Raw genomic sequence first — 144,179 nt, 5'->3', positions numbered from 1 at the left:
TTTTGCCTGTGTGACTTTTTTTTTTTTTGCCAGTACCATGTTATTTCGGTTTCTGTCGCTTTGTAGTGTGTTTTAAAATTTTTTATTAGTGTATATTAGTTACATGTAATGACGGGTTTCACTATCACATTTTCATAGACATGGATAATACATTTTGGTCACTTTTGCTCCCTTTTACTCTTTCTTTCATCCCCCTTTACCCCTTCCTGTTCCTGCGAGTCACCTTTTTCTCTCTCCAATTAGTCACCCTTCTACTATCTATACGTCTCTCTCTCTGTCTCTCTCTCTCTCTCTCTCTCTGTGTGTGTGTGTGTGTGTGTGTTTGTGTGTGTTCTCCCCTATGGGTTTCATTAGGGTGTTTACAGAAACACATACACTTTACCAGTGGCTACACCACTGAAGAGAAGGTCTCTCTCTATGCCAGCAACCATTAGTTGCACACAAATCCTCAGGGAGAGACAGAGCCCCAACAGCCCCTATTCCTTCCGTGATGGGGTGTGACCGGTGCAATCTTGTAGAGGTGACCACAGTTGTGGGTTCAAGGTGCAGGAGGTGTTCAGAACTCAGTGTCCCACCATTCCTTCTCTTCTGCTTGTTCCCAACGCTCTTTTCATCCCTTCTTCAGTGTTTCCTGAGCCCCAGAGGAGGTGGGCACAACAATTTCATCTATGGGTGGGTGGTCAACAGTCAATTATTCTCAGTACTCTGACCAGAACGCATCTCTGCAGACCGCTGTAAAAACTGTTCTTCTCTGATCAAAGAGTACAGCAGCACTAACCTATGGTCATAGATGTAGTTACTTAGAAGGTAGTTTGATGTCAGTGTGGCAGAGCAACAGCAGAAGCCTTCTCACTAGGGCCTATGAAATCCCAGCCATGGAGCTGGCGTCAAACCCCATCAGAAAACAGCTGGTTAACTCTACAACAGTCTCTTCACTATGGCATGAGTAGGGTCATCTTGCTTGGCCAGTGGGCATTGTCGGACTCAGGGCTCACGGCCCATTGAGACTGTTGAGAACAATGCTCTCCAGCAGCCTGCACAGCACCTTTAGGCACTGTGGGTGAGAGTCAGCAGGGAGGAAGTGTCCAGCTTGGTTTGATTTCTCTCTCTTCTGTAATGAAGATATGTGATGTCTTCAGCAGAGTCTTACTATGTAGTTCTGCTGGGCAACCAGTGGTGGTAACGGCCTGTATTGCTCTGGGGGCCTCTAAGACCTCACTGACCAACAATTCATAGGAAGGTAGGCCAGGCCGGCACCAAGATTCACATTTAATAGCCTGTGAGCTCTGGAGGCGGCTTTAGCCACCCACGTAGGTCACCTCCATTCATTTTGTTTTTAATTTCATTTTTAATTAGACTATCAAGTGTGACATTTCTCCTCTTTTTGTAGCTTGTTAGTTTTGATTGACCCTTTCACTCCCTCTCTTCTGTCTACGGTATGAAATCGTGGATTATGATGACTCGTGTTTTGTTTGATTTGCCCCTGGATGGCTTTGGCTTTTTAGGATCTTTCTGACTTTTTCTAAAATTTAGGAGTATTTTATTCGATTTCTTTAAAAAATATTGTGAAGAAAGTTATTCATATTTTTATAGGGATTGGACTGAATTTTTAGATCCTATGGGTAGTATGGTAACTTTAAAAAAATTATTAGGTTTTGCAGTTCATGAACATGGATGTTTTTTCATGTTTTTATATTCTCTTCAATTTTTTGCCTCTGTGTTTTACAAGTTTCGTTGTAAATGATGCACTTCTTTAGTTAAATCTATTCCCCCAGATAACTTTTTTTGTGTGTGTTGTGATCATTGTGAGTGGATTGCTTATTTATTTCTTTATCAACAATTTCATTATTTAAATATGAAATTGACTGGTTTTCGCATATAAATTTTGTACTGTGCAGCCTCACTAAATTACTTTATTAATTCTAATGGCTTTTTGGTGGATTTTATTTTGGTCTTTGATTTTTTTTTTTAAGACAGGGTCTCTAGGCTGTCCTGGAACTCACTATGTGGATCTGGCCTTGAACTCACAGAGATCCGCCTGCCTCTGTTTCTAGAGTGCTGGATTAACCACATACAACTTTGGTGGAGTTTTAATGCTTTGCTGTATATAGGCATACCATCTGCATTCAGGGCTAAATTAATCTACTTATTTTGCATTTGAATGTCCTGATTTTCCTTCTCTCTCTCTCTCTCTCTCTCTCTCTCTCTCTCTCTCTCTTTTTTTTTTTTTTTTTGTACTGGCCAGGAGTTAAATGTTGAATAACAGTGATGTGAATGGAAATCCTTGTCTTATTCTTGACCTCAGAAGAAATGAGCTCAGTATGATGTAGGCTGTTGCTCTATTTATCTATTCCTGTTTGCTGCTCTAGAGGCAGTTGGACCTGCGAGAATGAAGCCTAAAAGTGAGGCAGACTAAAGTCTCATTCAATCGCAAACTTTATACAGAGCATCAGACAATTTATACCTTCAGGGCTAAGAAAGGTCACCTGAGTAAAATTCTCATGAGTTCCAGCCCTATATAATCACAAGGACAAACTGTACATGGCAAAAATATGTTTTTTCCCATAGAGGTATATAAGGAAATAATAATAGCCAGTCCTAATGAATAATCTGACGTAAGCTCTCTCTTATTCACTGCACCTGGGAGGGACACAAAAGCACATTCCAAGAACAATTCCATGTTTTTGAAGAAACTGAGGTTACGAGACTCTTGTCTTGTTTTCCTAGGATATTCTGTCGTAGCTCAGGATATCCTGAACTATTGTGGCCAGGCAGCTTTTGTTTTTATTATTATTATTTTATTAATTACAATTTATTCACTTTGTATCCCAGCTGTGGCCCCCTCCCTCATCCCCTCCCAATCCTACTCCCTTTCTCTTCTCTTCCCCTGCCCCTCCCCCACTTCACTGAGAGGGGCTGTCCTCCTCCCCTTCCATCTGACCCTAGCCTATCAGGTCTCATCAGGACTGGCTGCATTGTCTTTCTCTGTGGCATGATAAGGCTGTTCCTGTTCCTATTACTAGGCAACCCACTTGGAGACTGAGCTGCCATGGGCTACATCTGTGCAGGGGTCTAGGTTATCTCCATGCATGGTCCTTGGTTGGAGTATCAGTCTCAGAAAAGACCCCTGTGTCCAGATATATTGGTTCTGTTGCTCTCCTTGTGGAGCTCCTATCCCCTCCAGGTCTTCCATTTCTCCCTTCTTTCATAAGATTCCCTGCATTCTGCCCAAAGTTTGGCTCTGAGTCTCAGCATCTGCTTTGATACCCTGTTGTGTAAAGTCTTTCAGAGGCCCTCTGTGATAGGCTCCTGTCCTGTTCCCTATTTTCTCCCTCTTCCAATGACTATCCCGTTTGCCTTTCTGAATGAGGATATTACCCAGGGTCCTCCTCCTTGCTTAGCTTCTTCAGGTGTACAGATTTTAGTATATTTATTCTATATTATATGTCTAATATCCACTCATAAGTAAGTATATACCCTGTGTGTATTTCTGCTTCTGGGATACCTCACCAGGATGATCTTTTCCAGTTCCCACCATTTGCCTACAGATTTCATGATTTCCTTGTTTTTAATGGCTTAGTAGTATTCCATTGTGTAAATGTACCACAATTTCTGTATCCTTTCCTCAACTGAGGGATGTCTGGGTTGTTTCCAGCTTTTGGCTATTGTGAATAAAGCTGCTATGAACATGGTTGAGCAAGTGCCCTTGTTGTGTACTTGAGTGTAGTTTGGATATATGCCCAGACTGGTTTTGAATTAGTGATCTTTTTGTCTCAGCTTCCCACGTGCTAGGATCACAGGCATGCATGGATCATCATTATCATCATTGCCATTATCATCACACACATAATTCTTATGGATTCATTAAGAAGGGGTGTTGAGTTTTTTCTTAATTAAAATGTATTGTTTCGTTTTATGTGTCTGAGTGTCTTGCCTGCATGTGTGTTTGTGTACCACATGCCTGTCTGATGCTTGTGATGATAGGAAGAGGACATCAGGTTGCCTAGACCTGGAGTTACAGGTGGTTGGGCGCCACCATCTGTGTGCTAGGAGCAAAACCCAGGATATCTGCAAGAACAAGAGCAGCAAGCCCTCTTCTCCACTGAGCCATCTCTGGACTATTATTGACTCATTTTCATTCATCTGTTGAGATGATCATATATTCTTTCATTCATGCATGCATGCATTCATTCATAATATTGGGGACTGAATAGAGGGTCTCATGCATGTTAGGCACGCACTATACCCCTGAGCTGCAGCTCCAACTCTGATGGTTTTCCTTTTGTATGTGTATGTGGGGGGAGGTTGTGGCGGATGGTAGATAAGTGCACACATCTTTTAAGCTAAAATTTCACGTCCAAAGTAATAACTGAGGATACAGTTAACCACTATCGAATGCTATTTCTCACATAATTTTCTCAGAAAGTTCCTGGGACTGAACTCCATTTGAATGGAAGATTGTACTAAAAAAAAAAAAAAAAGAAAAAGAAATGAGATTAAAGATGTGGAAGGTTCATTCTAAGAAACTGACATAGTTTACCAGGCTTGGAATCTGGCTAAGATATTGTGGACTGGTCTTTTGACAGTAAATGTTGAAGTTATGAAGCATGATTGAGAATTCATGGAGCTTTAGTTTCGAAGAGTGATTTAGGTGAATTCCAGATACTAGTTTTTTTGTTTGTTTGTCTTTGTTGTTGTTCTTTTTGTTTTTGAGACAGGGTTTCTCTGCGTAGCCCTGGCTGTTCTGGAATTCATTCTGTAGACCATTCTGGCCTTCAACTCAGAGATCTGCCTGCCTTTGCCTCCCAAGTGCCAGGATTAAAGGCGTGCACTACCACCACTGATACTAGTTTTAATTATAGTGTTTTTATACCACTTGAACTATACAGTGGTCTTTCAGTGTCCTCTGGGAACTGGTTATAGGATCTCTTACAGATAGTCAAGTCCTTCATGTAAAATGCGATATTTTAACATAGTCTGTGTACAACCCTGTATGCGTTCAATACTTTCTGGATTACTTATAATACCTAATAACAACGCAAATGCTATTGTGTACTGAATAATGAGCCCAAAATTCCTTACACTAGTGTACTGTTTTTCGTATAATTTATGAAGACCTTTCCTGTACATGTTAAATAACTTCTAGATTACTTTAAAAAAAAAAAAGAATGCCAATTCTACTTCTTACCAAATAATGACCTCAAAGCCATCATGAATGCTCAGTAAAAATCGAGCCATTGTCTTTCTAACTACATTTTTGGTGTTTGGTTGGCTGAATTTGCGGACACGCAGCCTGCAGATATGGAAGTCTGTCTGTAGTCTCATTTTCACCGTGATTTCTTTTGTAGGTATTTAGATGGCGTGCTTCTTGATTTCAAAACATATGGGGCTCCTAGTAATCTTTTTATTGATATCTGGCTTAATTGCACGCTAGTTAAAGATAGTCAGTTGATTTCTATCCTTTGAAATTTGTTGAGACTTGCTTTACAGCGCAGCATATGGTTAGTTTTTGAAAAGTGTTCTGAGCGTGCTTGAAATGAATGTGTGATTTGCAGTTGCGGGTACAGTATTCTAAATATGTCAATTAGGTTAGGCTTGTTACACACGTTGCTCAGATTTTCTATCTTCTTATTATCTTTTCTTGCTCGTTATGTCAATTTCTGACAGAGGTGTATTTAAATCTCTCACCGCTTTTATAGATTTGTTTATTCCTCCAGCAGTTGAGTCAGATTTTGCTTCATTTATTTTGAGACTAAGTTATTAAGTACATAAAAATTTTAAAGTGTTGTGTCTTCCTGGCAAATTAAGCCTTTTATCACAATGAAGTATCCTCTTAATGTTTTCTCTCTTCAGCTCTGTGATGGGGCTCATGAACCTGTTCTGTGTAAGCATTTGTGTGACATGAGGTTTCCTGTTATTTTACTGTCAACCTCTTCATTTCCTCACGCTCCCCCTGTAGATCCTGGAAAGAGGACATGGCTGTGCTTGTTTTCACATCCAGGAGGGCGATTCTGTCAATGGGCGGATCCATCACCTTACATTTAACATAATCACCATCCGTTTAGGTGTGTCTTCACCATCTCACTCTGCTTTTCCTCATCTTACCTGCTTCAAATTCTTTTTCTCCTTCTCCTCCTTTCTGTTAGATTGACTTTAAAAATTTGTCTCCCCCCACTTTCAGCTTTGAACCATTTTTATTATTATGTTATTGATTGCTTAAGCCACAGTGACTTTGACTTCTCACAGCCCGTTAGTAATTGGTACTCTCAAACTTGTCCCAGATAATAGGAGGTGCTTAGACTCCATTTATCCTTGCTGACTTACATGCTGTTGTTGTCATGTTTTTGGCTTATGAATTTTTAAAACTCCACAAGACACATTTATTACTGGTTTCTGCAGCCAATATTGCACACATACTTTACTTTTCCTTCCACATTTTTTTTCTTTTCTTCCTGCTGCATTATGTCAATTCATCTGGGATAATTTCTTTTCAGTTTGAAACACTCTGAAGTTTCCTTTAATGCACGTCTGCATGTGACAAATTCTCTTGGTGTTTATTTATCTGAATGCCTTCATTCCAACTCCACTTTTTGCCTGCCACCTTTAGTGGGCTCCTGTTTCTTCTCTTTGAGGTACTTGAGCAATCGGAGGACTCCTCAGACCTTTCAGTTTGTGAGGATTGGAGGTTGAGCTGCTTTTGGCAGGAACCGGAGCGCCTCTAGTTTGGTCTCACTGCTCTTTACGTTCCTAACAGAAGCACTGGTGGCCGCTTCAATCAGAGACTCCAGTGGCTCATCAAAATCATGGTGTTCCTTTCACAAAAGGGCATTCCTATCCAACAACTGTGCGGCGAAGCAGCCAGCTGAATACACTGCTCGGAGAAGAGCCAAGAATGGGTGCTTCTCCAGCTCAGACCCTTTCTGGTTCTTGCTGTGCAGCATACACGTGGGACAGGTATCTTAGTTTGGATTTTACTGCTGTGAAGAGATACCGTGGCCAAGGCAACTGTTAAGGAGAACATTTAATGGGGGCTGGCTTACAGTTTTCAGAGGATTGGTCCACTGTCATCACACGGGGAAGCATGGCAGCGTGCAGGCAGGCGTGGTGCTGGAGAACGAGCTGAGAGTGCTACATCTTGACCTGCAGGGAGCAGAAGGGGACTGTGTTCCCCCCTGGGCATGGGAGACCTCAAAGCCTGCTCCCACGGTGACACGCTTCCTCCAACAAGTCCACACCTACGCCAACAATGCCAAGCCTTCTAACAGTGCTACTCCCCACAGGCCAGGCACTCCCGCACAGGAGTCACTGCGGGCTGTCCTTATTCAAACCACTGCAACAGCTGAAGTGTGCTTGGTCCGATGGACCTCCGGGAGGACCCACAGGGAGTCATTGACTCCATTCTGACTCTGATGATATTACAGATGACTTATGCGCCCAGCATGGCCCAGTGAGAGCAAGGGAAGAAATGGTCCTGCCGTTGTTGTTGCTGTCTGTCAAGTCCCGACACAATGTTTCAGGCCTCGTCAGGGACTGCTGACAAGCTGACTGAGTTCAAACCACTCATTTCATTAGAGGAGGAGGCCGACATGATATCTTAAGGCCCACAAGTTAAGAACCATAATAGATAAATAAGCACAGAGGGCTGCAGAGCATTCAGTAATACAATCAGGCTGGGCTGAGGCAGAAGACGTCATCATCTTTATGGTGGCCCTTACTTCTCCCAAGTCTTCCCTAACATTGCCAGCGGGATGAGTTGCTTCCTGTTCCTCCCATTTGGCTCTAAAGAGCATGTCGTTTATTTTGATTCAGCACTATAGAACATGTCATATCATCTTCGAAGTTAAACCCCCCAATTAAAAAAAAAACTATAAATAATCAAACCTCACTTTAACCACCACCCATGCCCACTTTAGAATCCACTAGCAGCAGATAATAGTTTGGCAGGGAGGAGGGAGTGGCCTTACCCAGCTACAGTACCAGCTGGCCAGCCAAGAAGAGCCCAGCGGTGCAAGAGTGCCAAGACTCTTAGGAGGGTCACCAGAGGCCTTCTAATTCGATCTGAGGCCTTCTCCTCAAGGCGGAATTCATGCCTGCCGCTGTAAACACCCACAGTTCAGTATTTATTGAACATGTACTAACTGTTGTTCAGTGTGTTAGACTTGGGAGGCAGGGTCACATGATGACTCGGGCCACGTCACAGATCCAGAAAACGTCAGTGCCCGGGCCTTGAAACTTGCCCTTCACCTGCCCCTTCCAGCGGGGCTTCAACGTGGGTTCCTAAGGGAGGAGAGTGGAAGGAATGGGGGGAAGGGACGAGAAGCACAAGGAAGGAAGCCAAGTCTGTTTGTCTGATCAAAGCTTCATTTATTAGAAATTTTTACCCAACTTATATAGGGAGAAGGCAGGAAAAGGGGGAAGGTAATTAGCTGCTGCAGGAGACAGGAAGAGAGCTTTTATGTGTTAAATAGGGTGCCTGCAAGATACCATAGGGATGTTTTCTCACCGATGCTCTAACAAACGGATGTCCTCACAGTCTCTCACCCAGAAGTTAGGGTCCTAGATAACTTTCACTAAATAGCTTTAGGTCTCCACTAATGACCTTTGCTCACTATTTGGCTTTGGCCTAGCAAACACCTTTTGTCTCCACTAGATAGCTTTGACTCACTAATTGACTTAGGCTTCAGTAGATAGCTTTGTCTCCCGGCATTCACCTCCCCAGATCTGTGTCAGACTGTGGCCAGTCCCTGTGGTGGAGACAAAGGCACAGAGGTCGGTTCCACGGCTAGTTATGCATTTGTAACACTCACCTTAAAACATCTAAGTAAAATCAATTTCAAGATAAGAAATTTATCCCCTTCTTATTATTTTTTTTTTCTCATAAGAAGAATGAGGAGATTTAGAAAGATGGATGGGAATGTTCTGAAAGAAGGTGAAAAAAAATCTCTCCTCATGTTGAGTATCAGAACATTCCTGTGCCCCACACAATAAAGCTCTCTGTTGTCTTTGGTAAAGGATTCTCAGTGTCTGGAGTTTCCTGTTGAGGGACTGATATTTTTCTATAAGGAATAAATTCAATATAACAAAATGTGTGTCTGTCAATTACTCTGTTATATACACACAGAATTATTATTATTATTATTATTATTATTTTGTGAGTTTGCCTCAAACCTAGATGGCTGTGAGTTTGGGTACGCTATTGTGCCTCCCACAGTGCCTGGCAAACACCTGGAGTTGAGGCTCTGCCAAGCACCTGTGTGCTGGGTTGTGCTTCAGTTATAGACTACTTCAAGGACATTAGGTTTTCCACACTTGAGCAGATTTCTCCGTTAACGTGGAAATAGCTCTTTATTTACTCAAGTTGTTCACACAAATCTTTTCCTGATGTCTTTGATAAAAGCATCCTCCCTTCCTTTCTGCTCCTATTCATTTTGTCTTCACGCTCATAATGACACCAGGTTAGAATCACTGGCTTATCCTAGAGATTTTAAACACTTAACCTGTGTGTGTGTGTGTGTGTGTGTGTGTGTGTGTGTAGTTATTATTGTGCCAATTTCACTAAATTGTGTGTCCTTGTATCTTTTGCTTCATTTTGTGTCTTGGCACAGAGTATGTGAGAGCCAAGAGCGTAGGAGGAAGAAATGAGTAGAGGGAGAGCAGGATGAAATGAACAAAGGCGATGAGGGAGGAGGGAAGAAGGAGGAGGGAAGGAAGAATTTCTGTGAAAACAGTAAAGTGTCAACAGGAAGTAACAAGGCCCCCAGTTCTAGAATACTAGAAATGTGCAAAAGTGATAACACCAGCTTTCCATAGAGGGGATTTTCTAATTCCAGAGTTTTGAAAAACTTCCCAATAGCAGTTGTTAGTAAATTGTGACAGTGATGATGCCAAGGCTGGAGTCTTTGAACCTATCAGTCAGGCTCCTAAATCCGACAGGTGTTCTAGTCTCAGGACAAGGAAGGGCGAGGGGGGAGGGTGGTGAACATAACACCTCTCTTCTTTGCGACCTAGTTGCACTTCTATCTGACTTTCTCAGCTGGTGTAAGAGCTCCTGCCCAGACAGTGTTCACAACATCGTTTCAAAAAGCTCCTGACAAAGGGAATTTTCTACGTTCCCTCCATAAGTTAAATTCATCAGCTCTTTCAGGGATTGATTTATCTATTTTGATTTCTTTGAGACAGGGTCTTCTCTCTATGTAGCCCTGGCTGTCCCGGAATTCACTATGTAGACCAGGGAGCCGGCCCTTGAACTCACACAAAGTTCAACTCGCCTGCCACTGCCTCCTGGGTGATGGCATTAATTGTGTGTGCTGGCCACTACACCGGGCTTCTAGGTTTCTTAAGGCCCACTTGCCACAGTCGGAGTCAGGGTTTCCTGACAGCTTATAGGCTAGAGCCAGAGCCAGCCCTCTGGTGTTCTCGACAGTGAGACCACAGAGCCATGGTGTTGAAGAGTTGAAGAGTATCAGAGATATCTGAGCCCTTCGAAGCCGGCGACTTTGCAGCAGAGAAAATGAGCCTGGGTGATGGGCCATTTCCTCAGCCACAGAGCTTTTAGTGTCAGAGCCGGAGAGGGTCTCGTGTTGTCTCCAGGGAGGCTCGGCACAGTAGAAGGAAAAGATGAGGCTTTGAAGGTAGAGAGGTCAGAGGAGGGAAACCACGGTTGGGCATGCCCTTCCTCGCTGTGGGAGGAAAAGGTCTGAAGCCTCAGGAAGCTGAGCAAATGACAGGATGTGTAAACCCCTGCTGGGAGAGAGGCCACACTGGCAGAGCTGTTTGGGAGTAGAGCAGGAAACTACAGGGATACAGCTTTCCCGGCTCATCACCCTTGCCGGAGGGGGCTTTTGCTGTTGCACCTGCTTTTGAATCACTAGTGCTCCTTCCTGTAAATAACTCCTCACCCGTGCTCCTCTAAGTAACTCCAGTGAACTCATCACGCGGAGCCTTTTCCTTTGGTCTGCTGTCACGGCACTGTTTGGGGTGAAGGGATCCTTGCTGTGGGTTTCCCAGGAAAAGCCCCACAGCACTGGCAGGCTGGGGCTGGTACTAGCTGGGATTTCAGCTCGTGACCACATGGGGACTCTTCAAAGGAATCCTTGAGTGTCCACTGTATGGTAGCTACCGGGTAACCGTGGTTAGTCACTCGGAAGACCAGTATGGAAACTGCAGAGCCATCAGTGACCTATCTTTCAAACTCTCACACTTAGATTGTATTTTATTACCAAACAGGTCCAACCAACCCCTTATGGGAGATGAGACTATGAGTGCAGGGACTGTCTAAGTTCCTGGTTTTGTTTGTTTGTTTTTTAAAGATACAGTCCGTATTTAAACTCCTCCTACCTCAGGCTTCCAGTTGCTGATTTCCAGGTGTCTTGAGCATTGGTACTGGTGTCTTTGAACACCTCAATCTTCAGGGCAGTCAGGGTGGCCATGCCCCTCTTTGTACCTGCTAGAGTCTGACAGCGCTGCTCATAATTAGCCAAACAATAATCCCCACTGCTGAGCTAACTCCAGGGCTCATCTGCTTGCTTCTCCGGAGAGTTTTAAATAGTCAGGGATGTGTTAATGAGACAGTGCATTATCTGTCTGTTACCGTTTTGGCAGGCGCTACGGAGACGTGAGTTTCTTCAGGAGGAGTTAATCGCCATGAAAGCAGCGTAACGTCTGCTTCTGTGTCATAGACATGAAGCATCAGTACCCAGATGGCTTGGGAAGGCTGGGGTCCCAGAACACCAGGAGCCTGGTGCCGTGCTTTCGGAGGGGCTATTGAATGTGAGCTGGCATCAGAGATGGGTGAGACCCATTTGAGACCTCACTGGAGCTCCCAGTCCCTTGGTCCAGGTAGTCTGACAATCTCTCAGTTCCATTTCACTCCAAAGCACTGAAGCTGCATCCAAACTCAGCCTTGGAAGCCAAGGCAGGAGAGGGTGAACTGTGGTTATTTCCTGTCTTCAGCTGATTTTCAAATCTCTGTCTTGTGCCCGGTGCTCCCCAAACTATCAGTCTTCTGAATTCTGCACTCTCTGCTCCTCATTTGCATTTGAATGTCCCTCCCACATGCATTTTCTCCACTCAGATCCATGCATCTTCCTAGGTGCTGTCCCTCAGTAAATGGCGCCATCATTCTCCCTGCTGCCCAAGCCAGAAACCTCGATAGTATGACATGATGATTAAGAGGGAATAGAGGAGGGTTGGTGCTTGAATGCTGGTCCTACATCGAAGCTCTGCCACTTACAGGCCGGGTGGTTCTGCTTGATGGTCCAGCTTTTGCTTTGTGAGAACGCAGATAAGAATATGCATGCTCTTGCTGGCTGGCTGGAGACAGCGCACACTTTTAATCCTAGGGAGGCAGAGGCAGGCGCATCTCTATAAATTTGAATCCAGCCTTCGGAGCGAGTTCTAGGACAGCCAAGGCTACACAGAGAAACCCTGTCTCGGGAGAAAAATAAATAAATAGAAAGTAAGAAAGAAAGAAAAAGAGAAAAAGAACAGACACACTTTCAGCGTGGGTGAAGACTCGAGAAGACAGCCCATGGCTGGCTCATGGCAACAGGTCAAGAAATGCCCCAAGATTCATTAGGCTCTTGAGATCCTACCTGCTAATATTTCCTCAGTTCATCTTCTTTGTGACATTTGCTAGCCCCTCTTCCCCAGCCTGAGTTAGCATAACGGCTTAGCTGAACAAGTGCTTCCTGGAGAGGACCCTGCAGGCAGAGATGGCTTGGCGCCCTCCGCATCCTCTTGTTCTTAGGAACTGGGTTGAATTTCTGCCATGGACCGAAGAGTTCTGCAGCCTTTGACCCATCTCCTCAACAACGTTGTCCTTCCTCAGTTTCCTCCTTTGAGTTCCTTTCAGTTCCCCTAATGGACTGCATCACTTCCTCATTTTAGGTCTTGTGTATACTTTTCCTTTTTAATGAAAAAAAAAAAAAAAAAAAAAAAAGAAGTCCCTCCTATCAATCTCTTTGAACTCGATGCAGCCTAAAGTCACCTGAGGAGGGGGTTGTAATCGAGGGACTGACCAAATCAAATTGGCCTGTGACCATGTCCGGGGGTGTGGGGTTGTCTTGATTTTTAATTGATGCAGGAGAGCCCATTCCTCTGTGGGCGGCACCAACCCTGGAAAGATGGTCCTGAGCTGTATAAGAAACCTAGCGAAGCAAGAGCTTGTAACTGAACCAGCGAGCACCATTTCTTCAGACAGTTTCTGCTTCAAGTTCATGCTCCAATTCCTGCCCCTACTCATTTCAAAGACAGATGGTGACCTGGAAGTGTACGCCAAACAAATCCTTCCTGGTCAGGGTGTTTTGTTAAAGCAACGCAAGGAAGCTAGAACACACATCTCATGGTCTCCTATGGATCATATTGAGAAAGAGAGGGAGAGACAGGTAGACATCAGATTGGCTCTAGATGTTTCATTTCTTCCCTTCAACTTTCTCCTAGGCCTTCAACCTAAGGATGAAGTCATATGACCCTCAGGTTTCATGGTGATATGATCAATTCTGGATGGGGCATTTCTAGGTTTGATCCTAGGTTCTAGGAAGCTCAGCCCCCTTTGCTTGGCTCTCAATCCTTTAGTTTCTGTTAAAATGACTCTCATATTTACTATTATTACATATCATTTTGCAATAACATACTCCATAATATATATTAATAATAACATGTTATAAAATAATATATAATAAATATAATTTTTATAATACATAATATTTAAGTAACTTTAAGTAACTTATTTTTATAGTACTATTATAAATATTCTGGGGAGATGGCTTCAGAACTGAGGGGCCTGGTCAGCTCCTCACCTCCCTCATACCTATGCTCTGAGGGTTCTCCCTTTTCCTTCTTCAGTCAATAGGCTTTGAGGCCAGGCTCAGCTCTGTGTCCTTGGTGCCGGATTAATATAAAAATGGGTTCTTACGACTTTTCAAGTCTCTGTGCCACACATACCCAAAGGGCCACCAAGACGGTGTCTGTGCTAGCATTTTGCTTTCTCTTAGAAATGATGCATAAATCACGTTCTTAGCTTGAGTGTATTTGACATGTCCCTTGAAAGAGGAAATGGCAGGTGGAATTCCTATTTCCACCAAACAAATATTTATTGAGCACTTCACACATACCAGGAAATATCGAAGACGCAAAGTTGAGTGCAATGTGGTTCTTGGATTCCATTTTGTCAAGGGAATTAAGTGAGGTATTGAGCAAACATTTGTAAAGATGGATGAATAAATAATGAAAACAAGAATTTAATCTCAAAAGAAATCAAAACGTTTTAACTTCATAATTGTTTAGAGTCAGTTGAATGTGTGTTGCGTTTGTGAAGTGGGAAACCTATCTTCCAATTCATTCATTCGTTTATTCATTCATTCAAATTAGGGTTGGTGAGCATCTGTTGTATTTTTGAGTACATGAATAAATACTGGTTTCTGGATGGGAGCCATTAACCCCACCCCAACTGTGGAAAAAATATTGTGGGCCCTTCAAGTCCAAATGAAATGTCAACAGAAAGGAGCTATTTGCAATGCAAATGGGAAGTCACCAGGCTTCATAATAAACAGGCTGAAGAAACAAACCATGCAAGCTTCCTGTGACAAGATGGGACTTAGCAGTTTTGATGAATTACAGAGGCACGGAAAGCAGAGGACTCCTAATCTGCTTATCTTCTGGATCTAAGGGGAGTAGCCTCACCCTATACCTGAGCAGGGCTGCCAGATAACTGGTCAGCTTGGAAACCAACCAACCCGTTTAGGCCTGTAGATCACTATTTGTTTATTATTTCTTTAACTTATTTTGTAATATTGAATGAACCCAGGTCCTCACACATGTGAGGCAAGTGAGGTGAGTTAGAGCATAGCTTTCTTTTCACTTAATTTTTTTTGTGTGTATATGTATGTATGTATGTATGATGTGTTTATGTGCATAAAAAAGGTCAGAAGACAGCTCATAGGAGCCAGTTATAGCCTTCCATCTCGTTCGAGGCAAGTTCTCTCTTGTTTCTGAAAGTGTGGTGCATAATCGAAGCTAGCTGCCCTACCAGCCTCTGGCGATCTTCCTGTCCCCACTCCATCTCACTGCTGGAGTGCCTCGATTACAGATGCACATCACCAATTCCTTTTTCTTTTTTTTTTTTTTCAGACCATCAGGCTTGCACTGCAAGCACTTTCACCTGCTGAGCCACCTCCCTGTCTCCAGGTCACAGTTTTGAATCTTTATGGGAAACATTCATTTTGGAGAATGTGCTCAAGGCAAGGGTACCTCTTTTAAGGGTGGTTCTTGGGAATCCCGAGTCAAGGCTGAAGTCCTTGAAGTGGAATCTCAGGCCTAGTTCCAAAAGTGGTCTTATCTGACGTGTTTTATTACTTTGGAGACAGGATATGTGTGCACGTGTGTGTCCCATGATTGTATTGTGTGGCAGGTCCTTCAGGGCACCTGTCCGTTTGGTCTCTGGTGTACTTTAGAGGTATCTCCCGAGAAGAGGGGTATCCTTGGGTCTACCATCTACCACAAAAATTATAGCGTGTTTATTAAACTGCAATCCGGTCTCATTTGTTGGGGCATCCTAGAGAGCCCTCTCAATGTGGGCTGAGTTCTTTCTCAGTTATCTGCTCCAGAGCCTCAGCATACAGTTTAATCGAGTTTGGCAACGAGAAAACCTAGGTTGTGGTTGGGGGAAAGCCAGTAGCCATGGTGCCTGCCCATGCTCAGTCATTAGCGTTTCCTCCCGCTGTTCTGAGCTCGCTGCAAGGGGAGGTGGGGGTGGGAGGATGTCTTTGTGTCAGCCGTCCCCAGAGCTCCCCAGCCCCTCAGATGCTGCAAGTCTTTATCTGTACCCTTTTAATCACAGTCCCCTTCTCCCCAGGAGCCTGGCGCAGTGTCCTCGGAGGGCTGACTTAGAGGCTAATTTGAGGGATTCTCCATTTCTACTGGCACTGCCTCCATGTAACTTCCCTCCTTGGTGGCTTTGAGGAGTGTGGGGGTGCCTTTCCTCAGCCCCTGGATGGGGTAGGAAGGTCTTAGAAGGACATGGCTAGGGGTCAGACCACCCTGTTTGGTCATTGTTTCAGTCAAAGCAGCCAAACCATGGCTGGCCTACGCTCTCTACTTGAAGACTTGTGGATATGTCAGGAACTGGTTAGAAGCACATGGATGTGTGCTTACGGAAAACCCAGTTGCTGTGTGTGCGCCTGATCTGTCTGAGTCCCCCCTATTTGTTTGTTTGTGTTGTTATTGTTCCTAAAGTCCCTCGGAAGTCTCCAGCAAACTCAAAATGCACGGTGGCTCTGACACTTCACTCCGGGTGGGAAGGCTTCAGGCCGGCCTAGTGAATAGCTGCTCTCTGATGAAGCTGCCAGGGTCAAGGCCCGTGAACATGTCCACCTGGATTATGCCAACCCTAGGTGTTCACAATGTACCACTTTTGCTTCCTAGGGGTTGATAAAAACCCAGCTTTTACAGTACGAGTGTGTGAAACTGGCTGTTTGAAAAACGTTAGCAGCTGCTGTCATATCCAGCTGGCAGGGAGCCAGAGAAGGAAATTAAACTTTGCATTTATCCTCCCCCCACTTCCCTTTAACTGATCAATTTTGTTCAGCATGCCCGAGAGTGCTAAGCCTTGCCATTTGCCAGGACCTAGGCACGTGGCATTCTCAGGGAATTCAGAAAGCTTCTGCCAACTTATTGACAGGCTCTAGGAAGTCTGACATCACTGGATAGAGGACGATCCTAGCCGTTTCAGTGTCTGACTCCATAGTGAATGGAGACTCTGGAGGGATGGAAAACAAGTTTGGTTGCCAGCATGCCAATTTGACTTTTTAATGACAGAGGTAAAATGATTTGTAGAAGTTGTAAAGGTGACATATGTCATCAACAGTTTAAGAAATCAGCATACACTTCATAAATTCGAGTTCTAGTCCACTATGAAATTTTATCTATATTCCAGCTGAGAGTGTAACAAACATGCTCTCCTTTCTTATAGAGACACATAATATTGCCAGGCTGAAGGAATTATTCAGCCTTTCCAACCATTTCCTCTAGAGTATTGGCCTGGGTCTCCTGGAGGCCACAGAAGCTCAGAGGAGGGCGACTCACGCCTTACTAGGAGAGAGAAGGCATGTTCATTATGTTTATAACACTAGCTAACAGTAAATACTTCATTGAAAAGTGTCTCTATTAAACTGTGCTTCCAGAATGATTTTTGTATTCAGGATTCAAAACTTCTACTCCCAGCTATATTCAGCTCTGAGCCTCCCATTTCCTTATCAACAGCAACAAAAAATGGAGGATGGGGAATCCAAGATGGCGGTGACTAGTGCACACTGTATGTGAGGGGCACAAGATCCGAAACTCCGAAATTGCTGAGTGGAGGGGCAGCTGAAGCCAGAACATTGACACTGAGGCTTCTTGGGCGAGAGGGGACAACCCATGAGCTGGGATAGTTTGGATCCAGGTCACCCATGGATGTCTCCTGAGACTGAGAGTGATGAATATTCAACCCCCCTGTACTTCCCCTTGCTCCAGGCATGGGTTTCCCTGCTTGGTGGAGGCTGCAGTGGTTGCCCCACGCATGAACCTCTGTGTTTGGTGACTGAGATGCAGAGGAAGCTGCCCTAAGCAGGAGTCTCCATGCTCAGAGACTGAGACAGCAGGGTGGCTGCACCAAGTACAGTTCTCCCTGCCCGGTGGCAAAACAGTGGACACCACTGAGCTGACCGATCTCCTACACTCTTATTTGCCTCTGCAGGCCCAAATCTGACAGAAAAGAACATGGGGAACCCCTGTGCTTTCTGATTAGGCCTATGAGTGAGAAGGGTACCCTAAAGTGAGTGTGTGCAGAGCCCCAGGTCCAGGGTCACTCTATACTAGCAGCCAGACATCAGATCCCTCCCATCCACCCCCTCACTGTGGGCAACATGGGGATCCTTGAGACAGTGTTCTCACCATTGAGGCCCCTGTTTTGTGGGTTTCCTAGTGGAGTCCAGGAAAACAATTCCTGGAGCCCAGACAGATCTGAATACCAGGAGGAGAGCATGACAGGCTTGTAGGCCACAGAAGTATTCAGGGCGCATGCACATTGTGCCCTCAAACAGTGCCATCACCACTCCTGCACGTAAGCTCTACCCTTCAAGGCATCTACATGCTCTAGCACCCTGTCCTTCAAGGCACACTTCCACGCGCATGCCTGCACTTGTGCACATGTGCCTGTGACTTTCTTCCCTTAGCTACAGCTGAAACACCAACACTCACTCTCAAACTGGAGGACCTCTCTCATCTTCCTGAAGAATATTCCAGACTCTAGAAAGAGACAGACACAGTCTGAAGTACAGACTCCAGGAACAAACAGCAAAGGTTATGGATAAGCAGATGGCTAGAGGTCAGCATAAGAACACATCCAACAAAAATCAGGGCATCATGGCTTCACCAGCAACCCCCAAAATCAGTGGATATTTTAATTCATTGGAAACACAGAAAAATGATTTTAAAGCTATGCTTATGGAGTCATTAAAGGCACATAAGGAGAAAATGAACAAAAATCTCAAATAAAGAGCCACACAAATAGAGGCACATAAAGAGGAAATGAATTTAAAAATAGAGGCCATTATGGAAATACAGGAATCCACATTCAAACAGATGAAGGAAATGGTGCAAGATATGAAAACAGAATTAGAATCAATAAAGAAAACACAAACAGAGAAAACAATGGAGCTGGAGAACTTAGAGAAAAGATCAGGAACCACAAAGGGAAGCATCACCAACAGAATACAAGAGATGGAAGAGAGAATCTCAGGTGCTAAAGATACAAATGCAGAAATTGATACATCTCTCAAAGAAAAGGTACAATTGAACAAGTTCCAAACACAAAACATCCAAGAATCAAGGATTTCCATCAAAAGAGGAAATCTAAGAAGAATAGGAATAGAAGAAATAGAAGATTCCAGGCTCCAAGGTCCAGAAAATATTTTCAAGAAAATCATAGAAGAAAATTTTCCCAACTTAAAGAGATGTCCATTAACATACAAGAGGCCTACAGAGCACCAAATAGATTAGACCAGAAAGAAACACCTCACATCACATCATAGTCAAAACATTAAATCTACAGAACAAAGAAAATATATTAAAAGCAGTAAAGGAAAAAGGCCAAGTAACTTATAAAGGTAGACCTATCAGAATCACACCAGACTTCTTAACAGAAACTATGAAAGCCAGAAGGGCTGGGCAGATGTCACGCAGACTCTAAGAGACCATAGATGCCAACCCAGACTACTATACCCAGCAAAGCTTTCAATCAACATAGATGGAGAAAACAAAATATTTCATGACAAAACTAAACTTAATATCTACACAGCAACTCAACCCTACAGAAGATACTAGAAGGAAAACTCCAGTCCAATGAAATCAACTACACCCAAGAAAACACAGGATATAGATAACTTCACAACAAAAAATTAAAAGAATACAAACATAGAAATATAGGTACACCACCAACTCCACAATCAAAGGAACTAACATTCATTGGTCACTATTATCTATCAACATCAATGGACTCAAATCTCCAATAAAAAGACACAGACTAACAGAATGGTTGTGGAAACAGGATTCGACATTCTGCTCCATCAAAGAAACACACCTCTGCAACAAAGATAAACACTGCCTCAGAGTAAAGGGCTGGAAAAGTGTTTTTCAAGTAAACGGACCCAGAAAACAAGCTGAGGTAGCTATCTTAATATCTAATAAAATATACTTTCAACCAAAATTAATCAAAAACAATGAATAAGGACACTTCATTCTCATCAAAGGAAAAATCCACCAGGAGGACATCACAATTCTTAATATCTATGCCCCAAATACAAGAGTACCTGCATTTGTAAAGGAAACATTCTTAAAGCTTAAATCACACATCGATCCCAACACCTTAATAGTGAAAGACTTCAACATTCCACTCTCATCAAGGGACAGATCATCTAGACAGAAGCTAAATAGGGAAATAATGACACTTACAGAGGTCCTAAATCAAATGGACCTAATAGATGTCTACATAACTTTTCACCCAAACTCAAAAGAGTACACCTTCTTTTCAGCATCCTACAGAACACTCTCAAAAATTGACCATATAGTTGGGCACAAAACAAGCAGATAAAAGAAGATTGAAATAATTCCTTGTATCCTATCGGACCTAAAACTAGACCTCAACAACAGCAGAAATAACAAAAAGCCTACATACACATGGAAACTAAACTCTTTACTCAAGGATAGCTTGGTCAGGGAAGAAATGAAAAAAGAAATTGAGAATTCCTAAAATTCAATGAAAATGAATGCAAAACTTATCCAAACTTATGGGACACAATTAAAGCAGTGCTAAGAGGAAAGTTCATAGCACCAAGTGCCTCCAGAAAGAAGTTTGAGACATCTCATACAAGCAACTTAGCAGCACACCTAAAAGCCCTAGGGGGCAAAAAAAAAAAAAAAGTAGACACACCTAAGAGAAGTAGATTATTGGAAATAATCAAAGTCAGAGATGAAATCAATGAATTAGAAACAAAAAGAACAATTCAAAGAATCAATGAGCCAAGAGCTGGTTCTTGAGAAAATCAACAAGATAGACAAACCCTTAGCTAAACTAACTAGACGGCAGAGTCGCCATCCAAATCAACAAAATCAGAAACAAAAAGGGGGACATAATGATAGGCACTGAGGAAATCCAAACAATCATTAGGTCTTACTACAAAAGCCTATCTGCCACAAAATTTGAAAATCTAAATGAATTGGATAATTTTCTTGATAAATTTCATTTACTAAAATTAAATCAAGATCAGGTAAATAGATTAAATAGTCCTATATCCCCCAAGGAAGTAGAAGCAGTCATCAAAATTCTCCCTTCCAAAAGAAAAGCCCAGGGCCATACAGTTTCAGTGCAGAATTCTACCAGACCTTCAAAGAAGAGCTCACTCCAATTCTCTTCAAACTGTTCTACATAATAGAAACAGAAGGAACATTACCAAACTCATTCTAGGAAGCCACAGTCACCTTGATACCTAAACCATACAAAGACCCAACAAAAAAGAGAACTTCAGACTTATTTCTCTTATGAACATTGATGCTAAAATACTCAATAAAATATTTGCAACCCAAATCCAGGAACACATAAAAGATATCATCCACCATGACCAAGTGTAGACTTCATCCCAAGCATGCAGGGTTGGTTCAATATATGGAAATCCAGCAAGTAATCTGCCATATAAACAAACTGAAGGAGAAAATCCACATGATCACCTTAGATGCTGAAAAAGCATTTGACAAAATCCAACACTCATGTTTAAAGTCTTGGAGAGATCAGGGATACAAAGCACATACCTATACATAGTAAAGATAATATACATCAGGCCTATAGCCAACATCAAACTAAACAGAGAGAAACTTAAATCAATCCCACTGAAATCAGGGACAAGGCAAGGCTACCCACTTTCTCTATATCTCTTTAAGCTAATACTTGAAGTCCTAGCTAGAGCAATAAGACAACTAAAGGAGATCAAGGGGATACAAATCAGAAAGGAAGAAGTCAAAGTATCACTATTTGCAGATGATATGATAGTACACATGAGTGACCCCAAAAATTCAACCAGAGAACTCCTTCAGCTGATAAACACCTTCAGCAAAGTGGCTGGATAAAAAATTAACTAAAAAATATCAGTAGCCCTCCTATATATGAAAGATAAACTGAGAAAGAAATTAGGGAAAAAACATCCTTCACACTAGCCACTAATAACTTAAAGTACCTTGGTGTGACTCTAACCAAGCAAGTGAAAGAACTGTTTGAAAAAACTTCAAGTCTCTGAAGAAAGAAATTGAAGAAGATATCAGAAGATGGGAAGATCTCCCATGCTCATGGATCAGTAGGATTAACATAGTGAAAATGGCCATCCTGCCAAAAGCAATCTACAGATTCAATGCAATTCCCATCAAAATACCAACACAATTCTTTATAGACCTTGAAATAACAATTCTCAGTTTCATATGGAAAAACAAAATAATGAAGAATTGCAAAAAGAATCCTGTACAACAACAGATCACCTGGAGGGATCTTCGTCCCTGATCTCAAGCTGTGCTACAGAGCAATACTAATAAAAACTGCATGGTACTGGCATAGAAACAGAATGGTGGATCAATAGAATTGAATAGAAGACTCAGAAATAAACCCATACACCTACGGATTCTTGATTTTTGACAAAGAAGCCAAAACCATACAATGGAAAAAGACAGTATCTTCAATAAATGGTGCTGGTCTAACCAGATGTCTACATGTAGAAAAATGCAAATTATCACCCTGCACTAAACTAAAATCCAGGCGGATCAAAGACCTCAACATAAAACCAGACACACTAAATCTGTTAGAAGAAAAAGTGGGGAAGAGACTTCAACTCATTGGCACAGGAGACAACTTCCTGAACAGAACATCAAAAGCACAGGCTCTAATATCAACAATCAATAAATGGGACCTCATGAAACTGAAAAGCTTCTGTAAAGCAAAGGACACTTTCATCAGAACAAGATGATAGCCCACAGATTGGGGATGGATCTTCACCAACCTTATATCTGACAGATGGCTAATATCCAGAATGCATAAAGAACTCAAGAAGTTAAACAGCAACAAATTAAGTAATCCAATTAAAAACTGGGGCATAGCTAAACAGAGAATTCTCAAGAGAGGAAGATCGAATGGCAGAGAAACACTAAAAAAAAATGGTCAACATCCTTAGTGATCAGGGAAATGCAAATCAAAATGACCCAGAGATTTCACCTTACATCCACCAGAATGGTTAAGATCAAAAACTCAAGGGACAACACATGTTGGAGAGGATGTGGAGAAAGGGGAACCCTCCTCCATTGCTGGTGGGAATGTAAACTTGGACAACCACTTTGGAAATCAGTCTGTTGCTTTCTTAGACATAGGAAAAGTGCTATCTCAAGATCCAGGTATACCACTCTTAGGCATATATCCAAAATATGCTCAAGTATACAACAAGGACATTTGCTCAACCGTTTTTGTAGCAGCTTTATTTGTAATAGCCAGAATCTGGAAACAGATGTTCCTCAACTGAGGAATGGATACAGAAATTGTGGTACATTTGCACAACAGAATACTACTCAGCAATTAAAAACAAGAAAATCATGAAATTTGCAGGCAAATGGTGGAAACTAGAAAAGATCAGCCTGAGTGAGGTATCCCAGAAGCAGAAAGACACACATGTATAAACTTACTTATAAGTGGATATTAGATATTAGACATATAATATAGGATAAACATACTAAAATCTGTACACCTAAAGAAACTAATCAAGAAGGAGGACCCTGGGTAAGATGATCAATCCTCATGCAGAAAGGCAAATGTGATGGACATAGGAAGAGGAAGAAAACAGGAAATAGGACAGGAGCCTACCACAGAGGGCCTCTGAAAGACTCCACCCAGCAGAATATCAAAGCAGATGCTGAGGCTCATAGCCAAACTTTGGGCAGAATGCAGGGAATCTTATGAAGGAAGGGGGAGATAGAAAGACCTGGAAGGGACAGGAGCTCCACAAGGAGAGCAACAGAACAAAAAAATCTGGGCAAAAGAGTCTTTTTGATAGTCCAACCAAGGACCATGTACAGAAATGACTTAGAACTCCTGCACAGATGTAGCCCATGGTAGCTCAGTGTCCAAGTGGGTTCCCTAGTAATGGGAACAGGGACTGTCTCTAGCATGAACTCAGTGGATGACTCTTTGATAACTGCCCCCTCCAGAGGGGAGCAGCCTCACTACAGGGGAAGACAATGCAGCCAGTCCTGGTGAGAACTGATAGGCTAGGGTCAGAGGGAAGGGGAGGAGAATCTCCCCTATCAGTGGACTTGGGGAGGGGCATGGGAAGGGATGAAGGAGGGAGGTACAGCTGGGATACAAAGTGAATAAACTGTCATCAATACAAAAATAAATACATTTTAAAAAATGGAGGATGATAAAATAATGTGAAAGTGGCGGCCGGGAAGGAATAAAATAAGGCATGTGAAAGTGTTTCAAGGAAGCAGAAAACACTGGGTAAATGAAATGCCTGGTGGTGGGAGGGATGGACAGCTGAGGCTCTGGGTTGCCATCTCTCTGTGGGACCTGACTGCTGTTCCTGCTGGGACTAGGGAATCCTGGACCCTCAAACCGTAAGGTGAGATCCCGGGACACTGTTTCCTTGCCCTGTCCCTTTGTCTTCTGGGAAAATGAGTTCTTATATCTGTGGTTTCCAGCTAGCTCTGCTCCCTGCCAAAGCATCTAAAGTCTGGGAGAACCCTTCCAAGAGGTGATGTACATTCCGCTGGCCTCCTCCTCCTCAATTTAGCTGTACTTCTAAGTAGAGAATTTCAACTGTGTACAAAAATCAGAAAATACAGGTTGAATATCCTTTATATGAAATGACTGCAACTGGAAATGTTTTGAACTTTTTTTTTCAGGTGTGAGGGATATTAACAATATCCCTCAAATAATAATAATAAATATACAATATTTTATAATAATATTATAACAAAACATACTAATATATTATTTTGTTATGTTATAATAATGTTTCATAACAATAAAAAAGTGTTTTAGAGATAGGGACTCACATCTCACCTAGATTTTATGATACATCTTTGTAATAGCTGGTTCTGTCAACTTGACATAGTCTAGAGTCATCTAGGATGAGAAGCTCAGTGAGAGACTATCTAGATCAGGTTGGCTGGTGGGGGACTCTCTTGCTTATGTTAATTGTGGTGGGAAGACCCAGGCACTGTGAGCCGCATTATTCCTGGGGCTGAGGACTCACACGGTAGGATGGTCTGCACAGAAGAGTTATCCACACCTTTTCTCTGTTTTTGGCTGTGGATGCGATGGGGTTAACTGTGTTAAATTCCTGCGCCTTGACTTCCCTGCTGTGATGGACTGCAACCCAGAACTGGGAGCTAAAATAAACCCTTTCTCCCGTAAGTTATTTTTAATAAGGGTTTTTAAAAATCAACAGAAACAAAACTAGTACAACCTTATACACAAAGCTTGATGGTAGTTTTATATAGTATTTTAAAATAATTTTTTATTAACGAAACAGAATTTGATGGTGTTCAATTTTTCATCTGTGGTCATCATGTTGACCCTCAAAATGTTCTGGATTTTGAAGCATTCCAGAGTTTGTATTTTGAAGTTAAAGGTGTCCAACTTGTATCATAATAGAGCACAGTACACCTACCTGTCACACCTAAGAGCTACCTACTTACGCTCAGCATGGTTTCATGTGTATTCTCACCTGCTCTTTCTGTCTGTTGAGTCACTCTAGCACTTTTATTTTGTTTTGAGACAGGTCCGCTATGTACCCCAGACTGGTCTGCAGTGACTTGTAATCCTCCTGCTTGAGCCCACCCAGTATTGCGTGGTTCCAGCTCCTTCCCTCGGGGTGTCCAGGCCCCACTGCACACAGATTGAGAAGGGTGAGGTGGCGCTGGAAAGGGTGGGGTCTGCAGAATCCTGGTCCAGCTGGGAGTGCAGTGGAGAGAAGGCTTTCTCTGAGGAGTCTAGCGTTGCTGCTCTCTTAGCTCTCCTGGTAAAACAGCAGGCCTTTCACGGTAGTCCGTGAAGCAGCTTGTGTATGTTTATATGGGGTGATCAAAGGCTATACGAACCCTGGGGAGTGGGAAGGGATGTCCAGGTAGGTGCCTACCATTGGCTGGGCTGACATGCTGGGGATCCTCTCTTTGCATGGATAGGAATTCCAGGTGCTAGGCTACAGGACTAACTTGAGAATTGTAGAGGCAGTGGTCATGGGACTATGCGAGCTGGGGACATGCAGGCTCAGAACAGGGAGGGGGTAATCCTTACTCCTACTGGTCTCAAGACTGAGATTTTCAGGGTTTAGACACATCTTAACCCTGCTCTAGCGCCATGCCAGTTTCCCTGGTGCATGTGGCCCTCAATACTGAGACCGCTCCATTCCACTCCCTTGGATTATTTTAAAGAAATAAATATGTATTTTTTTTTTTTTTTAATCAGCCAGGTGTGGAGGCTCACATTTTATAATCCTAGTACCCGGAAGCCTGAGGTAGGAGAATCACTATGAATTCTAGGCCACAGAGTGAAACCTTGTCAAAACCAACCAGTCAACAAACTACACAATTAGCAATCACACTAGCATTGTCACGCCTAAATGAAAGAAATCTTTAATGATATTACTTAGAATTCACTTTTTTTTCCCAGTTCACAAATGCTTTTATGGTGTAGCTTTCCAAAAATTGGGGTTTGCATACGGTCCAGATGCGGACACTGTTCATGGTTCAGCTTGCCTTTCTCCATCAGGAATATACATGCACTCTGCTCACAGGTCTCAGGCCTCCGTACTGACTGGATGATGGAGACATCGTCAGGTGACCTCCGAGGTCAAAGTTCACTGGTAGAATTTGGTGGCCTCCAGTCCTCCAGTAAGTCGTCATCCAGCTATTTGTCTTTAATCCTGTGCAATGCCCGGGCACTCCCTATCCCTCAGACAGTATGCCATACTGTGTGGTCTCTCTAATGGCAACACAACACCAGGCTAAGGTTGTATTGGAATCTTCCTCCCTGTAATTTCTACCCATGGAGCCCAAGTCTGCCTCCGGAGTTATCCAGGGGGATTCAGTCTTCTCCTTTCTGACAGTTTGTGACATGGAGCAGACTCGCAAGTCCCCCTGCTGAGAACTGAGTTGCTTTTGAATTGGAGGAGTGTGGAGGGAGGGAGAGAGAGAGAGAGAGAAAGAGAGAGAGAGAGAGAGGTAGAGAACACAAACTTCCCAGAGGACACAGCCTCTCAGTTTTTGCTGCTGTCCCTGTGGATTCTGGCAAGCATACCCCGTTGCCCCTTCTGTTTCCTGTGTCTCAGAGCACTTTCTCATTTCACTTCAGAGCTTGAGGAGGAGACCTCCGTCAGGCACCCTACTGTATTTTCTTTCTCTCCCAAGAGCCTCTCCTGGATGCTTTCAGGTGCTCTGCGCACAGCTCAGGTCTGCTTGGGTGAGATGTGATTCTCTGTGTGGGAGTCCCATGGGAAGCTGGCCCATCCATCAAGGCCTCCTCCTAATCCCACTGATTTTTTTGGGAACCCAATAAGGACTCTACGCCTTGGGGGCATGCAGAATGGTATCTTGACTGGAGTCTCTATACTGTCCCTGATTTCAACTCCTCTTCCCAGGTGACTGTCCTGATCCGGAGAGTCTTCTCAAACAACTAAATTCAAGTCTACGTTAACTCCTCCGCCCATTTTCATTTCTAATTAATTAACAGCTGTGGCATATGGGGGGAGGGAGTGGTAAGGCCATCTGTTGCTGTGGAGAGGAATAATTTGTCAGGGACACTCTCTAGAGTTGTGACAGCGGTGATAATAGGCGTACCTTTAGTCAGCTAATTGTTCTTACACCTCCCAGGCATAGACCAACTCCCAGTACTCATGCTCAGGGCTGGGTAGTCACTCCCCTGCACCCGCCCCTCCGTTGTGCCACTGCCTCACAGCCACTCCCAGCCTGCCACGTGCACGAGCAATTCTTTCATAGGCCTTAGTTTTTTGTTTTTTTTTTTTCTTCAGATTTCCTTCAGAAAGCTAAATCATCAGCGGCTGTGGGAGGCTTACTTTTTTCACCCACTGCTTTCGAGCCTGGCACAAATCTGGGCACACAACTTGCTGTTGAAAGCAGAATCAGTCGCCCGGTCGCTCGGTCGCCTGACTGGATACTAGAGCATCCTCTCAGAAACCCCATAGCCTCACCCTGTGATGTTCATGTTGTTTATGTTCTGTTTTGAAATCCTCACTCCTAACCAGCTTCAAGGAAGAGAGAGATATGTGTGTGTGTGTGTGTGTGTGTGTGTGTGTGCGTGCATGGTGAGGAAATAAGCAGGGCATGTATGTACCCTCCATATGAGAAGACGAGGATGGGATGTTATGGGCAGGCTGGCTCTGTATCTTCCCAGAATCCCCTCAGTTCAGCTAGAGGCAGTGTGTTACTGCTTTTCTTATTGCCATGCTAACACTCCTTACAAAAGCAGCTCCTGGGTTGGGGGGGGAAGGGTTTCTGTTGGCTCACAGTTTGAAGGTGCCGTCCCTCATGGTGGGGTAGCACAGTGGCAGGAGCACGAGGTAGCTAGCCACAGTGCAATCCCAGTCAGGGAGCAGCGAGTGACAGTGCTGGTGGTCAGCCCGAGTACTCCTTCTTGTCAAGCGAAGTTCAAGGCGAGTTCTCCAACCTTGGTCTAGAAACTTTCTCAGAGACTTGCCCAGAGGCCTAATCTGCCAGATGGTTCCAGAGCCTGTCAGGTTGATGGTATTTGCCATCACAGGCAGGAATCTGGCTTTCACCCTTCCTCTCTCATTCTTCCCCTTTCTCACCCTCCACTGCCCTTTCCTAATTACTTTGATGGGATTTCAGAGACCAGGGCAGCTCTTTTCTGACCTCAGCAGTCAGTATGATTTCATTTGATTTTTGCCTGGGCTGAGCTCTTGACCTGTTATAATTATTTTCCCGAAGTGTCCATGGTCCCTAGCGCATGCAAACTAATTATCTGTTAAACACACACAGAGTGCTCTGTCAGCTCCTGATGGGATCTGGGACTCTGGTGGCCCTGTCTGTCGGTTGGGTCCCAGGGGCTCTGGCCAGGTAGCTTTGACTCTCCCAGCGGGGTTTCTGGATGTGAGAGGTCCAGCAAGGAAGACTGAATGTCCACTGGTAACACCTGGTGATCAAGAGTAAGCTCTTTGTGGGTCTATAGAGATGGCCCTGTGGAGGGAACGCTTGCCACCCAAATACGAAGACTGGGGTTCAGATTGCCAGCAGCCACGGAAAAAGTGGGGGAGGAGCCAGATGTGGGTGCCCATGCCTTTAATGCTACCTCTTGGTGTAAGGCTGGAGCTGAGATAATCTGCCACCCCCAAGCCTGCTGCAGCGGACACCCCAGGCTGAGCCAAGTCCAAGCCTCGGCCATCCCAATCCACCCCAAGCTGAGGTAGCAGGCCACCCCAGTCCTCTCTGATGCCCCACAACCTGTGGTGACTCACTGCTGACCCACCACTTTCCCTTGCAGGAATCGGAAGGGCCCACTGCACCCTCCAAGAGCTATGTTTAGAGCCTAATTACATACATAGTAGCAAGTGGTTCCCTGCCAGTTCCCCTTCCGGCCTCAGGGCAGTCAACCCTTCCTTCCTATCCTGGCGCTATGGAGGGAGGAGACAAGATGGCAGCAACTCCTCAGCAATGCCTCAGCAGGAGCTGTCCATGGTGGCTCTTCCTGCCTCAGTTTAAGAGAACTGGACACCTTTCCTGCCTCAGAATGACTAGTGCGGCTGCAATGGGAGCTGTTCATGATAACGACATCCTTTCCTGCCTTCACAGTGAACTCTGTACATTTTGGGCACTTTGCATACTGTATAACCCCTCAAGGCAGGAAAGTGGCCAGATATCTGTCTGAGGAAGCTCCAGCAGCCCACCTCCCTGCTTCCCTCCAGACCTCCGTAACTGCCATTTCCAGCCCCTTAGTAGGATTCATCCCAGATTATGCAAATTTGAGGTGAAAAGACTCAACAAAAACCCACCAATCCCTGAGAAGAATTGACCAATCCCCAAGCTTCCCTCAAAAACCCACCAATCCCTGAGCAAGAAAACCAACCAATCCCTGAAAACCTACCAATCCTTGAGCTTCCCAAAGCTCAGGACTTGAAATACCACCAATCCACATTCCGGAAATCTCTGCCCTAGAAAGCTTTACTCCCTAAGAATTCTTATATGAAGGATTTTTTTAAACCCCAGTTCCATGCTGCCTTCTCTCGGTAGCATAAATCTTAAGAGAGAGAGAGAGAGAGAGAGATTTACTATTTACTGCCTGTTATGACTTACTCTTCAGAGGAATAAGAAGGAGAGTAAGAAGAAGAAGAAGAAGAAGAAGAAGAAGAAGAAGAAGAAGGAAGAAGAAGAAGAAGAAGAAATTTAGGCGCTCAAGTTCCTAGGCTCCTCAGCTCATCAGAAGTTGGGGCAACCCTCTTCTGGGAGCTGCAACATCTCTGCTGAGGAAGCCTCTTAGCAGATCTGTGTGGTTCCTGGGCTCTTATGCCTCAGGATACTCTTGGGACACTGTTTCACCCAGAGCTGTGAGGTCCCTGGGCTCCTGTGTCTCAGGATACCCTTGGGATATTGTCCCATGTCAGAACTGGGATACCTTCCCAGTCTTTGTAGCTGTGACTCAGATTTGTGGCCCTGGGAGTTGTGAGTAGTCTGGACACCTTCCCACCTGGTCAGGAAGGCAGGCCAACACACAAAAATAACAACATTTGTTGCTGTGACTTGGATTCGTGGCCTTGGAGCTGAGGGTTTCCTGGACACCCTTCCATCTGAGTACCAGAAGGCTGGCCAACAAAAATAAAAACACTTGGAAGGCAAAGATTTTTATGAGTTCATGGCCAGTCTGCTCTACATAGGGAATTCTAGGCTAGCTAGGGCTACATAGGGAGACGCTGCCTTAAAAACAAACAAGCAAACACAAAACCACAACCAACCAAACAAAAACACTCAAAATGAATGCCAGGTAGGGGTTGAGGAGCTGGCTCAGTGGATAAAAGTGTTTGCTGAACAAACAAGGAAATGAGTGTGAAAGTCCAAGACCGCTGTAAAGCTGAGCATGATAAATTCTTCTGTAATCCCAGTGCTTCTAAAGTATGATGGGAGGCAGAGACAGGAGAATTTCCAGAATCTCACAGGACAGGTGGGCTGGCAAGGACAGTGGGGAACAGCAAAGATCCCATCTCAAGCAAGGTAGACTGTGGATATCAGGAATGAGAGTGTCCCCTGACCTCCTCATGTGCACTGTGGCATGAACACACACACACACACACACACACGTATGCACACACATGGTCATGCACATGCGTTAAAACACGCCCACCCTGCCATTCACATGGATGCACACATGCACGGATACTCTCAGCATGCACGCCCTCCCCATACACGCACATCATGCACATAGAAAAAAAAGTTGGCTCCTTGTGTGGTTCATTATAAGCACATGGTGGCAAATCTCTTTTCCGGGACTGAGACTTTTCCTCCCACTCTTTCCTGTCCTCTGGCTCCTCCCCTCTCCTTCCTACTCCTTCCTCTCTATTGCTCAGCATTGTGGCTGGTTGTTTTATTTTGACATGTTTACACAAAGTTGAGATAGGTGATGCTTAGAAAAAGTATCATAATGCCATGTCCGGATTGAAACCAGAGAGTGGGGGAGAAAAATCAGCATTTGAATGAACAAGGGTAAGATGTATACATTCCAAAAGAACATTATACCAACAGTACAGTCAGATCAGAGGCACCTGCTCTGCCTGAGAACTTGCTAGAAATACAGATTCTCCAATTCTACCTCAAACCTACAGAATCAGAAATGCTGGTGGTAGGCCCAGTGATGTGCTCCTCACAGGCTGTCTGGGTAACACTGAAACGGTGTGAAGTATCACTGGGCTACCTCAGAGCAACCTACGTGAGAATTTATGGGGTTATTTATAAGAAATGGAAATATCCGAGCCCCACTCCATAAACTCTCATTTAGACAGCCAGGGAGGGACCCAGGGATCCGTGCTTTGAACTGGGAGGTGGGGTGAAGAAGCAAGGCCACAGGTGGTCACTTCCTCAGCCTAGCATGCTGCAGGCCCTGTGACAGGGCCACTGCCTGATTGGGTCTGGCCAGGAGCTGTTGTCTCTACGAGTAGCAGGCAGGTCTGCCTCTCAATTGAATAGGCTTCTCAGGGAACAACAAACTGTACGGTGGGACGGGATTTCACCTGAGAGGGGACAGTCTTTTCCCAAAATAGAGTGGTACCAGGGGGGTGGCTGTTGGACTTCCACCCCTTTAAACAACCCTGTAATTTACATTTAAAAATAGAAGGCTCATGAATAATTTGTGAGTCATGAGCAAGCCCCTTCAAAATACAGTCATGAATAAAAGATCCCGCTTTGCCTCCTCTAATGGTGCCAGTCTTTGATATTTTATTGATGGGTTGCCTGCCCTGAGAGCTGGCAGGCTCCTGGATTAATTCATGTGCTCAGCCCTCGACCCCTCCAGGTCAGCGGGCCTGCCCTTACTAACACGTAAACAGACCACCCTCTTTTAGACGGTTCAAGAGGCAGGCTCCAGAACCCCCTGGAACAGAAGTCTAATTACAGCTTGTGGGAAACCCTGCCTGGACCCGTGGTGAGGGAGAGACCCAAGTCACCAGAAGCCTTTGTTTGCAGCCAGGTGAGCATTTAGAGCAGTTGGAGTGTGTCTCCTGCTTTATTGCTTCTTAGGAAGCCAGGAATGGAAAGTAGACATTAAGGAGGTGTAAATAATAATCTCCTAGAGCCTGAGGAAGAGCAGTACTTTGGGTCTGGGCCTTACCTGATGGAGCTCTTCCTGCTCTAGGGGCTCTGTGTGTGCTCTAGAGGCAGAGACTCCAAGAAGGCAGTTAAAGAGAGCCCCTAATGCAGAGTCCCCCCGCCCCCCGAAATTTGCCTAGGGAGTTTGTAGACTCAGACAGCTACTGCAAACCCTATTTACAGGCAGAGCCCAGAATGCTCTTTGGATAGGTGTGTGTGTGTGTGTGTGTGTGTGTGTGTGTGTGTGTGTGACTGAATGCATGCTTTGAGTCATTGAAAAAAAATAGATAAAACTTTAGTACATGAGCTTGGGAGGCAGGGGCATCTCTGAGAGCTTGAGTCCAGCCTGATGGACATAGTAAGACACTCCTCTCTCTCTCTCTCTCTCTCTCTCTCTCTCTCTCTCTCTCTCTCAGTCTGGAGAGTTGGTACAGTGGTTAAGGGCACTTGCTGTTCTCACAGAGGATCTGGGTTTGGTTTCTGGTACCCACATGGCAGTTCTCAAATGGCTGTAATTCCAGTTCCAGGGGATCTGATGTCCTTTTGTGGCCTCCACAGGCATCAATCAATCACATACATATAGGTGGAGACTTCATATATACACGTAAAATAAAAAGAAATGTATCTTTAAAATTAAGCTTTTAATTTTAGAAGAAGAAAGGTCCCCATGGATTGAGAGAGAGAGAGTGAGAGACAGATGTCAATGGATGTCTTGACTGTGAGAGGCCTCAGCTTCCCCAAGTAAGCCTTAGTGGGCTAGCTGGGACAGTAGAGACTTGAAGGCTTTCAAACTGTCTTGGCATTCCTAGTGATTCAGATCTTAGGTCATGTCTCATTTTTGTTGGGGAGGGACAAAGGGAAAGGGAGAGAGAGAACATGTAGGAATGCAGAATTTATATAGAACAGGAGAAGAAGCAGCCCTTGAGAACTTCAGTGCCATCAGAGTTTGTAATTTTGGATTTCACTATGGCTCTGAAGACTGTATCATACCTGGTATGAATGAAAAAGGCCCAGGACTATTCCATCCTGGGTGTGGTTGAAGCAGCTAAATGCGTTAAGGCTGAGGAGTAGGATTTTCTCCCTAATTTGAGGACTATGGCTATCCAAAACCCAGGAGAAGAGCTTCCTTGGGTGTGCTGTGATGGGAGAAGGATTCAGGTCTCAGTCGTGGAAGGGGCTCAGATGCCAGTGTTTTTCTACTATGATTTGTATGGGAGAGAAGGAGAGCCACAGCACCTCACTGTTTGGGAAGGTTTGTCTAGCTGGAAGTGAGGACCAGACAGCATATACAGTCTTTGTTGTCCCTGGACACATACAGGTATCACTCCTCCATCAAGAGAAACCCAGTTTGCTCAGGTCTTGCAGAAATAAGGGGACACTGTTCCTTTACTACTTCCCTAGGGATTACCATCAAGCCAAACACCCTTTTACCTGCAGTTTTGTAGGCAATATCCCTGGCCCAGGCTTCACTGAAGGGCTGGAGTTTGAGGTAAGAGAAGCGATTTTGAATCCTAGAGAAGACTGAATATTAGAACAGAGTTTCATGAGGGGTTCATCTAGGCCTGGCCTTTCAAAGGCTCTGAAGGAGATGGGGGCGGTGGGTCTGAGAGACAGGACTTCTGTACACATTTCCTCTATTAGCAGCCGAATTACATCAGCCCACCTGGAGTTTCTTTCCTGAGTTTCTTTAGAATTTACTGCAATTGAAAGGGCTGAAGAAAGGCCAAGGGCAAGTGCTAGGAAAAGCCTGACTTAAGGCGAGACTGTAAAGGAGCTGGAGATGTACCCCCTCCTTTCTTCCATGGAAATTACTTTGCCAATTTCCTGTCCTTGCTGTGGAGTTTCTGGGTGCCCAGTGTCTGCAGACTGTAGTCAGTTCTGTAAAATTCTTGCGTGGTACCCAGACCTCGTAACATTCCCCTTTCTGACCCTTGACTTCCTGGTTTTCATCTCTATAAGGGATGATCTGGAAGACAGTTCTACTACAGTAGCAGGAGACTGAGTCATACCTTCAGCTTACTGTCTGTGATACTGGTCACGGGGCCCCAGGTCCTTGGGTCTCATGGAGGAAATACAGCTTGACCAAGCATAGCCACGGTCAGCTTACCTAGCCTGATAAGCAGCAGTCAATCAGAAAGTTTTTTTTTTTCTTCCAGAAAACTAAGCAGCTGAGTTAAAGTGGGAGCAGATGTAAAAAGATCACAGGGAGACCAAAGGGGAGAAGCTGGATGGGACACGTAGCTCAGGAATGGAGTGAATCCATGCAGAGACCTGGGGCATAATAGGAGAATGGACTGGATTCTTTCAAGGGAAGAGTAGAAGCTATGAATGACATAACAAAGTGGCTTATTATGGGGACATGTAGGGAGTTCTCACTTGGCCCCTTAGAAGTTCTAGCTCGAAACTTGATTTTCAGAAATAATGCTCCTTATTGTGAATTACTCCTTATTTGAGCAGATCTCTGTCATAACTGGGGGAGGAAGGCTGTCCTAACAGAACAATGGAATGGCTTTCTTGCCATGTCTGTTGTGACCCTGTGTTGCCATCACCATTCTCACAGAATGAAGAAAACAGAGCTAGAAGACTGCCTGCAAGAAGTCACCTGCAATCAGTGCTTTGTGATTTGAAGGAAAGTTAAGCAAGATATTAGGGGTGAGAGTAGAGTTATAGCTTTGTTGGGAGTGATCTGGGTGAGTCTTGCTGAGAAGGTAACATTGACCAGAGATTCCTCAGAGATGGGGAAGTGAGCCATGATGAGGTTTGTCTATGAAACCAGGGAGATAGAAAAAATGACTTCATGGTCACCATCTCTTAATCTCAGGGAGAACATTGTAAGACCTGTAAAAGATGCTCCAAGGTTTGTACTTAAACCTATACACAACTTCCATTTTTCATCCATCCATCCATCCATACAAAGATACACACATACATATGTAGGTAAATACATACACATATACATGTGTACATGTATGCATACACATACATGCATACATACATATATACACATACATACATATGTACACACATACCTATGAAGTCTAGTTTATAAATTGGACACAGTAAAGAATCAATAACTAGTGATAAAACAGAACAATTAAAATAACAAATGATAATACAGGTTATTTAAACCTTATTATTTTTTTTATTCTGGAACTTTTAAATTCGGTATTAAAAAACATATCTGATTGCCAATTGAAAGAACCTTGGGAAGCAAAGCACTGGACAAGGAGGACTACTGTGCCCCTCCACTTCTGTAAGAATGTCATAAGGAAAGCAAGTGCCACGAGGATGGAATGAGGTGATCTGTCAGCATCCTGATAAAAAGCAAACAAAAGCTGTTTAGTAACGGTGTTTCTGGTTCCAGTCTTTGCGCTTGATGCCCTGAGCCACAGGTGTGAGCAATGTGACCGTTCTTGGCCGTTGGGAAGGTACAGGTGACATGCTTTTTCCTGCTTGGGGAAATGTTTTTTGACAGGCATTAGGGTGGCCAGTCAGAGGAGCTCTGCAAAGTTCACACGCTTGCTTGCTCTCTTCCTGAGGGTGAACGCGAGTGGGACATTCAGCTGAGGGGTGTTAGCTGAATTTTGAAATGCTCTCCTCACTGCCATGATACTGCTCCATTCCAGACCTCTGTTGAGTCCCTCTTCCTGCTTGATTAAGGAGACCTGGCTAGAGTCCCTATACACGGTCACTTGGAGAACATTCCATAACTGGTTCCAGACCAAGATGCAAAAGAAAGTTGTCAGGTGGAAGCAAACTGAAGTCGCCGGGGAAGAGAGACCCAGAAGGGAAAGGGCAGGTGAGGCTTCCGATGCTGATGGCCCCACAACACGGCAAGGCAGCCAGGTGAAGCGGGGCCTGCCTGGTGGAGGCAGGACTTGGTTTTTGACTGCCCTGTGGACAGAAGATTATCACAGAAAGACACCTGTCACTGGTGGGTCTGGTGTATGCCCTCAGCACCTCGGAGCATATAGGCTCAGAACTGCACACAGCACCCCAGGGGCAGTGGGAAAGGGGCCGTGTCACATCCCAGGAGGCTGCCCCTGTGAAACTCGTGTGTTTGGACAGGATCAAAGCCTGAAGGGAGAGGAAATCCCAGTGATTCCTGTTGGAGTAGAAAATGGGTTTCAGAGGGGTCCGTGTGAGATAGAGTCAAGGTGCTGGCTGTTAGGTCCATGTACACAAGTCTCACTATGGAAGCTCTTCAGTGTTGATCCAATGCATTCATTCTTCTACCTCCACCTGATTCCAGGGCTAATTCCAGTCGATAAGTCTTAGTGTAGAGCCATATTCTGGTATGAACATCTTAGTTTGACAGATTTGAAATCGTGGGTACAGGCTTGTTCTGACACACGTACATATGCTCACAGAAGTTAAAAAGGTTCATGGTGGGCTTGCCCACACCACCTAGAGATGACAAAGAATGAGAAATCCCTGCTCCTCCAAAGAGAGCAAACACCCCAAAAGGAATCTGAACATTTGTGGGCCAGCAGAGGGCTGGCCAGGAGAAGGCTTGCTTTTATCTTTAAACTGTTCAGTCAATATTATGCTGAGTGTCTTTTCTTCTGGGAACCTGTTTCTAATCTCACTTAGATGTTTTCTGTTCAAGATTTATATGGAAGTCAAGAGTGTGGTCTGATGTGGCGTTGTCACCAGATGGCCTGGACTTTAAGGATGATACTGCTACTTACTGACTGTGTACTCTGGGGTGATTCAGCACTGGACAGCCTTGGTATTCTCTGCAGGAAAGATGATTGGGTCCTCTGTTGTCCTGTAGGGTCATCCTGGGGACTGCTGAAGCAGTTAGAACTTAGTAAGTCCTGTGACTTTGTTCCCCACTTGTTGAAGAATAACCACACAGGACAATGTTATGGCTGTTGCTGTGGCTTAGATCTGGTCTCTCAAAGGCCAATAAGCTTAGACTATCAACTGCGGTGCTGTTGAGAGGCGGTGGATCCTTTAGCAGGTGAGGCCCAGCGTTAGAACGTTAGGTCATTGAGGGGTAGGTCATTGAAGGGATTAGAACCCAGGGCCCTTCCTCTCCTCCTAGGTACCATGAAGTGAACAGCCCACTGCGCCACAGAACACAATGACTCATACCAACACAGGCTCAAAGCAGCAGGTCCCGGTGACCATGGACTAAAACCTCTGAAATCGTGGACCCCCCAAAAGAAAACTTCCCTCCTCGTACGATGACTGTCTCAGGTATTTTATCTTAGCCATGGAAGCTGGGACATAAAACCTCTACTGAGAAGTGGGTCATTGCTGGGACTGTACCTGAGGTGACATGGAGAAGCCTTTAGAATGGGTTTGTGGGAGGGATTTACAAAGGCGCAGAGAAGCAAGCTGGAGAAGCTCCGGAACCCTGCGAGTATAGATGAATGGACAGTTCTAGCAAGGACTCAGAAACACACAGAGAAATTCAGACCGTAAAGACTGTGTTGTGAAGTTTCCAGTACAAATAAGGAATCGACTGGAGACTGAAGGACACCCATGGAGGCGAAACCTCAGCCACAGTTTCGTCCATGCTGTGATGCAGAGACTCTTAGCTTCACTGTTGTGCTTCAGTCATTTCAACTTACAAGGCTTTGTACTCAACTTCTCTTGCCAGAGAGCCGGAGCCATAGGAAACACGGTTTGAAATGTGCAGCAGAATAAAAGCATTCTGCACATTTATCCTGCAGAGGGTTTGCTGTCCCACACTCCGATGCCCTAGAAAAAAATCTATCTGCCTCACTGGTACCTGGAGTGGCTGCTGGGGTCCTTCTGGGTGATGGCCGTAAACCAAAGGTTGCTCTGTGAGTTCAGAAGTTCTGAAAGATGGATGTCAGGTCAGAATTGGCCTCCCTGGGCATGTGTGGGAAGGCTCTGGAAGCCCCTGCCCTACTGCTGCTTCTCACCACCTTCTCCAAAGAGGCTGGTGACTCCTGATGTGTCCTCACGAGATGAAGAGCTGTGCTGGGTCCATTTGGCCATAGTTCTGGGGAGGTTCTGCCCCACTGCAACCACCTCATGTTCCAGGCCTGTCAGAACAACCCTGGGATCCTTCCATAGGCCACTTCCTCTCCCTAGTAAGTGCTTTCTTTAGCTGTCGACACATCTCATTCCCTTCTTTTAAACGCGACTGTCCCATCATGCCAAGGAATCTCCAGGCGCCACATTGTTTTAGGCCAGCATCAATTTCCACGTTCTTCTTTCCTTTCCTTTCAAGCCCTTACCACCAGCATAGCCTATGCTGTTCTGATTTCCTTTAACACTTCACCTTTAAGAATCCCATCTAGAATGCAAGCTCCCGAGGAGAGCTTGCAGACTCTCCGCTCCTGTGCCCTGGCACCCAGAACCCTTTCTGTTGCACAGTAAATGTGTCCCATGTTTGTCGGGTAAAGAAAGCGACGGGTCCTTTGTTTCTAGGACTAAATGATGGGAATGAAGGCTCACCTGCAAGTTTGCTGACATGTGCTGGGTCTTGGTTATACATCAAGGGAGACTACCTGGGAAATCCGTGGCCTGGCTTCCAGGCAACACCCTCTGGACTCGAAGGCCCATGGTCCTTTACTCGGGTGTCAAATCCCGCTACCAGATGCTGGCCACAGTCTCACTTTGGTGCTGCAAGGCTGGGTGGGGCACTCTTCTTTTGTACTCCTGCATAATGGGTACCTGCTGATGTTTTTGAATTGAACATCCCTCTTCTCATTGCTCTCTGAGAGCCATCTTTGTAGAGGAATTTTAAATTGGAACATGGCTGTTCTGCCAAGAGAGCACATCCAAAGGCCTTCTAGTTCTGTGTGATCTTGCCGGCAAGATATTACATCCAAAGATCTTCTAGGTCTGTGTGATCTGGCTGGAATACAGACATGCCTTTAATCCAGGACACAGAGGCAAGCAGATCTGAGTTCAAGGCCAGCCTGGTATAGAGCAAGTTTCAGATAAAGAAAAGCTTAGTTCCAGGCATGGTGGTACAAGCCTTTAATCCCTCCTCCCCCCACCCCCCACCAAACAATGGTAAAGATAGTTTGTAGAAGGTAGCACTCATGTTTGAAAGTGATGTCTAATTGAGTGGTAGAAAAAATGTCAAATCAGAGAAGATTTGACAGAATAGGATATACCCAATTCTCACTAGAAAAGAGAGGAAAGGGAAATACAGAAAGCAAAAGAGGTAGCTTTATCAGGAAAGATATACAGAGAGGTTGAAGAGAGAACAAGCCAGACACAGGTGAAGGCAAAATGAGCCAGGGAATGAGAAGGAGCCAGAAGATTTGTACAGATTGCTAGTGTTAGTTTGAAGCCAAGCAGAGCAATTTAGAGGCCGAGAGAAAAGCCAGATTGAGTAAGTCAGCTGGGAGAGGAGTTTGAGCCAGAATAGCTCAATTGAACGAGTCAGCCCAGAGCTGAGTAAGAACAAGAAACGGTGAGCTTATTAAGCAGTAAGCCTCAGAGGCTGAAAAATTCTATGCCTGGGTTCGGTTGTGTGGAGGCTAGACGCTTCCAGGACTAGGCCTAGGTTAGAAGATGGAGGCGGTAAGCCTCCCAGGCAACGACCGGACCAGGAGAATAAAGGTTCCTTTTACACATCTTACTCTATGGGGTGGTATTTTCCTTATGTGATGGAGCAACAGGGTAGTGATCAGAGGCCCAGCGCCCAGGCCCAGTGTTCCCAAGCGCTAGTTTCCGCTTGCCTGACGTCAGCAGCTAAAAGGCACTTAGTTGGCCAGCCAGGAAGAGGCGGTACCAGCCTGTGTGCTCCATGCGCACTGGCTCTTTTCTGTTCCTCTCCATCCCTCTGATTCAGACTGTCTGGTTACTGAATGGCTCTTCCTCCCGGACTAGTCACCTGGGAATTATTCTAATTTTCATTCTGTCAACTCTGAGACTTCCTAGCAGTCTTTCCTGTCTTAGGGAAATGAGGACCGTGTTGTGGGAACATTCCCAGGAACAAAGTGTGAAGGGCTAGACTGAGGAGGAGAGATACCACGGAGGAGGAAAAATACCAGGTGGGATTAGGGCTAGGGTAGAAAAAAAAAAGAAATACATTTTCCTCGAGATGTATTTCTTCGGAGACAGCACAGGCCGGCCCGGGTTTCCTTAAAATCAACCATCCTACAACCGACTCAGGTGAGGGGATTTTTCTTAGGGTTGGGGGTCTTGTGGTATCTCAGCTACTTCAGGGCCTCAGAAGGACACCCAAAAACCCAGAAGGCTGATCCAGCTTCAGAGCCCACTGTCCATGGCAGAAAGAGCCCTAGTTTTCTGAGTCTGAAGATAGAAAGGAGCTTAGGTAGGGCTGGGGCCCACCAGTCTTTGACCAAGCAGGGATGTGGATGAGCTTGGCAATCTATTGATTCTGAGTTGGCTTATTACTCACTGTATCTTCAGTGGTGTTTATGGGTGGGAGGAGGGCAAAGACATTGGGAATTTCACATCCAAAATGAGACATCTTGAAATATCAGTTTAACGCCTTAGAATTTAGAAGACAGAGCCAGTGTTAACCTCGTTAACCTGAGACCAGAGACCAACTCCCTGTCTTCTGTGTTTGTCTGTGCCTTAAGGGCTTTCCATTCTGGGTGGGAGGAAGATGTTGGAAGGGTGAAAACTCAGCTTCTCCACCAGGAAACATTTTCTTTATTTTCTTGAAAACTTAACAAAAGCCACCAACAGTTTCACTTGGAGCCCATTTCTCTGTGTCTTTCCGTAGTAACAGAAAACAACATAGACAATCTCCCCAGAGAGAGAAATTGCTGCAGCTCAGACTTGTTGAGCTGAGATAAAGACAAATTCCAGAACTGGGAGGAAAGAGTAAGTTTGAACTACATTTTATCTTAGGCTGGGACATGATCTTCTGATTAGGAGACCATGACATCTCTCACTCCCCGTTTGCTTGTTCCTGGAGTATTTCCACCTTTTACCTCTGCTCTTTCTCTGTCCTGGGGCTCTTTTCTGCCTGAAACTCTTCTATTTTGTTTATTTTCACTGTTGGCATCTGTGTGCTTGCTTTCTCATTTCTCTTGGAATTTTGACAAGAAGAAACCCGAGTAGGGAAGCAAAGACTTTTTTGTACATCCCCAAGCTGGCAGGATGATGATGAAGTTGACTTTCCTTGGTCCAGAGTGCAATGCACTGATTTTGGGGAGAAAAGAGCAGGTGATGTTTGGCAGAATCTTCATGTGAAGATGAGATTTGCTTTCACGTTCGTGTGTTGCTTTCACGTTTGTGTGTGTGTGTCTGTTTGTTTTTGAGCTTATAATGTAATTTTTTGAAGGCTACACACACACTCTCTCTCAGAGAAGCTAGCCCAATTTCAAGATCCTGTCAGAAAGTAGAATTGGTTTTTCTTCCTCAAATTTGTTTCTTTTAAGCCTTCCCAGATGCAGGGCTGTCTTATTTAGCACCTGAGACGGATGGACTTGGAACCAGCTTCCTTTCAGCATAACAGGACTCCGATGACTGGAGTGAAAAAAGAGAAGGCAGGGTCGTGTAAAAATATACTGCATTCAATCTCAGCTACACTTACTTTTCAGGGAACTGTCACACGTGAATGTTCTTTTCTTCGCTCTTGGGTGCTGTGGAAAGAGCTGAGGCTCATAAAAAGGGACATGCTCTGGTGCTTCCACAATATATTTAGGGCAATTATGCACATACTTTTAGAAAACACCTTGGGAGTGGGCTTGCTTTGAGTCCATGTGAATCAGATAATTAGTTTATAGACAGAAAACATATACTGTTTTAATTTTTCCAGCTTGACTAAGGATTGCTTTGGGAACTGTATATCGTGTGTATAAAGGCAGCTTCCCTTTAATTATATTTACTTACTTAATAACTCAGTTAGACAGTAGGTTAAGTGGCGTTTTGAGACAGCCTGCGGAGCTGCCCCAAAGCCTCACATTTGTTCTGTGCCTTATAATTCATGTTGGAATTTCTTATCTTGTCTTATCTTATGTTTGCAGGGAGCCCATCCATGTTTTATACACCTCTTTAGAAACCATCCAGACTCTCGATTTTAGAACACTAGGCTAACACTCTACCGCTGAGCTCTATCTCTAGCCAGTGTCTCAGTTCTCGAATTGTGTCTTGCGCTTTTTACACTGTATTGAGAAAAAAAAAAATCAAGCAGTCCAGTCACAGCAGTCATTCTGGGATCCTTGCTAACACCCAGTGGATATGTGACTTTGACAAAGTCGCTTGCTCTCTTTCTCAGCTGCAGTAAACAGAGTCTTCATGGGTTCCTGCCACAATAAGTGGCAATAGACTTGGTTCTGCTTTGGAATCTGTAATGTGTAGAGCTGAGGCTTTCATGGACTAGGAGGCCCATGTCTGAAGAGATTAAGGGGGAGGGGGCTGAGGAGGCTAGAGTCATTCTTAGTAGTAAGTTTATTTGACAGTATATCACCTGGAAGTAACTCCCCAGTCCCCTTCCTTCCCCTTATTTGCCCTTTCTTTCCCTCCCATACTTTCTAGTATATGATTTTCTAATTGCATTGATTTTTTTTTTTTTACTTCCCACTAAAAAAGAGGTTCTTGGAGGGATAGATTCTGTCTGTTTAGATGGTCGTCATATAGAAGGAGGATCCTTTTGCTCTGTGGATCACAACAGAAGTCTTTAATTATGCAAATGTAGGATCCCTTGGAGAAGGGGAGCCTGTTGGGTGTGGGAGAAAGGATTAACTTGCCTGGGACTTTCTGAGAGGCAAGAAATGTCATCTCAATTCATCTTCCCAAGGTTTGGAGTTGGGCAGGACAGTAGGGTCTCTCATGGGCCTAGGAAGTATGGTGAGGTCATTGGGAGGGCTCAAACTTTTGACTTCATGAAATTCAAGTCCTGGCCCTCTTGTCATCTTGTACTTTGTGACTGGCCTAGTGGCATGCTCAGCTAGTGTCCTGGGTATCCTGACCGCCATGCTATCCTGACTGTCCTACTTCAGGCAGTGTGTAGGGAAGATACAGTTGGCTGGACCCTATGTGTTCTGCTTGTTGCTTTTCTTTCTCTGAAAAGGGTTAAGGACACAAGGTTTTGGGGAAAATGGTGGTGAGTGAATAGAGCAACTTCAGAAAGGGATTCATCAGTGTGTTTTTTTGCTATGAGAACATAGAAGGGTTTCGGTAATTAATATGTAACATGCTTTATATGATCATATTTGTAACTCAAGATATTTAGGCATGCTATGCCATTTCCTCATGTTGAGTATTCTGCCTCTGAGTCCCCGAGTGTCTTCTTTCAATAGATGGCAGTTTAGTTTCTTGAAAATCAGAAATATACTTGTTCCTTCTCACAAGTCATCACAGAACTCAACACAAAGCTTTCTAGCGCTTTAAAAATGGGCTACAAATACCATTTATATTTTCAGTTTGTCTCAACTGTTGCTACATTTCTCTAACCCTCATTCTCACAGTAGAACTTTGGATATAAACATATATAGGCTACATGGGCTTGGTAATGCTGGGTCACTGTTGATTGCTTAAAGATGAATGGACTAGAAAAAAGTACAAATATTCTTTAAAGTGTGTGTGTATATCTCTCTCTGTGTGTGTGTGTATTGCTAGGAATTGAACCTATGGTCTTATGCATCCCCAGCAAGTGTCCTTTCATGGATGGCATACTTCGGATCATGCTTTCTGATGGGGATGATGTAGGATTACCTTTTCTAAATTGCTTACAAACTCCGTGGAACTGCTTTTTTACAGAGTTGATCATGTATTACTCTGCTGACTTGGGAGGGTGGGGCTATCTTAGTTTAATACAGTTGCTTAAAAAGTATCCCCTCATTCATTTGAGTTCATGATTTGTGTCTGACAGAGGTGTGATGGAAGTTAGTGGAAACTATTTTCTTTTTCTCTGTTTCTGTGTCTCCTAGCTATTTTGTTGCATGTGGCAGGGAAGAGGGAGAGGGAGAGAGAGACGGAGAGGATGAATATGAATTAATGACTCTCAGTCTTCTTAAAACTGCTGGCCCCAAAGAAGGGTCATGCCTCTTGTGGAAAATAACCATAATAGATTTGACTAAGAGAGAGAGCAGTTATTAGCCAGATTAGAGCAGCTATTTAACCAGCCAGCAATGGAGGACTGAGGGGCAGGTGGTGGGGAGGTGTTGGAGCAAGCCTGGTAGAACTAGGGGCTTCAGTTTCTTCCCAACTATACTGACTTCCCAGAATTCACGTATGCACCAGGGCCTCATGACCTACTCTGCCCTTCTCACACTCTTGCTTAGAGGATATCTGACCTTTAAAAAGTCAGTTCTCTGAGAGAGAAGGCAACAGTGCAGAAAGTTAACTACCTTCAAGAACTCAATTGCTCCAAAATAACTGGTTTTGGGTTAGCTCCTTAGGTGGCAAAGATTCCACTGGACAATGTATGTGTCCTTCGTTGGTGGAGCTTTCCTAAATATGCAGGCCCTGACTCTTGTGTCTGTCCTCTGCACATCTTAGAGCTTGTATGTACCTTGGTTTTATAAAAATGGGCACTGAATAATAAACAAAATGATTTTAGTTATGTGTATGCACATCTTTCTCCCTCCCCCTTTCTCTCTTCCCTTCCTCCCTCCCCATTCCTCTGTGTGTGTGTGTGTGTGTGTGTGTGTGTGTGTGTGTGTGTAAGCATGTGTTCTTTGGTACCTGTAGAGGTCTGAAAAGGGTATTAGATCCCCTAAAGCTAGAGTGACAGGTAGCTGTGGACCACCTGCCATGGGTACTGGGCACCGAACCCTGGTCCCCTTGAAGAGTAGCAAGTACACTTACCCCCTGAGCACATCCCCTACCTCCTTGCTACTAAATCTTTAAGGACCAAATTAAAGAGAAAGAGTAGTTGTCATTGTTGAATACATACTGTATTTAACTTTTTTTTTTAATCCCAGAGAAGTGAAATGCAACATCCATTTGAGTTTATGTAACATCCAAAGACTGACAACTCAGAATTTCCTAATTAAAGTCATTTTTAAGGCACTCTGCAGAGCCAGCTTTCATCTCTTCCTTTGTGGCGTTATTCTTCAAACTGTAGCAGAATACCCGGCTTCTCTGTCTTCAGTGACACACATACATGCTCATGCTCTTAGCCTCCACTTCTGTCCTTGACAACACCAAAACAACACAATTTCAAGGTTGGAAAACACATTTAGGGGAAGCAATGAGGGTTCAGAGAGGACATATACACATAAATTAACTGATAGGCCAGTAGCTGAAAAGAGAAGGAGCAGGAAGGAAATGGAACAGGGTAGGGTAGACCAGATGGCTGGTGGCCGGTGAAAAAATAGGCTGCATGTCCCAATGAGGTTTAAATTAATTTAGCTAGTTCATTTTAAAAACTTTTTTTTTTTTTTTAATCTTTAAAGATAGGGCCAATGCAAGGGAGGTATTCCAAAATTATGGGATGCGGACATAGGTAAGTGTGCTTGCTTGTGCTCATGTACTTATGAGCTGACTTTAAAGATGGGTGTGGGGGAAGGGAGGCTCTAAAATGCCCTCCTGAGGAAAAAAAATAATCTCTCTTACTGGCCCACTTCTGCACCTGAAATTCCCAGCATTCAAGCTACTCCTTCAGATTAAGGCATTGTCTATAGCCCCAATTAAAAGGTAAATGTCACCTAAGAAGTGTGACGCTCAACTCTTTAGCACCCACTGACTGAACTGTTGCCTATCAGAGAGCAGGACCCTGAGAGATGGGACTTGGTGCAGGATAGTCTGATTAATGGGGCAAGAAGGCATGGTACTATGAATGCAGGAGAAACCTACTTGCTCTGGGAACCTGCTTAGATGCTGGAGGTTGTTTAGGAAAATGAACACTTTCTATGCTGGAGAACTCTCTTGTGCATACAACATATACACTCTCTAAAAGGCCCGCCCGACAGCTCTCAGGCATTACACCATTCTGTATGAAGCACTACTATGGAATTCACTTGGGCCTTTGAGGAAAGGTGCACAGTGAATCTACTGAGTTAAAGACAGCTTAAGTTCTTGATTGTTTTTGGGTAAAGGTCAATACTATAAAGTTGAAGTTCAGAATCTCCACAGATCCATCTAGCTTATATGAAGGTGACACACACACACACTCACACACACACACACCTTCACTTATATTCATCGTTTAAGAACTTGTCAACATGAGGCGTGAGAAGTCTCTTCTCAGTCACCTATGATCTGGATGCCAGGGGGTTGTGATCAGATTGTTGGGTATGGGACTGTTTGGGGGGCAAGATAACCTTTCCTGTTACCAGGGGGCCCTCAGGTAATTCATGTTGCTTTGCAGAAACATCCAACCCAAGGGTTATAAAGACTGGAATGAGCTTTGTCTTGAGATTGGGATGCAGAAGACAGGACTAACCTGTAACCTTTGAACTCTTGGAGGGAGGCATGTGTTATGGGGGAGGTGCAGGTGCAAGGCGAACTTGGGCAGGGACAAGGTTTTGCTTCTAGAGAGGCAAGCGCAGGCATCAGCTCCAGGGACAGTCACCTCTTTGAGGTCTGCTCATGTTGATGGTGCCAGCGGGGGAAGGTTTAATGAGAAAAAGGGACTGGAGGAATGGGGACCCAGAGGACAGGATCTTGGAGGTGGGTGGGAATGAAGAGTATGGTAGAAGTTTTTTCTTTGTTTTATCAACTGCACTTACAAGTTAGAGTAATCTGGGGCAGCTAAAAAGACTACTGCTGCTCAGCCCCACAGAGACTCTGCTATGGATACACTGAGGTGGAAAGCAGGCAGGCGGTTTTAAGCGGCCAGCATAGATTCTAATGTGCACCTGGGGTCAAGCATTCCAGAGCGGAATGAGAAGCCCAGTCCTAACAGTCAGGCTGGAGTCAGTGGTCAGTCTTGCATGAGTTTGTGAAAGAGTGGATGGGAAAACAGAGTAAAAGCAGGGGTTGGAAGACTCTAAGTGTTTCTGTCTGAACAGCATAGCCCGTGCTGGTTTGTGTGACTGCACAGCTTACTACTATCTGGTAGATTCTGATCCCATTTCTGGTTGAAAATCTGGCTAGGGTAGAAGTATTTTGGACTAGGGAGAAGAAGAGAAGAATTTCCCTCTTTTTTTTTTTTTTTTGTGGCTTCAAAGAGGAATCATTTACTGTGCTCTGTTGGGGCCAAGAAGAAAAATTTGGGGCTGATATTCGAAAGGTGGAAATAGATTTTCTGCGATATAATAAATACAGATTCCATAAATAAATAAATAAATTGGTGTATATACCAATAAATAAAACAATCAGTAAAACAACATACACCACTTTTGCCCTGTTGGAGAAGTTATGCTCTCATTCCACCAATCCTGGTGATATAAATGCTGCTCTTGGTCATCTTGAAGGCACCAAGCCTGTCCATGGTAGGGCAAACAGTTGCCTTAGACCAAAGACCTTAGAGAAACTGCAGGGGATGATTGACATTGGCTATCCACATCGAGAAGAGAGAGGAGAAGGGGAGATATATGTTCTCCCTGTTCCCACCCGAAAGTGCGGGTGGGAAGGCAAGCTTGGGAGCCAGGGCTGGGCCAGGTGGGGGGGTCTCTTCAGTCCAGGATGACCAGCCTTGTCCTTGGGAGGCTTCATGTGGAGGGAGGGGATGAGCAGGAGGTCTAGGCGAACTCAATCTTTCCACACACAAAAGGCGCAGCAGGCACAACTTCTACCTCAACAACGCTCCCCCATGAGCCAACCAGCTGGCCTGGCTGGACACATGCCATGGGCATAGGAGGTACTGGTCACAGGACGGGAGGGTGGTGAGGAGACAGGCAAGATGGCACTCTTTTTAAATAGGAAAACAGCTGTCCAGGGCATCAGCTTCTGGAGCCGCCAGCCATTGCTCATCTCCTCCTCCTCGGTGTCTTGCCATGTGGTTCTGCTTGCTGGGCTTGCCTCGTAGTACTAGGAGACCTGCATGTGAACACAGAAACATGTAAACAGCATGCATTAAGACAGCGGCCAAGGAGACACCACTCCTCACGGGCAGGGGTCCATAATCAAGTACATTTTTTCAAATGGATAACAGCTTAAATTTCGTGCCAGGCCTTGAGCATCTTTATGTGCATTTTTTTTTTCCTATAAAGGAGGTCCGTAACTTTCATCTGTTCTTAAAAGGTTAAAAACTAAACCAATATAAAAGGATTGCAAGTCACCTGTATGTTCAGTCCCTTAGGAAAGCACAAAAGGACCTATGAAATGGGTGGAATGTCAGACACCGTTCCTCAGTATCCCAGGCACAGAGGTTTGCAGGAACCCGACTGCCTGGAGCCCTTTGGTGTAGCCAGGATTTTCTGTCATTGGCCCATGCCAACACTGTCAAAGCCTCCTTCTTGACTGTGTGTCTATATATTCAACTTGAAGCTGTCAATCAGATTTTCTTTAGGAAGATATATAGCAGTTTTTTTTTGGGGGGGGGGGGGCTTATATATATTGCGTTATGTAACACCTGAAGTCCTAAAAAAAGTGGGTGAACCCAATTTTAAAAATAAAACAAAAGTACTTTTGAATGCAAGAAAGAAGCAGCTCTGAAGTAAAGCCATTATGTTGGGATTCCTTTTCTTTCCTGAATATTTTTATTTGAGGCATGTGTGTGTGTGTGTATTTGTACATATGTGTGTGTGTGTGTGTGTGTATGTGTGGAGGCTGGAGGTCTATATTGGTTTTTCTCAGTAATTCTACTCCTTAATTTTTTGAGACAAGATCTCTCTCTGAGCCTGGAGCTCACTAGTCTACCTGAACTGACTAGCCAGCAAGCTAGCCAGTGATCTTCCTCTCTGTCAGCCTCCTGGTCATGGGGGTTGTATGGGCATGCTGCCACACCTGGTTTTTAGGTGGGCGTTTGAGATCTGATCTCAAGCCCCCATGCTTGTACTGTGAGTTACCCAGCGAGCCATCTCCCTAGCCCTTGTCTAGATTTTGTGTGTGCTCGACGCTTGACTGACTTACAGTATTGCTATTGGCACATATATATATATATTTTGCAATTCCACATTAAGTAACATCATTGCCTTTTTATGATTATATATATGGCTTCAGTTTTAGGAAGAAAAGTCCAAAACATTTATGTAGATTTAAATAAACCTGTCTTGATGCTCTGAGATTAGAAGATAAACCCATTACGTACGCAGACAGGGACCTGTTCTGAAATATGTTTTAGAAAATAGTCCTCTGTGCACCCTGCTCACCAGAATAGCATCTGTACTCTTTGGCATCTGTAGATGCCAGTTCCTGTTTCCTCAGAAACGCGATTGGTCAGAATGGGTCAGAGGTACCGATCGTACCAGCCCTTGGTACCTGGCATGGCATAGAGGGACAAACATGGCAAATTAGGGGAGGAGGTTGAGCACAAGGTAAGCATGTGTTCAGAGGTCTGAGCTGAAATCTACCGGATGTTCACAGAGCACACCACACAGACACTCAGGTATAAAAGTCCCATCACCAAGAAGAAGACTGCCTTAACACTCACGTCCTTCATTATCGCTGATAGTTTAATCCTTATACCATTAGCACATTAATGCTATTACTTTTATAATAGTGAGGCTTTTGGTATATAATTTTTGTATAGAAAATATTTTAACTGCATGGTTGGCCTTTGCCCATTATTTTTCCTAAGGCGAGGCACAGGCAGCCCACGGCTCTCTGTTAAGTGCTCCCATAGGCTTAAATACTTTGTGGGGTGCATACGGCACCGAGAAGGGGCCTCCTTCTTGTATCACAGATAAATAAGCGAAGGTCAGTGTGACATCAATTCAAAATCCGGTCTCAGGAGCTCAAATCCCCTGTTCCCCAGGCTAACTTGTGCCAATAAACACTGTGTTTACTATATAGGACTGTGTGGAAAATAATCTACTTTCCTAAAGGCAGTAAGACACCACCATTTTTTTTTCCTGCAGAAAATTTGTAATTAAACTGATTTTAAAGCTGTTTTTTTTTTCTTTTAAATAGAAAGGGTTCCGTTTCCCTTCTCATGAATGTGCTCAAAGAAAGAATCCTTTGATTTTGTTGCGTGGCTCTTGGGACTAGGAATTTTTTTTTTTTGGCTGTTTAAGATCCATGGAATTCTTTAGGAGAGAAAGCCTTTAAGTTTTCCGGTGTGTGTCCCTCCGAGCATGTACATGTATGCGCAAGTGTGTGAGCATAAAGAGACAGGCGGGGAAGTGTCTCTGCCTCCATTCTTCCGATAAGCACGCACATGGTCTTTTTTTCCTCTAATTAATTAGAAGTAATAGCTTCCCATAGTTTCTGGTACGTGAGGGAATGAAGTGAGGAATAATTTAATTGGCTGTCTTGCTTTCAAAGCCCAGTTTAATGAAATAGTTCTCAGCCTGAGGTGCACATATTATCTTTCCCGTTATTGTTATTTATTTATTTATTTATTTTTTTACAATTAACATTTCATTGGATCACGTCTGTGTGGAATATTCTAATTGGTTTCTAGGGTGGGGCAAAGGGGCCACAGCAGATGGAGAGAGAACCAGCTGTCTCTTCCACCGAAGTGCTGAGGGTATGATCTGTTGGGGCTGCAGGAGTTCCCTGCTTTTCTTTAGAAGAGCCTGACTGAGAAATTTTTGCCCTGCCACTTATCCACTCTTAGGGACTAGAGAGGGGGACAAGTCTCTTCAAAAAGGTAGAGTGATTGGTGACTGAAACACTTTCCAAAGACCAGGGCTTCCTCACAGTGGTAGTGAGTGTCTCCTACAGAGTCCTGTGAGCACTGTCCCCCTGAGGGCAAGGATTCTGTTTGGCCAAGTATGTAGGAGGCACTCCACAGAAAGACTTGTTGGAAGAATGAGCATTTGGCAATATCCCGTGATTCCTTCCCTGCTCTGCACTTCTTGTGTGGAAAGCAGAGAATAAGAGATAGATGTGAAGTGGGATGGAGAGAAAGGAGGCGAGCCAGGCACTGAGGCAAACACCAAGAAGGCTTGCTCTTCAGAAACAAGCAAGAGTGAGCACTTTCTTAAATTCTTGATGTCCTGGTGCTTTGCTTGGCTCACCTTCGCCCCGGGCTTGGCAAGTAGCAACACATTCCGTCCTTTTTATCTCCTTGCCACAGCAATGCTGGCTCTCATCCAGCCCCAGATTCATTAATGCTGCCATTTAGATAACCTCATAGCCCTGTCTCTATCTCTCACAATCCTGTGTGGCACTTGTCTTGGTTCTTCTTTCCTCACTGTGCAGTTCTGACATGTATTTTAACTTTCCCTGGATATTTCTGAACCACCACTCAGCTGTTTTAAGGATCGAGCCACATTTTCTAGGTAAGCCGAAGACAAATGTGGACCTAGAGGCAAAAGAGGCTCCATGCTTAGCCACGTGGCCCGCCACCTAGAGGCCTGGCCCCATTACGTCTTAGAAAGAAGAGTTCAGTAGGTTCTTTCAGAGAGCACCCTTCAGCCCAGCTCAGAGAAAGGAACAGTCTGAAGCTTGGGAAAGGGACTGGGACATTCTCAAAGAAAACTATGTAGCTGGTCCAAGAGAGACCACAGAGAATGGGGTCAATAGAGGCAGATGCAGAGAGAGGGACCTTAACCAATTATACCTGAATCATTGTGAGGTAGCCTGGTGTGTGTGTGTGTGTGTGTGTGTGTGTGTGTGTGTGTGTGCATGTGCAGCATTAGGGGAATTGCTTCCTTTGCTCCCAGATGATATGTCTGTAAAGCCGCTTGTAAACTGTAAGGCCCCAGCCAAAACTGTAGGGCAGATAGGCCAGTAGAGACCCATGCAGACTGGAATATAATATTTTCTCCTCTGTGTCTGCTACATGAGCACAAAATGAGGAAAATGCAGCTATTATAAGATGGCTATTGTGGCCATTTTAACCCAGCAAGTTGTGCTGGGATTTTCCAGCTGGCCCTGTCCTGACACTCAGCCACTGTCCCCTGCTAAAGGCCCCTTAGAATTTTAGCTACCTACAGAACAATGTGTCATTCTCTCTCTCTCTCTCTCTCTTTCTCTCTCTCTCTCTCTCTCTCTCTCTCTCTCTCTCTCTCCTCTCGTTCTCTCTCTCTTCTGTCCCTGCCTGGGTATAGGCCTCTCTCAGCCTGCTGGCTAATGCTGGAGAGTGCTGAGGGATTCCCCAACCTTCCCAGATACCAGGCCCTCACTTCAGAGAGACTGAGGCTTTGGGATTCCAAGCTGATGGAGCCTGAGGGTCCACTAACCAGCTCCAGCCCAGTATGTTTTCCCGATCTGACAATGTCTTTTATCAGGCAACACTTAGTTGAGACACTCTGGAGTGTGTCAGAGATCACTCCAATGCCTACCGAGGCTGGTGATGGCCTGGGTGATCACACTATGTAAGGACTTGGGAATGGTCATGGAATCTTGGCTGTCACTGAACTGGCAACTCACTGTGAAGCCTTCTGTGGGCAGACGTCCTCCCAGGGAAATGAGGACCAGATGTACTCAAGATCTCAAAAGAAATTAATGGCAATAAGGCTCTGGGGTAAAAATATCTGTGTGCTTGCTCAGTGAGCTTGTTCACTCAGCTCCTGTTCTATCTAAGGATCATTTAGGCTTAATTATAGAGTTCAGGCATTCATTGGGCTTTTGATTAATTTTCTTTTCAGCCTGGAAAGTGTGAGTGTGGTTGGTCTTTGTGTGTGTGCGTGTGTGTGCGTGTGTGTGCGTGTGTGTGCGCGCGTGCACGTGCGTATGTGTGTATGTGTTTATATCTTTCTTTGCAACTCAGTTGGGAACTGAGTCTAGTGATGGTTAATTGTGCCCTCTGCTCTTAACAGGAACGTTCAATGTGCCACGAAGGCCTTGGGAAGCCATTGTTTCCACGGCCTTCGCCCCACGGGCTGCTCCTGTGTGTGCATGGAGGGCCTGCGGGTGGCAAGGCAGTGCTCAGCTGGGACCTCAGCTGTGGGATGCATGCTTCCTGCCCGTCTTTGTACTTGTGGTGTTTAAGGGATTCAGAGACCAGGGGAACAGCTTTCCTACTCCATTAATTACAAGTGACAGCCACCTCCCCCTCACCGCAGCCACCTCCCCCACTGTCCCTGACAGCCATTTTTCTGGACCAGCCTCCCTGGGGACTACAAGGTTCTTTGAGGAGGGGGAAACAGCTTTCATTTTCTCATTTTTAATGACTCCATTTGGTAGCACGGTCACATGACTGTGCAGGTGACACTGACTTGCTTTCCTCCTTTTCTTTCTTCTCCTTTGTGCTGGGGGGTAAACGATACAGAAGCGATATAGAAAGCACGATATAGAAAAAGAACATGGGGGCTTGAGCCAAAAGGCCCAGTTTGAATCCTGGCTTTTGGCGGTTTTCTGTATTGCCTGCAGACATGTCATTTAACCTCTTCAGTCTCAATTTGCTCTTTGTAAGATGGGGACAGCAACACCACAACCATCATCGTTTGACACCCCTCATAAGATTAACTCTGGACGAGAAAATGCATGTGGAGGCCTTTGGTAAAATCTTTTATAAACCATTGCTCTTTTATTTTACTATGCAAAATTGTTTCTTAGAACATGACTTTGGCCTTTGAGGTATTTGTTGCAGGGGTTGGGGTGGGGTGGGGAGGAATGGTGGATCTAAAATGATTCATTGAATGGAAAGCAGAAAGGGGACTAGCCTCTAGCCTCCCATGTGTTGTGGGCCATAGCAATGACCTGAGGATGTGTTATGCATGCAGCAGAGAACAAAGATTAAGGATTCAATATCAAAATAGCTGTCACAGAGAGAAAGCAACCTGGAAAATTCATTTTTCTGACATCATAACAAAGGGGTTCTGGACACAATTGTTTTGTTTGTTTTTTTTTTTTAATTTCTAGGCTAATTAATTTGTGGGTGAATGATTTCAGAACAATGGCAATGTTTCTGGCTGGAGACAAGGGAAGACCCTGGGTCCTAGGTAATGTGCCTGTATTGTAAGCTGAGATCTGGGAGACTTGGGCCTTATGTCGGCCTGTGCTGATTAGGTATGTGATCCTGAATAGATGACCTAATTTAAATGGGCTTCAATTTCTTTGGAGATCATAGAGACTAGAAGGTCTCAAAGGTGACCTCATTTAAGGACTTAAGATCTGATGAAATGCTCTTTCATCAGACAATATAAAACTCCTGTGCCAGTAAGAAACCATGTGCATGTATGGAATCCAAATATAGTGTGGAGACCACCCAGCCAATGCCAAAGGCTCATAATAAGCCCCTTTGAAACTGCTGTCATGTGGTGTCAGGCTGTGCACTCTCAAGGGAATGGAGGCTGATGGGGGTGATGAAGGGGACCCCAGCAGAGATCTCAACGTTAATTCTCTCATCTAAAAGAGCCCTTTGCTTGGCAATCTCCTGAGTAAGCTAAAAGGTGATGATCCACAGATAGTGGGGGGAGTGTCATCTCCTTGTAAAATAATGACAACCTTAACATAATTGGCTATTGGGCAATGGAGTGTTCTGCCTCAGGTTGATTTCAGAACCGAGAGACCCGGCTGCAGAGTTCACAGAAGTAAACAATGGTAGTGCGTATTTGCATAGTGCCTTTCGCTGTTATAAGCCCTTTCTCATAGATTTTCCCCCCCTCGATTTTTATTACATCATTCCCCAGGAAACTGCTCTGAGGTAATTTATTTTAAAAAATCTGAAGTGATTCTTTTTAAGGAGGAATAAGTCTAGGTAAGCATGCTGCACCTTGCTTTATAAGCATAGACAGGCCTTTGAAAAGCTTTATTATATGTAAATATAATTGTGTGAGTCATATCTTAATGTGCTCAGGAAATTTAAAGACTGAAACCTTCCATGGGATTTTTTTTAATATAAATTCTTTTCTTATTCATCGGTTGCTACAATTTTAGATGTAAAAAAAAAATTAGGTTTTCTTAAAGCAGGGCTACATGGCTTGGATTCCAAGATCAGCATCCATTGTCCCAAATCTTTTGAAAATGGCATCTAATTCATTATGAGGGAGAGAGTGTTCCTTCTGAGGTCGGCATTGAAAATAAGCAGCTTTCCTCTTTAGCTTGTAGCTCTCTGAGGTCAGTTCTGCCATAAAAAGTAGGGAAGCATGGGGACAGAGAAATCCAAAAGCAACAGCCGAATTATTTCTAAATAGAATTAGTTCTAAATAGAGTCTCTGCAACCCACCAATGGGCCATTAGCGGGTTGCTATAAATAACTTGCCATCAATAACTAATCCATGAGAGCGGGGCTGATGGTTGGGGTGTGAAGTCAGTGCTATGTAATTTGAGCAGCATCCTCTGGGCCACAGCACGAAAGAAATCAGGCTACAGTGCATGTCAAACAAAAGTAAAGAACCAGCCCCCCTCCCCCCGGTTTGCATCCTCTGTCCCCAAACTCTGGCAGATTTGGAGTCAATGACAGGATTTGTATAATGGCTCTGGACCTGGAGTCGCTCACTCCTGAACTTAGGCTTGAAGAATTTACTTATTCGGAGTAGGACACTGTTAGAATGCTGTATTTAGTTTGCACGAGGAGTTTCTGAGCAAAGAGGGTCTGTACCCCACAACCATCCCTGTTTGGAATAACAAGGGAAGGCTCTTCCCTTTTCCTGGGTGGGGTGTGTGATCCAGGCTGAAAGGGTTGAAAATCTTACCACTGCAAATACTGGCAACACTTTAAAAAGTTTTACACTGCCAGACTAAGAGACATTTGCTTCCCACCTTTATTGTCTGGATCTCGGCAACGCATGCTTGCTTGAGGGGAGTGCCCAGACCTTCCCTAAAACAAGCCTGAACCATTTCCCTCCTACAGACCGACAGGCAGTTAAAGTTGAATTTTTGTAAGTGTAGCTGAAGTTAACCTACACAGACATAGTGTACGTACTACGTGTGTTTAAAGGCTGTCGATGATTAGTCAGGCACTACTGGCAAGACTTGTTCTCTCTGAACACTGGCGTGTGAGCACACGTGCATGCACAGACGTGTGCCTTTCCTGTGCCCAAACAATTCAGAGACTGAAAAAAAAAATGCAGGTCTCGTTCTCCCTTGTTGAGATGTTCCCGGAACCCTACATGAACATGAGGCTCCTACATCTTTGTAATGTGAGTGCTGGTGATGGGAATCAGTGGCTGTAAACAAAGTCGCAGGCTGAGTGACTAAAAACTCAGGAGGGACCCACTGCCATAGTTACCACAAACAACAGGAACTATATATCCAACACTGTGACTAACACACTTAGCGTGAGCAAGCTCTTTGGAAACAGGTGAGTGGACAGTGGTGAGTCTCCACTGGGGGCTGCTGGTGCCAGCACCATGGACAGTTCCCAGGCCGGCTCTCCCTCAAATGATGCCAACGGGGCACACACTACCATTCCAGCTTTCCTACGCGTTCCTCTCATTCCGGCAAGCATGCTGATGTGCTGATTATCTGGCCATCGGCTAATATCTGATATCAATCTGCAGTGACACCTTCTCCTCTGCTCTCCCCATCGCCCGGTATCTCTCCCCCAGTTCCCCAGCACCCTCCAGTCACGCAAGGGGACTGTCTTACGAACACCTGGCGTGGATGTTTTCACTCTTGCTTCTGATTGGCTAGGAAGCAGCATCTGCCACAGGCACTGTTTAGTTTCATTTCCATCCCCTGCATCTTACAGGAAAGAAATGGTCAGTAGTTCAAATAAAAGAATTGTCCTGGTCAGCTCCAAAATATGGCTACTTGCATGGTAATCACAGCAAGTCTGTCAGATCAGTGATTTCTTTATTCCTAAGAGGAAGGGGCTTTTCCTAAGGGTTATGGTTCTACCACCCAAGGAGCAGCTTTACTCTTCACAAGCAGCTGCGGAGGCTGGCAAACCAGGAGGTCTACTTTGGCTCAGAAACTCAGTTTGGCTCCTGCCACCCTTGGCACCCCCACTGTGTGCCTCAGTGGCTTGTGTCCCACACACAGCTGGGACTACTTTTTACTTAGGAGGTATCACGACCAGAGGCGGCCCCCGCTTGGGCCTCCACATGAGGACCTGGGCATCGTTGGCATTGGGTTTCACTAGTGCGTTAGGGGGGATGGGCTCCATCCGGCTCAGGATCCGGGGCTGCTCCTGTTGAGTCCTGCCCACCAGCCGGGCCCGCTGCCCCAACAGCTGAAGAGGGTCCACTTCAATGTCCACTCTCATCCTCCACTTGATGGTCTGCAGAATGATCTTTTCCTTGGTGGTAGTGTTCATGGCCACCAGCCAGGTGGTAAAACTCTGGTCCCTCTTGATCCTTGTGAGCAGTGGCACGTTGCTGTCACTCACTGGCACTGCCCACGTCACGCTGGGGTAGAAGTTATCATTCATGCTGACGGAGAACCTGGAGATCTTGTTGGTGGGGCCAACGAGGGTCACGGTTTCTGTGGTGTTCCCGTACCATGGGTAGCTCACCCCATCTGAGTCACTGATGGCTTTCACTCTCCCTTCCCTCAGGTCGGGCAGTTCCCAGCTGGACCTGGAGAAGCATAAGGGGTGCACAAGGGGAGAAGAAGCTGAATTCTTCTTCAAAGCTCGGAGGCATGCCCACCACTTAATAACACCGTCAGACTGGGAAAGATGGCAAGTTTGGAGGGGGAGTTTAGGTCAGAAAGTCCTGTACTGGGCTGTACCAAGAGTAAATGAGCAAAAACAAATGAAATAAAAAAGCAATGCTAAAATAAGTTAAATAAAAGTCTAGATGACCCAATGGAAAACAACAGCCCCTCCTCCCCAAAAAATAGTGGTGAGATCACAAATAGCTGTCAACTTACTGGGGTGAAGGCAACAGATAGTATAGGGGTGGGTGACCCATGGCAGATGTACTTCCCTGGGGAGATCTTGGGAAGAGGTGATCAGAAATTTAATGTACTTGAAAGGAGGTATCAGGAGGAAAGGAGGGGCAGAAGAGGTGAAGCTCAACATCACATTAATTTCTTAGAGAAGCCAAAGTAATGAAGTTTCCACTCCACATGGAATCTTTAAATTCTGCCGCTAAACCAACCCAGCACTCAGAAAACACAGACGAAGAAAACCCGAGATGGACCCCCGGTCATTTCTGAAAGCTAAAATGCTTTGTGGAAATTGCAGGCCAGCGTGCACACTCCCTCGCGTGCTGCTTTCCGCTTGGCGTAGAGTCCGGGCTGGAGGCTGCGCTGCCTTGTTTGTGAGCTTGCTACTCTGAGCACCTGTCCACTCTTCCTTGCAAAGAACGACACAGGAGAACATTCCATGTATCTCCTCCCAGGGGATGTTGCAGATAAGAATGATGATCATAATGGGTATGACTGATAGTTACAGATCAATTACTCCCCCACCCCAACCACTATGTAAAGTACTCTGTCATCACTGTTTATGTTCAAAAGATTCCACGCTATAACTGGCTTTTGTTTCTTTTTTCTTTTTTCTTTTTTTTCACATGAGAAGACAGAGGTTTAAAAATGTTGGTATGTATCAAGTGCCCTACAGATTCCATGCCCTAAGAAGTTGGACTGTTTTCCTCTAAAGTCTGTGATTTTGACCGCGACATCTATACTGCTTCCAAGCACCCTTACATGGTAATGGAAGAAGCGAGAGTCAAAGAAACATGTGTTGTCCAGGGAATCTAGCGAACAGCCCTTAGGATATCCATGGGGGAATCTGACTGGGCCCTGATAGAGACATTCTACATGTTTCTACCCCTGGAACCAAGAGTGGTAATAATGCTTGGGAATAAGTCTAAGAATTAAGTAATTAAAGAACGGCAAATTCTCCATTTATTAGCCAAGAGGTGGTGGCCTTGCTTACTATGAAGTTATTCCCCCTCAGAGATGACAAAGATCCCACAGGGCTTATCCAAAGGGTAGAAACAGTGCCAGCACGTGAGCTCATACTACTAATGTCTCAGCATGCCCACCATCACTAGGGAACGCCAACTGTGGCTTCTGCCTATCCCTACGGTACTTTCTATGCCAGTCATCTCATCATAAGTGAAGGGAGGGCTGGACCGCCTGGGGAGGAGGTGAGCCCACAGCTGCAAGAGGCTTTTCTCTTGTCTTCATGCCCTTGATAACTGCTGAGAATAATTGTAGCGTATTACGGTTGGCAGAAGCTAAGTAACTGAGACTGACCTGATGCAAAGTCAAAGGGAGCTCATCTTACTGCACACGCTGGTGTGCTGTGCTGGGCGGAGAGCCCAGGTCACGCTGCGGCTGCCATCTTTCTTTTTTGATTTTGAAACAGGGTCTCGCTCTATAGCCCCAGCTGTCTCAGCACTTGCTATGCAGACCAGGTTGGCTTTGAACTCTGTGTGCTTCCGACTCCCGGGTGCTGGGACTGAAAGTGTTTACTACCATACTGGAGCTGCATCTCTCCCCCTCTCTCTCTCTCTCACACACACTTGGAGATTGTAATATAACTACATTCTCTCCTTTCCTCCCTCCCAACCCTACCATCTAGCTGTCCCTGCTTTCTTTCAAATTCATGGCCTCTTTTAAAAAAATCAAATGTTGTTTTACATGCACGCATACACCTAAATATAGACATACATAAGCACACACGCACATGCCACTTCTTACTGTGCAGAAAGGAGTGTGTGCTGTTTGAATGCAATGGGATTATGCACGAGTCAGCGTGGCAGAGAACCAATTGGCTACTCTGCTTGTTAGGTTCATGAAATGACCACACCGGAAACACTGTGCCCCAGATAAGGGGCCGAGACAATTTATCTGTCACCGGACATTATTTCCAAAACCCCAGTCTTCATTTTGGTTAGTGGACAAGCACTCTGACACCTTTTGAGGGACTGACTGCAGGACAGTCATTCTCAGCAGTGCCACGGCAGCCTTGCTTCTGTGCCTTTCCCACAGCCAGCTGTGGTGTCTCTAATCAGGAGAGTTTTGTCTCAAACACTCTTTACTCTACTACACTGCTGACCTTTCCAGGACTGGCTGTCTTGATGGTCAATTCAATTACGTTGTAATTGACAACTACAGCTACGTTACCATTGACAGTTTGCCTTCATCTTCCTTCCCAAAGCCAAGGGCAGGCACATGAGCCCACAGTCTAGAGGTCAGTCTGGCTGGAAAATGATAAAACTTAGTTTAGTTCCAGGTTTTCTCACTCATGGAGATATAATGAGGAGCACAAGTGTGCCCGACTCAGGAAGAAGGAAGAGACCTGTCTCACAGGAGTCTCTGGAATACTGAAATATCCAGAGCTTCCTAGCCACCACACCATAGTAAGGGTGTGTCTGGCTGAGTGTAGCCTCGGGTCTGTGAACTTGGAAGGCTACAACTAGACACTTCTGTCTAGTTGTAGCCTCTGATTTAGAATTGCTTGACTGCAAAGTGTGATCTCTCCCACAGCCCCCCCCCTGCCCCATGGACTCAGTATCTACCTCCCTCTATCTATATCATGGAGAGGTGGCTTAACTTAGGAAACCACCAAATTCAGTGTGACATATCCAGTAAAGGGGACGTTGCTTTCTATTAGAAAAGTATCATACCTTTATTTCTCCTATGAATATTAGGGATTTATTCCAAGGCAGTGGTTTGAAAGAGCTTCCCTACAAAATCCATAACTAATTTCTAATTTATGTAGAAGATAAGATGGCTTTCAGAGAGGTCTTTGCAAAGTTCCAGGAATAGATGCCTCCAGAGTCCCTCAGTGGCCATTAAGAGGATGCTGGAGGCCCTTCAGACTCCACATGGTCCAAACTGACCTCCTCTCTGCTGCATCCAGCCTTTCATGTCAGAAGTGAGGGCCACATCTGGCTCTTCCCCCACCCCCCACAGACCATCGCAGCTCACAGAGTCACCAGGCAGCATCTTGTGACTTTTGCCCCACGAGTCATGCGTGAATTTACTTCCTGTATCCATGCATCTCTCACTGCTTCCGTTTAATCCCAGCTGTTGGCATCTGCTGAACGGTCTACCGTCACTATCTACCAACTGGTCTCTGCATCCTATGCTGACTTCTCTCCAGGTCATCCCGCAGGCTGCACAAGTCCTCGAACACTTCTTAAGGCTCCTTTACACGGAAATCACTGGGTCGATCATAGCATGAAACTTAAGGTCCTTCCCAGCACAGACCTGGCTCACTGTGACCTGTCCTCTCTGACACCATATACCATGCTGTTTCTTACCATGGCCCTTTACTCTTGCCTCACCCTTTGCCCACACCACTCTTCCTCTTAATAAAAGTTCACCAGAGCTAGCCACTGATCCTCTGAGAATGAGAATGACCATGAGTCACTCCCCCATAGGGAGACCTGTATTTCCACGAACCTATGGATATGTTCAGACTGACGGGTGTCAGATTATATTTTAACATAGTTTTTATGTCTCTTTCCCCATTAGATGTCTATCTCCTTGGAACTGTTATCTATTTTCCAGTCAGCACCCAGTACATAGTTGGCATACAACTAAAGCGTAACTTTTCTTGAATGGAGCCACAGTAATGATCTTGTGAGCACCATGAACTGCATTCGGTAGGTTAAACACACACACACACACACACACACACACACACACACACACAGACAATATGAAGTTAGGAAAAAGGGTAGGAAGTGAGGGCTGGATATGGGAGGAATCAGACCCAGGAGGGAGTAGAAACGGGTGAGTATAATCAAAATATGTGGTATGCATCTCAAAGAATAAAATTAATAAAAATTAATAAAATATATTTTAAATATTTAAAAAATAAAATATATTTTAAAATCTTACTGCTTCTTGAATGATTAAATATTGAATTTGAATAATTTTCATGTCTTCATTTGTGGGGCTTGGTAGGATTTGTACACAGCAAAATCTTTTATCATAGCTTTACACTCTATATGTATGCTCGCTTTAAAAAAAAAGCCAATGTCTATTATTCATCTAGAATCTATTATTAGGATAGCTGCACACCTTGTACCGAACGTTGTTACAATGAGTGAATTAATAAGCATGGACGTATTTCAGCGACCATGTTTTGCCGCCATGTAGCAAAGTAGGAAGATGAGTAGCACAAACTCCCAACTGCCACCAGCTTCGGGAGTGCAGACAGCCATAAAGGTAACGGCCATAAAGGTAATGGCCGGGAGGAAGCTTTGCAGAGGGAAATGGGTTGTGGGAGATACAGACAGGCCTTCTCAGCAAGAAACGGTGTCCAGGAAACAAGAGACGCCTTGGGAAAGGGAGTGTGGGAAAGGGCCTCGGCTTGAGGGGTGGCTTGAATAATGGGCTTTGGGGGTGGGACTTGGACAGGAGGCCGTGGGGCCAGGAACAGTAAGGTTAAAGGGAGAATCTGAGTGCTGGAGGGGAAGCGAGGAAGGGTGAGTAGGAACACATGCAAGAACACTGTAGATAGTGCGTTTTTTGAGACAGGATCTCATGCGGTCCAGGCTGGCCAAGAATTCGCTGTGTATGAGCTGAGATGTCCCTAAACTGTTGATCTTTCCACTCCACCCTGTCCCAAGTGCTGGGATTACACCTGTGCACCACCAGGCCTGGTTTACACAGTCTCCAGTGGGGCCTTTACATAGGCTGGTGGCGGAAGGGAAGAAAGAAGGGTCCCATCAAAAAGCTACTACCCGGTACCCACTCTGAGCTGAGGGAGCCACCAGCATATTACCGACACGAAAAGAGATATGGCCGAAGTGTCGCTCAGAAGAGCCGAGCATGCGCACAGGCACAATGTTCGCAAAGGGAACGTATTCTCGCGATTTCTGACCTTCTGCCCTCATCCTCGAGCTCACTCATAGTGGGGCTCGGGCTTTCAAGTTCCCAGCTTTTCCGTGGATGAAGAAGACAGGACCATACTTGTTGCCGTGTCCTTTACCCAGACAGAATGCCGTGTCACAGACAAGGTGTGCGTGGGACACTCTGTTTCCTCCCTAGCTTAGATCTCTTTCCCAGGGTCCTCTGCTGGTTTTGCCTCATCTCTTAACCGTCTAACTCTGGGAGGCTCAGTCTTTTCTCTTTCCCTTTCCATCTGTTCACAGTTTCTTAAGATCTCTCTGACCTCTGGCAAATCATTCTATCAGCTTCAGTCTCCTCATGTGTAAAATGAGAAGAAAACCAGCTCTGGGTATCCCTTCATCTGAGAGTTATTACAAGGATAAAACAAAGTGTTGGCGTGTGAGCAAATGCTTTGTTAAATATGCCACTCGCTGCCAATATTAGTTATAATCTCACTCTCTGCTTTCTCCCACAACCCTTCTCTTCACTGTGATAAACAGTGTTTTTGTTTTAAACAATCAGCCATTGACCCAAAGCTCACAGCTAATGTACCCGCCAATGGGCCTAATAATGAAAACATCGATTATCGCAACCTTCATGCTTTCTGCCTCTCTTTTAGAAGAGGTAAATCTCAACCACCCGGCTCATGCTAAACATTTCATTCAAATGAGCTCTCTCCGAGTTAAGGTTCAGGTGCGCTCTGACACTGGCCTGTGTCCCCAGTGTGAGTGAGGGGCTGGACAGAGCAGTGTTTCTGAGAAGGGCTGACTCTACTTTTCCCAGTTCCGTGAGGCCATCGAGGAGGTGGGGGCTGGGTGGCATTGTTGGACAGGAAACTTGTTCAAAGTCATCCAGCTGGGGAGGGTGGGAGCTGAGTGGCAGAAAAGAGGTCTGATTCTAAATCACCTGCCTCCTTGGTGCTCAGTAGCCATGGACTCCTGAGACATGAGAATAGCAGTCATGGATGACATTGATATAAACTGCCATGGCCATCTTAGCATTTTTAAAATAGAGAGACATTCTGGAATAATGATTAGTCTCTCCTTCTCCCCCCAGGGCCTTCCCCCCAGCTACCCAGGCTTACCTAAGCCTTCTCTCTCCAAAATTCACCAACTTCCAGGGTTAACACAGGCAAAGCAAAGGATCTCCAGCATCCCGTTCTCCCGTGTGGGGCTGAAGATCAGTCCTTGCCCATGTCACGCCATCACAGCTGACTTTAACACCCTCAGTACTGACACTGGGCTGAAAGTCTGTGGTCCAGCTGCCGCGTCCAGCTTGCTCTTTAAAGGGATACAGCTGCCAAGTTAACTGTGCGGAACTTGGTGAGAAAGAGCCTCAGATCTTTGCTTTTAATCTTCATTGGTGGAGCCTAAGGAATTATCATTCTGGGAACGAGAATGGCACCTACATCCAGTGCTGAAGAGAGTGACCTGCTTCCTGTCCAGGAGTCTCGGGCTCTCTGTCATTTCAGGCTGTGTAGCACCTCACCCTCTCAACTCCACTGTGACAGGATCTGGCCTTAGTCCTTGTCAGGTGGCTGAAGAGAGAAGAGATGTGGAGCAGGTGGAGGGGGGGGGGCTCAGAGCTGGGGAGAGGGCCATGGCAGAGGTGGGTGAGCAGGGACCCAGGCCAGGGCTCTGTGTGTCACCGATTAGTCACAAATCCCACTGCTTCTGAGCAGCCACCCAGCTTCTCAGCCAGCATTTCCCAGCCCTGGCCCTGGCCCTGGCCCACATCCCAGTTCTCGGATGGTTTGCACCATGATTGCAGAGTGAGTTTTAAAATTAGGATTTTCCTCGTTCTGCATTGTTTATGTCAGACTCTGAGAAGCCTGTAAACACCATCCACCCACCTCCTGTTCTGCCTCCTTCCTTTCTGACCACATCCGCTTCTCTCTGGCACACAGGCAGACATTTTCCCCTCCCCCCTTCTGTTGCAGAAAACAAAATTTCCCATATTTTCCAAGATTCTTGAGTCCTGGCAGAGGCTTCTCTCATTTCCCTCCCTCTCACTGCAGATACACTGAGTTTCCCTAGCACCACGACACCCCGGGATGTCCTCATCCTTCACCCTATGGAAGTCGGTCACCCTACCTGGGACCCAGCAGTCTCTGCCGACTTCTCTACTTGACAGCCCTGAGATCTCAGACTGGAGGCCAGTTTTCTGGATCACGTCTGAGGACGCTTTGCCTCTGACTCCAGGTCTAAGCTTCCTGGAGCGGAGCGCCTTTCCTTCCACGGCAGCCTTGCACACAGTCACCCCGGCAGGGCTGTAGACCCAGTCCACGTCTTTTTTTTTTTTTTTACAAGGATCGTGCCCACCAGCCACGCAACAAGCCCCTTTAGTCCCTTAACACGCACAAAGTCTAGTGGCAGGCAAAGAGGGGTCCTTCTTCAATCCTCCAGGAGCTCACAGCCCATGCGGCGGTGGGCCAGATGCAGCTCCAGAGAAGGGGCGTGCTGCAAATGCATGGGTGTTCTGTGGACCAAGAGGGAGCAGGACCTGGGACACTACACGTGTTTTTCAAGTGGGTGCTGTTAGGCATGTTGCTCTTTTCAAACTCATGTTGGCTAACTGTGGCCGGAGAGGCCTGGAAGGGAGATGGAACTGGAGCATTTCCGCTTTCATCCTGAGGAGGTGACGGCAGGGCAAACAGCCACACTTTACTTAGTCTTCGCTGGGGACACTGAAATAGAGAAATGACCCAGGCGTGGCACGACACCAAGGAAACACATTTTTCCAAATTCTTTTCATAAGGTTTCGGTAAGCACCTCCTGTGTCCCTACCTTATGTTCATCTTCATGACCCGGAAGACCTGGAACATACACGTACACCCCTCCTCCGCCTACACACATGTACTCACGCATGCTCACTCGCCTCAAACACCTTTCAGGGTTAAGGTTACCAGCTTAAAACTATCTGCTCCAGGGACTCCTGGCTGCTCAGAGGCCCTTCATGTCCTTTGCAAGCTCTTTGATTGACTCCAGATTTTCTCACACATCTGACCAAGAGGGCAGAATACACATCAGAATAGGTAAGTCTCAGGCTAGCACCTCTGTGCTTTGACTCAAGACTTTGGTCTTTGTGCTGACAGAGTGGTGACCTGAGGACCACACAGGGAAGGTGTAGTGGCTTCAAATGAAGAGATGTAGTGTCTGTTCCCAAGAAAAAAGCTATCCATCTCAGAAAACAAGATTCTGTGCAACAGGTTCTCCTGGGGTCTAGGGCCACTAGGGGCTCAAGGCACATGTCTGGGCCAGGCATCTATTCACTGTCCTCGCTGGGCTTCTGGAGTCTGCAGAGTTTCCTGTACTGTCTGTAGCTGAGAAGATGCTGTGGGTCTCAACTCTAATGGCTTTCTGATGGTAGAAAGAGGTTCTGCTCCTGCTGGCCCAAACCCTGGATCTCTAGAGCCAAGATTCTCCTAGTGAGATTCCTAGTATGAAATCTTCCTGTGGGTCCTTAGAGGTGGGCATTGGGGGGGTCTCCCCATTTGCCCTGTGGTAGCTCGCTGACACAGTCTGGGCCTGCCATCTCACTGGCAGCCTCCGCAGAACATATCTGTAGCTGTAACTATTCATAAAGATACGGCTAGATAGCTGGGGTTGGGGGCAACAGTTCCAGTGGTCTGCTGGTGACAATGAACAGTGAGAATGACTAGCTGGGGGTGGTGACCCTGAGTGAAGGAGAACCACTCTGTCAAGCCTTGAAATCTGGACCTAAACTTCTGGTAGCTTTAGAAGTTGAGGTTAGAACTTTTTTTTTTTTTTCAAATTAGTTGGCCTAAAAGTAGTTGTGATCCTCCCCACCCCCCACCATCTGATTAAGGAGAACATATCTTCAAGGCCAAGAATATCTTGATGAAGACACAGTTGTCAAATCTCCAGGATGTAAAGAGAGCCATTAGACATTTATCAGCTGAATGAATGAAAGGGTTTCCTGGGCCCACGGGTGGCAGCAGGCTCACTAGGACCCACTAGGACCCACTAGGACTAGACAGTGTTTTCGCCCTTCTCCTGCATCATTGGCTCCTGGAGCATCTGTGATCCAGCGAGAAGTGACTATGACCAGGCCATGCTCATGGTCACCCATGTAAAACACAGCTCCTCATAGCCACAAGAGGCTCACGGGCCCCCTAGGAGCTCCATAACATGAGGGAATGAGGTGACGCCCCTTGTACCAACCCCCTTCAGCCAGCCCTACGGAGGGGATAAGAGGGGTTAGGCTGCACCAAGAGACATTTGTTTCTGGGGTAAATAGAACCGGGGAAAGAATAGGCAAAAAGTCTGAGGGAACAGAATAGAAAGCCTAGCAAACCCTGGGTCTGGGACCCCAAGCCAAGGGTAGTCCTGAGGAAGGGACAAGATCTGAGGACCTGGGGGTTGATCAGTATAGGCTGATAATCCTGGGCCTCAGTGGTCTAGCAGACTTCCAAAGTCTAGAAGCCAAGGAATAAAGTCAAACTCAGAGAAATCTGTTTATGGACACAAGAACAAGGGAACTCTAGCTGCAATGACTAAGCTGAGATGCTCAGGGCAGACGGAGGGCAGGTCCCTCAAAAGTCAGGTGTGATATTGCCAAACTGCTGGGTGTTTGCTGGAGGCTAAGGCGTGCCAAGCATTCTACTGAAGGATCCACACAGCAACCTCACAGCAGCCATGTCGTTTTGGCTATTTCACAAGGGTGTTGAAGATTGGGCAAATAACTCAATGATGTCTCAAAGCAAGGATGATGCGGGGGGTGGAGGGACCTGGCAGTGAGTCGGCGCCCCTCCTCCAACCCTCTCCGTCAGTATCAACTGCTGCCACAGCCAGTACAGGTTAGGCCCTCTCCCCGCCATCCTCAAAGCACAGGTTCTCTTCACAGTTGACATCAGAGCTGAGGTGCATTCCCAGGGGAGGCTGGGGTGCCAGGGAAACAGGGCCCTGCCGGTGCTGCTGGGGGCACTTCCTGTTCCACTATCAAAGGGGAGGCGATGGAAATTGTTCCAGTTCTGACCAAATAGCACCCAGGAGGGAGGGAGGGAGGGGAAGGGAGTGGGGAGGGGCCAGGCTCATGGATGCTGAACAGAAGGGGGAGGCAGGCACGAGAGAACAGAAGGACGGGAGCGGGGGTGGTCTAATGGCAGAGACTTCAAAACCAGGCTTTATAGTTTTCATTAACTTTCCGCTTGGTGTTCTCGGCATGTGGCATTTCAGTGCCTGCTGGGCAAGGGCCACAGATGTGACGGGTTACCAGCTGCAGCTCAGCCTGGGCAGGAGCTACCAGGGTGCTCATGGCTGTGTGTGCCCTGAGGACAGATGCGTGGGAACATCCTACCAGCACACAGAGCGGTACCTGTCTACAGTGGGCAGAGGTAGGACCACACACACACACACACACACACACACACGGACAGAGGAGGGCAAGGGAGGCTGCAAGCTTTCTCAGGGGGTTTAACTACAGCGTGTTTTAGATGGGAGGCCCTGGCAGCTCTTACGGGTGCAAACGGTTCACACGCTTGCCCTCGCTTAACCCACAGCGGCATGTCTACACGGCAGCACCATCCCCTTTTGGCAAAAGAGCTCATGCGATGCCCAGGATGATGGCTGGAGTTAGTTGCTGTGGCAGTACACTCATTCATGTAATTGCAAAGCGCCCAGGGAAGGAAACAGGCCGGGCCATTCCTTAAGCTCCACTCTCCTTCGCTCACTGCCCCGTGCTGGGTGTTTCCTTGGTGTTGCACAGTGCTGGTGGTGGAGGCACAGTTAGCCTTGTTTGGCAAATGCTGTAGCTTGGACGGGAGGGGCGAGGGGAGGCATTAAATAACCTTGGTCCACTAGCTTAGCTGTGTCAGAGCTGAGACTCAGATCCATGAGAGAGGCTCCCAAATGACCGCTCGGCTTTCCGTTCCTACAAGTTGCATTATTTATCTGCATCCTCCCTTCCGCTATGCTTGTGGATCGATCGGCCAACCCCTTTAACAAGCAATTATTTAAGCCCTCTGTGTCTAAGGCAGTGGGTGGAGAGGGACACGAAGATGCCTGCAACCTGGTTCCTGGCAGGCGCAGGTCCTACAAAGTGAGCACAGTGAATGGAGAAGTGAGAGGCCAGAGCTGGATCTGGGGTGCCAGGCCTGGCAGGCTACAGCAGTGTCTCTCCACTCCCTGGGCAGGAGCTCAGAGGCAGGTATCTCTGTGGGAGAGGCAGCTTGCAGGTGCCCTGAACTCATCCCTCCAGGGCTGTGGTCCTTCTAAGGCTCAGGGTCCTGGCTTTTGTCCTCCGGTGGATGCATCATCCCTGCTCTGCTGATTCCATCAGCCAGCAGGGGAGCCTCATGCTCTTTAGGTGTTAAACTGAAACCAGGAGGGGTCTTCAAGCTGCTGAGGGAATTTGAGGAACACCAACACACCTCTTCTCATTTGCAGGCCCTGCTGGGTGGGGCAGAAGCCACACTGGCTTCAGAAACAAGTCTGAAGGGGTCTGTGTTCTGGCCTGTCACCCAGCTGTGTAACTTTGTCACCGAGGCTCTACCAGGCCTCCGCGTCCTAAGCTGAAAGACAGGATAGTGACACCCTCTTACAGAGCACCCCGAGACACATCTGAGTGTTAGATTATACCGGGCTTCATCAAGTGATGTCCAGCTGTGGCTAACCCATTCTCACCTCTTGAACCTTTCTCATGGGCTTTCTGTGTGCTTTACTCCCACAGCACCTGGCTACCCTCAGGGTGAGAGGCGGACAGAGGGACAAGGGTTGGGCTGGGCAGGCTGGCCTTCCTGGTGTAGCACTCCTGAGAGAGTTCTAGTCACTAGCGCACAACACAAACCCTTAATTTGTTCCCCAGAGACCTGCATAATCTAGTTTCTGTCAACAGCCCTGGCTTCATTTCTGTACCAAACTGTCCCATGTTCTCAGCACTCTGCTGCCATTAGCTTCCCATGTGGTCCTTACATATACCAATTCCTGCCCCAGGGCCTCAGTGTGTGCTCTGGGAGATGTGTACCCTTTCCCCACCACTGAACTGGCTGAGGGGGTGCTAAGTGTGACTTGAAGTGTTAAGAATCACTTCCTCTGGGACTCTGTCCTTGATCCACCTACCTCTACCTGCCCACACTGAACTAAATCGGGTCTCTTTTAGAACTCATATTTTCCTGATTCATGCCCCTTAACGCCATTTTTACTTACACAGTATATACCCACTTACAGCTCAATGTCCATTTCCCTCCATGGGAAAGATAACAGAGTCTGGTGGGAAAGCAGGGGTGACAGTGAAGTGAAGGGCAGCAAGGAAGAACAGTCGTGGATAGCATAGGCTCGGAGGGATAGCAGATCAGGTACAGCGGAAAGCCCAAGTGGGCTGTGTGAATTTAAGGCTTCAGAGGGACGTCTAGGAAGGCCTCTGTGTTGTAAGATTCCGGGAAGGGGGCAGGTGCTCTAAGGGATGCTTAAGTGTGCGGCACCCAGCGTTTCCTGGGAACTCAGAAACAAGCCAGGAAGTAGGAGAGGGCTCCAGGGAGGGGTCTGACATCGCTCAAAAGAAGGAGCCTCTGGGGGAGACAGGACTCTGCCAACAGAGCTAAGGTACAGGGATGTAGGGCAAGGAGCCTCCTTTGATCGGTAGTCTGTAGCCCTTGGCTAGACTCTTGGGATTCCACTCCTGCTGTCTCCTAGCCCCACCAAGGCCCTGGTTCTCCTGGCAGCAATTGCAAAACTCAACAGCAGAGACAGGGGAGGATGGAAAGCCAAACAGGAAGCTGATAATTGCTGCCTGCAGAAGCAGCTGTTGAAAATGAAAGAGTTCAGACCCAGGTTAGTTACATAAAGCTCCTCCCATCCCTCTCAGAGTCCTGCAGATTCCCCTCAATGTCCACCCTAGGATCGCGCATCCTGGTGTGGGTGGAAAGATACCAACATAAAAGTTGGAAAATAGAGAGCCCTCCTACGCATGTGCTGCTTTTTAGGCCTCCTGTCCCCACGGCCAGAAGCGATCACTCTCTATTCTCCAGGTCAGGGCTCTCAAGACCGTATGCTCCCTCGCCGATACCGGAGCCAGCAACCCCGGACAGGCACAGCAGTGCTGCATCCCTGAAAGAAATCCCCTCTTCAGCATGAGCACAGGCCGAAAGGTGCAAGTCAGCAGGGCAATAGTTGTCATGACGCCAGTACTCCAGTGCTGTAAGAGTCATTTACCATCAAAAGGTTGCCAAGCCCTTCTTTGGCTACGACCAACTCTATTGGAGAGAATATAACCCTAGTCAAAATGAGTAATACCGAAAAGCACTTCTGAGAGCGGGTTCATCTGACATCAGTTCACTGATTTTTGATTACTTATAATGGGCATGGCATCTTGTGTGTGTGTGTGCAGGGAACACCAAGGCTCATAAGACAGTGGCCCTACTCTGAGGGAGAACCTCCCTTATCTGGAGAGGAAAGTCTTGTGGAAGTCACAAAAATACAATGTGGGATATCTGGGAACAGAGGACTCAGGGGTGGGGGTGGGGCATGGATCACCCGCAAAAGGGCAGCTGGGCAGCTGGCAGGGCAGGATGTTGGTGACAATTACAATAGCCGGTGATGACTAAGAGCTCACACTGCCCAGGCACTGTCCACCCGTCTTCATACAGACTCCATAAGGAACTTTCACAGTGGCCTTACAATGTCTGTACTACCCTACACCTGTTTAAGGGGAGTGAGGAATGAGGTCTGGGGAGATAGAGGAACCAGCCTTGGACAACAGAGAATTTGAACACAGGCTGACTGGCTCCCAAGCAGACCTCAAATGTAAAATGAGCAGAAGACGCAGGCACATGAACAGTGGTCTAGGGCTTGGTGCAGGCAGAGCGCGTAAAAGAACTTTCTGTATTAAGTAAACATAATGTTGGTGCAAGAAGAAAAGGAGAGCAGGCAGAGTGGGAAATGGTGGCCAGGACAATGCCACAATGTCTGGCTGGGTGGCCCAGAAGGTGTACCCCCAAGCATAAATCTTTTGGTGTCCCACCATCTTTCCTGGTATATAGATGCTTCCTTCACACACTGGTGACTGAACGAGAAAGGAATCAAGGCCAGACCTTCACTCGTACACTTCGCCATGTTCACATTAAACCCACAAAGTAGCTATTATGTTCTTAATAGAAAAAGAAACCAAAGGTTTCAGAGGTTGAGGATTTTTTTCAAAGTTCAACAGTTAGTAAATGATGGAGACAAAGCTTGAACATGTGTCTATGTCCTGTTATGTTTTCCACTGACCTCTTGATTTTCACCCAATAACATCACAAGAGAACCAGGAAACTGTGATCTGAATGATGGAACCATTACTATTTTCTGCGGAACAAAAAGAGTGAATTCTGTATGTGTCTGAAGTCTATCTTCTAAAGAATTTTCCAGAAATTGGCTCATAGCGAGATTGGTCCAAACTGCCTGTAACTCACTTGGTAAACAGGAGCCAGAAATAATTAGCTAGAGAACTGTCATCAATACTAATTGTGCCAATCCAGGCAGGCATTGACGTGAAGGATGAAAAGCTCTGGAAAAGTGTCCTTTGAAGCATGAGGCCATGCTTGGGGACAGGCTTCTCAACATCCTGTACCTAGAGCAGTATCTTTCCCCGCCTCTTCTGCCCCAGAGACCCTGCACGTTAGGTGCATTTTGGTTCTCTGCCTACTCCCTAGTTATAGCCTCCGATCCTTGAAGATTCTGAATGCCTTGGCTTTAAGACACCCTTGCCTGCCGCCAACTCCAACCCTGACCCTTGGGGCTGAAGGGTATGAGATCTCCACCTTCTCAGAGAGAAGAAGCCTTCTACTATGAGCCATAACCTTTGGTTCCAACCACCTCAAACACACTCTCTTAAATTCAGCGACAGCTGACTAGCTACTGTTATTTTGTATTAATACAGGAATAAGAGGTGTTCAGAAATGTCATTCTAATACACATCTTTAAGGTTCTAATACCTACTTATGTGCATGTGTGTGTGACTGTAAATGTGTCCAAGGAGGTAGGAGAGGGGTTAGACCCCTGAAACTGGAGCTCCAGGCAGTTGCGAGCTGCCTGATGTGGGTGCTGGGAATTGGAATCAGGTCTTCTGTAAGAACAATCTGTGCTCTTAGCCACTGAGCAATTTTGCCAGCCCATAATATACATTTTTGATGAATGAAGGATGAAGTAGCTTGTTTAATCCTTTCAACAACGTTGATCATCCTATTTTACAGACAAGCACCTGGGGTTTTGTGGTCATCATAACTTGCCACTAAGTGGCTAGGTTGGATTTAACTTGGCTCTGAGTCCCAAATCTACGTTCTTTCAAATGTGATTGTAGACTCAGTAACATCAAAGGAGGTGTGAAGAAACAATTCAGCACACGCAAACACCATCTCCTTAAAAGGAACATTGGGAAGAGGAACATTTTAATGCAATATGCAAATAAGCACCATTGGTTTCTTCGTTTATATATATATATATATTTGTGATTTTTATTAGCTCTTTGGGAATATCATACAATGTATTTTGATGATATTCATTCCTTCTCCCAATTCTTCCCAGATCAACCTCCTTCCCTATTCACCTATCCTCGTGTCATTTTTATTTTTATTTTTAAATCTATCAAGAATAATTCGTGCAAGTCTTCTTTCCCTTGAGCATGGCTGACCTACCAGGGGCCACACCTTTAGAGGCTGGGATAGAGCTGTGGCTCATTGGTAGAGTATTGGCCTGGCATGTCTGTGAGGTCCTGGGTTTGACTCTGAGCATATGCAGACACACACACACACACACACTAAGAAAAAGAATTAAATCCCCTTCCTTTCCCTTTCCATCCACTCCCCACAAGTGGGGGCATGTCAGTTTGTGAGAATTTCCCAGAATGGGTATTAGGAGGCATGGACAAGTCATGCCTTAACTATGGGCACAAATGGCGGTTGTGAGACTGCAGGGAGGAAATGTGATGGTCTTAAATTCTTATTTCCAAACATCTGTTTCAAGTGCTGGCTCTTCCCATTGCTTTTACCAAGACACAGGGACAGGCAGTATTTTGTTTCCTTATTCTCCTTTGCTTCTGACATGTTTGACCCTCTGTGACCTCTACGGCTCATGTGCTCCCATTTGAAGGCTTTCTGTAACATATAGTATCTTTCTATCCCTTCCACAGGTAAAGGCTCTAAGAGACTGAACCTGTGCTAAATTAATAGAGGACAAATCCACTACAGAAAAAGTGTGTCAAAGCAATTCTTGTCAGAATAAAAGAGTCCTAACCAGCAGAGGCTTCTCAGGGGCTGGTGAATGGCAGAGAAGCAGTCACATGGGAAGTGCTCTTTATTATACTTTTGAAGAAGGTGACAAAATTAGCAGTTGCAGAGTGGGCACTGGAGGAAAGGCAGGTATTGATTTTTTAAGGGGAGACTTGGATTGTTTCTCAATGCTCCCTGACTGGTGGATGTGATCCAGGACAGGGCTAAAACGGAGGGGTCTCGTTCACAGAAGAGTATGGGGACCAGGAGAGAGCACCCGTGTGTGGTGTTGGGCTCCTGTTTTATGGGGACAGAGGGATGCAGGAGATGGAGCAGAGGGGCTTATCTCAAATGGGAAGAGCCCGTACAATGCCAGAGAGAAGGCACACCCAAGCTCATGGGCCAGAAGGAAACAGTGTCAAGTGAGGGGCAATGACAGGGAGGTGGGGATGATGCCAATCACACGGGCCCCAACAGAGAGGGGAAAAAGAGATGTAAACAGGTGGCCAGCCCTCCACACAAGGACAGGCAGGCAGGCTGTGCTCTGTACTCCCTCTGGAAGTTGGCTCTGGGCTGTGGTGTGATTCTTGCCAGGCTCTATGCTGAACCCTGTCCCACGGTAGGCATTTCCCAATCGAGGTGGATGCAGAACTGCCCCTGGCTATCTGCACTGTGCCGGAACCAGTCTGGGAGTTCACGCTGTCACGTTTTGTCGGGGCAGATTTTCCTCAGCTTCAGAGAGCCTGTACTTTTCTTGGAAGGCTGACAGTGCAGGTGTACACCGTCGATGTGGAGGCTGCCGTGTGCCTCAGTTTTTCTGCAGTGAATATTCCGACCTCATGTTAACGGCCCTGAGAATCAGGATGGTCATACGTTCTGGAGGGAACTCTGAGAAGAGCAGGGGGGTGGGAGGAGGACAGACTGAGGCATGCCCTCTCCTGCATTACAGTGGCAGAAGCATTAGTTACTGAGGTCAACAGCTCCACTTACTATCAGAGGAGGGAGCATTATACATGCATACAGCCTCCCTCATTCAGCCCCGTGAACAAGCCTTCTGCACAGTGGGACTGACCGTATCTACTTCAGGGGGGCAGCCAGCTCCCCACTTACAAAGCTTCAGCCCAGGATGTTTTGACTCTATGATGGTACAAAAGTAATCAGCATCCAGCGGAGGGAGAACAAGCTTGGAATTCTGTTCTTCCTGGGCTAGTGCTCTCACAACGGGCTGGTCCGAGGAGTGAGTAATCACACCGGTAAAAACATCTGACAACAGACAGTGCACCGTGCTGCTGAGCCATGATGCTCAGTAGGTTAGATGCAGTACGCGCTTTTAAAGAAACACGATAAACCTAGAATGGTTTGATTAGAGGGCTGAGCAGCTGAGCAGAAGGCTCATTTGTTAGGTTGCCATTGGACCCAAGTTTGGATCCCTAGCATCCAAGTGAGAGCTGGCACGGGGCATGCAACTTTAACCTTAGTGACGTTCTAGCTGGGTCGGCAAACTTTGGACCTGGTGAGAGCCTCTGCCTCAAAAAATAGGGGGAAGGGCTGGCAAGATGGCGCAGCAGGTCAAAGAGCTTACTGTGCAAACTTGGGGACTGGAGTTTGACCCCCTGGAGCTGAAGGTAGAATTGTCCTCTGACTCACATGCACTTCACTGCACGTGTGTCTTCACATGAGCAGGAGCACACACACACACACAAACACACACGCACGCAGGTTTGCACATTCTATCAGATTTTTAAGCAGACCATAAGTTGAGGTGCAAACAAGTTCAGGATGTGGAAGAGACTTGTCCAGGTCACTAAACTGACAGGTGGCAGAGCAGGCAGGTCTGTGACACTCAGGACACTCCTGCTTCCCCTCCAGGCACTGTCAACTCTTCATGCCTGTGCTACCCCTGAGAGCCCTTCAGTTGCAGACCTCTTGATGCAAAGCATGCAGAGGCTTGGGAGGCCCATCCTGGGACTGCAAAGTCCCTCCACTCCCCAAAGGGACTGCCTGTGACCTCTGTCCTGGAGGTTTCCCTTCCTCCGAGTGGGGAAAACCTTATACATCAGCCTCTCCGGCCATCCCTGTCCCACCAGTGGCGACAGGCCAGAGCAGCCCTGAAAAGGCTGGGGAAGGGAAGCATGCAGCTCCAAGAGGACTTAGAGCACTGAAGAGTACTCAGGTACCCAGGTGAAACATGGGTCCGGGGAGCAGTCTAGACAGGGCAGGCAGGGACCAGGACAGACGGGAGGACACATGGACTGGTGGAACAGGCTTGGTGCTGGCCAGAGGCAAATACATTCTTTAGGCTCTTGACAGCCTCTCTACCACTGCATGGTCAGAGAAGGCTCACTCTTTTTTGCCTCTGTCCCCAATCCTGCAAACCCATTGGGTCCCTGGTCCTTTCCTTCTCAGCAATGTCTAGAAGGGGGCAGGAGAGAAGGGGCAGGGACCTGTCCAAGCGGCAGACCCAGTGAGCCAGGCACAGACTCCCCCAGGGAGGTCTCAGGGCATGGCGCAGATTGAGCACACCATTCATGGTGACGCTCCCCTGGGAGAGGGGAGCAAGGTGCCAGCTCCTGAGGACCTGTGGCAGAATAAGTACAGGGGTAATCAGATACCAAACACAGGAAGCTTCGGGAAAGGAAGTTATTCCCCAGCCGGAAATGGCAACACCTAAAAATACTGAGCTGTGGTTCTCCCAGGAATGCTCAGCAGCCCACATTCAATCTAGAATGGCTTGGGGATTATGGGTTAGAGTAAATAAAGAAGATCATCTAAGCAACATAACCATAGGTTTTTTAGCTTAAAATGACATCTGGTACCAACATATTGTCTGTCTCTGAGAAACTCAAATTGCCAGTCCTCCCAGGAGTCTCTGCTGCTCTCAGCAAATTACCCATCCCAGCTTGCTGTAGCTGGGAGGAAGAACACACATTTGAATTTCAACCTCCTTTTAGATCTCGGAGTGTCTGGTGTTACCCAGGAGATGCTGCTGGGAACAGGCTGGCCACTGGACAGCATACAGCGTGTCCACACTGCAGAGGCCCGGCACTGAACTTGGTTGTTTACAACTGTGGAGGTCAACTTGCACCTGGCCGGCCATGCCTCAGTCAACTGTTGAAGACAACAGCCTTCTAGGCACAATCTCCCCATGGCTGGCTGGTAGGCTTTTCTTCAAGAAGGAAAAAGTCTCCCCCACCCCCAACAGATCTGTTTCTATAATAACCCGCTGGTGTGACCCAGGGTGAGTTGCTTAACATCTCAGGCCTCCGTTTCCTCATCGGCAAAGCAGAGGATGTGCTTGACCTCTCCGGGAGAGTAAAACCGATTGCTCTAACATTCTTGTCTTCCACTCCTAGGCCTGTCACCTGTCCTCACCAGCCAGCCCCCACCCTGCATACCCACTTGTGGCAGGCAGGCCTTTCCACCCCACACCTTCTTTCAGACCTTCGATTCAGGAGCTCAGCTAGTTTCCAGGGGAGGCAGCCTGGAGTCCTAGGATCCAGAGAAGAAAAGAAGGTATCTTCAAAGGGAAAGAGTTTATTACCGGCCCTGACCTCGTTATTCCCTGAGTGTCATGAAATCCCAACTTCAGATCCCCACTTTGCACAGCTGGCCGTCTTTGAAGAGTCAGGCAGTAAGAGACTGTGGCTGATTTTTTTCCTGACAATTTGGAATTTATTCATTACCTGATGCCACTGAGAGAGATGAGCAATCACTGGCTTTTCCTCTCATGCGACGCTGCCCAAAGCCCACCTAATAGCTAACTTCACTGTCTCTTTACTGACTGTCCAACGCTGAGGCTTCAGATACACCCCATGAGCCCAATCCCTGGTGGCTAGACAGCAGCCATGAAACTTGACACAAAGCCACATGGAGAACACTGAGGATCACCAGTGTTGGTGAGAAGAGTATGTGGCCCCCAACTAATAGAATCTAGTTCCTACACAACATCCGGCAGAGCTCAGAGAAGCTGAGCGCACCTGGGCCTCTGAGTTAGATGGTCCAAGAAGCCAGAGCGGTCTCAGGGCAGATTATGAAGTAAGTTCTAGGAGTGAGCTAATCCTGGCCCTCTATCGTCCAGATACGGGAGCTCCCATGCCCTGTACAACGGCACAGGAGCCAGAGAAGCCTCAGGAGCCCCCATCAACAAAGATGAACAAGGATGCGGGAGCTGCAGTAACTGAAATAATTAAGCATGAACTCTCATCGTTCCTGTATGTGTTTGAGTGCAGTATGGCGGTTCTCAAGCCACGGGTTACGAGCCCTTTGGAGGTTGAGTGACCCTTTCACAGGGTGCTGGGGATCTGAACTCAGGTCCCTGGGTTTGTGTGGCAGGCGCTTTGCCAAACTAAGCTCTCTCTCTCCCATGCCTGAACCATCACTTTTAAGGAACAAATTCCTTAAAGAAGGTGTGAGGCTTTTGTGGCAAGAAGGCAAACAGAGGGACCGCTGTATACCAGACTCTCCTGACCCATCCTGGAAACACCAGGCCAGACCTGGTCCTGTTGTCTCTCTCCCCCGGGGGAAGCAACTACGAGGTTCGGGTGGCCGGGCTCTGGCGGGAATGATAGCTTCTGTATCAAAGAGTCCCCAGACTTAGGGCGTTTGTGAGAGCTCTTTCCAGGTCAGTAGGAGAGGCACGAAGGGTGGAGAAAAGCTCCTGCCTGTTGTCTGCACCCCAACCCGGGAGCTCAGCTCTCTGAGCCTGGGTATCTGGCTGAGATGCTTTTTTACTACGCATGATCTCACCAAGCATGGAGCGGAACTGAGAGATCTCAGACGCGGTCAGCCCTCCTGCCGCAGAGGCTGGAACTGCTGTCCACTGCAAGGACAGGTGGCTACTGTGGTTTGTGGACAGCTCTCAGCCTGGCTAATGATCTGTTGTAGAAATGAAATAAGCCTCTTGATCTCTTTGTGAGTAACTGTCAATATGACTTTTTAATTTTTTTTTTTTTTGGCCACCTTGAGTGGAAGAGAGGTCAAACTCCCAAGGTCAAAGAACATGTCTTATAACAGAAAAACAAAACATTCCAGGAGACTAAAATGTCTTCCTGCAGAGGGCTTTTGAGGGTGTCTGACGACTGCAGGTCATCCAAGTTCACCGCACAATTCCTGGCACGTAAAATTCACTTAGCAAATGTCCAATATCATCTCATTTCCTATAACACTTAAAATACAGCGAGTCACGGCGCAGGGCCCCTGACAGCTCAGTGGGCGCTCATAACCTGTGGCTTTCCATGCTTTATTACTTTCTGGCTGAATTTCTATCCAGGTCATGGAGATTTTGCCTAAGAAAATATAAATTAAGTTCAATAAGTTGTGTGATCCAGGCTCTCAAAGACTTTATTAACATCAGGAGACATTACTCAGCACTGTGGCCTCCCGGGCTATAATTTGTAATTTCGTCTCCAGGCAGGTGGGCCTCTCTGGCATTGCTGGTCTCTGTCTAAATTCTTAGGGTGTAGCTCTCCGGTGCTCCTGAATTTCCCATTCATTCCCACCCCTTAAATAGATTTACTAGAGACTGGCGTTGTCAGCCATTTATGACACTTCTGTTATCACTGTGTTCATGAGCCTGACCTCTGGATGGACTGACACCAAACAGCCTGTGGTAGAGGAAAAGACAGAAGCGAGTCCACGGCAGGGTTTATAGGCTCAGCCTATTCCTGCTCTTCCGAGCTCCGTTTATGAAGTTCCGATGAGGGTCTTGGGTGAACGGTCTACAGTGACTGAGAGAAACCTGGGTGCTGGAGAGGGAACCTCCCCTCAGACTCCAGCATGCTGAGATCCTTCCAGCTCCAGATCTCAGGGGATTGCCTGAGCTGAGATGGATTTCTGAAAGGCCATCCACTAAGCTGTGGCTGCCTGGAGTCCTTGGATGGCTAACTTCCCACGCCCGCCACTCCCTTCTCCACTATTCAAGGAGTGGCTGCAATAAGAGGGTGCCGCCGTCACTGAAGGAGGCGGGCATTGTCCAAACTCCTGTCCTCAAACAGAGTGCACGGGGTTATGAGTGCCAGGCCCTGGACCACCCAGGATTCTGTGAGCATTTCCTATGTGCCTGCCGTGTGCTAAACACTTTATGTAACGATCACCTCATTTCACCCTACCCACCCATGTCCAGGCATTTTACAGATGTGGAAACTGAGGCCCACAAGGATTATGTAATTTACCCAAAGTCGTATCGTTAATAACTGCTGCAGCTGGAATCCAAACCGTCAGACTCTTGGCATTCTGATCTTGGGAAAGCCACTTTAAGTGCATTGTGAAATTGGCTGAGTTAGAGACATGAGAGATTTTAAACAGCCATCTTCCAATCAGATAAATGAAACTACAGAGAATCTTTAGTAAGCTGGGGTCATCTGTGCCTCCTCTGATGGTCCTTCGGCCCTATGATGTCAGCATCCTCTAGACCCCAGACACCCTCTTTTGGGAGGTGGCAGGGTAGGGGTGGGAAGTGGCCAGTAGATGGCCAAGCTGACCCTCACCAGGGCCTCTGGAGCAAACTGGCTGCCCTTGGCCAGGGTCTGCCTTCAGCAGGTCCTCGGCTTGGAGCCCTTTCCCTGAACAGGTGACTGTTTCCTCCAGATTTGCAGACTCCCGGGAGGCAGCACGGCACAGGGTAGAGACTGTCTTCTCAGCAGGCACAGGGTGCTGTGCTGAAACCCTTTCTCTCTGCCTTGCATCGTCCTGGTTACAGCTCTGATTTCTTTAGGTGTCACGTCAGGGCTCACAGCTACGTCACGGAGTTATAAAGATTCAACGTGTGGTGAGAGAACACTGAAGCTTTACAACCCTCAGTAATTAAGTCCCTAACTAAATGTATTTTCATGAGGGTGTGGGTAACAAGTAGGATTCCAAACATACTTGATCGTTGAAAGAGGAAATTAATAAACGATGCTCCAATTAGATGGGAGTGTATGAGGCATTGGAAACCCGAGGGTTCTATTGTCCACCCAGCGGGCTGCAAGGGGAGGCCTTGATTGCCCTGCCTCTCTCTGCGCTGAGCAGCCGGACAACCAATGACTTGGTGTCGCTGTTCAGTGAGACCAGCGTGTAGGATGGACGTGACTATGAAAACATAAGGCCTTTACTAAGATCTGTCCCACATGGGGTGGGGAGATGGGTTCGGGATTAGGGACGGAGGAAGAGAGAGATGCTACCTCACAGCAGTGTCAGGCTCCAAACCAGTAAAGAACAAGAACCAAACACAGTAAAAGGGGGCAGCTTATCCGAACCCTACATGTTGCTGATCACATACAGATCCCCTACCTAGCTTAAAGGCACCAATTAATTCCTTTGTGTGTCCATGTGTGTATGCATGAGTGTGAAGGATGCCCACGCACGTGCGAATGCATGCAGAGGTTGGAGATCAATCTTGGCTGCTGTTTCTCCCGTGATACCCACCTTTCGTTCTAAAACGGGGGAGTGGGGTGTCTCTCATTGTCCTGGGATCACCCATTAGTGCCACAGGAGCCCACCTATCACTTTACCACCTGAGCTACTTCCTTGGCCTACAAGGACTTGCTAGGCATTTAAAACAAAACAAACAGATCTTCTTGCTGCTTAAGTGGAGGCTAGCCCTAGCCCTAACAGCAGCAATTGCTGCGATTCCCAGATCAAGTACACAAATTCTTTGAGTAATAAGACCTAGAACAAGAGATAAACCAAACAGATCCCATCTCTTTTTCACTATTGAGTCATCAAGCTTTGTGCATTCCATGCAGGGCACCTTTGGGGGATGTGTATGATAATAAAGACAGTGTTGCATGTTAGAGTTTTTAAGTCGGTCACGCACACAGAGCCTAACTGAATTATTGAAACAAACTGGTGGATCTAACGCCCACTCAGAGGCTGGGAAACAGGTTCAGAGGGATGATGTCTTAAGACAGAGTTATCAAATGGCGGAGTTTGGGCTGAAGCCCATTGCTGGTTTCACTCATCCACTAGTTCATTCCTTATTAAACAGTTGAAGTTTTTCAGGATTGATTTTTGTGGCTGTTTGGCAGAGATCTGTCAACTTTTGACAAAGACTGGCATTTGGAAAGTTGTGTGTGAATGCTGAGCAACCTGCACCTCCCATAAAGTTGAGACAAATTCTGCACTAATTTCCAAAGAGTGAAGGAGAAATGCCCTTTAAGCAGGGGAGTTTGGCATCTGGGAAGGTTTTCTAGCTGGGACATTCCCAGCAGGACTTGAAACAATGTCAGTCATCCTGCATTCTAACAGAGTGGGGGTGAGGAGGCAGTGGCCATGCATACCCCTTCCCATGCCAGTTACCTCAGAGGGCACAGAAAGGGAAGACACGGAGCCTGCCCAGGACAGGCAACCACATAGATCCTCTGTTCCTAAAAGACAACGCCACAGTTGAGATTTTTTTGTTTTAGGTTTCTTGCTGCTTGTTGTCTACCAAAACTGGAGCTATGCCAGCAAGCACCTTTTCCTGACTCAGCATTTTTTAGGGGCTCCTGATGCCCAGAGTCTGGAGATGTGTGTGTGTGTGTACAATATATATATATATATATAAATGTATATATATTATATATGTATACATACATCCAACATATATATACGCATATATATTTACTTTTTTGAAATTAAGAGAGAATTATCATTTTGCCCCTTTCATTCCTTCTCTCCAATGTACCTCCTTGATCATTCTCAAGTACATGGCCTCTTTTTAATTCTTGTTAAATATGTACATACACATAGATTCCTAAATACGTCAAGATGGCCCACTCATTCTATGTAATTTTATTTGCATGTATTTAATTTCTGGGCAGACCATTTGGATAATCAAGTTTGGGGACTCTGCTTACAGCATTCCTTAGTTGCCTGTAGTTATGGGGCCACAGCCTGATCTTCCAGAGTAAGCTCCCTTTAGCTTTCTCCACTTGACAATATAAAGGTGATTCTAAAGTAGCAGGATGATAGAGGGAAAGGGAAACAGTGACAGAGAGCATTATGGTATGGCATGACCTGACATTCCTTTTTCAGATGCTTGCTGGACCTAGGTACTGTTCTCTCTCTCTCTCTCTCTCTCTCTCTCTCTCTCTCTCTCTCTTTCCTTCTTCCTCCCTCCCTCCCTCCCTCCCTCCCTCCCTCCCTCCCTTCTTTCCTTCCTTCCTTCCTTCCTTCCTTCCTTCCTTCATTTTTTGAGACCAGGTTTCTTTGTGTGTCCCTGGCTGTCCTGGAACTCACTCTGTAGACCAGACTGGCCTCAGACTCTAAGAGATCCTCGCAGGCACAGTTCTAAGATCTAGAGTCGCAACAGTGAACTAAGTCCCTTCTCCGGAAGACATTATCTGCAGGCAACAAACAAATAAAGGCCATGAGAAATGGGACTGCTTTCTAGACCAAGGGGCAAAGAGGGCCCCTTCGACATTTTAAATGAATGCCAGTGGAGAGGAGGTACATCTGGTGACAGGTGTTCTGACTGCACGGATGATGGCCTGGTGGTGTGAATGTATATTGTTCTCCTAAGGCCAGTTTAGGGGAGGGAGGAAGAGGGACAGTCAAAGAGGCAGTGCACACAGTTGTGGTGGAGATACTCTGGGCCCCTGGAAGCCATGCCAGTGGACTTGGGGGCACTGGTCCTGTGTCTATGTGTCTGTCAACTATTCTTAGTGCCTGGGGGCACAAAGATGAACAAACCACAGCTCTGATTTCCTGCATCCGATGATCCGGCAAGAGAAGAGAGGCAAAGAAGGAGCTGAGGGCCCCTTGACAAGGGCAGGGGTGTCTGGATGGACTCAGGGCTTCCAGAGTCAGAATATTAAACTTTGTAGGGACAGTAGTGGTGTGTTACACGGTGCCATGCTTCATACCCGGGGGTACCCTCTTTCCCTCTCGCTCTCATCTTCTAATCTTCCCGAGGTTCAATTCCCTCGTCCATAAAATGAGAATAAGAAGATTCTTCTCTAGAGAAAACAAGGGCAAGGTGTTAGGACTTTTTGCTAATCCTAGATGCATGACTATGCTGTTGTTAACTCACTGTACCCTCTCCTTATCCACCGATGACCCTGTATGAGCCAGGCAGATGTACTAGTTCCTCATATCTTGCACCGATCTAGCTAGGCTAGTCACTTGGTCTATAACTTGGTTTATAAGGGCCTACAGTCAGGCTCCTCATCTCAGGGCCTGATGGCTTCTCTGCAGACTTTAGTTCTCATGGGGCCATCAGAGGCACCACTGTTAGGGTATTCACCACAGTAGCTAAATGGAATTGTTCAAACGTTTGTGCCTTACCCTGCTTGCTCTGGGTGCCTTGTGATCTCCAACCAGAACCCCAAGCAGCCCTCGGGCTCCGGGTGTGTGGCTCTTTGTACTGCTGTTTGTCTGTACTTGAGAGTGGGGTGCTGTTTCCATGATAAGCCAGGCTTGGCCCAGAACTGTGTTTCTCTATAGCTAGAGGCACTCAGCCAAGGAAAGAAGACTCTCCACTCTCAATATACAGAAGGTGCATCTGGGGAGTAAATTTCCATCGTCAAATCAGCCAGGTCAGAGCTCAAAATGAAACAACTCCCAACAACGAACGATGGTGGAATGACGTATGTGTGAGTCACCGTCTCTCCCTGGAGTCCCTTCAGGAAAGGGGCCCCTGGTCCAACCCAAGGCCTAGCCTAGCCATCCCACCTTGCGCTGCGCTTTCTCTCCCCAGCAGAGCTGTCCCACGGGGAGTCTACCTCCTTGGTTGAAATGCCTACTCTCAGCGGCTAACCGCAAGAGCCTGAGCACCCTTCAGGCTTCAGTGACTCTCTGTAATGAGGAACGACAGACACAACGGAAGAGTCCAAGACCTCTCCTAGCTGGAACCTCTTGGACTTGACAGCCCTTTGTTACGAATGGCAGTGCCCTGTTATCTATCCTGGCTGAAGGTGCCTCTTGACCATGTCCTTCACGTTTGACCTTGAATCTTGCTTTTTTTTTTTTTTTTTTTTTTTAAATGCTCTTTCTTTTCTCCTGTGTTTTGGGAAACTTGGAACTCCCCAAGTAAGACTCTTGTCTCACTCTGCAGTTTGCATCTTGTGGAGCATGTACTTTGCTGTTGGTGCTCAGTAAATACGACAGCAGATTAATAGGCCTCCAAATAGCACACTCTCCTTCCTTCATTTAGGGGGATCAGCCATTACAGTCTTGGCATCCCTGTATCACATTCTCTCATCTGCACAAGCCGCTGTTTCTCTGATAGGCTAATAACAGTAAGTATCCATTTACTCCCGTCTGAGATCTGCTACTCCAAGGGCCTCCATTTCATTCCAGTACTAATGGTATTTATTTTTCTACGCGTGCATGCTTGTATTAGCATAGATTTTTGTTGGGAAGGCAGCTAGCTGTTTTATTCACACAGGGATTGCTGAACTGCAGGCATACAATGGGACACATAGGAGTTCTGACTAGCCTAGAAAACAGTGGGCCTTAAATACTTAAGATGCAGTAAACATTCAAACTCTCCACTCTGGACAAACTCAGGCCCAGAAAGCAGCTTCTGGGTTCTGGAAAAATTGGTAAGTTGGGTCATTTGGGGACTGACAGACAGGAGTGTGGCTAGGACAAGTAGACAGCGCTCTAATACTGTTCCCTGGACAAGACACAGCAAAAATAGAGTAAGCCTAGCACAAGGCAATGGGGGGGGGGTGCTAACTAGGTTAGGTGGAGCTGAGGTTCCATGGGCTTAGCAGGAAAACAGCAGAGCTATCCATGGTAGGAGGAGAAGGCAGAACAAAGGGCTGGAGAAAAGTCAGCAGGAAGCAGGTTCTGCCTTAACTAGGCCTGCAGACAGGTGGAAGGACTTGGCTGGCGTGGCCATGCCTCAGGATGAGAAGCGTGCTGCAACAAATAACAGAGCCAGAGACTTCTTGAGGAACTTCTAACAGGGGAAGGGCCAGGACCTCCCTGACCTGTAGGGGCACTGGCGCCCTAACACTTTAGAAAGTTTGACATCAAAAGAGCAGTGGGTTACACGGAAAACGAAAGAACCGACAATCCCACATTTAAACACTTTCTTTCAAATGACTTCACAAGATAAAATTCATGAATTTTGAGGAAGAATCTTATGTTTATGTCATCCAGGGGTTGGCAGAGTATGGTCTCCTGTCAACTTTTATGAATGAAGTTATACTGTGCAGAGCCACAGCCACCTGCTTAGATACTTTGACTGTTTTCGGGTTACGGTGCTGGAACAGGGTAGTCGAGACAGAACTAGCACGTGGGTCCTGAAGCTTAGAATATAACATTATCTGGCTCTTGAGAGAAAATGCTTTTCACCTTTTGATCTCATCTAACTCCCTGATTTTATAGGCAAAAAAACAAAACAAACCAAAACAAAAAAACTGTCTCTGACAGAGTTAAATGAATTAGTTCGGGTGAGCTGACTGCTGACTGAATCGGGATGAGAATCAAGGCATTGACCCTTAGGGTGGTGGGGCTGGGGGGCTGGGAGGGTGTTGACTCTGTATCAGTTCCCAGGGTCCTGTTCCTGGATGCTCTGTCCATCGGCACTTCTCCACATCACGCACACGGCGACTTTACAGAGACCGAGGCCGACAGGGCCACGGTTACTACCGCACTCGTGTGCTCTCCATGGGACAGGCCTCAACCTGGAGAATCAGCTCCAAACCATTATGGATTTGCCAAGGAACCGAGGCGAGGCAGGCAGAGAGCTTCTGAGAGCTCTGCAGACTCCTCCGCAGAGAACTCCTCTGGGTCGCTCTCAGCATTAGCATTCACCTTCTGTTAGCCAACAAAAGGACACATTCACAACTGTCTCAAGCTCAACTTGAGAACCCTCTTCACGGGTTTCAAGGGAAATTACTCCAAGCAGTCCTGATGGGTTAAAATGATTTTAACGCGCCTAGTTGTCTTCAGTTCCTTCAGCAGCATCTGCTACAAACAGCAAAACATACGAGAACCTGGTATTTACTTTCCTCGGAAATGAAAGACTCCAAAGGAGATGAAGTGGAGTGGGAAAACAAGCCCTCCCTGCCCACAACTGTATCTAAAGGAACAGATGAGCAAATGAGGCCCACGTCGGGCATTGGCCTTCTGAGTGGGAGATTTCCCAGAGCGACAAGACTCAATCAGACCTCCAGAATAATCTGTATTTGTCCGGGAGACATCATATATTGAAAGCCAACTCCCCCAATTTAACCCTTCTCCCAGCTGTCCCCTAGGAGGCTGTTTCATTGTGTTCCCCCCTCCCCAATTATACACCTTTTCATTGCCTACACTCTCCTCACTTTACCAAGCACGTTCCTTAGACAAGAATGGATATTTACAGAAGAGATTAAAGCGCATTAACAGTCCGAACATATGTGGCTGAGAGAATAAAGGACGCGTGTCAAAAAACGGTCACACAAGATGCCCCCATGAAGCCTTGGCAAGGCAATACACCACACCTGACGTGCCTGCACTGTCCCAGGCCATGGAGCTCCTCCTGACCAGCTTCAGACACAAGCTTGAATTTCAAGGGTGACATTTTGCAGACACAAAGGAAAGCGGAAGCCGACAGAGAAGATGAGTCTACAAAGGTAGCCCTTCCAGGGGCTCAGCTAGTGACTCTCTGGTTACCAGTCCCTCAGAGCTCAGCCTTCCCCTTCCTACAAACTGGCTCCTCTCAGCAGAAAGACAATGATGACCCTAGGTACCAGCTGTGGCCCTGGGGATGGGAGACAAGCAAGGGCCTTATGTTGATGTTTACTGGAAGTCCCAGCCTGGTGCTGTGCCTGGAGCTTTGTACACATTGTTTCTTTAAATCCCCACACAGCCACAAGGTCAGCACCATTATTCTCATTTTATATATGTGGCACCCACGAACCAAAATCAAATAGCTGCTGCAGAGACTGGGATGGAGCCACTGGTGGGATGGGGCATTCCATCACGTGGCACCGCCTCCACATTCTCCAGGACTGCGTGATGATGAGGAGTGTGCCTCACCCCGTCAGCAGGGTGTACAGCAGCTCCATGAATAGCCACTGAGGCACAGGTGCATTCAATGTGTGGTACAGCACGCTGAAACGGAATACACTAAAGCCATAAAGAATTTGCAGAGCCTAGGCACAATAGTGGAACACAAAAACACACCTGATACACACACACACATACACACACATTTTTGAGACACACTTGTGTAAGTTGCTGTGGCTTAATCATGGCCGCGACACTGCCAGCTGTATAGAAAACTGTGTTCATTTGGGACTTGGGAGAGGTGTCCCTCAGAGACACTGCAAAGGAGGCTTAAAATAGAAAACAAAACAAGCAGAATGAAACAAAACAAACAAGCAAACAAAAACAAAACCCAGACAAAAATCCTGACACACATACAAACCAACCAAGCAAACAAATAAAGAACCAAAACCCGGCCAAAATCCCAACACACACACACACACACACACACACACACACACACACACACCAAAACAAGACAAAAAAGCCAAAACCCTGACAAAATTCCAGCTTAAGCTACAGGGTCTTCACCAAGAAGAAAAACAAACCCGTCTATCATGTGACTTTATATCTAAAAGTTCTCAGTTTTGCCCACAAGTTGCTAAACTTGACAGTCTCACACCTCCACAACTATATTTGTTTTTGACCAGCACTGAAATACAGCATCCTGAGTCTACCAGGAACCACACAGAAACAAAGACGTGGATGCCACCATCCTCAAGGAGCCATGTCTTACAGGATCCATGTCCTCAAGGAGCAGTCTTACAGGATCAGACAGTGTTCACATCCTGACCTCCTGACACCTTTGGGCCTTTGGGAGTTCACAAGACAAGGCAGGAGAGCCCATTCTCAGAAAACAACTCAGAAAATGTCCATGTGAGTTCTGAGAATTCTAAGCTCTTTAAGTGGGAGATTCCAGAGTCCTAGTTGCATTGAGCAGCTGAAGAATGATCTAGAAGCATGGTTTCTTAGCCCTTTAGACCTTCAAACCCCGTGAGAATAGTCATATAAGAGTTACCGTGGGACCAGGACAACAAGAAGATTGCCAATAATCTCCGCTAATACCTGTCATGCATTGTATACCACAGATGCTGATGACTGACCGCCGCCTTAAGCAGGGTATGTGTGTTAAGTTACTTACATTTCATAAAACTCTGTCAGGTTTAACTCCTCGTGTTGTCGTCCAGATGAGGAGCTCAGGATTCAGTGGGTAAACAACTTGCACAGATTATTTTAGTGATGCAGATAGGTTGGTCCTCTGGCTCCAGGTCTCCCCTCCCCCATCCACCCACTACTCTCCCTCTACATGGGGAATAACTCATCTTAAGGACACATAGTTTCTATTGCGGCCTCACAGAGCCGAGTCCCAGCCAGACTGACTGCTCTATAGCTGTGGACTACATCTGTGAATGTCCAGAACCTTTTCACCATGGCCCCACACTGACCACTTTGCTGAATCACGGGTGAATTTCCTGCCTCTGAGCAGTAGATTCGCTGATGCATCATTTTGGGAAGCTGTAGGAAAATGCTCAGCCAGGGCAAAGCACGGGGCCCTCAGGGGAGGACACCGGTGGCCAGACACCATGGGTGATAATCAGAAGGCTGCGCAGGGCCGCACACTGACCAGCCCGGAGGAAGACAGAAACTTCAGGTGGGTGGGACTTCCGGCAGCCGGTGATGGAAGCTGCCCTTTCCTCGGAGAAAAGCGTAAGCCAAAGAGAAAGCGGCACTGCACGTGGTGTGCCTCCTCCTGGAAGCCTAACCAGAGTGGGTGCCAGGGAAAATGCCACCCACCCGATATTTACACTCACTTGTAAGGCTTCCCATCCAACACGGCACAAGCCAACCTACACCTTAGACATTAGCAGACTTCAGAATGGGGACTGGATACAACCCATTCATTCACAAATGCTTGTTCACGGGTCAGAGGGAGCGTGCTGCGAGTTGTGCCAGGTTTGGGTTCGGATCCCCATCCACCCCCTTCGCGGGTATGTGGGGCTATGTACAACATTTGCTCTCCTTGAGCCTTTCGGATCTGCCGGAGGTTGTCTTCTGGAATCTGTGGAGAGGGTCGGTCGCAGATGTGGGTGACCCTGTTTTGTATGGAGGAAGCATGACAGGGCTGCAGAAGGAAGGCATAAGATCACAGTGGGGGAGGACTCTCTCAGGAAAGTAGAACTATACAAACAAATCTAAGGGAAACCTTTCAGGGGAGGAGACAACTGGACCCCGACTCAGCAAGGGGACAGTGAGGCATGACAGGAAGGCTTGGGTCACATAGAGAGAACAGACCTTGGCTGCCTCTGCCAATGCCCGCTTCTGGGGCTTGACCTTTCACCTGCAGAGGGTCCTCAGCTTTGCGGATGGAAGCCCAGCTGCCAATAAACCTGGCTTGGCCACCCCACTACACCTCAGACACCCACTTGACCCAGAGCGCCCCTCCCTTCCTCCCTTTCTTTCTATATTCTTTGCTCTCCTGGGCAATGGACAACAGATCCTACCCAGTGTCCCCACCCCAACTTCTCTTTCTCTTAGTCCTGCTTCACACTGTTGTCAGAGACCGCTATGAAATGTACAAGTGACCCCGATTTAACCCCCCCTCAGTGTACAAAGGATGAGATCCATACTGCTGAGTCTCCTATTTAGTCCTTTTTTCACTCACAGAGGTAAGAAACCCGACTGAAGAAACTTTTGTTTAAAAAAAAAAAAGATTGTTGGCAGGATACAGGGGACATTCACAGCATAGAAGGAAAAGACACAGGGACTTTCCTGGAAGGGACAATCTCCGGGCTCTTGAGAGCTCAAAGGTCAGACCTAGCCTCCCATGGTCTAGAATCCTTCTTCCCAAATAAGCCACCCAGAGCCCTGCACCCTTCAAGGTCACCTCTGTGGACCGTCCCTTTCTAACACAGTCATGCCTCTCCCCATTCCAACTTGTACCCAGATCCTTAGAGCAAAGGTTATGAAGTCTCCAGTGTGAGCGTGAGAATGAAGTTTCTTCAGGGAGCTGCCAGCACCTTGGCTTCTGTGTGCAACAGCTGGGGTGCCGTTTACTGGAACCCTGGTCTCCGTCCACTCCATTTCACTTTCCTTCAGTTGCTGGACCAACAGGCCAGTTAGCAGGCCTCTGCTGTGCTGTGCTTCTGAAGTAATCTTCTAAATGCTAACTCAGTTTCTCCAGTTGCACACTGAGACTCACTCTGACAATGTGCCTCGGTGTCCATGAACCCTGCATCAGCTCCTGCCTCCAAGTTCCTGCCCTCACTTCCATCACTGATGTATCAGAACGAGATGTGGAAGCATAAGGAAAACAAACCTTTTCCTCCCACGTTGCTTTTGGTCATGATGTTTCACCACCCCACTAGAAACCCTTCCTAAGACAATGCCCATGTGCATATCTGGGGAACATTCTAGGCAAAATGCTAAGGGTGGGAGCACTTCCTGGGGTGCTTAGGGGAAGGACAGGGTGAAGGGGTGAAGCGAGGCCAGGAAGGAGTGGAGATGGGGAAGATGAGGATAAGATGTGATATGGGGCCATATTGTGTAGGGCATGAAATGTAGCTCTGTCCTATTACATGGGACACAATGTAAGTGCCATCATTAGCCACATTTTACAGAGGAGGAAAATGGGGTAGGGAGATGTCACATGTCTCATCCAAGGTGACGTGACCGGTGCATATCAGAGCAGGAAACAGACCTATGTGGTCTAGGTCCAGGCTCATGTTTTCGTCCTATGATATGGCTCCTAAGCAAGCCAGGAAGTGCTTCTGTTCCTATCAAGGAAGCGAAGCTGGGTAGGACATGAGACTTGGAAAGATTTAACCTGGAAGGCCTCTCAGAGATCTAATTCTGGTGTGATGGAAGGAAGAAGGACTTCAAGGCTCAACCCTGCCTTCCTTCATCCTGTGGGGTGACAAAGGCGCAGTCTCTGCATGCCAGCACTCTTACTGTCCAATCAAGATAGTCACCCCGGCAGGCATTTCAGGACTGGGGAGATGAAATTAAATGATCAGTGTGCAAGGATGCTGAAAGTGCTGACGGCCCCTCCTTCACTTCCTATCTCCCTCCCCGGCTTCTTACAGCTACCGTCACTGACCATCACCAAGTTCAACCCTGTTCCAGACAGAGGCAGGATAGAGACCCATAGTCTCCCTTTCCATCGCCATCTCCAATGAGATGCTTGGCCCTGGGCTCAGGTTATTTACCTGAAGTTAGGGAGACCGTACCTGAGTCCAGCTTCCTCCCTAGGCACCCAGAATCTGATGCTCCACAGCCCTCTAGCCCTGAGACGCCATGGCCCCGCTCCCTCACCAGTGGAACTTCCTGCACACGCTTATAGCGCTGTCTAGAAAGTTAGAGATGCATGTTTAGATGCTCCACGCACTGTCAGCTGGTAGAACTGGAATTTGTTGCTGCCTAAAAAGGTAGAGCCAGTTTGAAAGACGCTGGTAACAATTACTTCGGTATGGGAGAGGAAGCCATGTTTAGTGCCCAGGACTGTCTGAGCACTCCCTGAGGTTGAGGACACCAAAGTCAGAGAGCACACGGAGCACCTGCCGTATGGACCTGAAGGTCAAGGAGGTTCCCAGACCAGACCTAATCCGTGACAGCCCTGGCTATGGTGGCAAATGGACCCAAATAGGCTCATCTGGCTTGCAACAAGGATTATTTTAGAAGCTACAAGTACCAGATGAAGAATTACTTGATAAAGGCAACCTGTGAAACTGTCCCCAGGAGTACAGACTTGCTTTTCAGCACTGGGAAATTCCTAGGAAATAACAGCCGAGAACACAGGAACTGAAAGACAGGTGCACATGGAGAACCAGAAAAGCTAACTGTACAAAAACAAGTTTGACACCCTAATCAGACCCGTTAACATAGGGTAGCCTCAGACTGGTTACCAGGGGCTAGCCTTTCCTCCTTTGCATTTTAGTGCCCTAAATTTTTCATCATATTTCTCTATTTCACGCGTGTGTGCATCAGAGTCTACACAGTGTACAGGTCAGAGGATAATCTGTGGGAGTTAGTTCTACAGTGTGGGCCCTGGGGACTGAACTCAGGTAGCCAGGCTTGGTGGCAAGTGTCTTTACTGGCTGGGCAGTCTGACTGAACCCCCCTCTCCCTTTAATTCTTCTCTTCTTTACCCATTGCTTCATTTACTCTATTCATTCATCAGTTTTATTCATTTCGTTCATTCCTCCTGGATTTCTTTCTCATTCTGTGTGGTCCCTCCCATCAGTGGAGCAGGGCAAAGGGAACCCATGGAAAGCCGTGACACAGGCTGAGGGCAGTGGTGAGCAGTGGTAAGCGGGCACAGCCTTGGTCTGGTCCTTCACGGTCCCCTTCACCTTTGTATGGAGCAGGGAATTACTACCTGTATCCCACTGTAACAGAACGGGCTGGGGTTGGTGAAGATGCCCACACAGTTGTGAAGAGCTACCTGTGGAGAAGCCACAGTCTTTGGATATCAGCTGGAATGGAGACTTCACACCTGGCCTCACTGCCATATTCACAGCTGGAGCGGGGGTAGGGAGGCAGGTCTTTGGGCTTCTTCCTCTGCCTCCCTGGGAGTGAGCATGGCATGGGGTTCGTGAATGAGCATGAAGCAGAAGGATGGCTTTCCTCCCTGGGGTGGACTCACTGGGTTGCTAGCAGACAAATACTGAAGAGTGAGCGCGTATATAGGGTGGACGATGGATGGGTGTTCTGGGAGTCATCACTTTGATTGTCCCTCCTTCAATGTATTTAAGGAGCTCAGCGTCGTAATTGCATGGAATGTCAGAATGAAATAATAAAAACAGCCGGGGAGGGAAGGAAACGCTCCCGGGGACAATAATGGACTAAAGTCAAGTCACCTTCGGAGAAGACAGGCTGGAAATGTGGCCAAGGGGTCCCTGGGAAGGATGAGAGCCCTTTGGGAGAACACAAACACGGGATCCCGCTCATGCTCTCTGCTGCCCGGTCCACGTCCGGCTGTGTGAACCTAGTGGGAAGGCCAGCTGTAGCACATTAGTGCCCAGAGCCCCTGCTGGGGCTGCCCTTCTGTGTGTATAGACTCAGAGCATCCTGATGCGCTGCTGGGGATGCCAGAATATGGCACACGCACAGCATGCCATGCTGTCCCTGCTGCCAACTCGGTGAAACCTGAACTCTGGTTCTCTGTTCTCAGAGCGAGCAGGAGAAGACCAAGGCGAGCTGTTTTCCACTTACAAAAACAAACCCAAACTAACCAAAACAAAAGAACCCTCAGTGCTGCTTGTTAAGCCAGGGCCCTATAACGAGCCCCATTTTCAGATGATCAACGGAATTGAGAAGCCCATCTCCCAGGAACGAACACTCTCTGACCAAACCCCATGGGCTTCTTCACAGGAACTATGGACGACCTTTCAGACACGGGTGTGGGAAAGTCCAGAGACCTCCCAGTTTAATCCGTTCCCTGGCTCTTGTCCATCACTTAAAGTCTCTGAGTCCTGGATCTTTGTGTCCGCTGCTCTATTAATGGAAACCCCTTTCTCAGGGACGCGGACCTGCAGTCTTATCCCTCTGTCACCTCCCTTTCTACCACTTTCCAACCCGGATGCTTCCCTCACACTTTCCCCTCCCCCAGCTTATCTTTGCCACTGTTAGGAAACCATCTCCCATAAGCACACAGACCAAACCTGGCATCTGAAGCATTCATGAACTGGCCGCAAGATCTACCCTCCTGCCTGCTGCCTTCTCCTCTAATCCTCAGGCCACCTTCAGGCTGTACTGTCTACCCCCGCCAGCTAAATTCTGCTTTACCTTCAGCACCCACCCCAAACATCATCTTCCTCTACCTTCTCTGCTACCAGAGCACTTACTTTCGGTCCTATGTTTTGTATTCTAGTCGTTTCCGTGCTTAAATATTCCTCCCACAAGAACGCATCATCCAGGAAAACAGGCACCATTACTTTGTGACTCTTCACACACAGCAGCTCTTAAATACATTAAAAAGGGGAGACACTTCCTTGAATTGCATAATGCAGAGGCTTATCAAGTTACCTTCTGGACCATGGAAGAATGTGGTATAAAAAAAACGCTGCCTCTTCTTCTTGCTTTTACATCCGTGCAGCCAAATCAAGAGAAAACTAAGATGCTGGAGGAGGAGGAAGAAGAAAACCATCAGGCTGTGTTTCCTCACACGGAGAATGAATGTATCTCCATAAGCCTGTGAGTTAAGATGGTCTAACCGAGGCACTTTACTACTGGGGAGGGACACTTGGTAAAGTCTGGACGCGGTGTCACTGTTACACCTGGGAGATGCTACTTGCTTTATGGGGAGCGGTCAGGGATGCTGCTGAACATCTGGCAATGCACAGGGCAGCTGACACAACAAAAATAAACTTACCAGGCCTAATGGTCAGTAATACTACTGGCAAGAAACCCTGAGTTAATGTAAAGCAGGCATTAGCTTTACTCCTGGTGAGGAAACTGAGGCACAGTTACACATCTTTCCCAGGATAACTGCCAACAGGAACGAGAACTAGGTCTGACCCTCAGCACTTTGATGCACTGAGTAGTGAATTTCCTTCTCCACCCTGTGTCCACCCACATAATCAGGTGTCAAGGCAGGGACCGAGAAGTGTCACAGCTGATCAAGAATGCTGTCACTGTTCAGCTTGGGGGATGTCGAAATGACCACAGGTCCCAGGGTGCAGGCAGAGTAACTTGGCCTATCAGCAGCTCCCCCAGGGTTTGTTAGAGATCCTCCAAACTGAACATGACAGTGGGGGCGGCCACACTAGCATCCGGAGCACAGCTAAGGCTCACCCTAGCGGGCCAGGCAAGGCTGCTCCAGGGTTGAAACAAATATACTGCCCCATGTGGAGGAGAGGCCATAAAAAGAAAATGCCTCCAAAGAATGGGTAGCTGAGCCTCCAGCACAAATGACTGTGCTGTGAAGGACAGGACAAGAAGGCAGAGACTGGGGGGGTCATGAACACTTTTTAGTACCGCCAGGGCAGCCATGTAGATCTGTGTTAAGCGTCTCCAGGGGCTCTGGTGGGCGGGATTTGAAGTCCTACTGCACTCAGTGGCACAATGCTCCTCATCACTGGGGTTCAGGGTAATCGGGATGACCTCTAAGGGACACTAAAGAAGGTTCTAATTGGAAAGTTCCAAGATCTTGTTATGTTTTATGAAAGCAAAAAGGAGGTTATGCTGTGTGCTAATTGCAGGGCTTGAGCTGAAACCACAGCAGCAAGCTTCAGCAGGGTGTCTGACGTAACTTGGAGCAGCCTATCCCCCCAACTATCAGTTGGGGATCCTCTGCAGAATGCAGAGGCCTGGGTGCAGCAAAGAGGCCCTCGGGTGGAAAGAATTCTGCCTTCATCTGAGACAGAAAGCCAGGAAGGGCATGAAACAAAGCAGTTTTTTCTCCCAATTAAAAACCCTGTTAGAAGCCAGGAGTGATCACACATGCCTTTAGTCCCAGAACTCTGAAGGCAGAGTCAGCCAGATCTCTGTGAATTAGGACCAGCCTGGTATAAATAGCAAGGTCCAAGCCAGTCAGGGATATAAGTGAGACTCTATCTCAACAGAACAAAGCAAAGCAAAGCAAAAGAAAACAAAACAAAACAAAGATAACAACAAACAAACAAAAATAAACCCCGATTTGTCAGAAAATGTCTCTATGCTGAAGACAATGGAGCCAGTCCTGATGAGACCTGATAAGCTAGGGTCAGAGGGAAGGGGAGGAGGACCTCCCCTATCAGTGGACTTGGGGAGGGGCATGGGAGGAGATGAGGGAGGGAGGGTGGAATTGGGAGGGGACAAGGAAGGGGGCTACAGCTGGGATACAAAGTGAATAAACTGTAATTAATATAAAATTAAATTAATTAAAAAGAGAAAAAAGAAAATGTCTCTACACCAAAAAACAGGCTACCAAGACTGAGCATGTGCATGAAGCATCACCATGATAATCCCTATGATTATCATAGGACGAATATGACAGGTTTGGGGAAAGCCTTTCATGGCTACTGTTTCACAAGCCACTCACATAAGTAACTGAAGGATACTTTGTTCTGTGTTTGTTACTCAGAGGTCATTCTAATTCTAAACATACCCACCCCTACAAACATTGTTTAAGTGGTGTAACTTAACAGACACACTGGCTAAGTCACCTAACTTTTTCTGCAGTTTTCTACTTTATTTCTAGCATCTTCTAAGGATCGAGTGTGATGTTTGCGGAGAACATAACATAGAGAGTTTGCCCAGCCCGCGTGTGCAGTAAATGGCTAGTTATGGCCAGTCATCCGAACACTGCTTCCCTATACAGCATCTTTCTCCTTGATGGAGATTTCCACCATGCCCCTAGCCGATTGCTCTCTACCTAGCTGTTGCTCTCTTGAACCAAATCATCCCACCTAATTAGGCAAAGATTCTGTTTAGATGAAGTCCCAAAGTTTAAGTCACTTTCCTTCAGTTGTTTTCAGTGAAGGAAGCACAGTAGAAAACAAAACAGCCATCATGTGATCCGATCAGGTCATCTTAGTTCTGTACCACTCTGGATTATTTTTTAAAAAATTGCAGTTACACTACCAGCTCAACACAAGGAAGGAATTGCTTCACCGTGTGTGACAACTCTCCAAGGTGATGAGAGGTGAAGTAGGTTGTGAAGTTGCCACTGTCTTAGGCTTTCTCTCGTAAGAGAGCAAATTCTGGGGCCAGTCTCAGGTCATGGAAATCTGTTGAGAACTGGAGCCTTGATTTAAATAGAAGGAGCGGGTTGTTTATTAAACTTGCAGGGTTCTGGAAGGGCCCTGCTGACTTAATGAGACTGGCAAATTTTCCCTAGAGGCTGGACCTGTTTCTTCTCTAGGCTTCTCGGGTGGGTACAAGGGCTGGGCTTAGCCCATCTGTGGTTCCAATTTGGGCAGTGCCGGAGACTCCTTGTAAGTGCTGGTTGGGAGGGCTGTTCACAGCACGGAGGATGCATGCCAGTCAGGCATTAGGGTCAGTGTTTCTGACATGGACCTTCAGAGGCAATTCTTAAAAAGAACCTGCAATTTGCATACTCCACCAGCAGGTGGCCGCCATACAAACTAAACTGCAAGGAGGTTTCACAGAAAAGCTCGTCCCCTGATTCCACAAATGTGTAATGATTCCCAGTGACTAAAAGACCAGCAACTTTTGAAGTGCAGTCTTGAAAAAAAAAAAAAAAAAAAGAACCTAAACATAATATGGAACACTGCATCTGACTTTTGGGGCTTTGAATGTACTCCACCTGACGAAGGCTAGCTTAATTAGACTGTGTCTCTGCATGGCTGTGGGATGCAGGCTGCGGCCCTCCCTCCCATGATACTTCCTTCAGCAACGCTGTCCGTTTTGGTGACAATCCTTTCGTCCTTGGGGTCCCTGAATGAGTGCATGTGATACTTTCTGACTGAGTCAAACTTTAGTCACCAATGAGACCCTGGGCAACACTGAATCTACACCCCCCCCCCCCCCGCTTTTTACAGTAAAATAAAGTGGCAGGAAGGGTGTAATCATTAGTTAAGCGCAGATGAGGAATGAATACCAATCAGGTAACTAGTTAGCAGCAGAGTTTCCTGTCTTGTGGTTAGGCTGACCATTCTAAAACATTCTGAAGTCATTTCAGAGTTCTGAAGAAGCGCCCACTTAGAAGATCAGCACACCGAGGGGGAGAGAGAGACGGCAAGAGTGCAGCGACTAAACTGACTCAAAAAGAATGGAGCACAGATATCCTGAAACAGCTCAGTAGGTCAGGCAGCAACCAGTACCTTCCATTCTGTCCCGGAGGGTGGCATCGTGGTCCTGGGAGAACTCGGGTGACTTATCTACAGTGAGAACTTTAAAAATTTAGGCAATGTCCTGGGTCTCCTTTAATAACCCAGTTTGTATCTGTCAGCGGTGACTTTCTCTGAAAGTTCATTCCTGGAATCTATTTATAACTCCAGCCACACTGTTTCTTAGAGTAACGGTTTTCACATACTGGCTACCTGCAGCGTAAAGTACGGCTTCCTTCTTCGCGGCCCTAAAACTATGGCGCTCTCTGGCTCTGCGCAGCAGGGCAGGATGCGGGGCCATTAACATCCTTCACCTGAGGAATTATTTTTAAAGAAGCTAATTAAGACGACAATGAAAACAGGCATAATACTATGCAAACACATTAATTAGGCCAATTCTGAGGGTCCAACAAGTGCTCTGAAAAAGTTGAGCCCATTTACACTGTCTTCACTTCCCCCAGCTGGTTTCCGGTTAGAACCTACTTCAGCAGGAATTTGCTTTCGACACCTGTATGGGCCTGGTTTATCTCTGATATATATAAAAGAAAAAAATGAAAAAAGCGACACTGGGGTGACACCAGGACAGGCAGGGATCCACAGAACATAGCTAAAATATGCCAGCTGAAATATACTCCTGAAAATGAATTCTTTTGTTTCCAAAGTTCAGTGCTCTCAGAACAATCCCACTTTGGTCCCTACTGGGTAGAGCTAACTGACTCTAGTGTCTAAAGAGGGCAGACAGAATGGCAGGAGTGACCCCTCCGGGAGGAAAGGTCCGCTGCGTAACCAGACTCCCTCCTCGGCAAGCTTTGTTTCACCCACGGAAGACTCAGTCTCGGCTGGTGGTCTGCTCAGTTCAATAGCAAGGGGCATGCTGGGTGAGGATGTTCTCTTTAGCAATGCAAAGACAGGACAGTCAGAAAGGCTTTCTTGAGTCTTCTTTGAAAGCCAGGAGAGAAAAGAGGTGGGAGAGGAAACAAGCCAGGGAGAATTCCTAATGGAACAGTTTCCACCGTGGTCTGCTTCTGAGTCCCTGCCTCACCCAACACAGCTGCAGGAACAGGGTGTGAAACTCTAAGGATCTTGCCAAGCGAAGGGAAGATGAGCTTTCTTCCCACCAAACAGACACATTCTGTTGTCAGAGAGGGAGAGGGAGAGAGAGAGAGAAAGAGGGAGAGAGCGCAAAGGTTAACATCCAGTGTTTTAGAATTGGTACGGAAAAAGCCAATTATCCAAGGTTGGTTTTGGATATATTAAGAGATCTAGTCTCCCAAAACCTATGAATATCCAGGAGGTCCCTGCATTCTCAGGACAGAGCAGAAGGGATATAGGATCTCCGGAAGCCTCATTTCAAACAGCCTTTTAAAAGGAGCCTTGTCACTCACCAGTACTCCAGGTGTGCTAAGTGCAGTATCTTAACCAGAGCTTGCCAGTAATTTGCTTGCCTATAGGACCAGCTGGGAACTAACCTGGAGATGTAACAGCAAAGGCTGTAAGAATTCTGATGCATGCAGGGTGTCGGAGGCTTAATAAGAGTTCAATCTTTTAGCAATGCCTGCATTCACAGCATGGCTTTTCCCAAGGAGCGCCAAGTGCTTTAAAGATGACACGTTAATCTTCACAGAACCTGGTAATGGAAAGCCTGAGCCTGCAGGGACAGGGGTGGGGCTGGGGAAGCTGACTCCTTGCTGTGTGCTGGCTTCTATGAGCAGAGCAGTGATGTGGGGAGCTGGGCATGTGTCTCCAGACACCCCGTCTCTCTGCCCTCTCAGCTGTTACTGTCCCTGCCGACTCACAGTCCGAGAGTTATTAAGATGCAGACCCTTCTCTTCTCCTCTTTTAAGCAGCATCACTTTATCAGTAAGCAAAGCGAAGAATAAAGAAGCCAAATAAGCAGCTAAGAAAGTGAAGGGGAGCAAGAGGATCTGCTCAAAGAAAGATGACGAACAGGGTGCGATCCAGCCTGCCCAGTGGTCTACATTTCAGGCATCTGTTCATCCCTGGAGACAGCTGAAGATGTAGGTCTAGAGGCTTGGTGAGGAACTCAAGTCCTTGTTTGTTAGCACAGCACCTGGCACGGACTGGGGACTGAAAGGTCTGCCCAGGGAATGACCACCGTACAGTTTAGAAAAGCATCCACCCACTGTAACTATGCACCTTCCTCAACTATATCCGCTTAAACACAAGGGAGCTAAGTTTACAGGGTCAGAAAAGGACCTGACCCGAGGTCAGGCTGTTTGTGTTTTTTCTCTACTGATCTATAGGAAAGGAGTGTTCCAGAATGACCCGGAGGAAGCAAGAGGCTGAAGAGGAAGGAAATAGTTTAGGGCCAGAACGTCAGCCTGGAAAAGAATGCAGACAGATCGCTGAGAGGTGGCAGGCACTTCCACTCTGTGTGAGAACTGATGTTCAGCAAGGATTGCTGGCTCTCAGAAGGTGTGCACGAGGATGCGGGGGATGTATCAGACTTGGTGGGACAGTGTATGATGATTGATCTCCACGTCTGACCCAGACAAGGAAAGGGATACTACTCCCATAGAGGTCACCCATTTGACACACTTCCCTGCTCTTTTTTTTTAATATATATTTTTTAGATTTTAATAATAATTTTTCCCCCAAAAATATTTATTTATTTTATGAGTGCTCTATATGTGTGTACACCTGCCTACCAGAAGAGGGCATCGGATCACATTATAGATGGTTGTGAGCCACCATGTGGTTGCTGGGAATTGAACTCAGGATCATCTGGAAGAGCAAGCAGGTGCTCTTAACCGCTGAGCCACCTCTCTAGCCCAATACAATTCCCTTTTAGAATGCAACCTATTTTATAGATACTAGATTCAAGCACCAGAAAACATGAATTCAAAACAACATAGGTGCACATTAGGGGAGCTGAGCTTTGAGTCCACACTTTCCCACTATGTTATAGTGTCCTGGCCCTAATACCAGTTACTAGTCATAGTCAGGGGTAAAGGAGTTGTGTGTAACCGGGTTCTGTTACTTGCAGATTAGACAGAATAATTCTACTTTATCTATTACACAGAATAGCTGAAACTCAAATGAAATGTCACAGTTCCCTAAGTGGCCAACTAGCTCATGTCTGTGCTGTTGTACTTTGACATTACCAGCAGCTGGACAAGATGCAGGGCCTTACAGGACGTCAGCCATCTAGGGCAGTAAACTCTGCCCAGCTGTACCTGTTGCATTCCTACAGGCTTCTACTCTACATCCCTGTGTACAGGAGCCAAGGAGGAAATCAAGGTTAACAGCAGAAATGAATCTCACCTCCCCCAAGGCATCTGGTTCTATGGTAATTTCAGGCCAAATTATGTCGTAGGAGGTGAACACTTCCAGCAGGGTGTGACTTCTGAATTTTTGTGTCCCTCATTCCTGTTCCTTCCTGTTCTCAGACTGAAAGCCCCAGACCTGTTCAGTGAGGATGAATTCACCGCTGGAGCCAGGGACACTGTGACTAGGCTTGCATCTCTCAGAGAAGAGAGGGGCTGACAGCAGTAGGGCATCCTACTACAGAGGAGGATTGCTAGGTCTAATTGGTGGTTCATGGTCTGTCTCCCGTTCCGTCCCCCTCCTCATTCTCTCTGTCAGAAACTCTACTTGCCTGCCCTTTATTACCTTCTTCTCTTCCTCATAGCTCAATTCTGTTGGTTCTTCAACCAAATTATCCAGCTCCTGTGGTCTCTCTCATAAATATTAAATTTATTTAATATTTATACAGTACTCTGTCTGCATGTATGCGTGGCACCAGAAGAGGGCACCAGATCTCATTATGGATGGTTATGAGCTACCATGTGGTTGCTGGGAATTGAACTCAGGACTTTTGGAAGAACAGCCAGTGCTCTTAACCTCTGAACCATCTGTCCAGCCCTCCTGTGGTCTCTTTATTCATCTTTGGAAGCATAATGACTTAAAATAAAAGCAATCTCCTTAAGCCAGGCATGGTAGCACAAACCTTTAAACCCCCAAAGAGACCAGTGATGGATATCTGTTAGTTCCAGGCCAGCTCTGTCTACATAGAGAGTTCCAGGTCAGCTAAGGCTACAAGGAGAGACAGTGTCTCAACACACACACATCACCACTAACAATAACAACAAAACAAAACAAAGAATGATTTTTAAAGCATTATATTTTCATGCTTTTCACAGCTACATTTACCTTGATTAAAGGATTCTCAGAGTGAGTCATGACTTGAGTTAGGAAGATTAGAATATAAGATATCATTCATCTTAACACTCTTACACTTAGGGGATTACCTTGTTAGTTAGTTTGATCTAACCAGCCACTAGAAATGGATTCTAAGTACCAGAATATGTCTTTGAAGACTGTTTTGGTTTGAACAGAAAGTATTCCCCCCTTCCCCACCAAGATTTGTGTAGTGAAGGCTTGACCCACAATTTAACCATTTCACAGGTGGCTGGAGAAAGTGCATTGAGTTCATAGCTAAAGAAAAGGTAGTAGGTTTCTGGAGGAATGCTTTTGAAGGATGTAATTTTGATTGCTCTTTCTGTCTCTGTCTCTCTCTGTGCCTCTGTCTTTGTTTCTGTATCTCCTTTCTGGATGCCATCCTCATTAGAAACAATGATCACCAAGGTAACAGAAAGCCAGCCAACTGTGGATAGAAACGTCTGAAACCACCAACCTAAATCAGATAATTACTCTCCTCATTGTTCACACTGAGAGAAAGTTGGTACAGAAAGTTGGTATCAGGAGTGGGGTGGTTGCTGTGATATTACCTGATGATGTGGTTAGAAACTTCTGGAACTGCTGTGTAGGAGACATTTGGAAAACTTTGGAGAAGGTGGCTAAAAATGTCAAAATGCCATTAACAGACCCTAATAGTCTGTTCAGAACATAATTCCAATAAGAGTATAAACAGACCTGGACTTTATTAGAAATAACTAAAGGCCATTTGTTTTATAGTCTGAAAGACATTTATCTACATTTTGTTTGTGTCCTCAGACTTTGCAGAATTTAAAGATGATGGAATAGTCTGGCAGAGGAAATTTCAAGACACCAAAGCATTTAGGCTGTGGCACTGGTGTTGTTAGTGGTTTCTAGCCAGATTCACGATGAAAACTGAAAGCAAAATGAGAGCACACAAATTTGAAGAACTTACAGTTTGGCCAGAGGAGAAGTACCAGTAATATTGGTGCTGAAGAAATAGTTCCATTGCACGGAGGCCTAGTACCATGTGCCAGGACACCAGGCACGACACCCGAGAGCACCGTAGCAACTGCTAAATCCAGAGTTCCATGGTGCACAAGCATAAACTCTTTAGAAATATTTTATGATAAAACTGCTATAGTATTTTCTTGGACAGGGTTACCTAAGGAGATTTCACTCTAGGATTCACTTCACCCCTCCACCCATTCTGATACCTGGAGACTCATATCACTGTGAGCCAGCTTCTGCATAAACTGGAAGCAGACCCTGATGCTGTCCTCCCGATGATTGTTTGGCAGGAAGCAGAATGTAAGACAGAATAATGGAGGCTCTCATGCAGAACTCTCATGCAGTAAAGACCCCAGTAAGTTAAGAGATGCCAGAAGCACATAATGTGTGTTGAGAAAAGCCACAGGAATCAATCGGAGCCAGCCCAAAGGCAATGGGCATGTAGCTGCAGCCAGCAAGGTTACATGGGCGTGGCTTTGCAAGCACCTTTCAGCTTATGTCACAACTTTATGTTGGAAGCGGAACTAAGGGATTTATTGTTCAGTCTATGGGGTCTAGTTTTTGCCTTGGCCTTACTTCTTGCCGTTTCTCTCATTCTTCCCTTCTGGAATGGAAACATTTACCCTGCATCTACTGTGCTTGCCTGAAGTGGTTTGAATAAGAATGAGCCTCATTGACTCATATATATATATTGGAACTGTTTGGGAAGGATGAGGAGGTGAGACCTTGTAGGAAGAGGTGTGTCACCAGGGGCTTGGAGGTTTCAAAGCTCATGCCCTTTCTAGTTAGTTCTCTCTCTGCCTTGTAGTTGTTCTCTTAACATGTAAGCTTTCAGCTACTGCCCCAGCACCATGTTTGCCTACTGCCATGGTCCCCATCGTGATGGTCATGGACTCACCCTTTGAAACTGTAAACCCAATAAGCCACTTCTTCTATAAGATGTTTTGGTCATAGTATTTTTGGCCCAGCAATAGAAAAGTTAGAGGCTCAAAGGTAATAGTTGCCTCGAGTCTCTAAGAAGCCTTTGACTTTCGAACAATGCTAGAACTGTTACAACTTTGGGGGACTCTTGAGGATAGTATAAAGGCCTTTGCGTTATGAGATGTCCTGAGTCTTTGGGGGCCAAGAGCAGATGTTATGGATTGGATGTAAAGTGTCTCCTCAGGGAATTGAGAGCTTGGTTTTTGATGCAGCAATGTGCAGACACGGGACTTTGAATGGTGCCTGGATAGTGAAAGAACTGATTTCATCACTATATTAACCTACTGGTGAGTTCCAAGCTGGACTGGTTACATTTTATAGGGTCTAGCTGGAGGAAGCAGGCCACTGGCAGCAACTTCATTTTATTCTTTCCTTTTATTGCTTTCTGACTGCCATGAGGTGAGCAGCCTTTTCCTGCTAAAGCTCCCACCACCAAAATGTTTCCCCTTGTCTCAGGCCCAAAACAACGAAACCAACTGATCTTGGACCAAACCTGTGAAACCATGAGCCAAAACGAAATTTGATTAATAAAAGTAGATTCTTCCCATGTTACAGTGACAGAACACTGACTAATGCCAAAACAGCTCAGGAGCTCATGGGAAGCTCATGCTGAGCATCTGTGAAGTGCCCTTCTATTGGGTTTGTTTAATTTTGGATAATCTCTTTTCATTAAAATGTAAATTCCTAAAAGGTAAAGATTTTTGGTGGTTTTCCTCATAACTGCCTTGCTATTATTGCCCAGAATAGTGCCTGACATATGGCATCCACTCAAAAAATATTTGTTGAATGAATTAATAATTGGTCTTGTTTATAGTCCTTGGGGCCTTTCAAAAAATCTAATCCTTTTCATCTTCTACATGACAGCCCCTGAAATAATTTGAGACAGCTGTCACGCTCCCCAAGTCATCTCCTTCCTTGACAAAACATTTATAGTTCCCTGAACATTATGTGAAGAAAATCCAGACCCTTTGTCTTACTGGAGCTTCACAATCACAGAGCAGCAGGGGACACTGGGAATTTTTCTCTCTCACCAATACTCTCACTCTGAGGAGAAAAAATGGAGATCGGTTTGATGTAATAGCTATATTAGAAGGAGAAGCCTGAGCTGACTGTTCAGGAAGAGATGGGGCAATATAAGAAACAGCCAAGATAAGCTCCATGATGCAGAAACTTTGCAGAAAAAACAAATTGTGATCAATGTATTCACAGTCTTTTTTGATGTTGTTCATGAGAGTAGCAGAATTCTATAATTTAGCTCAAACCAAGCCCCTAGAGATTTAAATGCATCAGGCATTGTGCGTGCATTCATGTGTGCGTGTTGGAGATTGAAACGGAACCCTGTGCATGCTTAGTGCTTGGTGCCCTACAACAGAATTGCACTCCTGGCTCAACACTGAATTCTTTATTCATACAACACACACACACACACACAAACAAACAAACAAACAAACAAAAAACCAAATACTATTGAACCACACTGGACTTTCAAAATGCCAAGTTGAAAAATAAAGGTCTCTACACATTTGGCAATTGCATTCCACAATCTCACAAAATGACCATACTGATATAATGATGATGTCAGAAGGTAACAGAGAAGAAATTCTCAAGTCAAATAATGTTTCCCGGCAGAGGCATTTGAACACGAATCAGATGGCTTTTGCCTAGGTTAGCATCCTGGCTAGTTTTATGTCAACTTGACATGAGCTAGAGTCATCAAAAGTAGGGAACCTCAGTTGAGAAAATGCTTCCATAAGAGCCAGCTGTAAGACATTTCCTTGACTGGTGATTGACGGCGTAGGCCCATTGGGGGTGGTGCGATCCACCGGCTGGTGGTGCTGGGTGCTGTAAGAAAGCAGGCTAAGCAAAGCCGTCTGGAGAAAGTTCATAAGAAGTGATCCTCCAGTTCCTGCCTCCAGGTTCCTGCCCTGATTGAGCTCCTGTCCTGGCTTCCCTCAGTGATGGACTGTGATGAGGAAGTGCAAGCCAATAAGCCCTTTCCTCCCCAATTTGCTTTTGGTCATGGTGTTTCATTGCAGCAACAAAGCCCTAAGATAGTTAGGTTTGTGAAAAGCTTTTATTTGTCTGTATCTGGTGTGCAGACAGTAGAGGAGGCTGCAGACTGGCCTTAACCAGACTCAGGATTCACACAAGACTCTTTGTGTGAACACCAGGCCTGTGCTGCCCCAGAAGTATCAAAGTATGGTCTTGCACAGAGACAGCTGAAGGACTTCATAAGAGCCTTCCCTTTCTGTTAAATTCTTATGAAACATCCCATTGGGGCTTCTCTGTTCTGAGGGTGGAGGAAGAAGGATGGTCTCTTTGGGAAAGGAGTCTTTACTCCTGCCAGGGTCTCATGGGAGTGGGATATAATGAAGGCTAATGCAGGATGAGGAGGGAGGTAGAAACGGGTCTCTGCAGACGTCTTTGGAAGACTTCTTTAAGCAAACAGGAAAGAGACTTTAGAGCACACACACTCTGACACTTGCTGGTGGGGCTGGACTCTTCTAAGTCATAAGAGAACCTTTCCAGTCATGGTGTGGACACTCCAGGAGCAGAGGCACACCTCTCTCCCCTTCCAAGCCCTCCAATGTGAAGGCTGTGTGTTGATTCTTTCCTGCGGCCTGACCCATTGTCAATCCATGGCTCTTAAGTATCACCACTCTACTGGAGAAAGCAAATTTATTTGCTAGGAGTGGGCCACCTCTAGCGTGACAGCCACTTTGGGGGATGGAGATTGGACGGGGAAGGTGAACATGCAAATCAAACTGCAGACATCATTAAGGGCTAGAAATGGTGATTATAATTCTCAGAAGCCAGACGGCAGCTGTAAGAACTCAGGGCTTTCACAGAAAACAACAGTTAGGGCCATTAATAAATCTGAAACTTGTCTTCTTAACTAAGCCAGAAGACACACAAAGGAGCCACCGTCTCCACCAGGGCGGCTTCCACAGTGTCTTTAAACCCTTAGCTGACACTAAGTTGTCGAAGCATGCGTCAGCACCTTTAAATAAACGCAAGTGGTGGAAAACAAACTCCCTGTAAGAGAAAGTGCCTGAATTAGAGGAACATTAAGTGTCTACAAAAATGTGTGCCCTTTCCTCGGTCAGGAATGCTCCCTTGACACCAAAGGCCAGTGAGGAGGTGAACACTGTGTCATCCCACCAGGACGGGCTACTAGGGGTAAGAGGCTGAGCTAGGAACTGAGGAACTGTCTGTAAGGGACACAGATCTGATGATCTCTTGCAGGAGGAACAGTCTACATGCGATTGTGTCACAGGGAGACAAACCAACCATGGGACAAATGGTGATGCTGAGGGCTCTAGTGATCTGGGGCCATGGACATCACACAAGTTTCACTCTACTTATGGGGTGAGACACACCTCTGTTCTAGTCACACGGGTCATCCAAACACAGGACAAAAACGGAATGTCCTTCCCCGTGTGCTTTCACACTAACAGGTATTCTTTGTCTAAGGGGGAAGATATCAATCCTACTCTTAATTATTTACTATGTGCTGGGAGCTAGGCTCCTAACAGGTACTTCCAAACATTTTTTTTTTTTCTAATTAGTAGATTCAGGAAATTTAGTCCCGCTTGACACGGCAGAAAAGTTCCAGCATGTTATGGTGGTATCCATCAAAGCGAAGTGAGACAGACACAGGACAGCTACTTCTGACCTGACTGCTCTCTGGATGCACAGTCCGTGACAGCTTGCACTGTCCTCTGTGTACACCTGATGGGCACAGCTGCTCATGCCAGATCCACACACTCTGGTGAGGGCTCCCGATCTGGGCTTGGGAGGAAGAAGGGGAGGAGGCATTCGGGCAAGGGCTGGTCATGAAAAGTTGCTCTCTGCATGTCTCAGCGGGGTGGGCCAATAGTGAAGGTTGTAGTGAGAATTTTGTAATTTTGGTTTCATACATATGTGTGTGTGTGGTGTATATGTAAAACAAGAACACAGAAATGTTATGGGAATATGTTTTTGTTTTTAATTCCAGGTGTGGAGATAGAGGGCTGCTTCACAGCAGGTGACATGATTTGCCTCTAGCAGGGGTATGGTTTTGCCAGCTGCAGCTATTCCTCCTCCCTCCCCCCCCCCCCCCAGTGTGTAATGTTTGGAATTCTGAGAACTCTCCAGAGGATATGTAAATGCTAGGTCTCAGAGAGGCGGGGTTGTTCTTATTGGCTGGTTGGTGGTTCGGGGCTACTGGTTGCTGTTTGTCAAGTAGTCATGTGCAAAGAAACCAGAAGAAATTAGATATCCTGATGATGAAGTATTGCCCCAAACTTGCCCCAAGGAACTCGATGGCCCTAATCAGCAGGAAGTAGTGTAATGATAATTATGCCCCCTTTCCCCTCTAACCTTTTGTTTTCTCCTATGCAGTGTTAGAGAGTTTATAAGGGTGAAAGAGAGAAAAAGTAACCCACAAAGTAGCAAATGTCAGCTTCAACAGGTCCTGAGTTTCCTTTGCCCTGAGCAGAGTTTCTCAACAGATCAGACTGGCTTTGAGGGTGACCAGGTCTGCTCTAACCTCAGTCACGTCTACACGGAAGGGGAAAGTTGCCTTGTGTGGGTCTATACCCATGTAGGTCACTAGGAAACACTGTGCAATGAGAGGAAACGGAAATAGGAAGGGACTAGACTTCACTTAACGGAAGTTCCAGTGTTTGGGACTCCGGTCTACTGGAGTGGTATAGGGCTGGAAGAAGTGGTCTAGCCTTAAGACCTACTAAGTAAGACAGTTCTGGGAAGATGGGTGGACAGAGGGGTTGACTGAGAAAATGATCATGTTTGTGGCCTGTACCAGGCTCCAGAATTCCAACCTGGAGAGCAGGACACAGCTCCTCGTTTCAGGAGACTCCCTCTGGAATAGTTGTGGTTTGGTTGATACTGCTATACTATATGAGGGTACAGAGCCCAGGAGCTACAACTGTAGACTTTAGAGCCAGATCACTAGACACAGCTACAGCTCTTAAAATCTGAGAAGTCTTAGGCAAATTGTGTTGGTCCTGTGCCCAACACGGTCCACAGAGCACCTCTGCACTCCCTATGCAAGCTCTTCGATGTGTGGTAGGGGAGGGAAGGATGAAGAGGGAGCAGTGTCCTGGGGAGCTGAAGCACACAGATGGGCCACAGCCTGCCCGAGCACTTTTGGTAAAAATGAAAAGGGTGCAGTTTCATTAAGTAATGACGAGGCAGCCCAAACAGCTGATAAACAGAACAGAAATCCTTGGCTCAAGTAAAAGGTTCCAGAAACCACGTTTCTTAAGGGATGAAAGAAGAGATGGCACATGCCTCAAAACTCAAGTTGAGAGAAAGCGTGAAGGGGGAGTGGTGGAGAAGGGAGGGAGAGACAGGGAGAGAGAGGGGGAGGGAGGGAGAGAGAGAACAAATATATGAATTTTTTCACAGATAAAGGCTCAGCTATTTGAATGGCAGCAAGCTGAAAGGGGGGTCTAGGAGGGGTCTAATTCTCCTTATGAATGATCTGGACGTGGGTGTCACATAAACAAAATCAGCAGATGGCAATAAGTTTGTAGAAAATGAAAGCAAGCGACTTCGATCCAGAGTCATGGGAACCTTCACACTGCTTCCAAGCAAGGGAGGCATATGAGCATGAGATATTTCTGAGAGGATTAGCTCCTTCCACAGGTGAGAGGCACGGAAGGGGAGGAGGAGGCTGGCTGTCCTCCTGATGGAGCAGGAAGAATCAGAGGGATGGGGGTGGGCAGGGAGTGGAGAAGAGAGAGGTCTCCATTCGTCTTAAACTGCTCATCTTCTGGTAGACAGGGAGTGGGTGGCTGTTTATCTTTGAAATCTCAGCTATTTTCCTTAGTAAAGAGGTGTAAACTAACTTCCTTCAGGGCACAATATTCAGTTGCAGTGGGAATATGAAAGGTACACAGCACACAAGGAAGAGGCCTGCAAAGAGGCCTGCCTTCCTTCCTACAAGACACCTTTCTCTGCGCCTCATGGTTCCTCATGGTACCTGATCCGGAGACTTATTTGAGAACTCACTTATCTTCCCCTTGAAAAGGCAACTTCTCTTCTTTCCCTTGTTCATTTAAAGTCTGGGGTTTCTTTGAAACCACCCCAGGAGTGGAGTGAAGTGTGGGGGAACTAGACTTGAAGGCACACATAAATTTGAAGGCATGCAGCTGCCCCATACCCACTTTTTTGCATCTCAAACCGTACGATTAATTTTAACTGTCAATGTGTTGGGATTTAGAGTTACTGGGGAAATAAACTTCTGGGCACTCTTTGAGGGGATGGGTAGGAGTTTGGGGAAAATCCTCTCAAATCAGAGGAGTCCACTGTAGTCACAGTTAAGGACGGCCCGGCATACAGAAGCTAAAGTCGTTTTTGAGACAAACAGACTCAGGAAGTCATGGTGCAGGAATCACCATCTCTGCTTGAGACTCCTCCCACTGCCATCAAATCTGCTCCACACTCTTCTATACACATAACATAGACTTGGGCATGAGGATCTCATATTGAGAATGCTTTGGTATCTTGCTTCACTGTCTGATCCAGCCTCTCAGGGTATGCCTAGCATCTTCCATCCATCTAAGCCTCCTGCAAGCCGAGGCTCAAGGCCATCCATGCATTTTATCTAGGCTTTCAACAGGGAAGAAGGCTTCTCAGTAGACACCAGAAACATACGCCTGCACGAAAGAGACATCCACCTGCCTCTGGGTTGCAGGGAGAAGGGGAAGACGTGAGTTGGGTATTTCTCCAAAGTCCTTTCTAGCTGTTTTTTGACTTGAAGATAGGCCACGATGCATTTTCTTAGCCAAAGCCAGCAAAATGTCCAATCTTGGAACTTCTACAGATTCAACGAGAAGCCCAGGTCAGACACATTCTTGGCATTCAGTGGGGCCCATCCGTGTAAGCTTTCCAAAGCAAAGGTGACTAATATTTTTCTCCTGTTGGCTGCTTATGTAGCTTGTATTCAAATTCAGAGCCTGAAGGCTAGCGGGATGATATTGCAGACAGGCGGTGGGTAGTGAGTCAGAGACAATGCTTTTTTAGTCTTTTGTCTGCTCCCCCTGGTTTTGGACCAACCATAGAACTTTTCAGAGCCTCAGTTTCTTCATGTGCAACAGAGATGATACATTCTCTGCCCTCATGCAAGCTACTGAGAGGAGCAAAGGGAAGGAAGTATATGAAAGCATACTATGCACATAAGACATAGATGAAGGAAAAATATCAGCACAGCTTGGCTGGCTCAGCATCTTCCCTGAGGACAACTCAGGGGGCTTGGGTTCACTAGGACCACCATTTCCTGAAAAGGCTTTTGAGCCCAAGGATTAATTTCTGTTCTTCATTTGAAGTTTTATGGTATTCAAGGACACCAGGCATTACATTTATCTATGGAGTTAAACAAGATCCCATTGCTCCCCTCCTCTTCCCTCCCCATCCTTAGAACAGTGGTTAATAGAAATCTTAAAGATATTTGACTAAAACAAAAATGCATAAAGGCCAACTGATGGACTTCTTAGGATGACACAGGTCTCTGGGAATGAAGAGGGATGGAGAATAATTTGTTCTCACTTACTGGGGTTAGAAGATCTGCTAACCTGCCCTGGTGCTGTGAGGTCAAAGCTTCCCTACGCCAAAGGCAAAGATAGGAAGTTTCCAAGATGGTTTAGAAAGGAAGTTAGAGAACACACAATGGCTTAGAGTATACATTAAACTAGTGCTCAAATTAATTAACCAGAAGGCATCACAATAATAAATCCTAGGAGACATCTCAGTCAAGCTCTTGGGCAGCGGTTCTCAACCTTCCTAATGCCGTGACCTTTACCACAGTTTGCCATGTTATGGTGACCACAACCATAAAATTGTTTCCGTTGTTACTTCATAACTGTAATTTTGCTACAGTTATGTATTATAATGTAAATATCTGATACTCAGGATATCTGACACGTGACCCCAGTGAAAAGGTTGTTTGACTGAAAAGGGTCATGACCCACAGGTTGAGAACCACTTCTCTTGGAAAAGGTAGCCACTTGTTTGCATCGGTTTCACTCTGGGCCATAAGGAGTTAATACTGAACCATCTTCACTGTTGGCTTCAGATCCCTCATCTCCCTCTGTCAGCACTCAGGCTCAGTTTGCCACTTTTGTCCCCTTTTTTATATGACCTGTAATTTCTTGTAGGACTGATTCCAAGGTCCCTACACCACCCAGAACACACATGAAAGCTCCTGGGGTTCTCAGAATCCTGAACTCATTACCTTAGAGCTTTTAGTTAATCCTTGCCTGGCTGGAGTTCAGGAGAGCCCAGATCAAAGAGGAGCTGGTCAAAAAGAGCCTCAAGCCCTGGGAAGATGCTCAGCAGGGAAGACAGCTTAGCGCAGCACCAGCCGCTCTGGACACGGAAAACCTGCTGGACATGAGGACAGAAAAGGCTGTACTTCTGTACTTACAGCAGATGGTCTGAGGGCTACCAATGGCCAGAAATGACCTCTCCTATTGGCATGCTGTGGCTCACCATGCCAGGATAGTAACTTCTAGGTGGGATTAGTGAGCAGGAGGGACCGTAAAGTCCTTCTAGAGCTGAGGATAGTTTAGCCTGGAACTTCTGAACTACTGAAAACCATAAAGACACTGCCAGCAACTGGCAAGATTCTGCGTGCAGAATGCTGGACGCAAAGGCAACATGGGCGGGGGGGGGGGGGGTTGAGGTCTTCATGGGTCTATTGGATTGTCTTGCTTAGGGTGGGCTTTACTGCCTGGGCATCCATGGTATATGTGCTCAGTAGTAAGTACCTGGATGCTCACGTAGGTAATACCAACCAAGCACAAAATTCATAGCATGAACATTTACTAAATGCAGTTTCTGGAATATAACATATATTCAATAAATACTTGTCTATCTATTCCTTTGGGAGGGATGTGGGAGATTATTTACTAAGCATTAACTTGTTAATAGCTATACCACTGGAAAAAAAATGATGCCCTTTAGTGTCCAAATTTTCTTTAGAAGTTTGACATTACATCACATCTACAGTGTATCTGGTACTACTTGAAGCATTTTATCAGCATTTGCCCATTTAACCTTGCTGACAAGCTCATGAAGTAGGACCATCACCACCCTTTCTTCCAGATGTCAAGATGTCAGTAAGTGGTCGAGGTCAGGATTCAAACCGACTTGCTGAGTTTCCTTGGTCCGGGCTTTCTGTATGCTGTCTCCCATGGAAGGTAAGTCAAGGGTAATAAATTCTTGGTTATTGGTTTCTGGATCTCATGATCCTTTCTCCTGAGTCACACCCTTCAGCTTTAATGACTGTCTATTCAGTACTGTGTTCCACCTCTTAGGAAGCCTCCCAGGGATACACAGGATGCTATGAGGGATCTGGAGAGCTAAAAGCTGAAGGACCTCAGTGTCTTGATGTATTTTGGAGCATCTGGCTTGGAGCTGAATCTTGAAAATGTTTCATACAGTTTTCATTTGGGAAGAGTGTTTGAGGTGTTTTTGCTTGAAATGTTCCAACTATTTGCTGTTTACAGTTCAAATCTTACCTACAATTTGATAGTTACTTTTTTTTTTTTAAGATAAACACCTATATGCTTGGTGATCAGGTGTTCATTTAAAATTCTTTGCATTACAAGCTTGGGTAAGTTATGCGATCTTTAAAAAAAAAAAACCCATGTCTTTACATATGGAATGGAGGTAATATGAATTTGAATGAGCTTTAAATGAGTTCAAAATTGTGTAAACACTTAACATCTACGCTCACTCTCTTCCTTTTTTTTTTTTTTTTTTTTTTGGCTTGTTCCTAGGTATCAGTGATGGAAATTTGACAGGTAGGTGAGCAGAAGTCAGCTCAGATATTTTAATGGAAACCTTGAACCAAGAGATACAGGCAAAAATGAAAACAGGGCCTGAGATCCTTTCTCCCTATATAATTATCTAGGCCTATAATTGTCTTAGGCTGGGCCATTCCTATAGACTGTCAGTCCATGACAGAGTGGGTTTCTGAGAGAAATGAGTTTAATTGAATTAAAATATTTTGAAATGCAGACTTTTAAAAGAAGCTCCATCATTTGAGGATCCTTAGGTTTTTTTTTTTTAAGTGACTTTTTGGGCAGTTCCCCTTTCTTCTTTTCAATCTGTTTCCTTACCTGTACAAAGAGGAATTGCACTGAGATGGCCAGTCCTTTAGCTTCTAAAAATCGCTGTCCTCACCAATCTCCACCCCTCAGGCACTAGCTATTTAAGGGAATAATCAGTGTGGAATCAGATCAGGAGTGTCAGCACTTTAACTGTGTAAACCTGTCTGATAAGTTCTGCTTGCTGAATCCTGGGCTTGTCCACTGGTGCTATGGAGAAGGGTTAATTCCATATCCAGCCTCTAACAGTGAGCCGGGACTCCACAGAGGTAATACGCTACAGCCTGGCCTTTTAGCTTGTTTCTTCCACTGTCTGTCCATTTGCTTATGAGAGTGTAGGCTTATATGGCTCCAACAAATCTGAGATCTCTGCATCCCAGAATAACGAAACACTGCACCAGGCTGACTTCAGGCATGTGTGCCTTCTTAGGGGTCCCTCGTCGCATCTTCCAAATGGCAGGCATTTTGCCCCCTGGTCCTATTTCCCACCCCCACCCCACCCTCTCCTCTGCTGGTCTTTCTCAGAGCCATCTGGAAGAGAAGGAAGCAGACAGGCTCCTGCCTGCCAGAAGCCAAATGCCAGTGCAAAATGAGCCCCTGGGGCGAGGCCAGAGAACAGGTGCGCTGAACGTGGAGCCAGCTGCTCTCGTCTCTGATGCTACAGGAGACACTGAGGATCGCTGGGCTCAGGAGAGCCTGGAGGCATCCGAGGAATGCAGCTTTCTTTCTAGAAGAACCTTCTGGCTTGTCATAGTAGTTTGGGTCTTAGAGTGCATGCAGTTGGGTGACAAAGATCACTGGCCTTCCTCAGAGTCCTTTATAATCTGAAAAACTAGATCTGCTGAGGCATTAGCCTCTATTGGTTGTGTCACAGGCACAGTGGGATGATTAGCTGGGCTCCCTTGACCTTGGCCTTAATCAGAGGACTTCTGGTACCTTGGCTCTCATCTCACTTCCTAATATGGGATGCTGAGAAACAGTAATTCTTCTAAGAGTGCTGCCTAGACACAAATTTATTTGAAAAAAAAAAAATACTCACACAATCCAGAAGGAGTAATCACTAAAAGCTAGCTTCTCTCTATAACCGAGTAATGAGGGATCTAGTAAGCAAATCAGAACAAACTAAACGTCCTGGAAAATCTCCCCATTACCAATTTCTTCCTAATGCATGGCTGCGTTTGCAAAATAAAACTCAGAATCAAAAAGGAAGCAAAAACAGAAAACTCAAGACATACACAGACTCAGCCTAAAAAACAAAAACAAAAACAAAAAAAAAAAACCGTATTAGAATAGGCGGACACTTTACCAGACCCTCTGCAGCCGGCAGTGGAGGTAGATAGAATCATGTAGGTTACAGAAAATCTGTGTGACATTTTTACCAAGTCTGATCGTACACTGCTGCTTTTAAAACGTCCACAGAAACAAATCAGAACCACCTGGAAGGTGGAGCCTGTAGCCCAGACCCAAGCCTAGGATCTACTTTGGAACCCGCAGGCCAGGGAACTCTGGTTCAACCAGCAAGATTTATACCAGAGCATCTTCCCGTGTCTGGGCTGACGTAAGCAGGCGGAACGCCATCCCAGGAAACCTTTCCCTATGTGGGAATTGTGATTCTTGGGTGCCTATCCTTCTGGTTGTGAACGGAAGTGACCCACCACCTCAGCAGGTGCTGAGGGAGGAGCAGGTGCAGATGGGAAGCCGCGGTTAAGCCTCTTGGCATCCACACGGGGGTTTGCTCTCAAGGTGCGGACCTGGATACAGTCGCGTTTGGGTTTGAGAGTGCATCTGCTCTTGCCTAACTGCCGACGGTGTGTCCACTTAGGCGGATAGGTGGCTGATGAGTACTTGAGATTTCGTTTGAAGTCTGAGGTCAACTTAGAAAAAGGGAGAAGCAAGTGGAAAGGGAAGTAGGCTTCGGGTGTTCAAAAACAATCCCCAGTATGGCGGTTCTCTAATGACTTTTCCTCAAGTATTAGACCCACTCAACTATCCAACCATTTGGCTAGAGAGAATTTTCTACCTCATGAGAAAGTATGTATGCATAGACCCTAAGGCTAAAGGTCAACAGGGAGAGTTTCCACAAAAACTTTACTACCTAAGCAGATATTATTTCTCCCCTTCCCTTCAGCCTCAAGGGCCTGACAGTTTCTGTGGGAAAGAGTAGCCTGCCAGCAGTAAGCCCACACCATCATCCCTTTGAGTCAGCCCTCCTTCAGGTCCACCTCTCAGGCTAATCACACAACAGCTCCTCTCTGAATGTCTTTGGAACTGGATTAAGCAAGCCCAGAGGCAACCTAAAGGTACAGATTCTCTTGAAACTCAGGCTCTTTTATAAAAAGGACTGCCACAGAGACACCGGAGAATCCCAGAAACCTAGTGACTGGCCAGCCAGGGGTCCCCTGGCTGTGGAAGGGCCGCTTCAGTGTTCTGGCTTTTGTCATCCCTTCCCTCTTATGGATTAAAAAAAAAAATGATTAACTTTTATTTTATGCATCCACGTGTTTTGTGTGTATGTATGTATGTGCACATGCATGCACATAAGTGTGTGTACCACATGGACACTTTGTATGTCCATGGGGTCCAGAAAAGGGTTTAGATTCCCTGGAACTGGTTGTGAGCCGCTGTGTGGGCCTGGGACCCTGTACAAACAGTCAGTGCTCTTAAGTATAATCCCAGGTACCCAATGGGAGGCTGCTTCTTTGGGGCTCTCTGCTGTAGAGGAAGCCACACAGACAGTTGCTCTTAGGTACAGGCTTAGGGATGGACAAACCTACAGGCCTTGCTGTGACTTCCCAGTTCCATGCCTAGCCAGCAGAGCAAGGCAAGGCAAAAGGTCAAGAGTTTCTGAGGAACTTACAGGAAGGCTCTAGCCCCACTGTGGCCTCCCTGGGCCCTAATTGCTTTATGTTTGTCTTCATTTTTACATCATAAGAGCCTGTTTTTGATATGCAGGGATTTCTGATGGCTATCAAGAAGAAACAGAGGTGAGTCATGTTCTTCAGCTTCTTCTCTACCACTCTGTTTGCCAGAAATTTGTGTAAAGCAAATGGTCCCTGAGACTTGTTGCTGCCGGCACCGCATTCTCCTTGGATCCTAAACCCTTCCTACTCTGAGTCCTCAACACCATGGTCCAATACATGGGATCCAGTGCTATAGTCTCACAGATGAATTTCTTTAAAGATCACTTAGGAGAGGGTTTTCTTCCGGAAAGCAGCCACCACCTGAGGCTGAGGAGTTCGTGGACTCCCAGAAGAGCAGGGACCTTGCTTTCAGGGTGTGTGGTATTGAGGCTCCAGCTGTGACTTCCTCTGCATTTGTCTCAGGGAGGTGAGCCCAAGGGGAGGGAATTATTAATGACTTAAAAGTCAGAGGATCCAGGAGACCACCAAGTGAGGCCTGACAGTCTGAAGCTGTGTGTCGGAACTAGACAGCCAGAAATCGCAACAGACCCCCAAAACGGATCAAATAGATCTTGATATAAACAAGTAGGAGCCTGGCAGCAAATAGTAACAAGTCACAGGCTACCCAGACATCAGGGCCTCTTGGAGTCACCGGACCTGAAAGGACCATGTCACACCCGGGTGGTGATAATGGGGGCCTGAGTCGCCCAGGAGATCTGAGGCTGCTCTGTCAATCAGGGAAGGCAGGAACTAGATATTAGTGCAGGCTTTGAGGCTGAAATAGGGTTGGGTGAGGGGAAGGCTGGTCACCTGACATCGCCCTGGATTTCTAGAGTCCTCATGAGACATGGCCTGGAAAGGTATGGGTGGTGGTGACACGTTTCTGGGAGAGCTACACTTTCCCCTCTGGAGGTGTTCCTCTATCCCCCACCCTAGGTCCTAAAAAGACCAAAGCACAACAGAGTGACTGGGACCTGTCCTCCCCAGTCCCTTTCCTTTAGAGTAATCGGACACAACTCTATTAGATCCCTATGCTAAAAATCCTTAACACAAAAAGAAAATGTTAAAAAAAATATATATGAATGAAACCCTACTAGAAGCCACAACAGAGACAGAGTCCCCAGGTTGCTAGGATATCCCTCTCAGACTTCCCCCATCTGTTCTGCTCTCCAGGGCCTCCCAGCTGAGCCCTGCTGTCAGGGGAGGGCCCTTGGTCCCCTCACAATCTGTCATCTTTGACACCGCTTGGATCTTGTTTCTTTTGGAGCTGCCAGGGGGACATGAGGATACCAGGCCTGTCTGTGGGCAGGGAGCCAGGAGGACCATGCTTGCCATCAGCACCTGGGTTGGGTGGGGTAGGCGTGGAGAGCTGGGGGTATAGGGGTTCTGAATCGCTGGGCATCCCAGCAGAATCCCAGTTTCTCCGTATGTCCAGCCTCTCTCGGCTGCCAGGCCCTCATATTTCCTGCCATCTGCGGTGGGCGTCTCTGGGGAGACCCTCTCCTTTCTAGCTTGCTAATCACTGTGTACAGACACTGGCAATAGCCTGGTCTCTACTCCTGGCAATTGTACAGACATCCCTTGGGCTGCTCTGAGTTCCCCTCTGTGCTGCCAAGGGATTCCACTCTTCCGGCACTCTGTCTGCTTCCTCTCTGACACAGGTAATCACTGCTGCCAGCAGACTTGGACTGTCAGCTAACAAAGGTCTGTGTGTGTGTGTGTGTGTGTGTGTTGTGTGTGTGTGTGAAATCACAAGGTAAAAATTCCTGCTTATTGATTTTCAAACTAAAAGACTGGGCGTGTCTCCATCCTTGACCAACAGAGTACGGCAGTGGGAAAGGCCCAGGGGTGGGAGGCATCAGCAATGGCACCAGATAGACCTGGGTCTGAATCGTGGCTTTATCACTCACATGCTCACACTCACCCTGCCCTTCTTTTGAGCTTCAACACGCACATCTGTAAAGCGTACTTCAGGGCCACATGACTTCCTGTGCTGTCTAACACCTGATGAGACAAAGAGGATTCTGTCGAACCACCATTTTCTTCCTTCCTTCCCTTCCTTCTTCTTTCCCTTCTTCCTTCCCTCCCTCCCTCCCTCCTTCCTTCCTTCCTTCCTTCCTTCCTTCCTTCCTTCCTTCCTTTCTTCTTTCTTTCTAGCTGTTTCATTATTTGTCAATCTAAAACTTGCTTTGAAGGAGAGCTGGCTGGGACCATTACTGGTGAGGGAGCTGGAAGGCCCAAAAGTACTGACTCAGGTGCTTGGGCACTTTCTTGGATCTCTTCCTATGACCTTGGTCTCATTAGCATCGGATCCCAAGCAGCTGAATGAAAGAGGCGGCTGGGAGGAGAGAACACTAGGTATATTCAATGTGGTTGAAACCTTTGGTCCCCCAAGTTTCCTCAGCAAGGACAAAAGCAAGCAATCAGACAACGTCCAGAACATTCAAGATTTGTTCGTTCATTCATTCAGTCATTCACCCATCCATTCATTAACTCATCATTCTGTCCATCTACCCACCCACCATCCATCCATCCATCCATCCATCCATCCATCCATCCATCCATCGTTCAGTCAACTCTTCTGAGGCAGCCCATCACAGTCATTAGAATTAGTTTCATCTATTTCTTTTTCCACTACTTAACTGCCGAATGCTAGATAGACCCATCACCAGAACCTCTTTATTCTTATCTCATGATTTTATTCTGATGAAAACGGTGGTGGTACCTACTTCAGAGGCAACACACGTAATGCAATAGTTAAGAGTTCGACAAATAGTTTTGTAATCATTAAGTTGGGCAAGTTGCTTATGGTTGCACAGGACAACATGCTAAGTAGAAACCCATCAAAGTGTGCAGGCATCCACAGGAAAGACTGGCTCTGGAGCTTTGGGTTCAGTTTGGTGTCACAAATCTCTTAACTTCTCTAAACAATGTGCAGATGACTCATGGAAGTTTGGAAGAGAACTGATTTTTCCCTGCTCTGGTAGGGAGACTGCCATTTTGGAATAGTGGCTCATGGTCTGACTATCATGGTAGAAAACGAATGAGCAAGTCTGATCCGGTTTCGTCATAGAACCAGCATTTCTCATTCCTTTGAAGCTTCTCCCTCCTTGAACATTTCAGTTCCTGACACCCCCTCCCCCTACCTGATTTCGGAGGGCAAGGCCAGATCTAATTTACCTGTTTCTAGTAGCTCTCAGCCTTGCCGAAGCCTGTTCCCCGCACCACACACTCCCTGGCAGCCCTGGTCTGACTGCCCCGTCAGAAGGCTGCTGTGACTGCTGACTGAGCATGTCGATTTACTGTTTCCCATTAGCCAGACCTCTGATGGCCTTTGAGTGCCTTGGCCTGACACGGGCTCACAAGCCAGCTGGGGAAGGTCAGGCCCCAGGAGTTTAAGCCAGGGGAAGCTCCAGAGACAGGACTGACAGTCCCCCACTCATGGGCCATTAGACCATCAGACAACCTTATTTACTTTGTTTTTTATCTGACAGCCTGAGATTTCTCTTTGCATTTGTTGAACACATTTAGATGTTCCCGTCTTCCCCTCTCTGGTTTTCAGTGGCTACAAATGATGTCACTAAACATGCTCAGAACAAGCAACATAAATACACATAGACCTGAGGTTGCTTTTTCTCGAGCCCAACTCCTGTGTAATTGTGGGAGGGCACTGGGGAAGGGAATCAGGGGTCACATGTTTGGCCCGGTTCTACCAGCACTTGCCAAGATGACATCGGGCACATTGCTGACTCTCTGAGCCTCTACTTGCTCCTCTAAAATAGGGAATGACTGTTGTCTTAAAATCTGTCCCATGATCATTGTAAGATTAAGTATGAGACATCCCCATACAGACAGATGAAATTGTGAAAAGGGCTTGGAAAGAATGAAGAATATTAAAAATAGTTTGGGATATAAATGATTTCATATGTTGGATTCTGTCTTCTCTAAAGTGGAAAACCCGTGGCTCTCTTGGGTATGAACAGCATGGCTGTTACTCCTCCTCTTTTTGGTGGACTGGGGGTGTCTCCCTCACTTTTCTCTCAGCAGGAATGGAAAACATGGCCTTAGAGATACAGGATGAATCTCTCCCTTCTCTTCTAGGTCTGGGCAGTACTGTTAGGTAGCCGCCATGTCAGGGGTCCTCTCAAAGGTCCAAAAGATTCTCTGCCAAGGAAGGTCAGAGAGCCACAACCTCAACTTTCTTGTTCCCTAAGGCTTGTCTGGAGTCACCAACTAGTAACACTAACTGATGAGCTCTGTAATAACCAAACTAGCACGCGCACACCACACCACAGTTTGGAATGCCTCTTCACAGCTTTCGTTTCAGTTGATTCCTAACTCTAGACATGATTGCTCATTTATGTACAAGCGGCTTAGACACTGAAGTTTGAGGACCCTGCCAAAGGTCTTAGAGCTGGCACCGGAGCCCAGGTCTTCTGACTTGAGCTCCGTGCTGGAGAGCCAGCGGCTAGTTCTTAAACTGGCCCAGTGAACAGTTCCAACTGGTATGTCTCCCAGAACTTAATTAGAAACAGGGTCTACCCACTAGCACTGATCTGATGGGCTTTAATGAAAGGGATAGCACAAGAATTGTAGAGCCAGGAACATATCTGGGTGTCTAAAGGTAGAGTCACTAAAAGACATCTCTCCCCACCAACCCCTTGTACAGTTATCAATAGGGCCACAGGGGAGATGAAGGGGTGTGCGCACAGAGCTAAACCTTGTAGGCCAGCCACTGTGAGAAGCCTGGGAACTGGATACGATGCCTCTGTTTCCAGAAAACACAGGCATGGATGGCTCATTCCCTACAATGTTTGCTCTTACCCTCTTACAAGAATGTGGGTCTCACTGTTCGTCACGGCTGTCTCTCTGGGAGGGAGGGAGGGTGAGATGGAGACTCAAAGAGGGTGGCTTCCATGCTCTCTGTACTCCATTGCAAAGCACCAAGGAAATGCACAAATCAGTGAAGAACAACAGGACTAAGTTCATTATTTTTATTTAGCAGAGCAAGTCTGGAAAGCCTCCTTCCTGGAAGGCAAAATGGTCCATTAGGAACGGAGGGGCCGGGGAACACAGGCCTGCTTCCTGGCTGTGCCTTTTGCTGGCTATGAGGCCTCAGGCAGGTTGCTAAGCCTCCCTGAATCTTGTACTAGGAAACCCTCCCTTGCTGGGTAAGGTTTCCATGAGGCTATAAATGGAAGGCACTCAGCACTGCGACACATATGCAGGCCTCTAACATGTAGAACATGTGTTATTCTATGTTTGTGTTATGTGTTATTTATGTGTCCCTTCTTAAGCAAAACCACCCAGATTTCCCAGGCATTCATTCTCCCTACACGTCATTATCTGTTTTGTACTGAAATCTGTGACAACTGTGGAACCACCCCTTAAACATGGTGCTGATTTGATCCTGTCAGAATGAGAGGCAGTGTACCCCACAATACCTCTGTGGGTGCTTACCTCTGCTGTTGGAGTTTAGCTTCTCTGTTCCAGAGACTCTCGGCTCTGTGTGAGCTCTGCCCCTCTCTAAGTGTTCACCTGAGTGATCTTCTGCTTATTTCCTTTTTTTTTTTTTCCTCTTAAAGGAATCCATAATAACCAATGTCTAAAGTGTGGCCACTTCCTGCTTAATGTTAACATAACAGAAACAGTGGCTTCTTCCCTCATCCCTGGCCACTTTTCCTAATGCAACAAAGTAGACAGGTGGAGAAGGCTGGGAGGGCCCAACCTGATGTCTCCTGGGACCTGACCCCAGAAGACATCATGCACTCCTACTGCCTAGTGGAAGGTTGCTTATATCCTGCAGTCCCAGTGCCCTCAAACCACCCTTTCCCAGCTTTCCCTGCTTCCTACCATGTCCACGCAGCCATAGCCTGGCACCCAGGCATAAAGTATATCTTGTTTCCTTCCTTCTACCATTCCCCTAACCACTCCTATACTCTCCATCCCTTTGGGAGTTTCGCTTTATCTCCAGGGAGCTTAGTGCTTTGCTGATAAAACCAGTTAATCCTCTGCAGCTCCTCTTTTGCAGAGATGGAGGAGATTAGAGGAAAAGGGTTAGGCCGTCTCCCCTTCAAGGGCACTCAGGACACACAGCACGGAATTGGATATTGTTTTCCACCTGATGCTCTGGACTAGGGTCCCCTATGTTTCATGACCCTCCCGACAAGACAGTAATGGGAAGGGATCATGGGTAATGGTCCAGCAGCTCGGAGACTCACTAGAGTCCTTGAAGAAATGGCTGAATTGGTTCTGAAGAGCAAAAGGCCGAAAGAAGGCACATCTTTCAGTGAGGGCCACCCTGGAACCACTCCGTGCAAACAGCAGCACATATCCTGAAACAAAAAGGTGAGCGCTAGCCAAGGGGAACACTCAAGCAGGCAAGACCTTTATGTCTTCATTCCCACAAACCCTGGGATTTACAGAATCACACGTTTGGGCGGAACAATGGCTACTGGGTTTCTACGCCATGCTCCTTTGGGTGAGCACTGAGTGCCACTTTATAGCGGGTAAGTGACATGAGAATGAGATTTCAGCATTTGATGGACACGACACAGAGGGGAGATAGAGGAGGAGAAAGATACAGGGCACACATCAAGAAGCAAACCTTCCAGTGAAGTCTAGCAGAACAAAATGGACACAAAAGCACAGGGAAGTTAGGCTGTGCGTTAGTGCTAAGCATTCGCTGGGGCATCAGGAGTTTTGTGGGCGAGGCTGAGGGTTCATGTGAAAAGCTCATTTTGAAGAGGCATGCTCTGTTGAAGGGCACACTGGTGATTTACAGTGATGAGAATGGCTCATGTATTTAACAACATCGCATGTTCACTGAATGTCTTCTATGATTCAAGCAGTCAGTGTTAACACAGTAGATATAATACCCACTTTCATGATACATGCAGGAAGTTAAGTGAACTGTTACCCCCCCCCCCCCCGCCTCGGCTGTTGAAACAGGACATTATGGAAGAGCAGAACTGGAGAACCCCATTGAAACTGTGAAGTCAATGGCAGCCTCTGAGAGGCAGTGGAGACTTGAATGATGAGCAGGAAATTGGGTAGAACAGAGTAGGCAGGAGGAGCGTTTCAGCCTGGGGCGAAGCTGAGCTAGGTGAGGTCAGTTCTAGTGAAGACCTGGGGACAGCTGACATGACGTAAGAGCAGAAATCCAGTATGGGAAGTGTTTTATACATTTTATACCCACTGTGATGAGAAGTCGCCAGAAAGTTTAGGCAGAAAAGTGGTAACATCTGCCTCGTATGTGGAAAGAGACTGGAGGAAGAGCAAGGATGGAGCTGGTCAGTTTAGGTAGAAGGCACAAGATGGCAGACATGAATACACAAAGGGAAATGGCTGCATCACAGATGTGGAGAAGGGGTCAGTAGGTCTGATCACAGACTCAATATCTGGAGTGATGCTGAGATGGATGTTTTTAGTTTATGTAACTCAGGGAGTGAAGGTATTCTTTTTTGGGGGGGAGAGAGTTTTGGAGGGGCAGTTAAAGACAGGGTTTCTCTGTGTAACCTTAGCTGTCCTGGACTCACTTTATAGACCAGGCTGGCCTCGAACTCACAGAGATCCACCTGCCTCTGCCTCTGCCTGTGCTGGAATCACAGGCGTGCACCATGGCGCCTGGCTGATATTCTTTATTGGGAGGGGGAAGGATACAGAAATTAGTGAATGTTTGAGTGGAGACCAAACACTTATGTGAGAAGCTGGGTGTGGTGCAGTCCTGTAACCCAGTGTGCCGGAGGTCAAGGCAGGAGGATCGCCATGAATTCCAGGCCAATTTAGTGAGCATCAGACCATGTAGGGCTACATGGTACAATCTTTCTCAAATGACTAAACAACACCACCACCAAAAGAAATAAACAGAAAATGGTTTAAGAGTAGAAATCTTAACCCTGAGATACCTGTCCATCAGTCAAGCAGAACTTCACGTAGACACATGTATCTGGCTGCAAACCAGAGATAGAGAGGTAGAGAGAGAGAGAGAGAAAGAGAGAGAGAGAGAGAGAGAATGCACTTCTGCTATTGGGTTGGATGGTATACCCAGAGAAAGTAAAGAATGAGAAGAGAAATTTGTAGTTTGGATTATGTAGAGTGAGACAGGAACAGCTGGACAGATAGCATGGAAGCTGAGAGATGAGAGCAGTTAATGATGACAAAGAGCAGTCAGTCATATGTAGTCTATCGAAAAGGTAAGCGTCTTTCAAAAGCAGGTCTCCTGGAGTTAGCAACACAGAAGTTACAAACTCACAGTGAGCAGGTTCCTCGATGGATAGGGAACAGCTTGGATGGGAATGGACAGGCCTCAGAGGTGGGAGGCCAGTCAAAGGCTCAACAACCGTGGCTGTGAAGGAACAGAGAGCTGGGCAGGGCTCTCTCTTCCAAGTGAGGCGTGAGATATGCCCTCCTAAATTTCACCCAAGCCAAAGTTCTCCAGGCTGGCAGGTCTGAGCTGCTCATGGAAGACCCTTAGAGCACTAGAAGACAATGTGACAAGGGGCTCTCTAGCCACAGCTGAAGACCTCACTCATCCCTGACCTCAGCTTCACCTCACTCATTCCTGGCAACAGAGCGCCACTCCTGTTCTGACCTCACCCAGGAAGTCTCTTGGGTGTTGTGCTGAGCATTCAGGGGTGTTCTCTGGCCACTGCTGGACAGCTTCTGTATACCTCAGAGGTATGAAGGAGGTGCAGAGAAACTCCTAACGCCCTCTAGCCATGAAGGGCTGACCTTTGTGATGCTCCCCAACAGGTCCCAACCCCCCTGTCAGACTTCAGCTGCTGTTCTCTGTACACATTCTACCACAGCCTAGCCCTTGTACTTCAAAATACTTCCATTTCCTTTCCCCACAAACCTCCTATCTTTCTGTTTTGGAACTGGTCCCCTCTCTGCCTTGGTGGGTGTTTCCAATGTTGTAGGGAGCAACCAGAACACTTCCTGGTTCTGCTTCTCCTGGCATTTTTTTTACTTGCTACAGAGCACTGGCTTCTCTGGTGTGAGGAAGTGAGGACTCTACAGCAAACCCCACTGTTTCCCTTGTGCTTCTTGTGTATCAGAACACTTGGTAAATATGTGAGCAGGAGAAGACGCTGATTGAGGGACCACCTGCCCCTCCCCCTGTTCCCCCCGACCCCCCGTGGCAGGAGAAGACTTTGAACATTCTGTGGAAGACGGCATTAACCAGAGTCATCAGACCCAAGTTAGAAACAAACAAGTGATGCCAAGCATTCACCAGCTTGACTCTTCAGAGTCACTGGAGATCAAGTTCAAACTATGACCATCAACTGTTTAAACATGTTCCTTTAGAAGCCTACCCCTTTAAAATGGAAATTAAATCCATTTTGGGATTCCATCCCACTCCAGTCAGAATGGCTATAATCAAGAAAAACAAACAAACAAACAAAACAAAACAAAACAAAACAAAAAAAAAACAACTGACAATAAATGCTGTCGAGGGTATGGGGAAAGAGGAACCTTTATTCAATGTTGGTGGGAGTGTAAACTTGGTATATTCATTATAGAAATCAGTATAGAAGTGTCTAAAAAGACTTAAAATAGAACTACCACACCACATCACACCATACCACACCATAAAACTACTGTATCACTCCTAGGCATATATCCAAAGGATTCTATATCTGCACATCTATACTGCTAGGTTATTTACAACAAGAAGGAAATGGAACTATGCCAGGAGCCTGAATGAAAAAGTGGCACATATACCCACTGGAATTTTACTTAACCATAAAGAGAAATAAAATTATACAATCTACAAGAATATAAATGTATCCACAAAGTATCATATTACGTTAAGATGACCTAGACTCAGAAAGATAAAAAAGTAAAACACACACACACACACACAGACACACACACACACTTCTCATGTTTTCTCTCATATGCAGATTCTAACTTTTGGTGTTCGTATGTATGTAAATGGTCACATGCAACATGAAAGTAGAAGGGCTACTGGGGTGATGGACACAGAGGGAAAGAGGACTAGGGTTGGAGTGGGGTGAAGAGAAACAACAATAGACATTTTGTCTGGAAAAAAAATGCCATAATGAGATCTAATTACTTAATTCTTTGTATGCTCACTAGAAAGCCGACCCCCTCCCCTTGAGGAGGGTTAACATTTTAAACCACAAAGGCGTGTTGTCTTTCGGTCCTGGGGCTAGCAGCTTCCTGCTGTTTTAGTTGTAGATCTAGTCTTGTACAAGTCTTTCCAAGATATTGGAAAGGTGCCCTCCTACCCCATACTTCGCCACACCACGCCTCTGTGCCAGAACACCACACAGGAATGAGCACTCAGCCTGCAGCCTCTCTGCCGCTCACGGTACTGGCTAAAGCTGACTGGACAACCGACAGACTGCAGCGACTTCCCATGAAGTGTGAGTTCTCATTGCAAAGTTTACATTAGCAAAGTTTTCAGGGCACGAGCATTCTGTAGAAACTGGTTCGGTAAAACCTAGGCTCCAGAGTGGCCCTAAACACACAGCAATTATTACAACCACAAAGAGATAGATGGACGCTGGACACAGATCTATGATAATGCAATTTATGATTTCCCGGGGACCGCTCTTGCTTCCCTGCACCAACAACACAGAAGCCAGCAATCTTAAACCACTGAAAGGAACAGTTAAATGAAACAAAACCTCTCCAAACCTCAAATGGCAAGAAGTCAGTGGGAGTATGTCAGGGGAACACATTGTTAGGAATTCATGCCTGTGAAAACTGGTTCTAAGGTCGACACACCCTCCCCTAGAGACAAGGAAGTTCTACTATCATGTCTGTGTATAGTTCAACCTGACTTCTTTGGAAGAATATATTTTATATTTTACAGAAGAAATTAATGTATATATATATATATATATATATTTGCTTTACATTTACTAATTTACCAGGGAGTTGAGGCCTCTGGGAACTTCACTGTGTAGTCTTGAGAAATACGTGGGAGGGGGCTACTCCTGCCCAATCCTTCCAGGCTTCCTTTACTAGGAGATTCAGGCTTTGTGGCTTCCCCAGCAAGCCCCCCACCACCACCATCTCGCCCACCATGAGACAGCTGTCCTTTACTGGGCTGGAAAGAATGAGTTTCAAAGAGCCCCAAACAAAACAAACAGTTCGAAAACACACGTGTTAAAATATAACCACTCATTTCAGGTTGTGTCTTTTTAGATGGCATGATTCACCCATTTAATATGTGCTCCATTTCTCTCATTTCCAGAAAGACAAGAACACAGTGTGCACAGGCATATTGCAGAGCCGGGTTCGCATTTCTCCACCACCAAGCAGCTCTCTCTACTGAGCTTTTATGCTTAAAGAGCAAAGTGCAAACTCTGGGAGGAAAAGGAAACAAAACGATCTGTCAAAATTCCTTTTAGCACCTATGACTAGTGTTAACTTACATGCTCCCAGAGTGCAAGAAAAAGCCCCAAAACTGTTGCTAAAAAGATGGTTTGACCTTTTAAAACAAGAACTCCCCCATCCCATATCCATATTAAATAGGTAAATTTTGGGAGAGTCACGGTCTTAGATTAAGAAATGAAATGAGGTTGAATTTCCAAAAAAAAAGGGGTTTCCCTACAGGCTAAAAGCTAATTAGGGTGCTCTAAGCTGGCTCTAAGCTGTACTAGCAGGTAGAATGCAGGCCCCAAATCTCCTATCCAAATGTAGCCGCCAAGTGCATGGAGTCTAGTTATGAAAAGGAACGAGAGGGCAGATGAAAATTTAGTAAATAAAAAAGTCCAGAACGTGTCCTCCCAAAGCCTGCGGTTCCAGGGCAGAATGTCCGCCCCTGGCGGCGGCGGAGCCCTGGCCATCTAGGTGCACCGCCGCTGCCAAACCCTCAGCGCGCACCAACCGGCGCTGCTGAAGGAAGTTGGAGAGCTCCCAGACTGGCTTCGGCGGTGGGCGCCTGGCAATCCCTTCCAGCGCCACAATTAGGAAAGTTTTGAAAAGTAAAGACCCCAGACTGACGAAGGGACTCATCTCTTCCCTGAGCCTAAGAAACACCCCGTGCTGAACCAGCCGGCTGCTAGCACAAGGCCACCAGGACCGCTTGGCCCGGGGGCATCCTGTGCCTTCCGGCTCTCCACCGCCCCAGAACCGGGCGTATAGGCAGAGAGGCGCTGGAGGTTCCAGACCGAGATTCCGCTAGGCTCGCTGGCCCGGGATGCGGTGGCAGAACCTCTAACTCCCACTCCGACGCCCTAGACCTTCTCTTCCAAGTAGGCTTGGTTTTCTCCAAAGGACGCACGACACAGGCCATGTGCCCCCCGGCACTCACACTCCTCTCCCCAAACTCTTCCCAGGGAGACCCATAAACACGAGACTGCGCCCCCAAACTCCCACGACACTCGCCAACCACCCCACCTTCGCCTCTCGAACCCTCCCAGCAACGCTCTTCCTGCCCCTCACGATTCCCCTCGCCTCTCCGAGGAAGTCAGAAGCAAAGCACGAGAAAATGCCTTCGCTAGGAGCCTCCCGTCACCCGCCCTGTCACTGAAACAAAAGCGCAGGGAGGAGGGAGGTGGGTGGGGAGGCAGGAGGAAGGTTTGGAAAGAGATGGGGACCGCGGTAGGAAGGGGCTGGGGAGAGGGCCGGAATAGAGAGCGGAGAGAGGGGCCAGCACCCCGCTCCCCGCCGCGTGGCGTGGCCGGTCGCTTACATGCCCAGGTCGCTGTAGGTGTTGAAGAACTCCATCTGGTTGCACGCCTGGATCCAGCCCACCACCCAGGTCTCGTGGCGGGGGATGGGGGGCATGACCACACGGGCCGAGGCTTTGAAGTAGGGGGTCTTGTAGCGCAGGACGATGGGCGAGGTCTCCTCGATGCGCGTGGGGCACTGGTCGATGGTGGCGCACACATCGTACACTACGATGTTCTCGCGCCGGATCCGCGCCTTGCAGGTGATGCTTTGGATACAGCCCATCCTGCCGCCCGGCGCCGGCGCGGCGCGGCGTGGGGCAGCGCGGGGGCCCGGCGCCGGCAGCCGCGAGCACCCGTCACGCCGGCATGGCGACGCGCCGCTCGCTCCCGGTCCAGCTCAGCCAGCGCCTAAGAGCGAGGAGCCGCCGCCGCGGGGCATCCTCCGGGGAAGCCCCCTCCCCTTTCCGCGCGCTGGGTCGCGGCTGCCCCGACGCCCGCCCACGCCCGCCTCCTCGCTCCAAGCAAGGGCGCGCGGGGCGTGCGCTCCTAGGAGGCGGCGGGCGCTCTCGCCGGCTCCCGCGCCCCGGCGGAGGGCAGGGAGGGGAGCCGCGCTGCGAGGAGTGGTGCCCACCCCGGGCCGGAGCCCCCCGCCCTTCGCCTGAGAGGAGGAGGAGGAGGAGGCGGCGGCGGCGGCGGCATGGAGCTGCGGGAGGGTGGCGGCGGCAGCGCCCGGTCTGTCTGTCTCCGCGGCGGCGGCGGCGGCGGCAGCAGCAGCAGCGGCAGCCGCCGCCGCTGCATGAACCTCTGCACCGCGGCTGCCCCCCGCGTGCAGCGCACCCAGCGGCGGGCGAGCGGGCGGCCCGAGCGGCAGGCGGAGGCAGGCGAGCGGCGGCGGCGGCGGCGGAGCCCGCGCTCCCTCCCGCCCCGCCCCGGAGCCGGACAGCGCCCACACTCCTGCGCCCGGCCGTGGGGGCGTGAGGGACGCCAGGAGGCCGTGGCCCCCGGTGGAGAGCCCAGCTGCCTAGGGCGGCGGGGGACGTGCTCCGCGGAAGACACTGGCTGTACGCCATGAGTTTGTCCCTCTTCGGCTGCCGTCCGGGTTGGGGGGGGGCGGTAGCGTGTAAGGGTGGGGGTGTTTAAAGGGCCGCCGGCTCCCGGGCGGGGCCCGGCACGTGGGGTTGGGCGGGGTCGGGACCCCGGTTGGTGGCGCCCCGTGGGTGACAGGGCCTGCGGACGCGGGACCCTGGGTATTGGGGTGGGTGGGGCCGAGAGGGCGCGGCGCTGTTCAGCGTCCTGCCGGAACTACGGCGGGGTAGGGGCTCCTGGTGGAGAGTGTGTCTGAGGCAGCTGAGCGGTTGGAGGATCAGCTTTATCTGAGATTCACCGTTGTTTGTGGTGCAGTTCGAGTTGGGTGTGACCTCCTCCAGCATCCTGCCCCGAGGAAGGCCGAAGTGTGGGTTCTGGCTGTGGCACTGAATGGATTTACTACCTCGTTCCCCGGCCCGCCTTTTCCTCTAGTTACTAGAGTCTGGTACAAGCTTGGCTTTGCACCACTGTATTGAGAGTGGGTACCCGAGAAATCCCGCTGGAGGCTGACACAAAAATCATCAGTGTTAGCTGAGGCGCGAGCTCAGCGGTATTCATGGCCTGCTTTCACCCAACTCCTCCAGAGCCCCCGATATACTCTTTTTTATCAGAGCAACACACACTGGGGGATTGAAGCTCCATGCGGAAACACTGCCTTTTGAACGTCTCTCATCCTGAGACAGGTTGTGTTTAGTGGGATCATCTAGCTAGATTGGAATGCTTAGCTGTCTTCCAGTGTTTCCTTAGGCGGGGAAGTTCAGGACCTTCTGGAACCCAGGAGGGTTAAAGACGCCAAGTTGTAAAAAACCACCCACACCGCAGAGAGCTGGGAATTTCAGGGATCTTTTCTTGTTTTTGCTTGTCTGGAAGTTGCATAGTGACCAGCACACAGTCAACTTCCTAACAGTTGGGTCAGAGTGAAAGAATTATGGAAGAGCAACCTGTCTTCAGTTCTCCTGATGGAAACGGCCACCACAGATGTTCTGCACATTTCATTCCATGTATCTGCAGTGTGTGTGTGTGTGTGTGTGTGTGTGTGTGTGTGTGTGTTACTGTGATCTCGGGTGTCAAATAAGAAGACTTTTTAGCAGAATTTTTTTTTTTCTTTTTTACTGTGCATCTTCTCACATAATTCAGAGCCAGCAGCTTCTTTTAGTTCTTTTTTTCTCTTCTTCATGATCATTGAGCATTTGTGGATCTGGTACTCAAGTGCGAACTCCTCCTAACAGGCCACGGGAGGCTGCTGGGCTAGTCTTTCGTTTGGACAGATAAATTGCCCCGGATCTAAAAGCAGCCTTCATCCTTGTCTTAGCTTTTCTGACAGTTTGGCTCACTTTGTAGTTAACAATAAAGCAATTTTCTCCTTTGACAACATGGCTCGTTTTATGATGTAGCTGCAGGCCTCCATCACTGGTCTTTTTATTAGGCAAACACTTCCCGGTGGCATGGCAGGAGCCAAGCATTGTCCTAGGTACTAGAGATTCCGAGTTGAACAAAAGCTCATGGTTCACTTGAGAAGGAAAATCTGTTAAGAGGTTGATAGAGTCAACTGTGACACTGTGTTAGCAGGAACTCATACCCGGTGCCAAGAAAGGCCAGGAAGATGAGCCATCGAGATTTATAGATGGCACCACTGAGGCAGTGAGATTTGAATTAGGTCCTGAAGGACGGATTGAGCCTGGCCAAGAAGAGAATAGTGCGAGGATGAGAAAGAGATGAGTTTGTCAAAAGCAAAATGCATACAGATGTGAAGGAATGTGGGCACACTCAGGGAAAAACAGCTGGTAGTCAAAAAGTGTTTCCCAAAGCTACCTGTGGTCAATGGGCTTCAAGTCCCAGTTCCCAATTCAGTCGTTGATGCAGAAGTTGAGTGTGTGTGGGGGATAGTTTTGTATCAATGTGGAGACTCAAAATAGGCAAGGTTTCAGGACAGATGACAGATGATTTGGCCTTGAGTTAGGGTAGAGCTGTGGGGCGTGGGAGGCCTGGCTGCATCTGAGAGTCATTAGGAGGTAAATTTGATTTACTCAGTGATTGATTAGTGTCAGAGGAAGGTCGGGGGCCAACTATTGAGTTTTCCAGCTTTAGTGATTGAATGCATGTGGTCAGAAGAAGACAAAAGCAACGTGTTGAGGTTGTGAGTCAAATCATGTTTAGTTGGAGATGCTCAAGAGACTGTTTGGGAGTAGGAGCCAGAGTTTGAGTTTCGATGGTTATTATGTTCTAGGAGATAAACTGAAGGGAAAACATGCAGCCAGAGAATCAGGTTATCTTTCTCCTTTGAATAATTTGTCAGTCTGCAGGGGTGTGGATACATATCTGCACTGTCTTCTGGTAATACGAGCTAAGTCATTATAAATGGGAAGGGCTGTTAGCTGTTTCCAAATTATTAAAAAAAATTATGTAAGGAGAATACTTTTTATTTTCAAAACTTAAAATAAGGCTTTGTTGTATCTAGTACAGTGTCAATAAAATATATTATCTACAGACTTGGATCCATGACTCTCTTGAAGCGTTCACCTGTGACCTTGGTGAATCTCCAGAATCACGAATGTCACCATGACATACTCTTTCAACCACAAAATACAGTAAGCTATAGGCATAAAATGTAAGGTCTCCTTTCACTCTCTTAATGGTTCTTTAAATATGGGACTATGATGATTTCTAAGGGTATTTAAATAAAGTTTGCAATAAAAATAAACTTACTTTGTTACACTGTGTTGTTACCTTATCAATTGCATCATCATCTTAGAGTCTGAAATAAAAAAAAAATGAGTCAGTGTGAGACTTACTGTGTGAACATCAATGGAGAAGAGTAGAGCTAAGCTGTGTGGGGACACAAATAAATGCCAGGTGTTCCGTGTGCTCCATACACTGGATGTGTGGCTTCAGGATCTCTCTAGCATTCTGGAAGCTCATCCAAATTCGAATCTCAGCAAATTACCTTATGGCATGGACTTTTCAGGTCATTCACTGGGCCCTGTTAACCCTCCCCAACTGTTGGTTGTCAACTGCCAGTGCCCCTGTGCCTGCGGTACCGATGGAGCGCCTACAAGTTCAACTGCTTCTCTATGTGAGGCTCTATGTTTCTCTTTCCCTTCTTTCTGGTGTTGGAGATCTACACCAGGACTGCTAAACTAAGCAAGTGCCCTCTCCTAGCTCTACCTAACCCCTCTGTTTTCCTTTCCACCTCTTCTCATGAGTTTCCCTTGCCTCTGGCCTTTGCTAGCTGCCTTCATGCTGTTTGAAGTTGTTTGCTCACACTAATCTCCTGAAGTAGGCAGTTTCCTCCTCAGGAGAAGGTGCCATCATGCTCTGTCACCCAGTTCATTATCTAGGACTCAATAAGCATTTAACAATCCCAGTCTATTCTTGGAAATCTGATGAAACCTTATTTCCAAGCCCTTCCCTGCAAGCCCTGCAAGTTGTCCTATTACCTACAGTAAGGGTCCTGATTCTTTCCCACCCACCGGATTTTCAGTATGCTTGCCTGATGTTCATTGATGCCCTTTGTCTGTAAACACTGTGCACAGTCTGAAGGAGTATCAGTTTTTGGGTACCAGAAATTGGAAAAACTCCAATGACAAGACCTTGACAGCATCATTCCTTATGAATGACTTCTTCGGAGCTTACTCTCAGGGTGCAGCACAAATGCTTCTTTGTGTTTCAAGCTTTTGATGTTCTTGAGTCAGACAGAGGATCTTCAGTTCCCTAGCTGGGGGCCTCCAGCACTCTGAGGGATGCCAGCCTGAGGGCCTCAGCTGCAGTGACCCTGTGCTCCAACTTTTTACAAGAGGGAGATCTCTGACTTTACTTTCCCTGTCAATTGAGTCATGACACAGCTTGCCAAGCATGCCTTTCTAGAAACTGTGGTTCACAGAGACTTATCTTCTTGTTGACCTAGGCAAGAATTTCCAGAAACTGTGGAACAGACTACCAAAAATTGAGGAATTGCCTATGAAACTGTTAAAAAAAAATGGAGATAGATTCCAGTCTTGCTCAGATGGCCTAGAGACAGGCAAGAGGCTAGATGGAGCCTAAACTTGAAAGGGTACAGAATGCGAGGCACTGTTCCATTTAGGTTTATACTTTGTGGATTGTCCCTTGAGGGCCAGAGCAACCAGATTTCTTCCAGATAAGTTAAGAAGCTCAGCATGGACTGGACCATGATCATAGACTCAGGATTCCCCACATCTCTTAGCCTGAGATACAGGGCTGCTTCAAATAGTCTGACAGCTTTGTGTTATGCTAGGCTCTGTCAGGCTCATAAAGATGTGTGCTGGCTTCTCCCTGTGCTGTGGAAGGTCCTGTCTCTGACACACTCAAAGGTCTTCTTTTCTTTTAGTTCTTATCAGTACAGCAATGCTATTTCTTTCCTCTAAACCCAGGATCCCAAGCCCCGCTGATCTCCCAGGACTTCTAACTCCTTTGCTTTTCTCCTGTCCGGAGGGGTAGCATTTCCTAAGGGCAATCCCTCAGGACTTTTACCCACGATATTGGATTTGACTGTTATTGTCACAGGTGTCTTCTGTGTTTGTCCTTCCAGCCAGACATTTCTTCTCAATTCAAGGCAGGTGTTCCTCTCTACCTGCTAGATGATTCTATGAGTGTCTTGATATTCCTGCTGATTGATACTCTCCTCCAGGCAGCCAGTGTCTCCTGTGACAATCATTTCTTGCTGTAGCTTCCAATGTCTCCTCAGTATTGGAACCCTAAACCAACCTAGATTCTTCCTTCTCCCTTTCCCACTCTTTCCCACCACATCAGCCTTCTGCAAGGGACAAACAATGATGGTTGGGATGCCATCATTGGGCACTGAGAACCAACCTTCTGTGTTTGCTTCCTACCCACCCTAGTACTCAAGGAGATGATTCCTGCAAGAGCCCCCTCACCCCTCTTTTCCCCCATTTTGGTTAGGCCATGTCCTTTGACTGCATGTTCAGATCCTACTCTGTGTAGATTGCTTGATTGTGACCAGTATGTTGGGTAATGTAAGGTGTGGGCAAGTGGAAAACCCCCAATCCCTGCTCGTAGGAATGTCAAGAGCAATCAGATTGCCACAGTGGAGAGGTCTCCCAGCAACACCGCCTCCATTTTGTGTGTGTGTGTGTGTGTGTGTGTGTGTGTGTGTGTGTTTCACTATCAGGCCTGAAGGGGTAAGCTGTAAAGTGGCTATACAGATGTGGCCCCAGGTGGGATTACCACTTGCAAACAGACCCAGGTTTGTAGACAACCTCAATATAAGGTGGATACCTCCTCTAAATTCCCTTCTGCTGGTCACATTCTGTATCCTCATCACTCCACTTTTTTTTTTTTTTTGTGCACCGCTAGATTTTCCAACCTAACACTGACTAACTGTGGACGAAGTGTGCGTCCCACAGTTCCTCCTCATAGACCAGGTGGTGAGATACAGAGTTAGGGTTTTCCAGTTCACTGCTCGGCAATGACGCCTTTGTACCTGCTCTTCATTAGCAGATATTGGAGGCCACCTGCTCCTCTGAGCCTTAGCTATACCAGGGCAGCCTCATTTTCAGGCTGATCCTGACCCAGAGCCTCACAGACTCAGTGCTTGTTTGAGCCTCTAGTCCTGCTCACATCCCCATCTCTCACCCTTGTGTGGAGGAGCAGGCTTTTTTCTCTCATGCCCTGAAACTATTATGTATGTCTGAGTGTATTCACATATGTGTTTGCATGTGCACAAAAGTGTGCATATACATGTGTGTGTACATGTGGATACCAGAAGGTGACCTGGATGTTTTCCTTAATTGAGCTTCACCTTATTTTTTTGAGACAGGGTCTCTTCCTGAAGCTAGAACTCGCTGACTTGGCAAGAGTGGCTGGCCAGCGAGCTCCAGGGATCTGTCTGTCTGTGTCTCTATAATGTTGGGAGTACAGATGTGTGCTGACGTGCCCAGCTTTTTCCACGGATGCTAGGGATCTGAAATGAGATCTTCAGGATCACAGCAGGCACTGAGCCGTGTCCAGCCCCCAAGACTATTTTGTATATTGCAGCTGACAAGTGTCTGTTTTAAAAATCCAATGAGATAACATCGTAAGTTTGGGAAAAAGAATAAAAAGCAACCACAAATACATTCCAGCGATTCCCCACTGCTTTGGGGGAACCTCAGAGAGCTATGGCTGACTATGACGAGAGCCTTCCTGATGTGGCCTCTAGCTGACTTTCTGCCTCACCGGGCACCCTCTTCTGTCTTAGCTATTCCTTTTGGACATGGTCCTTCTTTCATGTCACTGACTGAGTCAAGCCATTTCCCTCCTTTAGGCCATCTCGGAGGTCCCTTTTCCTCACGGCTCATTCCTCCTTCTTGTCCTTTCTAATCTCTGGCCTCTGGCCTCCACCCTGTGCTTAGCTAAGTAGAGCTTTAAAGCCAAGCTGCAAACGCCACTCTCATTCCCAAACCCAGCTGGGAATCACTATTGTGAGATCCTGAAGTCCCCACGACTCTTTCTCACCCAAACTATCCTAGAAGTATGTAATCATTTGTTTGGATATTTAATTCCATCGTCTTTCTCACTAGGTTATGCACTCCGTAATGGTAGGCAACTATGTTTCTCTTCTATTGTTTCTGTAGCCTTTAAAACAAAGGTGAGCACACAGTAGGCATTCACAAATGCTGAATAAGTTGGGACCTTGCTTTGGCAACATACTTAGTACCCCACAGCTTCTAGAGATGTGGCCCCATCTCACTTTTGATATTCTCCCCACCGTCAGGATAGATAAAAGATCTCTGAATTTTCCCTGGGATGTGGAGCCCTTTTACCTACACTCAGACTTAGCAAATACTCCCCAGTTGTTTTCATTTGTGGGTCCCAGATCCCATGCCCCTGGGCTTCCCCACCCAAAATGTGCCAACGACAAATGTCTGGAGATACCACACATAGGAAGGAGGCACCGGTAAGGTGACCGTTAGGTACTCTTTGCCTTGATTACTTAGAAAGTCCAATACTGGGTGAGGTAGCTCAGACCTGTAATCCCAGCTCTTGGGACTATAGGACAAGAGGATTGTTGCAGGTCTGAGGACAGCCTGGGTTTTAGTCTCTGTGAGACTCTGTCAGATAAAAAGACACCACATGGACCTTATTCTAGGGTAAGTAAATCCAACATAAAAGCAGCAATCGTTGTGAACCTTTGCCATTGATGTATGTAATTATATTTTATTACTGCTGCAAACTATTGATTTATGAACAGAAAGAAAACCCAAAACACATTATAATAAAGGAAATGAGCAGTACAGGAAAAAAATAATACAGAAGGGAAAAGAGAAAACCCGAGATTCTCTTTAAATTAAGTATTGTATTTACTGGAATAGAAACTAATTTTATCCGAATCAGTTCAATAAGTATCACCCACAGTAGAGGCAAAATAACATTAGTGTTCACACTTTCTGAGGGAAGTGAGGACTGCACCCAGAATCCTGTACCAACAGGAGACAAACCAGGAGCAGCTCACACATGGCAATTCTATTTTACAGCCCCCCCGCGGAGCTGGATGGAGAAATCCATGCTGTTTCCCTCAAAAGTTCGAAGCACAATTGATTGTATCTTAAAATAGGACCACAGCCCAGCACAGGAAGCAGGAATGGAAAACTGTGTCTCAGAGGCTTTTGTGTCTTTCTGTTAACAAAGAATCAGCAGTAATATGAACTCCTTTGGAAGCCTCAGTTTCTCCATCTGTATCTATCTTTGTGGCTGTCTTGAGATTTCTCCCCCCTTTATCATGGGGAATGCCTTGATAGCCACTTGGTAACCTGACGAGAGTCCCAGCTCTCCTGGGGGTACGGTCCTGTCTCAGCCTGGCACACCCTCAGTCAGTGCCAGTTATTGCCAAGACGTTAAGACCCAGCTTTTCTTTCTTTAAGATGCTACTAAGTGTTCTCAGAGAAATGAACATGAATTTAGAAAGTGGGAAGAGAACAGAACAAAGAGAAGACAAAGGGGAGATCAGAGAATGGATGGCTTACTCTTTCTGATAGTCAGCTTTCTGGTACTGTAGCAAATACCAGGGTTATCAATTTACCAAAAAAAAAAAAATTGAGGTTTACTTTGACTGTCAGTTTTGGGGCTCTGCATTGGTTAATTTGTTGCAGCACATCATACCAAAATCAGGTACTCAAGATTTTGGCTTTTGGAGGGACAGTTAAGATCCAAATACAGTTTCAACCAAAATGAATAAGGAGACCCACACCTTGCAAGAAAGTCCTGAGGCTCAGTTGGAAAAGGTTTGTTTACACAGGGACACAGACACACACATGCACATGCACGCGAGCACACAAACACATACACACGAGCTACTTGCTCTCTTTCTCCAAATTTAAGCACAGTCTTCCTTACGTTAAATGATGTTTCTCCCTCTCTTCATTGTCCTCCTGCCACCTAGCTTAGAGTGAGATTGAGTTCACGTCTGAATAGATTTCAACTCTCGGATAAAGATGTAGGAACAATTATGACCTGCAGAGTTCAAGTGTTGAGAGGTGACATGGAGACAAATTCAGAGAAGGCTGGAAAATTGAATCCCCCTAACAGTGACAGAAATCTTGCAAAGGGGAATGGGTTTTCCGTGGGCTTGTGTTGGGCACTTGAACCAACCTAATTCTTCCTCAAGGAGGAGGGAGGAGCGCAAAACAGAGGTTGTAAACACAGCACAAAAGCAGAGTTCTTTGCGAGCACTTACTCTTGAGGTAAGTGCCTTTATGACCGACGGCAGCTGCCTTGGGATAATTTCTTTGCTTGGTTTCTTGGTATATATAACACACGTGGAAGACTACTCACAAGTGCTGCATATCACTGTTTTCGGGGGCTTGATGTACTCTTTGCTATGTCCTCAGACTTCGGTGCTGGTGATAGTTAAGCCCGGTCGTCAGTTTGACCCATCTGAAACCACAAACTGCTGGGAACTCCTGAGAAGGATTTTCTTGACTGGGTTATCTGAAGCAGGGAGACTCACCCTAAGCATGGCCGGTGCCTTCTACCGCCTTCCAGATAGAAAGATGTGAATGAAGGAAGCCTTGCTCTTTGTTCTTCTTTGCAACTACTTGCCCTCGCTCTCGCTGGCAAATTCGTCCGTCCTGCTGCTGTGGAATTCGTTAACCAATACTAGGACCATTTTTTTTGGGGGGGGGGAGGTCTTCAAAAATAAACTGAAGCTCAGCAGTTCTACAGGAACCTTCCAGGCCTTTAGTGCCGGATTAGGACTTTTGAGACATGCAGCTTTATGCACTGAACAGTTGATTCTTGGCCTCTTCAGGGTGAGACAGATTGCCGCTGGACTAACCAGATTATAACCTGAGAGCCGATCTAATAAATTGCCCATATATGTTATTGTACATTATATATTATACAATCACTTCTGTTCCCTCAGGCAACCCTAATATGGGACTCAATTTCTGATTTGCACTGTAATATACAAAGGTGTTCCTTTGTTCTTCATGGTTGTTGGGGATCAAGGCCCACCCACCAGGAAAGTATCTTTCTGAACATGCTGTAGTACTAGACTGAAAAAAAAATAGCAAATCTGAGGAATTTGGCAGAGGTCTAAACAGACTGAGCAATTTGATGGCTGAAAAAGAAATTAAGATAAGATACCATGCAAATGAAAAAAAAAAAAAGAATAATCAGTGGAAGTAAATTCAGATCATTTTCCAGAAGACCAAGAGTGATGGGGGCCTGAGCCTGAATGACGAACCCAAAGGTAGTTCTCAAGGTGAGGGAGGCAAAAGAGAAAGAGGACTTCTCTTCACAGGAACGTGGAAGCAACGGGGCAGTTGGGTAAAGCCAAAAAGAAGAAAGCAGAAATGTTAAAGAAGAAAGGGAGGATAAGGGAAACTTGTACAATAAGATATACATCAAACGAGAACAGAGGGACCGCTCAGGAACGTTAGATGGGATCAAAGATCTCCAATATCTCTGAGGTGAAACACATGACTGTGGTAGACCTAGTGGGCTGTGTCTTGAGAAGAAACGGTGGCTGGGATGGGAAACAGGAAAGACAATGGGCTGTTGGCCTGCTTAGCTTTACTCTATTTAAACAATTTTCATTCAAATACTCTTTTTCGCTTTTCATTAGCACTTAAGGAGGACAGTAAAGGAGGTAGCTTGCTTGCCTGGAAATATAAGAAGTTTCCAGACGGTCTAGGGTTCAAAGGGTTAACTGGGGTTGCTACAGGGCTGAATAGACCTGCAGCAGTTCATTTGTTGCAGAAGTCACCTAGAGGGCAGAGAACAGAAATAGAGATACAATACACAGAGCCCAAGGCAAACGCAAAAGCCCTTTTAATTTCTGTCCTCTGTAGGTAGGGACTGTGGCACATGCCAGGAGCAGACACAGCAGGGCAGAAGCGAGTGAGCCAACCAGAGACAGGTCCAGCTGCCCTGTCTCCTCTGATATCAGAATCTTAGGCATATATTCCGTCTTTCTTGGGCCTCAGTTTTCTCTCCAGAGAAGCAGGCTTAAACCCATCCTCCCTAGGGCCTCAGATAGGCTGTCATATTATAAATTCTTTGATACGGTGAGCCTATGAACACGTGCAGATCTATGTGATGTATTTTTGAGAGGAAAGGTGATGTGTTTGTTTGTGGAACCCTTCCAGTCTCCACTGAGGATCATTCATTTCTTTTGAGTTAGTCCTCTCTGTACCCAGAATCCTGGGTTTTATCTCTGGAAAGTACCAACTATCCAGTAGGTACAAATCAATAGACACATTTGAAGAACCTACCATATGCCAGGCACTGTGCTAAGCACTTAGAATCAAAGGTGCACAGAATAGCACTTCCATCATGCTGGAGTTCATAGTCTAGAAAAAAAGCAATACTTAGTAGAAAATGGTGCTTTGGTACAAAAGTCTTAATAGAGTGTGGTAGAAAGATAGGAGAGGTGGGAAGGAGAAGCCTGAGGCAGACCCCCAGGGCACATCTGTTTTGGGGTCAGTAAGAGATGGTCCCTGAGAGAGTGTGAGAGAAGACAGTGTTTGCTGTGGCAGAGCCTGAGCTTGCCATAGGCATGTGAGGGTGGTCTACAGTTAGGAAACAGAAAGATGGCTACTGTGGATGAGGGTGAAGCTTGAATTAAGGACCAAAATGGGGAGAGATAAAGGGTGACACACGATGGATGTCAAAACCATTAGAGGAATTTGGGACACCGGGGAAAGCATTGGAGTTTGAACAGGTTATAGCTTTCCGGGACTGCACTTAGTCATGATGACTTGTCCTCTTCCTGTATTGTTAGAATGGGCTTACTAATTTGCTGATGGTTTTGTGGGCTTCTTTCTTGTAATGTTATGGTCTATTAGGAGCCTCTCTTTTCTGTGCTCATGATTTCTGCTATCCACTTCACCATGTGGGGTTATATATATAGAAGTAGCAATGTCCTTAATAATTTAACCATCCACACCATCTCCAGGTGTGTCTCTATGGATTGATGTCTTCCTGTGGATCATCCTTCTCAGTCAGTATGCCTGATAACTAACTGTTTACTGAGTGCCAAACACTTTACGCTTCAGACTCTCAGTTGTTGAAGCTTTGTATTCCTTCATATGTTCCTGTGCTATATTCTAAGAACAGTTAGGGATCAAATAGTGAGATCCTTTTGAGGCTTGCCTTTGAGTTTAGTCAAGTGAAACCAGTCAATATTTTACGTAAGGCTAATCTGGCAATCTTGATCATAGTTATAGGGAACTAAGCGCTCATGGGCTTCTGGTCGTAGTGTGTTTGCCTACTTTCCCTGAAGACTGTTTTCTGCCCACGTTTCCAGGGAAACAGGCCAGAGCCCATAGGGCCTCTTCATACCTAAACATTAACCCACGACTGAGACATGAAGCCATCTTGCTGTGGCTCACGTATGCCTCTTGGGATGATGCTTAATTCTGCAGCAAAATGGCTTTCTTTCCTTAAGATAATTCAGATTTTTTTTTCTGGAATGGAGAGATTCTGAAGATGAGGAATAAAGGTCGGGAAACTACCTGTGCTGCACAGGGACTGAAAGCCCTGTGGGCTGGGTGTTCCTGGTGGCCACCCTGGGGTAGAGGGGTAAAGATGGAAACGATTATCAGGACAGTGAGCCTCTCTCCCAGGCCTGGAATCCTTGTTTCAAGAGTCTGGCCAACTGGTCCAGAAGATCTTAACCCGTTTCTCCTTGCACCTCACATGGTTTCCTCCATGGTTCCTTTTGACTGAGGCAGAGTCTGGAGCAGCTAACTGGAAGGAGTAGCCTGGGTGGTCCTGCTGCAACTGCCAAGCAAGCTCTCACCTCCCTGAGTGCCCGCGAAGGTCTTTGTGTCAGGGCAAACTGTAATTGCTTCTGTAACAATGACAGATGGCTGTGGTGATGACAGACTCCAGGTGTCATCTCTGTGAACATGACATGAAATGATACAGGCACAGATGTGTCC

General features: G+C 46.6%; 1 protein-coding gene across 3 annotated transcripts; it reads right to left on the bottom strand.

The window, feature by feature from the left end:
• Nucleotides 1–45,667: 45,667 nt before the first annotated feature.
• On the bottom strand, nt 45,668–131,326 carry Fam78b (family with sequence similarity 78 member B). Of its 3 annotated transcripts, none has more exons than XM_021642605.2 (3): nt 130,713–131,326; nt 56,782–57,713; nt 45,668–48,234 (listed from the first exon to the last, which is right to left on the bottom strand). In XM_021642605.2, the coding sequence occupies exons 1-2, from the start codon at nt 130,973–130,975 to the stop codon at nt 57,191–57,193; spliced, it is 786 nt and encodes a 261-aa protein (XP_021498280.1). In that variant the 5' UTR covers nt 130,976–131,326; the 3' UTR covers nt 45,668–48,234; nt 56,782–57,190. The 3 variants fall into 3 exon arrangements, with proteins under 3 accessions (XP_021498280.1, XP_060220609.1, XP_060220610.1); XM_060364626.1 differs by having other exon boundaries at nt 56,788–57,713; XM_060364627.1 differs by lacking the exon at nt 130,713–131,326 and adding an exon at nt 65,031–65,113 and having other exon boundaries at nt 56,788–57,713.
• Between the last annotated feature and the right edge of the window lie 12,853 nt (nt 131,327–144,179).

The sequence above is a fragment of the Meriones unguiculatus genome, chromosome 11 (assembly GCF_030254825.1).
Source record: "Meriones unguiculatus strain TT.TT164.6M chromosome 11, Bangor_MerUng_6.1, whole genome shotgun sequence".
NCBI classification, from domain to species: domain Eukaryota; kingdom Metazoa; phylum Chordata; class Mammalia; order Rodentia; family Muridae; genus Meriones; species Meriones unguiculatus.
Note: the sequence above shows the minus strand (reverse complement) of the source record. Positions and strands in the feature narration are given on the sequence as shown.

Coding starts and splice junctions, on each gene's coding strand:
- Fam78b (XM_021642605.2), bottom strand. CDS start 130,975: ATGGGCTGTATCCAAAGCATCACCTGCAAGGCGCGGATCCGGCGCGAG. Junction 57,714..130,712: donor ACCTACAGCGACCTGGGCAT/GTAAGCGACCGG, acceptor ATGCTTCTCCAG/GTCCAGCTGGGAACTGCCCG.